The sequence below is a fragment of the Schistosoma mansoni genome (genome assembly GCF_000237925.1).
Source record: "Schistosoma mansoni, WGS project CABG00000000 data, supercontig 0164, strain Puerto Rico, whole genome shotgun sequence".
NCBI lineage: Eukaryota > Metazoa > Platyhelminthes > Trematoda > Strigeidida > Schistosomatidae > Schistosoma > Schistosoma mansoni.
In genome coordinates this window covers 442,075-571,751 of record NW_017386053.1, presented here as the reverse complement: position 1 = coordinate 571,751, position 129,677 = coordinate 442,075, and the positions used below count along the sequence as shown (strand labels likewise).

General features: G+C 31.6%; 1 protein-coding gene and 2 non-coding genes across 3 annotated transcripts; 1 reads left to right on the top strand and 2 right to left on the bottom strand.

Moving 5' to 3' along the window:
- Nucleotides 1–21,843: 21,843 nt before the first annotated feature.
- On the bottom strand, nucleotides 21,844–82,242 carry Smp_180240 (f-spondin, putative; the record flags this gene model as incomplete). The annotated part of the gene is made up of 6 exons (XM_018797620.1): nucleotides 80,936–82,242; nucleotides 32,819–33,005; nucleotides 30,911–31,403; nucleotides 28,377–28,706; nucleotides 26,328–26,680; nucleotides 21,844–22,219 (listed from the first exon to the last, which is right to left on the bottom strand). Exons 1-6 carry the CDS (start codon nucleotides 81,978–81,980, stop codon nucleotides 21,844–21,846), a joined length of 2,784 nt encoding a protein of 927 aa, XP_018646781.1. The 5' UTR covers nucleotides 81,981–82,242.
- Smp_tRNA_01185_Gln_TTG.1.1 lies at nucleotides 56,061–56,127 on the bottom strand. The gene has a single exon. It is a non-coding gene (tRNA).
- Nucleotides 82,243–98,646: 16,404 nt separating the features above from the next.
- On the top strand, nucleotides 98,647–98,716 carry Smp_tRNA_00764_Pseudo_TTG.1.1. The gene has a single exon. It is a non-coding gene (tRNA).
- Nucleotides 98,717–129,677: the final 30,961 nt, after the last annotated feature.

The following is a 129,677-nucleotide window of genomic DNA, read 5'->3' as shown; positions in this document are numbered from 1 at the left end:
GTGAACATCAACTCTGAGATGCAGGTACATCCAGCTGACGAGTCCCAGATAGGACGAAACGCGCGTCATGGATTCCACTGCTAGCCACTATCTATTTCACGAAATGTTTGTATTCATTTATCTGACACATTATGAATAAAATTATAACAGAGTAAACAGTCTCATTTAAATAATCGAAACCATCCTTGTAATGAACTAACAAATGTTAATAAAAAAACCATATTATGAATTTATGTATGATGATAAAGTGAATGAAGTTATTAAACTTAGAAATTTCATATACTTAATCAATCGACAAACGGTAAAAGAAATTTAGTTTTCTTGGTCTATCAAAGCTTTTGTTACTTCCTTTATTGTTCCAGAAGATTGAGCAGTGATGTTTAGGTTGTTAAGAATCTGGATGGGATCTAGTTTATTTGTAGAATAAAATAAAATTATCCTCTTGCACAGTATATTTATGCTATTACAATTACAGTCGAAACAGCTTTTATGTCATCCATCATTCTGGGCATACAAATGAAAATGAGTGATTAGAATTAAATTTAAAGACAATGGGACATTTTCTAATTTCACTTTGTACCTATCATTTAAACTTGTGACTTGTTCTTTTAAACTAAAAATGCTAAAAGTTTCTATCATTAGAAATCAAAATCTAAGGTTTTCGTTCAACTACGTCACCCTTCGTATGCTTTTTTGATAAAACAGTAATTTTAATGTTTGGTATGATTGGTACAGCTAAATAGTAGATATTATAATTTATTATCTGTAGTTCTATTTCCATACATGACTGAGTTTTTTCACCGTTTTCAAGCTTATTCAAAAATTCCGGTGAGTCTATAATTTATGGACGACCTTTGAGTGACTCTAAAGTGACCCTGAGAATGTTCACCAATTTACTAGAGCTAAATGAGGGTTATAAACCTGTATGAAGAACAAATATCATGATTTACAGTTGATGGTTAGGGTTGGGAATTAAATTTAGGGTTTTCATCACGATTTGACATCAGCTAAAATGTCAAAGCGCTATTTAGCCAAATGGATGAACCAATTTCGCGCCAAAATTCAAGATTTGTTATTCTAAATCTGATTGGTTCGTCCATAAATTATAGTCTCACCTAAATCCTTTTAATTAGTTATTCACAATAAAGGTATACAAGAAATGTCAGTTTTCTTACATAACTAATGAGTTTACCGTTATTAGTATTGATATTTACCAAAAAGCAAAATGTTATTACATGTCCAATTTATGTTTCGTCCACATTTGTATAAACTTGGGGAAACGGCTTTTTCAACACATAGTTTCTTCGAACACCTTGTCAGATAATCAAAAGATGGCGTTTAGTTATGAAATAATTTATGGTTTAATAGTAATATAATTACAAGAAATGAAGAGTTTTGACATGATTAACAAATCTTCTTATGTGTATTCCTTGTTACAGTTGATGGAAAATAGTTAAGATTAAGAATAAGAACTGAGGTTTTCACCACTGGCTGACATCAGCTATGATGCATTGATGATTTGTAGCCGTATAGAGGAATTAATTTCATATAAATACCCATGGGACACTATATAGAATTTGATACAGTTGTCCATAAATTAAAGTGTAATCTCAAATTCTTTCTGACGACTTCGAAAAGTAAAAAATACTGTGAATATTTTGAGTAATTCAAAAATATTTGTTGTCCACCACTAATAAAGTTCTCATAGACACTTTTGAAATAGCTCTAATTCGCTGCTACTCTTTGGTCTTGTCCTTTTAAATCATTTTCAGCGTTCAAATAGTAAAATATTGATAATTCTAATTGATTTCCTACGTAACTCCTAGAATGTTACAAGCTGTCCATTTTGAATTCGGGGCAGAGTAACATGAATTCATTTGATTTTTCTAAGTTCTTATTAATAGCTTATAACTTATAATATTTTGAAATCAAAATTACATATGGCGGCTAACAAATAAATACCAATGAAATCGATCAGAAGTAAATATGTATCAACATAGTGAAGTAAAGGTGTAAAAGGCATTAATTACTTACTTACTTAGGCCTGTTACCCTTCGTGGAGGAGCATAGGCCACCCACCACCATTCTCCATACAACCCTATCCTGGGCAATCCTTTCCAGTTCTTTCCTCTTGTTATTCATCCTTTTCACATCTGATTTTATTTCCCGGGGTAATGTGTTCTTTGGCCTTTCTCTTTTCCGCTTTCCTTCTATTTGATTGGTTTTCCCGGTCTTCCACAATGTTCGGACGTTCCATGTACCTATAAAGACTGTTGTTCTTGTTGTTAGAAGTGGCATCAGCCTCGTGACTTCCCCAAAATCTCGGCTTTCATCACGAGGCGTCATAATTATTCCTTCAACTCCCAGGGCAGAGTTTAAGTGGTTTGAATTATTTTTTTTGGTTAGCGTTTTTATAGCGAGTTAGTTTTCTACGGAAAGGGGTCGCTAACTTCATGCCCAACCCTCCTCCTTTACCCGGGCTTTGGACCGGCAGTAACTCTAGAAGAGCTACAGGCGGAGTTAAAAGGCATTAATGGGATTTTTTAAAAACAATGAGAGCAAATATGTTATAGGGAAAAAGATTTTAGAACAACCATAACAGTAAGAAATCTTCGTAAAACTGAGATAAACTAATTACTTAATGAAATAGTTGAACACAAGTTGATGATAATGACGAATAAAATAAGTTGGGTTCAGTTGGTTTAATTTAGCCCACATAAGGGACAAATGGTTCTGTTTCATGCTTAATTTATTAAGTATTCTTGAAAATAATCTTTCTACTAGATGGTAATCTTGTACATTTTCCCAGAGTTGTATTATCATCAAAGCATCAAGCGGAAATACTTCTTTATCATGCGAAAATAGCTTTCTTTTTGTGAGATACGATTAATGTGATTATCGCACATACAAGATGAGGTGAGGAAGCGCAGATATCAGATGTGTTTGGACTAGGATAACTTATTCTTGATTGATTCGGTTACGTAGATCTATAGAATTGCACAGGTCACCATATTTAGATTCATTTATAACTAATAGCAGTAAACGCGCATTTAAGGTAGTAACTGAGTCAAAAATTGTAACTTCCAGAGCTTACTGCTAATTCTTATTGTGGCTTCACTGAAAATAAATGAAGTTCAAGGGTGTGTTTGTACATTATTTTTATGAAAGCATTGATTTAGTAAAAAAAATAGATCTATGCTAATATTCCCTTCGAAATTCGTCTTGATTGTATTGATCATACACTTTTGCTTTCATTGCTATCGAATGATTCCTAAAATACAGTGCCATATTAAATAATTATTTGTTGTTATTCGTAACCTTATTACTCTAACGGCAAGAACATTGCTCCAATTAGTCTTTTTATCCTATATGTTATTATTCACATAATTTTCAAATTTAACCTCTTTTATTAACTTTTCCTGCTCTAACATGAATGATCCATTCAGTATCTAAACTAAAATAACTTATCTAAGTAACTATTAATAACTGTCGAACTATAAAACGAGTTGATCAAAGCCAGAGGTGTGTAACGTGAAGTATCGACTAGAAGAGGTTATTGCAGCAATTCCAGTGAACATTCGTGGCCAAAGGAGTTCAAGTATGCAGCGTGTTACCTACAAACAGAACTAGAGGACAGTTGCTTAACGGAATGATATGTAAACCACTGGATACCGAATCACTGATATAAAGAGTGAATGTTTGTCACAAAATATAAAGTTTCTAGATTCGACTGTCCGTAGGGTCGCAGATGTACGATCCTAAAGAGTCTAATAAAAAGACGAAACAAATCTCCACTGCTTTCTGGTTTTCACTGGTTGTCTAACTAATATTAATTCGCGATGTAATCTATAAGATTCAATAATCTTCACGAACTTCTATATTATGTACTGACTAATTTACTCGGTGGTTCTGTATTTTCATGAGATTAGAAGTTCTAGGGACTGAAGTCGTATAGGATTGTAAATGTACATTACTGATGAATAACAAACTATGGCATAACAAATGTGTACTGCTCTAAACGACTTCAGTAGTTTTTTCTTCAACTTAATCTCAGTTGATGTCGATTAATCATGAGATGTGATTTAAAAAACAATTAATCTTCATAAATCTTCTATACTAATAATAACACAAATAAATGTGGTATTTTACCATGGCATTCAAGTAACTAGATTATTGATGACAAAAATAAAACTAATATATTTATTAGATTAGTACATATGCGATCTTATTCTATCAACAATTATTTTTTAGAAGTGAGTTTGGTGGAGATTTGAGTAATTTTACACAGTTGAAATTATGAATCAATTGAAGCTAGACCACCATGGAAAACTTGGAAGCACTGAACGGCCGTTTCGTGGATTGTTTAATACCATTGGATGCCGGCTCAGTGGTCGAGTGGTTAAACGCTCGCGCAGATGAGAACATCACTGATGTTATCACCTGTTATTTTAAATTCTGTTTTGATATTTGTTGTCCTACTGAAACCATTTTTTAAAGTTTTGATCGACTTACATCTCCACAACTAAAACTGTGGTGTGGGCTACTTATATCCGCATAAGTATTATATAACGATGATCGGGCATTGAATGTATTTCAGTAGAAGATCGATAACGAAGGAACGGGAACAAAACGCAATTGGTATGAAAATGTATGAACAATAATAATTGGAGACGATGCACTGGAATTTGCAGAAGAAACGGTCAAGATTGAGACAATTGATTGATAGTTTGCAAATTAACTATTTACTATATGGTTCTCATACTTTACTGAGATATTCTGTAATTTAGCGCTCAAATATATTCGGTTGTCTTTACCCATGTTCTTGTGAACTACAAAACGGTCACGGAGGGTGAAATAAAGAATGTACAAGGAGAAAAATGCTATTGGAATTCGTAAGCTAAATGGTCAAATAAGCCCAGTACCTTTCGCCTCGAACTCTATTTCGTTATCCTCCTAGCTACTGAGTCCAGATGGTCACAGAGTTCTTCAATGAATTGAAGTTTAATTTATTTTTGTGTTGGTTGTTTGGATCTTCCCAATGATTTTTAAGAATGCAAGTGATTATTCCCTTTTTCAGTATGTGCATCATGTGGGGATTGCCTGGAAATGCATGTAAGTGCGGTTGATGAATCCCAAGTAGGACGAAATGAGTTTACTCCATTCCAATGATAGCAGCATTCAACCCCGTTTATATGTTTCTTACTTAATGGGAATATTCTGGCGATCTACATACAGGATCCGCATATGTCAAAAGATACTGACCAATTACAGTCTCAAACATCAATCGGAAAATTCAAATTATCAACACAAAAATGAATAACAAATTAGGTTTGTTACACTTTGTCCTCCTGAACCTGAAGCTTTGTTAGAAGTAGAACATAAGTAAAAAGGATTCATGGTTTACCTAGTAAAGTTTGCCTAATATTGATTTCTACTTAACCCTTTTATCTTGCAACCTTTAGAGTTAAAGGAAAGTAAGTAATGACATAAGTTGTTCACGTACTAAACAAACTTTTAATCATAATGATGATAAGAACTGTATAAAAATTAGAATATTTACAACAAACAATCGGTTCTTAACGAATAATTCATTTTCACCAACCATGTACGATATATATATGTAAAAAGACTAATATCATTTATGTGAAGTGAGAATTTCAATTTTCTTGCCAAGTATATCTAGATGCAGCTATTTTTAAGATGGAAAACAATCAATTAACTCATTAATATTCCCAAAAAAAAACAATCAAAGCTATAAGGTAAACTTTTTTTAGATTGGTTAATAACAAATCATGTTTTATGTTTAACTACTTTTCAAATCATTGAATGAATATATATTCAGTAATCCCTTACAGTATACTTAAAAAAATGAAAACTTTTTTTTGGTTAGGAAAAAATTTAACTTATATTATTAGGTGGGTAACAAAAGTAGAACAAGATTTATCAATTAATTCTGTACATTGTATTACATGAATTTGTACAATCTTTTCATTTTAACACCTAAATTAGAATTATTTCCTGAAAAAATGTTACATTTGATTATTAAAACAGTTATTAAATGAATTGTATTGAATTATTCAAATTTAATATAATTTAATTATCAGAAGGGGATTTGTGGAGATTTCAGTAGTTTAATAGTTGAAATTACGAATCGATTGAAGCTAGACCACCATGGAAAACCTAGAAGCAATGAAAGGCCGGCTACCAACTGCATCTGCTTACGATGCTCCACTGCAAGCACCCACGATTCCGCCTAGCGAGATTCGAATCCAGAATCTATCAGTCTCGCTCGCGAGCGCCTAATCACTAGACCACTAAACTCTCCACAAATCACCTTTTCATAATAGTCATATGCTCACTAGCGACTGGCTGCAAGAGATATTTCCTGGAGTTCTAGTGAGAAGCAGTAACCAGTGGAGTACAACCAGGTCTGTTGTGAGATATCAACTCACTGAAGACAAATGGTGGACGGTTGCTCAATTTCGTGAATTGGATGCCGGCTCAGTGGTCTAGAGGTTAGGCGCTCGTGCGAGAGACTGATAGATCCTGGGTTGGAATCTGGCGAGGCGGGATCGTGGTTGCGCACTGCTGAGGAGTCCCACAATAGGACGAAACGGCCTTCCAGTGTTTCCAGGTTTTCCATGGTGGTCTAGCTCCAATTGATTCATGATTTCAGTTATATAATTTAATTGTTTAATTATTACTGATTACGAGACTTGCTTTTATTTCAGATTAACGATTATGTTGTTGTCTAAAAAGTGTTTGTTCACTGATTATATTTAACTAATTAGAAAAGATTAGTATTGATAAGAGCAATCACAATACATAATAATATAGAGATTCCAATTTTGCCTCTTTATATAAATAATGAAAAAATACTTTCATAGTTGTTTTGTTTTTAGTTTATCATGAATATCTAAATACGTGTTCAATCTTTTTAAAATCTTGTCTATGTACGAACACGTAGTTATTTCCATATGTTAAACTTATTATCATTCATGGTCCTCCTTGTTATTATTATTATTATCCCTAAAACATTGATTTAGAATTTCCTGATAGATTAGATGTTTACGAAATAAAATCTATTCAGTGAAAACAAGCAACTGATGATAAACATACGTAGAAGAAAAAATAACAAAGAAACAAGTGAAAGTAATAGAATACCCTAACTGAAATATTATTCTAGATTTCTCATCTATATAATCCGAACACTATATAAATTAGAATAACTTCATTGTATCATATGTTTTATACAGAATAAAGAAAATGTTATTTTATTGATAAAATTTCTATGAAAACAAAACTGGCTCCATGAGGTATTTCCTGGAGTTTTAGTGAGAAGCAATAACCAGTGGAGTTCAACCAGGTCTGTTGTGAGATAACTCACTGAAGACATTGGTGAAATGGTTGCTCAACTACGTGGATTGGTTGAAGTTAGACATTAACACTGTTGAATGCCGGCTCAGTGGTCTAGTGGTTAAGTGCTCTAGCGCGAGACTGATAGATCCTGGGTTGGAATCTGGCGAGGCGGGATCGTGGATGTGCACTGCTGAGGAGTCCCACAATAGGATGAAATGGCCATCCAGTGTCTTCAGCTTTTCCACGGTGGTCTAGCTTCAATTGACTCATGATTTCAACTATGTATATAAAAAGAAGAAAACAAATTAATTGAACACGTCAAATTATATGGGTAATTTGATTACTAATGAAGATTTATTTCTAGCATTATTTGTGTAGACTGACATATTCTTCAGATGAATAGAACAAGAGAGATAATGATGTTACATCAGAATAAATTAACTCAATTATAATTATAAGGAGCTGAATAATATAAAAGTAATTTGCTAAATAATAAGTAGTTTTGAAATTACAGACTTCATCAATTTGCTCATTATTAATGCCAATAGGAAATATACAATAATAATGAAATGATTTGAATAATTCTTATGGAATATTAAATTAGTAATTATGTGACAATATCATGGAAACAACTTGATCATTCAACCTGAGAGAAGGAAAACTGATAGAAACAAATAGATTGATAAAAACGAAAGAATAAATTATAGTCTAGGAAACATAGAAGATAGTAGCCGTGGTTAAAAAAGAGTGAAGATAAAAATTGATTTGATAAATGGGAAAAAATACATTCGTTTTATCCCTTATTATCCGATAAGCCAGTCGGTGTTTTAGTTGGATAGTTAGTATATAAATGATAATATTGATTTCCTGATCGATCCAGTTATTTGGTTATTGATTTATTATTATTTTTTCAATTCTATTCAGTAAATATTTAATGATTAGTTTCGTGTGTAAATTATTCAATTCTACCATGTAAACTACACAGTTAGGCTTATTCATCAATCTTATCATTAGGACGAATATGTTGTTACAATAAACAAAAATTAACAGAAGGCAATTCGATAACTATTTCAGCATACATTACACACTCATTATTCTATTTATTAGTAGTATATTGCTTTCATTCGACATCGTGGAAGTAACAAATAATCAACCGTTTGGTAAGCAGAGATGGATAGTGGCTAGCAGTGGAATTCAGGACGCGCGTCACTTCGTCCTATTTGGGACTCGTCAGCTGGATGTACCTGCATCTCAGAGTTGATGTTCACTCTAGGACTCGAACCCAGTACCCTCGCTTCAAGCGCCATCGCGTTATCCAATTGGCCACTGAGTCCTGATAGCCACTTGCTTGTGCGATGGGGTGAAGTTTAAATTCACTTAGTATTGTTTGTTTGAATCTTCCCATCGATTTGTTAGGACTACAACTGGTCAGTCTCTAATTGGCATATGTGCATACTGTGCGTATTGCCTCAATATAGCCTTAATTCACAAACAATACTAAATGAATTTAACCAACCGTTTGTTGCCTATTGAGATATTCGTTCTTTATTTGAAATTGGCAATAAATCTCATTAGAGAAATAACTGAATAGGTTAGTAAAAATAATTATATAATTATTATCTCTAAAAATCCCATTCCTCTATTTCATCCAACGATCCATATTGATGACTTTGTCTTTGCATGGTTCTCTTGGAAGGAATCAAAAACGAAATACAACCGGTTAAAAACTACAATTCTAGCTTGTATTCAAACGGAATACAACAAGTGGTCTTATTACTGTTTAACAGGAGCTCTAACGATATAAGCTTTCTTTCGAATAGCATACGTCTACCACATATAATTGTTAGTAGATCTACTACTCTTATTAAGCTATCTATTTGTTCATGTATTATTTAATGTCGAACCATTTGAAAAGTAGCTTGTTTTTACCAATCAAGAACTCATTTTAATATCACACCTCTGTGAAGAGTTCCAACTGTTTTGACTTTAATTAAATGAGATTTCCTGTTTAAAACCCGGTTAATTAATAAAAAGGTAAATGGTATACTAATACGTTCCTATTGAATACTTGAAGAGTTATGGTAAGACCGTGGTGTAATGACATGATAGTCTCTGATTAATCAGAGTAATGGTTTTGAAGTCATTATTTAAATAATAGAATCGTTAGTTACAGGTACGGAATTATACACATTGAATGTATCTACCTTAACAAACCCAGTTTTAGTGGCGATATCACAGAATATTTATAGAAAAACATTATAGTCAACTTCAAGGATGTTACGTCTGACCAATTGTGAACGCTATATTCGCTTCCCTAAGCTAGTTCCGTACCCCCGAGCTAGAACTATACACCGACTTGAAGACCAGAGAAAAGGGACAAAGTGTGAGGGAATGACTTTACTACAGGGTTCATTTATGTACAGAAAATACAGGGATTTTATAGTAATTTAAGAGACCTTGAGTTTTACCGAAAGTTCTAGAATACTGCTAAACATAGTAGGAGTATATTAATCAGCCAATCAGAATCTCCACATGTGACTTTTTCATCCTCGTTATTTTAGTAACATAACTTCACATAACTTCTAATTAATCGCTGATTGGTTGAAATGCTCCTTGATGACTCACGAGCTTGTCATGTCGCTTGCGAGAAAATTACAGGGTCATCCCAACAAAAGAAAGGCAAAATTAATCAATATATTTTTACATTTATTACACTGCAGATAAAAGAACAATTTAATTACCTTGGTTTTATTATTGTACTCTAGTAAATATGAGTAAAGCAAATAGTAAAAGTGATTAAGTTATCTTTTATTTGGTCAAATAGATAATAACAAAGCCTTAGTCTAGTTTCTTGGTTATAAGTCAAAAAGAAAGCATTTAACTTAATTCAGTTATCATTTACTTTCCGATAATAGGAAGTGATCTAGTCTGTAGAATAGAGAATATCGGTTATGAAGTTCTTCATATCTCATCATCCAGCAATCTATTTAATACAAATCTTAATCACTAAAGTCTGGTTATTAAAGCCACTGGGTTTGAGGTCATACAAAATCCATTTATATGTTATCTAACTTATTATTAAGTAAGTAATTGATAATCTCAAATAAGTGATCGTTATGTAACTATGGATGGTACATTTTAGACTAGGGAATGAATCGTAATGTTTTACATTAACAATAAGATTTATTAAATTATTAAATAATCCGCAGGGAAATCTGATAGTTCTTTAGCTTTTTACAACAGTTTGGGAAAGGAATAAAAGTAGTATTCTTCAGCTGATATCTAATTGTTGTAAAGCCAATTCTAAATTTGTAAGGCATTACCATTTTTTTCAAAAAAACAAAGTACAGGGACGAAACGGCCGTCTAGTGCTTTCAAATTTTTAATGGTGATCTAGCTTAGATCGACTCTTGAATTCAACTGTTGAAATTTAACTGACGATTATATTCATCAACACGAAATAATGTTGTACAGTATTTATTTGTTTTGACCTAATATTAATAATAATATAATAATATATTCTGAAAATAATAATGACAGAATTCACACAAGTTTACAGGCATGATCTTACTTACTTACTTACGCCTGTTACTCCCAATGGAGCATAGGCCGCCCACCAGCTTTCTCCAACCCACTCTGTCCTGGGCCTTCTTTTCTAGTTCTATCCAGTTCTTGTTCATTCTTCTCATGTCTGTCTCTCTTTCTCGGCGTAATGTGTTCTTTGGTCTTCCTCTTCTCCTTTGACCTTCAGGATTCCATGTGAGTGCTTGTCTTGTGACGCAATTAGGTGATTTCCTCAGGGTGTGCCCAATCCACTTCCAGCGCTTCTTCCTGATCATGATCAGTTTGATATAAATAGCAACATTAAATATAGAGAACAAACATGAGATATAAGATCGTTTTATGCTTGCTGGTTCAGTAATTGATAAGTAGTTTATTTATGGCATGTATCACGGCAAGCAAATGCATCACCAGGGAACTTTTAATTTTTTCTTAAGTGGACAGCCTGATGATTTATGAACGTTTTTCTTTGAGGTTATTTCTAGTGCCAGTACGAGTTATTGATAAATATCTACAACTAGAGAAAGTAAGATTAAAGTAGAGAGCACGGAACAACAAAACAATGATTGCCAAAATATGCCGGTCAGGTTTACCACTGTTCATGTAAGATATTATTCAAACATGTTAGAGTTGCGCTAGTGATAGTGTTAAAGTGACAGCAAGTAAGTGGTTAAACATTTAAAGTTCCTATAATCTCACTTGTGGAGTAAGATATACTTACAGGCGCTAGAGCATTGAATACATTTTCAGGGGAGCAGTACTAATCAATGTCATGAAAAAGATGGAAGTCCATTACACGTAATGATTAATCCAATATCTAATGAATACAATGGTAATAAATTCATTGTCAAACTATCTGTAAAATTTATGGGAACCTTTTTCACAAAGTTTCTATGCATACCAATTTAAGTTTAATTTCTTTTTGAAATCAGACAGTCAGCTGTATATGATTTATTCACAAGGAAACATCAAGGCTTCCAGATTCATTATATCTACTCTTTAAAGCATTTATTCTCTATTGGGACAAGATAATTATATATTCTAGTTTTCAGTAATGTCTATATTTATATCAAAATGGAATTATTTCCAGTTTCAAGAAATATTGTAGTAGAAAATCAATGTTCGGTAACAAAATAGACGTATTACTGCTATCATTGCAATAAAGTAACTCGCTATCATAAATCAAAGTTTGCTAACTGGTTAAAGTGAATATTCATCTGTTTTTCATATCTGACATTAAAAATCATATTTTATTACTGTCGTAGTGATTTGTGTAACAAAAAGATATAAATTATGCAAAAATGTCTGTTTAGATGAAAAAACTATCTTTTTACAAGCTCAAATTATTTGTTCAGTATCCAGCGAGTTTTAACAGAAATTTGCAAACTATTTCAAGACGTATTTTTATGATGATTAGAAAAACTCTGAATTCTTGTGGAAGTTTTCTTTGTGGTCTTTTAATTGGTTCATCTTTCAAGGTGAGTTAGATCATTGATACGTTAAAATAACAAAGAAAAATATGACAAATTCAAATTACGAAAACCAGCAAAATACCTACTGAAATCTTTATGAATAACTCAGAAAATTTCCTTTTTTTCTTTTGTTCTGTCAGCTATAATAAATTTTACGACATTTGATATCGAGTGTGTTCTGCTTAAAAGAAGGATGTAAATAGGATGAAGAGGTTTAACAACATCAATGTTTTATTTTATTACTTACAAAAATTATAGTTTCGTGCTGATAGTGTTTAGTAGGCATTCGACTGATAAGCGAAATTTTATCATTCTGAACTTCAGAAAGATTCATTTATTGGTTTTTACGAGTACTTGACTTCAAAAATGTTTCTTTATTATGTAACCTGTTTATCAAGTTAACGATAATGTTTGATTCAAAGTTAATTTTTAACAGTATTTATTAAATCAATCAATGGTAAATAACCAATTTCACTAGTGGTAATAAGCTTTAATACTTAGGAAGAAATATAAATAAATAACATTCTTGAATATACTAACAACTTGGAATATTCATGAAATAAATAAACTGGAAACTAACGAGTTATTCTAACAGTTGTGTCAAATAATAAAAATAATATTTAATGACAGCGGGAGAAGTTTGAGTAAAATTAATGTTATATAACTAAACACTGAATATCTAATCTATTTAAAAGTTTAAGCAAAGATGGATGGTGACTAACAGTGTAATCCCAACATGCTAGCCTCCATCTCTCTCCGCTTATAATGCTTATGAAACCCCAAATTTTTTTAATTCTTTAGATACCGTCGTTTTTTCAGTACATAAACGAACCTTAGATTAAAGCGTTTTTTAGCATAACGCGCCTTTTCTATTTTGTTCCAGTTTTCATGTAGATTTAGCCTAGGCTTATTAGAAACGTCTAGAAAATCTGATAGAGCATTCATTAAGAAAACCTATCAAATATTTCCTTCAATACTTCATTTGTTCGGATATAATTATCAGACTATTTCAATACTCTAGTTTATTCATATTAACTAGAAAATAGAAATAATGGCAAGAATTTAGTTGTTACGTATATCACACTGTTACTGAGATGACAGCTAATTAAATTATAATTAAATATTAAGAAATAAACATTATTTACATTGTAAATATTATGATAATTATAACGTATTTTTAGACTACGAATATGAAGTTAGTTAACTTAGAGTTCTACCCTAATTTTGTGCTGATGAAGTCGCTTAGAAGAACGATGAAGGTTTCATGACCAAAACCATCCAACTTAGAGAACAAAACCCCATCAAAAACTTAATTGAACTCAATATTCTATTCAGAAGTAAATGTAATGAGAGCTATAATTAATACATGAACTCGATCTTTAATTTAAAATTTAAAAATTTAATCCAACTAAAATTAAGTTGTATAAGCAAAGGTGAATAGTGGCTAGCAGTGGAATCCAGGACGCGCGTTTCATGAAAAAATGTTTTTGGCAAATAAATTTAAATGTCTATCAACATGTAAATTTTATTATTCTGTTAGATACCAAGTTATTTATCTAATTACATTTTTCTAAAGGAATTACGCATCACATGATCAGTTACGTAATGGTTTCTTCATAAACAGATAAACAAAATTTTAGTTCTATTTTATCAAAACATTTTAAATAATATGATCAATACTATAGAGGAACAGGGTTTTTTTTTCACAATTAAATTAGCTTGAAAAAAAAGTAAAAATTTTTTCTCATATTTTTCACTTTTCCCAAAACTTTTCTTAATTTTATCTTATTGTTTACTTTGTACGAAAATATCTGCCTGATTATTGATTATAGTCATGAATTGGTTACTATTTTGTTTTGACCAAATTAATGACTCGTATAATATGGTTTAAACAAAAAAATTCAATCATTTAAAATTTGTTTTTAATTTCCCAGTAGGTGATTTAGTGAATTTTACTCGGTTTTTACAGAATAAAAAACTAACAGTTGAAGGAATTGATTACTCTACTGAAATTAAGCAATTATTTCATAATAAGTAATATTTCTTGTGATGAAAAGTTCAGAGTTGATTTTATTCAGATAAATCTAAAACTTTGATTGAGGTCATGGATCTATCAATGTTAGACCACCGTTGGAAGGACTGGACGGTCGTTTCGTTCTAGTATGGGACTCCTCAACAATTCATATCCATGGTCCTACATTCAGAGCTCGAACACAGGTCCTTCGGTCTCGCGCATGAACGCCTTATCTCTTGACCACTAAGCCAGCATCCGACAGTAATAATGTCTAAATTAACCAATCCACAATATTGCGTGATTAGCTTGAATGGTCATCAATGAGTAACCGCCTCACACTTGAACGACTGAACTCCACTGGTCACAGCTTCACACTAAAACCCTGAAAATTTCCCCTCAAAGCTATTCACTAGTGAGCACATGATAATTTCCATAATGGGGTTGCGGGAATTGTTGGATTTCATTTCGTGCACGAGACCAAAGGTTTCAAGTTCCAGTCCGATGTGTTGAGATCATGGATGTGCACTGCTGAGGTGTCCCATACTAGGAAGAAACGACCATCCAGTGCCTCCAGGTTATCGATGATGGTCGATTCATAGTTGTAATCAAAACTCAATGATCGTCACGACTGTTTACTAAAAATTTAAAATCGCAGTCGATTTAAATATTACCAGGAAACAAAACGGTTTGTGTTATTAGTAATTTTGATCGGTACACTGGGATACTGTGACGAGTAGATAAAAGAAATTATAGTCATATTGAGAATTATTGGATGCGATATAAGACTCAGCTGCGAAAACTACCTTAGTATTCTCTCAGTAAACAAATGATATCCAAATATTTTTGTAAGTAAAATATGAAAACATCAGCTAAATGTACCATCTGAAAACAGTTGGTTGAAGGTTAGGTTTCCTTATCAAACTAAAGGAGTAATAAATAACGTCCTACGAATTTGGATCCATCGGTTTGAAAATTTATCTCTTTCGAGATCATGAACATAACCTTCAGACCCTGCAGTAACCATGATGTCATTCTGATATTGAAGGAAAGTTCTGTGGTCTATCTGGTTTACGGTATGAAGCAAATAATTATTATTATGGTAAGAAAAGTATATGTAACAATCAGATCCATGTAATGTAGATAAATGTAATTTCCGATTACATCGTAAACGTTTTGTTAATTTAATGTTTTAAAATTAATATTTATCCACGGATCTTTCATTTATCGATTTCTTGTTTGCTAAAAATATTTATTTTTCTTTATGATATCTTATGTCATAGTGACAAAATGTTTTCTCAGATTGCTTTTCCAACTTGTCTCTACTCAATTGAATTCTTTTTGGTTATCAGAAACTAAATGTGAGCTACATTTGTATGAACGGTAGTAAAGCAAGGCATAGTATGAATATTATTTTACTGTTATGTAATAATTAATAAACAAACATCAAATTTACTAGTATCCTGTCGACTACTTTTTGTTATCTATTTTGTTTACAAAATTCCGACGGTATTTTCTTTTCTTATGGGATTTGCTATTTATTAGATCATGTGACTGACAAGTGTAATGTCATTTTAGAAAAACAAAATTCACACTGATAAATGGATAACTACCCATTGACATAGATTAAAGAAGTTTTGAAAATCAAGAAGCATAATTAATCATCCAGTCCATTTGTAAATTTCTTTTCATTTAAACAAACAGATATTTTTCAGAAGGGGTTCTGTGGATATTATAGTAATTTTAATAGTTGAGATCATGAATCAATTGAAGCTAGATCACCATGGAAAACCTGGAAGCACTGAACGGCCGTTTCGCCATATCATGGGACTCCTTAGCAGTGCGCATTCGCGATCCCGACTCGCCAGATTCCAACCCAGGACCTATCAGTTTCGCGCGCGAGTGACTAACCACTAGACCACCGAGTTGCTCAATTTCGTGGATCGGTTGAAGTTAGACATTAACACCGTTGGATGCCGGCTCAGTGGTCCAGTAGTTAAGCTCTCGCGTGTGAGACTAATAGATCCTGGGTTCGAATCTCGCCTGGCGGGATCGTGGGTGAGGAGTCTCATTATAGAACGAAACGGCCGTCCAGTGTTTTGAGTTTTTTCATGGTGGTCTAGCTTAAATTGATTCATGATCTCAACTATTAAGATATTTTTCAGTCATTATCTAATTCCAAGGTTTCTATTGGCTTATATTTTTAACTGAACTATTTTTAATAAATGTAAAAACATAATGTGGTTTCAAACTTATTATAAACCACAAAAATTACTTTGAAAAGAAAACAACAAAAAGATTTTTTCTTTAAACTGGTTCATGAAAATAATCCGTTTTTAAATGATAACTAATACTTGAAACTTGAATCCAGTAAATATTGAGCTTTTTTTATTTTTGATCAACGCAGACATGCTAAACTACGCAAAATACTCAACATTCACTAGCCGGATACTATCAGAAACAGCCTTCTGTGGGAGAGGATAAACCAGCTTCCAGATGAAGAGGAAATTAGGAAAAGACGTTGGAAGTGGATAAAACACACATTAAGGAAATCATCAAACTGCGTCACGAGGCAATCCGTAACTTGGAATCCAGAAGGGAAGCGGAAAAGCGGACAGCCAAAGAACACATTACGCCAGGAAATAGAAGGAGATATGAAAAGGATGAATGTTAACTGGAAAGAACTGGGAAGGATTGCCTAGGACAGGGTTGAATGGAGAATGCTGGTGTGCGGTTTATGCTCCTCCACGAGGGGTAACAGGCATTTTTTTGAAGGATTCCAAGAGATAAAAACTTCAAGTACTACTTATCTTGAAATCAATATATTCAGTTATGTTTCTAATAAAATAAGTCAGGTGCATTTATAATTAGATAATTGTATATTAAAATTAAAACAATATAGTGTTTTTTCATATAGGACACTAGTGGAGTGAACACAAAACGATTAGAGTTTACTAAAATTACAATTCTAATTACTGTATGCCACATTTAGATGAGATAATTTTAATGATATATAGTTTAAGGTGAGAAACAGTTTTTCTGTTGAATGCAAGAAGTAGATCAAATATTTCTTATGGCTTAGTTTTACAAATACTAACTTGCTATGTACTCGGTTGTTTCAAGATTGATTGTTTGAATCTTCCGATTGATGCTTAGGACTACAATTGATCAATATCTTTTGATCTATTAGAATGCTGTGTATGGATTGCCTCGATATTGTCGTTAAATTATAAACATCATAAGCAGGGTTGGATAGTGACTGTCATTGGAATGAGGTAAACTCATTTCATCCTACTTGGGATTCATTAACCGGATGTATCTATATCTCAACGGGCCTTCTGAACTTCACTGACACTCACCATCTAACCCTGTTTAAGAAGTCAACCAATAATGTTCATAAAATACTAGGCATAGTAACACCTTCAGTCTGTCTAAAGCAACAACTGAATCACACATGAAAAATATTCATTAAATATTCGTTGAAAGTTGTATTTCTTTCTTTAAAAGATTCATTCACTTCATAGTTTACAATAATAACAATACTAATTATTGCAGCCATACTAACAATAATAACAAGAACAAAATGGATAATTTAATGATGAATATAAAGAAAAATTTGGAGTCAAATGCTAGATAATTAACAACGGAATGCAAAGATTAATATTTAACATTGATAACCTTTTATACTATAAAATAGTAAACAACCGTCAACAAGTGACAGGTTATTTGGAAATGAAAAAAAAACAAACACAGTATATGTACTTAAACGAAACTATTAACTCGATGTAAATATCATCATTGAAAAGTATCCATTTATAATTTGTTTTTATTCGAGTAGTATATCTCGATCAGTAGTAATGAATAACTGTGAAAAATATTTTAACAAATGTATAAGGAAAATGGAAAAACTCAGAAATGACTAAATTGTGATTATTAGTTAACAAGCCTTAAGTAAACAACTCATTTGTTGTTTAAGTTCTGGTAAAGTTTTTTGGCAGTTGTCTGATTTTGATGAAATGCGTTCACGTACACGTGTCTGAATTCCTTGTCCACATGTAGTACTGCAACTTGACCAATTTGTCCATTGTGTATACCGACATTCTTGAGGCATTTGAATCCACTTATCATTAGTATTATTTAAAAGTGATGTTTTCTGAATACCGTTTTTCAAATTTAATTGATCTGAATCATTTGTAGTGTTATCGCGGTAGACACATTGACTGAAAATGTATGGAAAATCAGTTTAAAAAGTATTAGTGATCCATAATGATATCTGAAATTAAATTTAAAAGTATGTAATTTCCTTGAATAAATTTACATTAGTAAGTCTTTCAAATAGTAGTGATGTTCCGTAATTTCTAGTTCAAATACACTCGATTGTCTCCACTAGTGTTTCTGTTGACTACAATATCAGTTAATAAGCCTAGTTGACGACAAATAAGGACCGTAAACCACTAGATGATGATCATTGTCATGTATATCAGGTCCTTCTTAGTGCAGATCGAATCTCATTGACCAAATTGGGATATGGTCACTAGTCTAGGTGACTCGATGTTGCGTGCACTATGTCAAAAGGACTGTCGATACCAGGTTATATGGCTTCTATACTTCGGTTCATAATGAGTCATCCACAGTTTTATTTATCAGAAAATAAATACTTGAATTTTTGATCGTAGTGTTCATTAATGACGACAGACTTATCCCAGTAATTCTTGTTCATATTCCGTGCATCCTGTTTTCGTTTTGCTTGCTTTAATTGTAATTTTTTATAAGAACCCTGTAAGGATGTTGAAACCATCTTTCACTACATTATCCATCCTCAAACATGGCGTCTCAATCTTCTCATAAAAAACTTACTGGTTTTCGACAGATATTTCATGTTATTAAAATCTTTTTGGTGATGTGCTATGACAACAGTTTATGAATAACGTGCACATATTTTCTTTACTTTACATGTTACATTCATTCTTGCATCCATCTAAACAAGCCTATAAACTGATATTTAGATTGTTTACTTTTTATTTAAATGACACAGCAAAATCTACATCATTCCGATTACTACTGCCAAAAGTACACGAATAAAACTCGATACTATTGATATGATTATCATTTTATCATATGGTTTAGGTATAATAGAGTTATTGTTCTGGTTAATTAAAACACTATATTTGTAGTGAATTGATTTAAGCAAAGATGGATAGTGGCTAGCAGTGGAATCCAGTTTGACGCGTGTTTCATCCTATTTGGGACTCGTCAGCTGGATGTACCTGCATCACAGAGTTGATGTTCACTCTAGGACTCGAACCCAGTACCTTTTGCTTTAAAAGCCATCGTGGTATCTATTCAGTTACTGAGTCCTGATAGACGCTTGCTTGTGCAATGGAGTGAAGTTTAAATTCACTTAGTATTTTTTATTTAAATCTTCCCACTGATGTTTATGACTGCAACTGGTCAGCCTCTAATTGGCATATGTGCATACTGTGCGTATTGCCTCGATATTACCTTAATTCACAAGCATTGTAAGCAAGGATAAGCACAGTATGCACATATGCCAATAAGAGACTATCCAGTTGCAGTCTTAAACATGAATGGGAAGATTCAAACGAACAATCGTCAGTGAATTTAAATTGATTTGATATTATTGAATCCCATACAATAACACTAAAATGAATGTTTTCTTCTTATTATTATATCATGTTTATTCTAGGCTAGAAACAATTGATTCATACTCTTTTATCATCGTGGATGTACACTGCTGAGGAGTCCCACAATGGAACGAAACGGCCCTCCAGTTCTTTCAAGTTTTCCATGGTGGTCTAGCTTCAATTAACTCATGATCTCAACTATATAAAAATTTGACTTTTTTCAAAGAACTAAATAATATTTTGTTTTCTACCAACAGGTAATGTTTATCAATATGTTTGTTACCTGAGTGAATTAATGAATTTTACCTTTATTATTGTGGATTAAATGAACAATAATTATTGAATATTTTACTTGTTATAAAGTAGAAATCACTGTGTTAAGTAATGTATTCAAGTAATTCATTCAGGTTATTTAATGTTTATTATATTGGTCTTGTGTTGTTGTTTTTTTAAAAAAAAAAACATTCTTTTGTTATTTCTCATTATGTATTTGATTGATTTACAATCCTTTATACTGAAACAGCTAACATCATATAAATGATGTCCCATTAATGGAACAAATAAGGGCGTTCTGGTTGATTATTTCAAATGTTTTATTATTCAAGTAAGCCCTTTGAAAGGAATTAAGTGATATGCATTAAATAGCATATATATATATCTATATATACAAGACAATACTTTTCACTTAACTGAGTATTATACATTCACAAAAATCAATAAAAGTAATCTCTTAGGTAAAAGAAATAATTTTCTAAAAAAAAGTTTTTATTTATTCCATTTAAATTTTTTTGTTATTAGTTCCATTATGTTTCATTCTAATTTGATTATGTTTACAAATATTTGAAATATGAACAAATTGAATAGAGAATTATGAATAAAGGTAAAGAAATAAGAATGAAATAAAAGCTCATTTTATTTTAATTCTTTATAAAGGTCAATCATAATAATGGTTTATTTGTAATCTTTTTTAAATGAGTATCACTAGGTTTAAGAATGTTAAGATTATAATTTTAGAGTTTGGAGTATATTTAGGCTATCAGAAGAGGGTTTTGTGGAGTTTTTAGTACTTTTATATAGTTGAGATTATGAATCAATTTCGTGGATTGGTTAAGGTTAGACATCAACACCGTGGGATGCCGGTTCAGTGGTCTAATGGTTATGCGCTCTGGCACAAGACCAATGGGTTCTGGGTTCGAATCTCGCGAGTGCGGGATCGTGGATGCGCACTGCTGAGGAGTCCCGTAATAGGACGAAACGGCCGTTCAGTGCACCCAGGTTTTCGATGGTGGTCTAGCTTCAATCGAATCATGATTTCAACTATAAAAATGTATGAAGTTGTTAACTCATAAATGATTCTTGTAGAATCAATTATTGATCAGTTCCGTTTGATTATTAATAGAATTATGGACATTAACAGTTGTTTGTGTAGTGATGATTTATATCTGCTCTGTAAGGTAAGATTAAATTTTCAAATGTATATTCTAGAACCCTTGAATATTTTATTGGTCTTTGGAATGTAACTTAATATACATTGTTTAATTGATTTTAGATGGTTAAAAATGAACACCGAAGAAAGTATTGACCCGGATTTTGTGCTGGTTTCATCAATCAATAGAATGCTTATTTGAAAAATAGTCAAAATAATCTTGGTAACTTATAATAATATAACGTAACTGAGATAAAATTTTAGGAACTGAAATATTTGGAATCTTTCCTCAGACTTCAATTCACTTTCTTAATTTTTTAAACTCATTTCCAAAATATGAGGATTCTAAAAAATATAATTACAATTTACTTACGTGATACATTCCCTTTCTGATCTAAAATTGTTCTCGTTACCATAGCAACCGAGATATTCAAAAGATATACATCGATTCATTTGTTTATCATAATACCAGCTATAAGATCTTTTATTCGACTGACACAAAGATCCTTTCATTAATGACTGCTCACATCTGTGCTGTAATTTCTCTGTTTCTCTTTTAACAATCGGATTCCAAACAGCATCAGCTTGAATTTGTTTATTTGTACACAATTGTTCACAACTGTTTCGATCTTTAAAAACATTCCGGGTTAAACTAATTGGATGATTTGCAACAAGCGCTCGGAGATGACATTCAGGAACATATTCAAATTCTTTGCATTGTTTCGTCGCTGAAGAATAATAGTACCTAGTGTAATTAAAAGTAAAAAGATTCAGAACCTCGGTAATAAAATATATAAATAACTATTCAGTAAACATTTACACTGACACTTCCTCCGAAGAGGAAGTTTGATTTATTGAACTAGACAGGTGTACTGTTAGCTGAGTTATTACCCGAAGCTTCCATTTTCTGCACACAATGATCTTGAGAATTAATGATTATATGATTTAGAAAGGCTTGACGAGTACGTTTACCTATTTCAATAATATTTGAAGCGGAGTAAAAGCTCCAACAAACAACTTCTCAAGTTTCATAGTTCACCGAAAAGAAATTAGAATGAAAACCGCGTATTTACTATGGAACTGAGGTTATTCGTTAAATTAATATTGATCTTTGGTTTAATGAAGCCCATTTTTGGATCAGTATTCAACCTTACTTTTGTAATGAGGTTGTTGTATCGTCAAGGATAAACTCTAGTATATTTATTAAGATAGAAAAGTTTAGTATATTATTAAGAAATATGTACAACAATATTGCAAAATAATCCAGTTACTAGAAATTTCAGGAACACTCACCATAGTACTGATTATAGTATTTATTAATATCATATCCGGTACATAACCAGATTATATTCATCCTGGCCATAGAGTTAAAAAGTTAAAAAACTCTCCTAATTATTAGAATTCACAAGTTACGATGTCATGTATCGTAAGAGCTCCATTTTAAGTTTCAAATAAACTTCTCCTAAGTGGATCTTATTGACAATTATCAATATTTATATGTATTAAATACTATGATATTTTTGTCCGTTATTGTCCTGTAAAATTGAATTTTCGTGCTACTGTGAGTTGATTAATCAATTCACATTTAGATAACAGTAGTTAACTATTAGAAAGTTCTAAGTTGCTCCACAACAATGAAATTTGGGCTTTGTTAGGACGATCATTATGTTCTTTTTAAATATCCTTTTCTTTCCATCTTTTACTAATAATCATAATGCATCTTTAAAAAATCCATAAAACATAAGATCACGTAACCAGCAGTAGGGAAAAATTTGGATTTATTATCAATCGACACTTCACATTATTTCACACACGAAAACCTATTGTTGTGTAGTGGCATTTTCAAGGAATAAATGGATAAACTTGAATTCACCACCACGATGTTTGTGGCATGTATTTAGGACTTAAAATCCATCTTTCGGGTTTATATATATATTCGCTTTAATGTTACTAAACGTTTTCGGCAAAATTATTTACACTGTAAGTTAGTTTTATTTGAAAAAACTTAACGAAGCAAACAGCTGTTTATTTCTAACTTCGAACAATTTAACTTCCCATACATACAACATTTATTTGTTTGTACACATAAATATTCCTACAAAGGTGTGTGGGCTATGATACTGCCCGGGTATCTAGACAGAAGCAAGGGGGCCACACACGGAGCCTCCGACCTAAAGGTCTAATCTATAAGGCAATGGTGCATCGTGAGGATATGCAATCCCATGGTAGCAGGTGATCAATAATTGGTTCATACGCCATTTGTTCTCTCAGAATCCTGGAGCCCATGTACACCATTTGTTTAGAATCAGGGTTTTCTAACTCCCCTAGGTGGATCCTCCGTGTCCATCAGCTAGGTTAAAGCCCAGAATATTCTTTTTTCGTCCTCTTGATTTGGTAAACAACACCCTCGCCACGAGAAGGCAGTGAGTAGGACTTCTCTGACAGTGGCCATGTGACATTTCGAGAGGCTGTACCAGGGCATTTGAGGGCTTCATTCAACATATTATCAAGAGGACAAAGTACTCTTACAGTGTTGTTTATATTTACTTCATTATTACTCCAATATGGTTTACTAAGGAGTTGGTAAAAATTCTAATAACAGCTGACTCATTATTATATATTGCTGTGAGAAAACAATGCGCTGAAAGATCAACAAACTTTAGAATGGTGAGAGATTTTGATTTGAGAGTATTTAACAAACGTCGTTTCATACTGTGTCTTGATCAAGGCCTACAAAACATCAGTCGACACAACATGATCTAGGGGCTTAAACGTATTGTACACCTGATTAGTTTTACGCTTTATTAGTTTTATCTGTAGACCTTAAAATTGTTTGACGTCAAGACAAAGTCCATATATTCAGAGAAATTGAATTTGCAGTGTTTTTTAATGCTCGACTGAATATTTTGAGTGAGAATTTCGGAAGGAACTATAAACCCGCCATCATTTTACTTATATGACAAAAAGTAATAAATACTAACTACCGCTGCCAAAAATAATTTTAAGGAACACAAATAACGATGAAAGTTGTTTTAACTAAGAGCTAGTGATGTAACTTCTAAGTTTATTGAATGCATTCAGCCGTTACATCTTATGCCTAATATTTCAACTGATGTAAGCAGGAAGTGAATGTGTAGTGAATGAGACTTGGTGTGAAAACCATAATTACACAGTGCTTTCGTAAAATACATTAAATACATCATTTGAACATTTTTTTTTGAGTTGTCCTATACATACTCCATCATTCCTCTAATTTTTTGTTATCATGGTTACTCCATGATTTATTTTATTTTCTCTTTAATTCAATCTTCTGCCTCAAAGCATACTGCTTCCGATTGCGGCTACATACTACTCATATCAGTCAGTATAAGTAGCATACACCACAGATGTATTTATCCGTTTCTACAAAATGCTTGTACTTTACAAACATTCAATACTGTAGAAAATTGTAAACATTAACTAAATGATCAAAATGTATTACATACACTATAAAAGTACTGAAACAATTAAGTCAAGTATCAGGGTTGACAATAATTATCATTCAGTTTTGTGGTTTATTATTATAAAATTTTAAAATCCCATAAAACAGAAAAACACTTTCTGTCATTTCCTAGTTTATAATTAGAAGGGGTTTTGTGGATATTATAGTAATTTTAATAGTTCAGATCATGGGATCGTGGAGGCGCATTGGTGAGGAGTCCCACAATAGGACGAAACGGCCGTTCAGTGCTTCCAGGTTTTCCATGGTGGTCTAGCTTCAAGTGATTCATGATCTCAGCTATTAAAATTTCCCAGTTTTTTGAACTTATTAACATTAATTTTGTCATACGTATTTTACAATCACTTCCCATAGATTAGTCACTTTTGACAGCTACATTTCGAATTTTATTTTCGTTTATTTTTTTGGTTTGAATTTCTAGAAAATCTTTGAAACTGAAATAAAAACTGATCGATTAGATTTGAACTTGATAGCGTCAGAACCAATGAAACAAACTATTTGATCTGATCAAATTTAGTTGCGTTTACGAAAGTGAATACGCTTAAATTTTGTTTATTTAAGCAATCAGATGTAAAGTTCAATGTTTCAAAGTAAATTGAAATTTTAAATAATGCTAAGTATAAGTGTTGTTTTACTTCATTTCTTATATTTTTGTTTATTTTGAGTTTTGTAACCGAATTCTTTGGTTATACTATGATAATGAATTTACGCTGATTACATAACTAATAAATTGAATAAAACAAATGGGCTTTGAGAAAGTACACTCTTTAAATTTGAATTGTCAATGGTCATTATTAGATGAAGTTTGTGATTTTGTATTAATACTTCAAACTATTATCTGAGGCAAGATATGAAGTCCCAAAATACGTTGTGTTCAACGTCAATCAAACTATTATATAATTGAGATAAGATGGTGGTTGGAAGTAGTCAACAGGAAACCCTGAACGTACGTTTTGCGTTATTTGGCACTCGTCAGTAAGGTGTATCTATAATCTTGAGGGAACTGATGCTCCTTGATGGATTCAATCCCGTGACACCCAGTTTCACAGTCAGAGACGTTACTACTGAGCTCTCTGGGCCGCGACTGACCTCCTGTAGGACTGAGCTGTATTCACAGTTGATTGATTACTGGGTGGTACACTTTTATTTTCACTATTAATATTGAGGATAAACATCCAGTATTTGGTTACATGTCATTTCACTGAATTTGTTTTCGCTTTCTAAATCCTATATATATATATATATATATATATATATATATATATCGTTGCTTTATAGATATAAAGTCAGAAACTACTAGTAAGAAGGAATAGATGGAAAAATGTCAAAACATTGAGTATTATGACAAACTAACCGTTTAGTCGTGTTCAACGGTCTAACACATAATCTTTGCGGAGTAGGTGGTTCTTCGAGACAAGCTGTTTGTAATTCCGACAGAGAACATTGAAAATTTGATGGTGGCCAACAGGTATCAACTTGACTTGCCAATGGATGTCTTTCACATGCTACTTTAGATGCTTGATCAGGAAACCGCCTCCAACGATAAATCATTCCTGGACGCGTACATGTAGCGTTAATACATGTAGACCATGGACCCCAGGGTAATTTGTTACAGGTATCCATAAAATTCATTCTTGTATGAGGTGTACTAATTGGAATCGGTCCACAGGTTTGTTTAGCTGTAGGCATTTCACAAGCTTTTTCCTCCTGGAAATCATATAAAAAACGTTTTTCAAGGAAATAGTCGCCTATGTGAGAAGTCAGGAAAAAGTTGACTTTTCGACATTAAAAAATCACTGAAGTGTTGTTTTATAGCAATTTCATAAAACAAAAAGTCATTTTGACAGGTTTATGAGATATTTTCGACAAAGTAGTTAAGTAAATAATTATCTGTCATAACTTTTGCTGAGTATTTTTATACACAGCTTAACAAGTGGAACTATCCTAAGTCTTTGCAAAAACATTCATGAAACAAATGTATGCAATAAGTCAAAATATATTCATAAAATGAGAACATTACAAATCGTTGTCCAACTCAGCTAACTGTATCAAAATTTCAAGTTTTTAACATCGATGAACCGATTATTTTTTTCACGTAAACGGTCAATTTACAGCTGTTAAAGCTATTTGTTGAGAAGTTAAAATCCATCACACATCCTAAGATACAGTCAGTGTTTTTTGAGCTGCTTTTATATGTAAAGAGTGAAAATTACTGTTTATGCGTTAATTTATTTTTTAAGATGTTTAAATTGGGACTAAAATACGATGTAACTTTCGCTACTGAATACAAAGTTAACCTGAAAATGGGTAGCTACTGACGTTACTGATAAGTCTATCACCATAGACATCTTACTGAAATATACAATCACAAACTCTTAACAAAGATCAAACTCTCATCATCACACTGTTTTGGAGAAATGTAAAGTGCTTTGACATTTTTATGCCTATACGTCTCTTACATAGGAAATTGTGATGGACTTTGAGTAAAAACCAATTATCATAATTAGTATTTAGTGAAATTAATTTTAGAAGGTTGTTTGGCATGACTTCGAAAATGTCATAACACTTATTCGCTTAATTTGCCTTAGAAATACAAAAGTAGCCAACAATACAAGTTATTTCATTTTGGTGCAGTTCTTTTTAATGAGTCATTTTCAGCCATGTTTCCTGTTTTATAATACCATAGAATAATACATCACAGTTACGTGAATATGGATCTATTGAAATGGCACAACCAAGCATAAGTAGTTTAATTGTGTCAGATGATCAACCACCATTCATTCGTCATTTTCGTTACTTGTAACGGTTCTGTTTTATAGATGACACTATGAACCAAAAGATTTCTTATGAACACTCTAACAAATGTGTATGACCTTATCAATAAAATTGATCTGTGAACTAAAAATATATGCAACGTTTAATTAGATTGTCCATAGAAATTTATGAGGTCACTAATCAAATAGATTTATTTGTAACGTACAATTTTAAAGTTTTTCTGAACAGTTATTGTAATAGGACGATATATTATACACATTTGTAAGACACATGTACAAATATATATATTCTGTTTACAACATAGTTGATAAATATGTCATGAGAAAACTGGACAATTTTTATCCGTTCTCCTAATTTTCAAACTAATCGTTCATGAACTGAAATGACCCAATCAAGTAATACTTTAATTTAATCATTCTTTTCTAGCTAATAAATAAAAAAACCTTCAGAAAAACGTCAATATTTATTCCTGATTGAGTAGATTTGAGTAGAATGTCACACCCATCGTTTTTGCTAGTTTTCAATTATTTGAAATGATATATAAACTACTACTTTCTTGAGCTAAAACCAGTAACATCATACTCATATTTATAATATTATGAATATTACCTATTATACGAATATTTACCTTTAATTTAGCAGCTAAACAGTCTTCATCGTTTGACTGGCTTATACTATGTCTTGTTCGCCACATACGAGGTGGTGTATTGGTCCAGAATGATTTGGCCTCGCTTGTGGAACAAGTATCTAAATCGACTTGAGTACATGGACTCCATGGTGACCATTCACTTAAATGGCATCGCGCCCCCAATAAGTCAGCTGGTGCTCTTTTCGCATCACTCTCTGTTGTACCAGTTCTTGTATCAAAAGACCCTCCATAAGAATCACGACGGGGAAAATTTGATGCTTTTGACATAGCTTGATCTTCTTGAAGAACTTCAGTAGCGCAAGATTCATGCTGTAAATATTTTATAAAATGAATATCAATAGAAAATGAACTTGAAGAAATTAGTTTTTTATAGTATTCTATCACTAATACGATTACATTGCTAATAAACAAAGATGATGGTGGCTAGCAGTGGAATCAACGTCATGCCTTTCATTCTATATGGAGCTGGTCAGCTAGAAATATCTGAATCCTAGAGTTGATATTCAGTCCTAAACATCAATAGGAAGATTCAAGCAATCAATACGTAAATGAACTACGTTGCTAGTACTTTTAATAAAGTGTATTCATTGACCTATTGATTAAACAATTTCTTACACACTAAGCAACATTTTAGTTTTTTACAATGTTAATCAAACATTCTAATATTAATTGCTCGAATTTATCAGAAAAGTATACATGCTTGTTCACAGTTTTTAGATCATTTTTCTATTATTCCTTCCTTTTTACTTTATCTCATCTCTAAAAATTTCTATCTAAACACTCTCGAAAGAAATTGATTTAGTCTAGATTACTAATTTTTGTTGTGCAGTCAATTTTAATTGATACAATAAGATTTACAAACATTCTATCATTTCGTGTATGTTGAATTAATGATAATGATTGAATGGATTTAGTTGTTATGATGATTAGCTACCTAATCAAGTGTTTTAATATTTTTAAAATTTATTTGACTACGTAGGTCACAGTTAAAGAGTTAGGCAATCTTAATTTCTTACAATGTTGCTTGGATCATTTCATTTATTATTCTAGTTGGTTCTTTCAAACACTTTAGATAGTAACACCGTTGGATGCCGGCTCAGTGGTCTAGAGGTTAAACGTTCGTGCGCGAGAGCAATAGGTCCTATTTCGAATCTCACTGGGCGGGATCGTGGATGCACACTGCTGAGGAGTCTCACAATAGGACGAAACGGCGATCCATTGATTTCACGTTTTCCATGGTGTTCTAGCTTCAATTGACTCATGATCTCAACTAATAAAATTACTTTAGATTTAATAAATATCATTGAAAATGTTCGTTACGATTAATTCTAATTTTATCAAACACTATATTCAGTTATTTTGGTTTAAACTGAAAAAAGTTTTTTTTGAGATTAATTCTGAAATAAATTTGTGGTTGAATGACATCTATTCTCACTCTCAGGACTGTTCTGAATTTTTTTTAAGAAAGATAAGAATAAACAGTTGAATCGGAAGTTTTAAATTACTTGAAATAATCTCTCTATTGTATAATCACCTAGTGAACAGAGCATTTTATGAGATGTTTAGAAAGGAAGTGTAGTAAAATAAAGTGTTAAATTTTCAAAATTCAAAGTTTTTGTATGATGGACTCTTCTTTGTAGTATTGCTTTGGTTGTAGTAACTCAAAAGATTGAATTAATCGGCTTGATAAGCTACATAGGAAATCGATACTAAACTCTTGGCTGATAAGATTTGTGGATACAAAATTACTCCCCATCTAATAAAAAAATAAATGTACTTTAACGGTTATTTTGGATTATTCAGTGGTATTGAAATTTTTCTAAATGTCTTATTGTCACAAGCTATTCATCTATGTTCATACCCATCTTTATTAAGGAGACTAAGATACAAAAGACTGACTTTTCAATAGTAACTGATGTTACGAGTCTTTTTTCTCAGAAATCAAGTTTTCTGTCTAAGTTTTGAACTAATTGATTTTTCAACAATTCATCCATTCTTGTTTATTGTTAGTTCCATATGTAACAACTTCCGATTACTTTCATCGTTTTGACACGTAATGCATAAGATAAGAAGACGTTGTTTCTCTATAAATACTTTACCAATCACTGAATAAATCTGATATGTTAATCAACTGATAATACTCCAACTTACTTAAAATGCATTTTTTATCATAAATCAATGTAACTCGTTTATTTAATCTCTTTTAAATTAGTTACAGCTTATTGCTTATTAGATTCTATAATACCATTCGTTTGATAAAAAGCATTTGAAGAATCACCTTCTGTTTGATTGTCTCACTATACAAGTAACATCGTTATTAACATCTTGCTACATATTTTATATATAGTCACTTTCAATATAGAAACTGAATTCACTCAATTAGAAATTTGTCTTTTATTTATTCAGCTGGAAAAATTACGTTTAAAATACAAGTTAACTGCTTTTTTTGAGTAAACACTGAGTTATTTTAAAATATTCATTAAATAGCAGTTATTATTAGTAATTGCTGTTACCTCATTTATACGTAGTAACTCCAGTTCAACAGTACCAAGTCGTGCAAATTGTCTACGCATACGTCCACTGGTCGATGGAATATTTAATAGATTCATTTGATCTGACATTGGTAAACCTAAATTAGGACTTCTAAATGTATTGGAACCACTCGTATGTAGATTAGTTAAACTGAATGAATCCGAATTTGGTAGAGATACGTAATCAGTCAAAACAGTAAATGGTGTATTTGGTCGTAGATCAGGTGTTATTGGACACATTGGTTTTGGTTCTCTTAATCTTTCAGAAGTTTCAATGGGAATATATGTATTCCCAGTCATAACTCCAGCATCCCATGGTTCTAAACGAAATTGCATTCTCAACGGCCAAGAACAATTTTGGAGACATATATCAACTCTTGATAAACCTGTACACCAGTCAGGACTTGGAACTATACGTGATAGAAATGATAACAGATGATGAGAACTGTTGACCGCAAACAGGGCAGAGCGAAATCTGTTCGGAATTTGATAGATTATTTAAGATGGTTAAGTGTTTTTTCATCATACTGACAAAATTTAAACATGTAAATAAAAGTAATTCCTAATTTTTTTGCATCTACTTCAAACTTTTAAACAGATTTTATAGACTACCTACTCGAATATTCAAGTTAGCTAATAAGTTACGGAAACATTTGCTGACTAGCGAATAGACTACCCGATAAAAGCTTCTAGGTAGAAAGACAATGAATGTATTTTTAATGAGGCAAATCGTTTCTTATAATTTATAATACATATGAGAAGACTGGACTGTGGCAACACTGACTAAACTATGAAACCTGATTTCTAACCACGCTTTAATTCTACCCGTACACTGAGCGTTGTATCTTCGTTTTATAAGCAAAACGGAAACTGTTATTTTTCTAAGAATCAGATAACCCCAGGAGTCGACTATCTGGTAATTAATCTGTTCAATTTATTCGTTATTGATGAACACGATGATGATAAAAAAACTTTAAATAGTGGACTTTCGTCGTATTTAAAGGGCTGCCTAGCCCTCATTCAGCGAATAAAACAAGACTGAAACTTGACTACCTATGTTGCTATTGTCGTTTAGTTCTCAAAGCATCAAGGTAATGATTCATAAGTATTTTCAATACCATTTATCACACTTTCCTTCAGCTACAAACTTAGCAATATAAATACTCTGATAATTGACTTGACGAAATCATTCATTACATACTTGTCATTTAGTGAGATGATATACAAGCCTCAATATTGTAGATATTATGTGATAATGAGTTTCAGGAAACACATCTTGATTAAGTGCTTTCTGAAACATAAGAATTAGTAAATTAAAACGGCAGGTTAATTGGCCTATTGGTTACATTTCAAACTTAATGAAATTGATTCATTTCGCTCTAGAAACTACAGAAGCTGATGTAGATTAAATTCCCATGTTTTAACTGAAATGCAAGTTTTATTTTTTTGTTTTTAAATCCATATATTTAAGATATAAAATAAAGTGTCTTTAGAAACAACAACTATATATCCGTTATCTCATCATCCTCTTCCATTTTCACAGGAAGAGAATGATGTGGTGAAGCCCATTGAGATTTCAGTTACTGCCCCATTTCGATAAAACTATATCCACCTAACTTTTGGAGATCACATGCTAAAGAGTTTACCAAAATATCACTGTTGGAACACTTAAAAATCTTATACTGGAGTGATTAACATTCTAAGGTAAATTGTAAAACGAAATACTCTGCTTGAATTAGTTAACTTAGAAAAATTAGCTTCATTTAAATCTTCTTCATGTATATTGAAGTTGATTTCGTGTTCCTTAAACATCCAGGAATATTAGAAATTCACAAGAGAATTTGTTTTATGTTTAAAAGCTGGAAAGACTAAATAATTGGAATATCATACCTTTGTTCAGGTGGAGCCATAGAATCAATTCCTCTTGTACGTATAACAGTTAATATATTTTCACCTGCTTGATTACGAAATTCACTTTCCAGTTTGGATACATCACTTGTAGTGCATAATGCATCAACAGCGGGTGATGCATAGCCACCAGCATGAAAAATGTCATACTGTGGGCTGTGTGAAGCACCTGTAAATTATTTTTAGTATATAGAAAAACTGTTAAGACATTACAACTATAAATTTCTAACGATAATCAATCACATTCAGAAAAAAACAACAAATTACAAGATTTTAAGTAGTAGTAGTATTAATAGAACTTTATTTAAAATGAAATTAACCTCTAAAAATTCAGTATGGTAGTCAGTTTATTGCGTTATTAGCTTCATTTAATCAGACATTATTATCATATATAAATCAATGAGAGTTAAAACGGAAATCAGTCTTGAATGATATACTTCTGCTAAGATATACAGAACAAAGAGGGGCGAAAAAATTATTAAGGGTACTTGAATTTATAACAAGTTCATTAATTCATATTTAGTGAGGGAATAAAATAAAACGGTTATTGTTAAAGTTAGATAGCCTGATTTTTTGGAGGTTGAGCTATATTTTTTTAGAATTAGTTACTACGTAGCTAACTTAAAAAGAAATACTGGATTGTTAAAAAACTGGATTTTATGCATTTTGACTTTGTGGTATTTTAAACAAATTACCAATAATTATGTTTCATATGACTGTTAATCACAAAAATTTATGTATTGATTACATTTGCTAGCAGTGGAATTCAGGACACGCGTTTTGTCCTACTCGAGACTCATCAGCCACGTGTACTGCATCCCAGAGTTGATTTTCACTCCAAGGCTCGATCATTTACATTCCTAAACATTAATGAGAAAATACTAACAAACAATACAAAATGAATTGTAAGATTTTGTTCCGAAATCACTTAACGACCTCGAGTATTTTATGATATAAACGTGAACTGAAATTGGCCTGCTAACTAATGATCCCAAGATGATGAAAGTCTTGTTCTTGACGTATTTTTCTTGTTTTCATGAAACATTAGGAATTATTGTCTAGTTGTTTACTTCTGGTGTGCTATCATTTGTTGTTGTCTTACCGTTTAGATTTCACTATGTTCAAGGTGAACAATTAAACCTTTTGTATTAAGTTTAGTTTAAGATTTATAAATAAAGAGACATTGTAAACTAAGTGATCGATTTTAATTTTCGATAGAATCATACAATATTTAATTATGCTTGAATGAAATAACTAATTATATATTCAGGGAGACAAGTGTGTTAGGAAACTATATTGGTGCCTCGATCAAAGTCGTAATGTGATTCTTTTAATAAATAATGTAATTTTTAATTTCAGTTTATTATCTTGTATAATTTTAAGCTTTTTCATGAAGCGTAACTGAATTCTTTAATTATGGCTTAGATTAAATTTAGTTAATGTTTGATAAAGTGTTTTTGCAAAATCATCTCTGTTGGAGCTTCATATAAATTTCTTGTCTGAGGTCTGTTCATTCGTGTATTCACTGTAGTTCTTTTAACTAAGCCTCTGGATTTAATTAAAATCTAAGATAATTAGAAAGCAGAATGGTTTCGGAAGATTCGATTAGAAAAATATAAAAAACGATATGATGAAACTGGGTTTAGTGAAAAAAAAAACTCTTCTACGTGAACCTTTTATAGTTTCAATTCATTTAGTATTGTTTGTTTGAATCTTCCCATCAATGTGTTAGGATGTGTTAGTTTCCTTTAAAATATATGGACTATAAGGACTACATGGAAGTTGTAAAGTATATTCTGTATATTATTGCTTTCAACTTTTATATTACTATTGTTAATCAGTTCTTTTAGTCACGTTTAAACTAAGAGAGAGTATAACAACTTTACCTACATTTCAAGAATTCACCTTTTTTTCAATGAACTTGTCCTCTTTTTATCGATATTGACAAACATGATCATTCCAATCACTATTTGTTTATAATGTAATCTTTCTTTTAAATAACAAAGTTCTATGTAGATATAATGTAGTTGACAAAATCGAGTTCAATGTAAGGTCATTTGAGAAGAAAGAAAATACTTTATTATATAGAATAATCAAACTAAAAAAAAAGTTCTTTCTTCAATCGATTTAATGAGATGAGATCTCATTGCTTTTGTTTATGTATGTATAAATTAAGTTTATGATGATACATTTATAATCAAAAAATAGGAACTAAATGTTGGTTATAAATTGTCTGGAGAGAATAGAACATGTTTCATCTGAAAATTCTTCAAATTCCAAGAATAGAAAATCCATATTTTAATTCATTAAAGATTCTTAATTAACTCTATCATGTATACAACGTTTTGTTTTACGAATCATGATTAGAATATTACTTTGCTTAGATAAATCAAGTCTAACTTATCTACTACGATGCAATTGAGGATTACTTGCGAAAAACTATTACAGAGATTTCATGAAGACAAGATGATGGATTCATAAGGTGAACTAACAGTCATTTATAAACAGTAGTTTCAGTTTGACGAAGATATGAGTTGATAAGAGAACCAATGAAATAATTTTGGCTTTAAAATCATAAGTTTTCTGTGATCGTAAAACTATACTTGAAGCGTCCCAGGCCCGGGTAAAGGAGGAGGGTTGGGCGTTGGATCGGCAATCTCATCCCGTAGAAAAACATCTTGCTAAAAAAATTTCTAACCAGACTAAACAAATTGAGCCAATTTAAACTCTGTCTCTGGAGTTCGAGGAAGAATTATGACGCCTCATGATGAAAGCCTACATTCTTTGGAAGTCATGCTTCTTTTAAAAACCAAAGCAACAAATAATATAGGTACATGGAATGTCCGGACAATGTAGGGGAGCAGGAAGACTAGTCAAACAGCAACAGAAATAAGGAGATACAACTTGGCGGTTCTCGGAATCACCGAAACCTATCAGACCTAAGCAGAACAGCAGTGGATAGGTACGGGAGAGATGCTGTTCTACTCTAGTCACGATGAAGAAAGTGCTTCGCACACTCAGGGAGTTGATCTGACGCTGTCCAAGGAAGCAGGAAACGCGCTTATTAGATGGAATCCCACGGATCCAGGATCATCAAATCATCTTTCAAAACAAAGAAGGAATGAATCATTACAAATGTTATCTCTCACAATCTCAGCTACTTTTTGGCTTGATCCTGTACAATTTTTATATTTATTTTATGGTATGATGCGGTCTGGTTTGGTTGTATATAAACCATGTATGTCTGAAATAAATGATTAATACAGTAAAAGCTAACATTGATTTTCTGGACTCAAAAGGCATAGCTAGGCAGAAGAAGGACCAAAAAGGACGCTAGGTGGTCATACTGGTCAATACGTCATTGTTGTGGCACAATGTATGGATTGTATAAGTCGTGTTCTGATTGGCGAATCAAACACGTGATAGAATAACCGACTACAAGTCATAACACTAAATTCGACGTGTTAGGAGGTTCTGGGCCGCAAGAAGCATCATCAGGAATGAATCTCTATCGAAACCCTGGACAAGATTTAAGAAAGGAAGAACGGGGAGACAGCAATCGACAATGGCTAAATAAGAACAGAGAAATTTAAGGCACAACCTGGATACACAGAAACAAACAAGCAAGTGAACAGGAACATTAGAGCCGACAAGCAGGGACACGTGAAAGACCTAGCAACGACAGCGGATAATGATGCAAGAGAAGGAAATATAAGGCAACTATATAACGTAACAAAAAACTAGCAGGGAAATATTGTAAACCAGAGAGGCCGGTCAATGACAAAGAAAGCAAGCCAATCACTGAGATTCAAGGACAGATGGGTAGAACAGTTTGAGGGACTCTTGAATTAGTCAGCTCTATTTGATCCACCGAGCATCGAAGCAGCACATCTAAACCTTCCTATAGATGTCGCTCTACCAACGATCGAAGAAATCAGGATGACCATCAGTCAAATCAATACAAATCAAAGCAGCAGAACCTGAAAATATACCAGCCGAAGCGCTGACGTCAGACACAGAAGAAACTGCAAACATGCTCCCAATCCATTCAGAAGGCTTTAGAAGGAAGAACAAGTGCCAAAGGACTGAAAAAAGACACCTCATCAATATACAGAGGAAAGGGGATCTGATCAAATTGGAGAACTACAGAGGCATCATACTACTGTCAGAATCAGGAAACGTTTTCAACAGGGTGTTGCAAAACAGGATGAAAGACTTAGTAGATGTCCAACTTCGAGATCAACAGACCGGACTCCGTAACAATCAGTCGTTCACAGACCAAATTGAGACACTACGGATCACCTTTGGACATTCAATTGAATGAAACTCACTACTACACATCAACTTCCTTTAATATGAGAAAGCATTTGAGTGTGGATAAAAGAACCTTATGGGAACTTCTTCGACACTATGGTTTACCTGACCAAATCGTCAGCATCATCCGGAATTCATACGACAGACTACAGCGAAAAGTCATGCATGGAGGATAGCTGACAGGTGCATTCCAAGTAAGGATCGGAGTCAGACAAGGCTGCCTACTCTCGTCTCTTCTCTTTCTTCTGGTGGTTGACTGGATTATGAAGACTTCAACGTCTTAGGAGAAGCACGGGATACAATGAACAGGTTGGATGCAACTAGGCGATTTGGACCTTGCAGATGACCTGGCCAGTCTATCCCACACATACCAACAAATTCAGGTCAAGAAAAACAGTGTAGCAGCAGCTTCTGCATCAGTAAACCTCAACATACACAAAGGAAAAAGCAACGTCCTCAAATACAATGCAGAGAACACCAACCCAATCACACTTGCTGGGGGAACTCTGGAATGAGTGGAAACTCACGTATCTGGGTAGCATCATCGATGAACATGGAGGATCTTATGCAGACGTAAAGGGGAACATTGGCAAAGCAAGGATAATAATCTTACAGTTGAAGAACATATGGGACTCAAAATAACTGTTGGTCTACATCACAGTCAGAATTTTTAATACGAACGTCAAAACAGTTTTATTGTATGGAGCTAAAACTTGTATAACTACTACAACCATAATCAAAAATGTACAAGTATTTATAAACAATTGTCTACGTAAGATACTGAATGTTCATTGAGTGGAGAGCATCAGCAACAGCCTACTAATGGAGAGAACATACCAACTTCCAGATAAAAGGTAATTAGGAAAAGACGTTGGAAGAGGATAGGACACACATTGAAGAAATCATCAAACAACATCACGAGACAAGCCCTAACTTGGAATCTTGAAGGGGAATGGAAAAGTGGACGACCAAAGAACATACTGCATCGAAAATTGGAAGCATGAGAAGGATGAATAGCCACTGAAAGAACCGGAAAAGATTTCCCAGGGTAGAGTTGAATGGAGACTGCTGGTAAGCGGTCTGTGCTTCTCCACGAGGGGTAATAGGCGTAAGTAATTTTGTTGAGTTTATCTTTAGGCAATCAAAAGATTGATACTTCCAGTCTTTGAAGAATAGGATCTAACTACTCTCTGTATTAAAATTTTTCGTTAAATCAATGGCTTATTGAATGAACGTATTTGTAAAAGTAATAAAATTAGGAGCATTTAAATGTTGAAACTAACTTGTTATTTTTTAGATTAGAGCTATTCATCTAGCGAACCCAGTAATTTATTTTTACACACTGTGGTTGAATTATGCCTTCAAAGTACAGTTGATTACAGATTTTTTTAAAGTGATAATGTGACGAATTATCCTCATTAAAATTAACCCGAGTTAATTCAATTTGGTTGTTTGTTCTCTCAAGAAGTGGCTTACATTGAGTCACGAAAACTTAATTTTCCTAGTCATTAGGATATTACAAATATATTATTTTTATTTATAAAAAATCTACCCAATTTATTTGAAATTATCAAGTCAAGTCTTGGCAATGACACTTACAATGAGTTATTATATTAATTCTCAGACAAAGCTATACTTAAGCTACTATTGTCAACAATTATAACAAAGTTGGCAAGTAATTTATGTATCCAAATATTTAGAAACTTAGTTCCATAGTAGTTCTTTAAGGAAAATTAGCACGCAATCTTTAAATCGTAAAAATATGCTACAGATGAACAATAGGGGAGTAAAAACTTATCAGTGTCAATATCTTTCTTTTGGTATTTCACATCGTTAAAATCATTTTTCAATCAGCGTAATAATTTAAATAAGTTGCCTCAATCTAGGTATGTGATAGTGAATAATTTTGATGAATACTTATTGAAATGATCACGTGATGTTCAGTGATTTATGAATATAATTCAAGATCTAAAGTGTTTTTAAAATATGAGTTGAAATGCAACAGTATTTAAGTTACTAATTACATAAATGCACAAACTGATATTCATTTAGCGAACGCTAATTAAATGTGTTTTGTAAGGTAAGATGGATAGTGGCTAGCAGTGGAATGCAGGACGCGTGTTTCGTCACATTTTTGACTCGTCAGCTGGATGTACCTGCATCTTAGAGTTGGTATTCACTCTAGGACTTATACCCAATACTGTTCGCTTCAAACGTTATCGCGTTATCTACTTAGCTACTGAGTCCTAAAAGTCACATGCACGTGCAATGAAGTGAAATGGCTTTCAGGACTCAGTAGATAAGTAGATAACGCGATGGCGTTTGAAACGAAAGATACAGAGTTCGAATAATGGAGTGAACATTAACTCAGATGCAGGTACATTCAACTGACGAATAGTACGAAATGCGCGTCCTAGATTCCACTGCTAGCCACTACCCTTCTTTGCTTATAAAGATTGTGAATTAAGCAATATCGAGGCCATACGCACAGTATGCACATCTGCCAATAGGAGACTGATCAAATGCAGTCTTAAACATCGATGGGAAGATTTAAATAGACAATACTAAAATAATTTAAATGTTTTTTCTGTTTAGTTTAAAACGAAAATTGAATGACAGACAGAAATATAAAAATTCAATAAAATTACTTCGCTTGAACTGCGTATGTCAGTTAATTTTAATTAAAACACAATAGTCAGTTAATTGTTGTAAATATTTTACAACATGATTGAACATAATAGTCGAGATTTATTCAAATCGATTAAACTCCAACCAATCATTTTTGAAACTTGTTTCACTTTATAATAAAGATAGAAAAATCGACTTAATTTTTAAATGAGATCATGAATCGATCAATATTAGACCACCATTGAAAACCTGGAAGCACTGAACTTCCGTTTCTTCCTGATATCGGACTCCTCAGCAATGCACATTCACTCGAGACTTGAACCCAGGACCATAGGTCTCACACGCGAACGCTTAACCTCCAAACCACTGAGCCGGGGTCCAACGGTATTAATGTCTAACTTCAACCAATTCACGATATTGCGTGACTATTTTCCATTGTCTAAAATAGATACCGGTCTCTACGTGATACGGGTTTGCTCCACTGGTCACTGTTTCTCATTAGAAGTCCGAGAATTATCTTTCGAAACTAGTCATTATATATATATATATATATATATATATATATATATATATATGCCTTGCTCCGTTTCGTTCCGATTTCATTTGATTCTGAACCCATCTGTGCATTCACTTGATCGTAACATTATTTCCTTATCGTAGTTATTGACGTTTATTTTAATTTATTCTTATTCATATATTCTTAAGTACTGGATTTTATTTACGCTCAAACAAATTTCATTCATTATTCGAAGGACAGAAAATATTTTGACTTTGAGAGATTTTCTTGAGTATTGTAGGTTAATGATGATAACTTGTTCAGTTAATGCTTTTTCTGTCCTTCTTTAGCTTAGAAAAGCACATTATTTAAAGGATTTAGCAATTTTTATATTTCCGTATTGTGATTTGTAACCCATTTTTGTTGTTCTCTTCTATTTTAGGACTGTTACTTTTCATGTTCTAGATACGTACGTTCCACTTTTCTCTGTCTATAACAAGTAGTTGTAACTGTAGTATAAGTAGTAAATTTTAACAAGTGTCGGAAATTTATTTATGGAACCATTCAGCCTAGTGATATGAGATTGAATAAAATATCGATAAATATATTAAATTTAGAAAAAAATATTCTAATTTCCTTACTCTACCTATTACTGTTGTATTTATGTGTTAGTTACATTTTTTTTGTTGATTAGGATCTATTAAATGTTTCTGGTAAATGAAAATCAACTATCCCAAGTTAAACTGATTCTGAAATTAACAAATCTATCATGTTAATAACGTTGATCAAAATTATTGATAAATTTGCATGAAATATTATCATATTGAATTCATGCTACTTATATTTAGCCAGTAATACTGTTTAGTTCGAAAAAAATCATCAAAATAGTTAAAATATTGGAGATAATAAATCTTGTACGATTAGTATCATAAAGAACGTTGTATCCCCATGTTCACATAATGAATACAAGATGAAGAAGTTTTCAATGTTCTTATATACAGGAACATCAATAACTTCAAGTTTGCTAGGTACCTGAATATAGCAGTTCACAGTTGGTGACCTAATTTGTACAATTAGACATTGTTAGTGTGGCAGTAAACATTACTTTGTCGAATAGTATATATTTGAAAATGACCTATTTTATTCTTAGGTAGGAATGAATGAAACTGTACAAACATGAACATATTTAGTTACTGTAAATTTGAGATATATGGAAACCATTCGTTCTTAAATTTTTCACATTACATACTTGTTACTGGCTTCCAGTTGCAATCTTCGGGAGTTGTACTAGTTTCGCTTCATTTAGTTTAATTCCGTTATTTCAGGCTTTAAACAAAATTGATCCTCACAAAATATAACCGAATAAGTAATAAAAATTTATATTTATTAAAACTTATTTTGCATCATTCCGTCGTTAATAATTTTAACTGAATTTTGATCAGCCTTTGTTGGTATTTGTGTATACTACCTTGATGTACCCATTTTTCACAAATTTCTTTACAATAATAAATGGATTGGTTTCCAGTGTGATCCATGACTCATGTTTCATCCTGTTTTCAACTCGTCGGCTGTATGCATCTGTATCCTAGTGTTGATTTTCACATAGGGATTTAGATGATGTAAACATAATACCCGTTTCAAAAGCTAATCACCAGTTGAAGCCAGTAGCACAGTGGAAAAAGATCTGAGTGTTTGAAACGAAAAATACCCTATTCTTCTACTAACGATTTACTCATCTACACGTATGTAGGTACATCCAACTAATGAGAATCAGATGGGACAAAATATGAGTCCTGGATTCTACTATCCGTCACAAATGCATCTATTCTATAGTAAAAAATTATTTTCCGCTCAATAAAACCGGTTAAATAAATAAGATATAATAATTATTTGCACAAATAATTATGAACTAGTATTTAATAATTCCACTAGAATAAGTAAAAGGCTACTTGATTAATATCATTCAAATCGGTAAATCTTATCAATCCAAACAATAAAAGTTCATTCATATGTATTAGATTTTATGTGATATTAAAAAACTTGTTTTTTTTTCTCTCTTCCAAAATAGAAGCGATTCAAAAGAGTTATGTTTATTTTCATTTATTCATGAATAAAGTAAATAAAAACTTTGGAAATAAAAAAAATCTTCATTCATTATATTTTCTTTTTCCAATCTCAAAATCAAGTCAGAAAGATGTTTATTTCACTTGAAATAGATTGAATTTATGAAGTTGTTTTGTCAATATCTATGGAACACTTGAATTTTATCAATCGTTGCGTATTGTTTTCCAGTTAATTAGATTAATAATGATTTTTGATTGTCTCTTAATGTTTCTAGGAAAATAATTTTCTTCTCTACATACACCTAGTTTAGATTTGTCAGTTGTTTAACTTTCCTACAAGGTATACAGTCTACATCAATGTAATGTAACTTCATTATCAGGATTATCATGTAAGGATGCTTAACTTATGTCAAAGACTTATGAATCTGGTTTATTACATACATCACTTTTCTGTTAATCAGTATCTATTATCTAAATGCTATGGTAATGACGTAATTTTAATTGTTTTTTTCCGAAGATGACAAGAATTATTCAAGTCAATAAATAGAAAGTTATATTTTATTTAGTTTAATCATAAAATGTCTTTATAAATGATTGACATTAACATGGCATTCAATATAAACTGGAGTGCACTGAAAATTAGTATTCTGTTTTACAAACGTACATAAGCATAAACTTATTGGTCTCTTTATTAATAACAACTTTAATTATTGAGTCAAATTTTATTAAAACCATGAAGTTGTTGTCAGCTAGTATTAGAAACACTAAGTGAAGCCTTTGTTATTCATATCCCACAACTAGTAAACCTTTCATCACATTATCAATTTATACTTTTTACTGATTATGTTTAGTTATGTAATCTATTACACTGTTGTCATTGACTCGTAAACAGCTTTGATTGGTTTACTAATTTTGTATATACATATCAATATTACTGTATCTTAGAGTAAAGCCTGATGAGGATCTAATTAAAAACAATATTGTTCGCTCATATATGTTGTTTTAATATACAATATAGGGATTTTTAAAATTTCTATTACTGTTTCGAAATTTTATCACTCACTTAGTCAAGCGGTTGTTGTATATGGTGACAAAATTATCAAGACCTTATCACAAAAGATCAGTTGACAAAGGCCATCTTGATTTTAATTGTTAAGTAACATAACTGAATCTCACCAGTTACTTGATAATCTGTTCGAAATGCACGAGTACCTTATGATAAATAAATTTGGACAGATTTTCATTAATAAAACTTGAATCATTTCTGTACATGTTATTTATGATCAGTTTGATAAATAAAAATCTTTTTTTTCTTTTTATATGTAATAAGTCATATGATACTGGAGAGAAAAAAAGAAAAGAAAAGAATATTGACATAAAGATACGAAGTTGACTTGTAGAGAAGTCATTTAAAGGAATAGCATCCACATAACTAAACAGAATTACTGAACATCCGTTTTTGACATTGAAAATATTGTAGATAGAGAATATCAGTAGTAAAACAAAAAAAACTTGTGAAGTACTGGGAGTTTCATTTTAATTATCACAATTAATAATAGGCAAGTAAACTTTCCAATTGTTTATTTCAAGTAGTTTATGTATCTAAGTTTGTCAGTCAAAACAAAATACTCTGAGATAACCAGCTTGGTTAGTTCAATCATTTAGATAGAAATTTCAAGATAAATATCAAGCTTCATCAAAGTGGTATATCAACAACTATAAGGGAGAATATTTCTTGATGTCAGATGTATATAAAAACTTTTAAATAATCGTACACAAAACTCATCGTATGATAGTTCAACAAAAGCTATTTAAATGATTCTCGAATAGAAGATACAACCTGAGCACTGTATGAAGAAATATGAATAATATTAGAAAGAATCTCACTGTTGACTAAAATATGTCAAGTTATTTGAATGATTTAGCCTTATTTCACCATTGTTAATAGCTATCGTAAAGTTTGAGAAATGACAAATCAACTCCCTCAATTCAACGAAGTTTTAATTTTACTCTGATATTAAACAAGTGAATAGAACAGATAATTTTATCTTAATGATAGACTCACAGTTACTCTATTTTAACTTGGATTTAGGAACATTTTGATCACAAGTCTAGACGTATACGTTTGTAATTGATAGACGATGGACTAACTGCACTGTCTTTAAAATTAAATTATCTCGTTGGTGGTATATTATTCAATGATGAACTGTCTTTTGCTAGTATTGTTTGGTAGTCGATGATAGTCAAAGTAATCTGAATTCACTTCATCGCTTGAATATTACTTACTTACGCCTGTTACTCCCAATGGAGCATATATATATATATATATATATATATATATATATATATATAACTAATTAAATCACTGAGTCATATATATAACTAATTAAATCACTGAGTCATCATTAAACATTGAACTAGATGTCTGTTAATGTTTAACTCTCCCTGATTTTTGTTTGAATGCTTCAAAGAATTCGGTGTTTTGTTATGGCTATTCATTTCAACAATGGTTAACTGGGTCGAAATGGATTATGGCCTCTATAAAAGATATATGATACTATAGCAACTTTCTCATAATCAATTCCGATTACGGTTAAATTTTGTTAAGCCCTATTATTAAGTTAACAGAAGATGTTGTTCGAGCAGTAGCAAATTGTTTATTTTGTTATACTATTATGATCATTATCATAACACTGTTGGATGCCGGCTCAGTGGTCTATCGGTTGAGTGCTCTGACGATAATAACAGATAACTTTTTCATATGATTTCAAGCTATCGATCGATCGAAATTTTCATCAACACTTTTTCTAATCCAACAAAACAATAGGTAATTAATATATATTGAAACGATCCATTAAATGAATGATGAATTGCAGTGGTTTAGCTTCGTTAATCAATCACCTTGATAATCGTTATTATATATACCTGAACGGTGTTGGAAATCAGAAGGTAAAGAGAAGCGGCTACTAGAGTTTATTAGCAGATAGCGCGGATAACAAATCTGAAGCACACCGAGCAAATTTGTAACAGAGAGACGAATGTGTGTATATGAGCAAATACAGAGGCGAATTTATGGTCAAGCCAAATCAAGGTGCAGCTTGGACAGACAAAGGTTAATAATAGGACTCGAGTACATATATACGTGAGGAAAAGAATAATGATTCATCGAGCGATATTTAAGCTATCAAAACTTGGGCTAGAGAGAGATGTGCGTAGGCTATCATGTGATCAAGAGTAAACCTTTATACAAATATGTTAGTTCAGAAGGGGTTTTTGTGGAGAATTTAGTATTTTCATAGTTGAAATCATGAGTCACTTGAAGCTAAATCACCATAGAAAACCTGGAAGCACTGGACGGCCGTTTCGTCCTATTGTGGGACTCCTCAGTAATGCGCATCCACGATCCCGCCTCGCGAGATTTAAACCCAGGACGTATCAGTCTCGCGCGCGTGAGCTTAACCTCTAGACCACTGAGCTGGCATCCAACGGTGTTAATGTATAGCATCAACCAATACACAAAGTTGAGCAACCATTCACCAACGTCTTCAGTGAGTTGATATCTCACAACAGACCTGGTGGGACTCCACAGGTTACTGCTTCTCATTAGAACTTCAGGAAATATGTTTTGAAGCCAGTCGCTAGTGAACATATGATCATTATCAGAAGGGGGTTTTGTGGAGATTTTAGTAATTTTATATAGTTGAAACCATGAGCCAATTGAAGCTAGCACTGCTGAGGAGTATCACAATAGGACAAAACGTCTGTCCAGTGCTTCCAGGTTTTCTATGATGGTCTAGCTTCAATTGACTCATGATTTCAGCTATATAGAGTTACTAAAATCTCCACAAAACTCCCTTCTGATAATTGTGCTTAGTTCAGTATAGGGTGTGGTTATTAATTAGGTTGAATTTTTCCACTTTGCTACTTATTGATGAATTCATTGATTTACAAATCTAATGAATATCTCTCAGAGAAAATATGAAGACAAAATGTTTAATTTCCTAATTACAGTAATATTTGGATTCCTATAGAATATTGCTATTTTTATAAATGGGATAATTTTTAATTGTAATCGACAAGCTAAATATCCTGAAGTTTTTAGTATTATTATTACTATTGTTCATAAATTGAAATGTCAATAGTAACTGAGTTGAATACCTTGATCTCATAAGTTTTAACATCTAAATTATATTCATAAATTAACTGAAATAAAATTTCAAAGAATCCTAAAGTTTAAGAATAATTTAAACAGAAAAACAGACATTACTAACAACCGTTTTAATTGAATCCTTAAAAGTAGGTGAGAATTTTTTTACTGACTGTTTATCCTTAGGGCAGCTAAGGATAATTATATAAATATTCCATTATATTTAACGGGATATTAATTGTGAGGTAAGTAAATTTGAAATTGTTAAACATAAGGATTAAAATGCCCTAATTTTGTGAAACATTGATGAACTTCTTCATCAGAACTTGTAACTCATTGATTTTAGTCGATAGTTGGGATGACACTTGAATGAAATTGAAAATAAAACCATTTTAGCTGTTTGCTAGTGATAGTATTTGTGGAATATTTCTAATAATACTGGAATGTTATGTTTTATTAACTCCGCCTGTAGCTCCTCCGGGGGTTACTGCCGGTCCCAAGCACGGGTAAAGGAGGAGGGTTGGGCATGGGGTTAGCGACCCCGTCCCGTAGAAAACCAACTCGCTAAAAAAACGCTAACCAGAAAAAATATGCTGGTCGGCGGCCTATGCTCCATTAGGAGTAACAGGCGTAAGTAAGTAAGTAAGTTATGTTTTATTATTGGTAGTTCTGTCCAGAGGATTTCCTCTTTTTATCAGCTAATGTTCAAACTTTTATTTTCACGATCCAGTTAACCAAATAGGAATGGAAATTGTTGGTTTTCTGTAGTTCAAATAGACACTAATGGTTTATCTCAAATTTTAAAAAACCCATAAGAAGCTACTAAATTATTCACATGTAAAACAAAAAATAAACAATCGTCTTTTTAAATGACGCTTAACTAGAAAACATGACAGATTCAAACTAATGATGTCAAAAGATGACAAGCATGCAGTTAGGGAATAATTGGAAAAGTAAATTCTCTAATTAATACTATCAATGTTCAACTGTTGTCTTAATGGTTTTAATGAACACAATTGATTGATCACCGGGTGATGATCAATGTCATGTGTGTCAAGTCCTTCTTAGTGCAGATCGAATGCTATCGATCAGGAGGTTGGTCGCGGCCCGGATAGCTCAGTGGTAACGTCTCTGACTGTGAAGCGGGGTGACACGGGATTGAATCCGCCAGGGAGCACCAGTTCCCTCAAGATTACAGGTACACCTTACTGACGAGTGTCAAGTAGCACGAAACTCGGGTCCAGGGTTTCCTGTTGACCACCTCAAACCACCATCTTAATATGGATAAAGGAAGTTAGCGCCGGTGAACTCATAACATAAACTTAACATTTTTGTTCATGAAAATTCACAGTGTTAAACATCTTCCTACATTATTTTAAGTTAAATATTTCCTTTATTGACAATTGGTCTGTGTTGGTGAACAAGAAGCCTTTAAGAACCAAAATGGACGTAGCTAATTCTCTTCACATAAAGTAAATTGCAGTTGAATCATTAAAAGTGACTTGCCTAGGGTAATGAAATTATTAAAATTGATTACGTGTCAACAATATACAATATAGAATAGAGAGATGAAAAACAATAAAACTGTTGCTCTGTTTGACAAAGTCATTTTTACTCAACGACAATTATTCATTTTTGCCTATAACGTATTTCATGTGAATTGAATATATGCAATCACGTTTTACTTCTATGATAAGTTACCGCACTTATTTCGAATTCAACAGTTAACTGAAACAAAATTCACAGTAATAATTATTTGATTTAAATTTCCATGTAATAGCATGAGAAGTTGTATAAATTCTGTTATAATTTAGCAGATAGTGTAGTGAACAGAACACGAGTGGGGACAATCAAATGTATTTAAGCGCAAATAACAAACTATCTTACTAAGATCTGATAACCATACAGCAAACAGTTAATTTGCAAAATAACAGTCAACTGTCTCAATCTTCACTGTTCCTTCTGTAAGTAGCAACCCATCTTCTCTAATTTTATTGTTTATGCATGTTCCTACCAATAACGCTTCATTTCAGTTCTTTCCTTATCGGTCGTCTGCCAAAATACATTCTATGTCTGACCATCACCATATATTACTTATGAGGATATAAGTAGACCACACCACAATAGACCCTTATGAGTCATGAAATTTATTTTAACTATAACTGAAATCAAGAATATAATTTACTTATTCGGTTGCGACTTATCCGTTTAACGTTTTTTTTTCTTTACTCAAGACTATTTATTACATTTATAATTGAACTTCAATACTTTTGTTTCACCGAAATTACATCAAAATATTGATTTTGGTTTGAATCTTATATATATATATATATATATATATATATATATATATATATATATCGAATGCATTTAAATGGTCAAAGAGAAACCCAGTTCTGCAATAAAGATACAAGACTCTATTATAAGCAAGCCATTCATGTCGATTTTAAAATGTTATAATTAGAAATATAACAACGTTTCAGTAATGGATCATATTTAGATAAATGAGAAAATCAAGAAACTTAGTTCATTTTAGTTAAATGATGACATTCTAAGTGAGATTATTAGGTTTATTAGTAAATTGATGCTCTAGAATATCTTGTTAATGGAAAATAATTGCAGAGCTATACACAGCTGGATGTATTTTCCTCTTCTTAGTTTTAAAACTTAATCGTTCGTGTGTTATGCCGATATCATGAAAGTGGAGAAACGTATGTTTTGTACTAGTAAAATTCTGAATTATATCGACAGTGATTTTATCTGACTTTAGATTCATCTAACTTGAAGATTTAATTACTGTTAATAATCATAAAAGATACAATGAGTATCCTTCTGTATTACAAAAATTCGTTTGCTTCTATGAATGGTTATTAAGGATTTTTGCAATATTTTCAAGCTATTTTTTGACTATGTTCTTTGCTTCTATCGTGTACATCCTGTACATTGAACAAAAATAAAAGAAGCATTTCCTCTGAATTCTATCGTCCGCAATAAAAATTAATGCTAATCGATAAGCTCTTAACTTTTTTAAGTTTTTTATATTTTTTTTGTAATCATTCCGGAAGGAATCTTTTCATGTTTTTAAACAGACTCTCTAACATTATTATTTTATAAATAAAGTCGTGTTAAGTTATTCTCATGCAAACAATAAATTATCTACTGTTAAAACAAAAGAATTAATGTTCATCGAAATTTTCGTTAGTTTAACTACACCTAAACCCAGATGAAAAACCTACTAATCGATTACACTTTTCATAGAGCCCTACAGAAATTGATCAGTGTGTTGATTAAAAATCTAAGAGTTTTTATTCAGAATATGAAACAATCAATGTTAGACCATCATTGAAAACCTGGAAACACAGGATAGCGATTTTTTTCCCAGTATGGGACTCCTCAGCAGTACATATCGACGACTGATTAGTTCGCTTCATAACGTTAAACATAATTTTGATTAATATTCATTAGAAAGGTGAATGAATGTATACACTGAATTATGATTTCATGGAACATATAGACAATATTTTCAACTCAATGACTGTATTGAAAATGTATGATAGCGGCAAGGATGCATTTGTAAGCATCCCCTTCTAACGGTTTAAAATAACTTAACGAATAGTCCACATTGTTTAAAAATTTGTTCAGAACTGAAATACGTACAAATACGTTTATTGTAAGAACACTATTAAAAGTGAATATTTCACCAGTCTTACAGAGTATTTAGTTTTTGTAACGACGTTTCTTGACCATAATCTAATCTTATAAAAACTTCCAAGAAGAACATGATAACTCTTTATAGTAGAAGATATATGGGTAAAAATGTTCCATGTCTTCATTTCCAGATCGAATGATAGCATAGATTATAACATTAAATTTAAGACAATATATCGCATATCATTGATTTTATCAACTTTAATATATGTGAAGTAATAAAAATAGACTGAAATGATCAGACAGTTAGGTTCATAGATCCTCGTTTCTCGTTATAATAATTGATAAAATTCTTCTTTCGAAAGTAAATACTTTTGCGAAAATTAATCTACGTAGGAAAATAACTTTACGAAATCTGAAAAAAAAAATTGAATGTTTAGTTTAGTTTAGATTTAAAAGCCAAAAATTATTATGAGAATCAGTTTGTAGTATACTCTACTTATGCGGACAGGCAAAGATAGTGTATGGCAGAAATTGGAACTGGAATGCTTACTAGTAGAAGATTGAAATAATCAGAAGAGGAAGGAAAACTGGAAACAATCAGAACAACAACATGATTGGAGGAATGATGGGGTATATAAAGGACGACTCAAATAAGATATTTAAATAATGCATTTAATGTAGGATCTTTAAATTTTACAGATTAGAGAATGTACACGTTTCGCTATTATCGATTCTTTGCTATTCTGACATTTACATTAATAATCAATGTCAATTCATTAGATTACGAAATTACTCACATCCACGCGTTCTCATGTTTGCTAAATTTATATGATTCAGTTTATAATGAAATCCTTATTCTGCCCCATTAATTTTGATTTTTTTTCCCATAAATATATTACCATGTGACTAAAAAGAATAAGGGAGTTCATCAATCATAGATATTGATAATCTTAGCATAAATCTAGTTAATACTGTATGTATTGAATTACCATTATGAATAATTCATTTATTCAGTAAATTATACTGTTTTATACAATTTCAATCTCTTTTATTATTAATAATAATCTTTGTTTATGTAATTATTTATACATATGTATTTCTATACGAGTGCATATGCACATATAAATATAGCAACCACAATAATTATATAATCACATAAAAGTAATGAGTATATCAGTGCTTCTATGACATTCAATTATACCTTTGAGTACGACTCAATCAATCTTTTGTAATTAAAAGTTTATTTATTCATTTATTTAAACATATAAATATTGGTACAAGGAAGCACCAGATATATATGCGCCACACAAATCTCATTCGATTTGTGTGAGGGCTGTGATACTGCCCAGGTACCCAAACTGAAGTAGGTGGTTTTCTTAGGGAGCCACACCTGGAGCCTTTGACCTAGAGGTCTGATCTACAAGGCAGTGGAGCATCGTAATGAGATGCAGTCTAATGGTAGCCGGTGACCAACGATTGATTCATACGCCATTTGTTCCCTCAGGATACTGGAGCTCATGTGCACCATTTGTTTGAAATCAGGGTTTTCCAACTCCCCTAAGGGGACCCTCCGTTTCCACCAACCCGGTTATAGCGCCGGACATTCGCTTTTCGTCCTCTCAATTTCGTAAACAACAGTAATACCACGAGAATGCAGTGAGTAGGACTTCGCTGGCACAGGCTATATACGCGTGGCCATGTGACAGCATTTCGAGAGAGAGGGCGGACTCTCCCCACTCTCGGCCGTACCAGGGCATTTGAGGGCGTTATTATAAGTATCCTAATTTTCTTTTTATTTACTTGACTTTAATTCCGAATGAACTTATAAACTGAATAAAAATTGACCTGTATGGATTGTGAAATCTCGTATTACACAGTTATATTTTCTAACAAAATGACACATTTTCTTATTACTGCTTGACTAATGTTAATTTAATAATTAAACGTTTTTCTTGATAATATGCAATAATCATTCCAACATATGCGAGTGACTTGTTTAAATAAATACATTACAATCAACCAATTACTCGTTGTGGCAGAAACAATATGAAGCATGTTAGCCAAAGAGTTTATATAAAACGTTTTGTCTAAGATAATAATGGGAAGATAAGAATTTAGTTCTTATTATCCTTTTTTAAAAAATAAATTATAAGCATTTCAAGGCAAGTAATACCTTGCGGATTTATGATTTACTGAATGTTTGTTGCCTGAATGCCATCAGCAACAGCCTACTGTGGAAGAGGACAAACCAGCTTCCAGATGAAAAAGGAATTAGGAAAAGACGTTGGAAATGGATCGAACACACATTGAGGAAATCCTCAAACTGGATCACAAGACAAGTGCTTACATGGGATCCTTAAGGTAAACAGGAAAGGCGGCCAAAGAATGCACTGTGTCGAGAATTGGATGCAGACCCGAAAAGAACGAATAATCACTGGTAAGAACTGAAAAGGATTATTCAAGGCAGAGTTGGATGGAAACTGATGGTGGTTGGTCTATTCTCCTCCATGGGGAGTGACAGGCGTAAGTAAGTTACTAAGAAAGTATGCAAAACATTCCATCTCACAAGATAATTTTCTTTTGTTTGCTTATAATTTGAAGATAATAATTTGAATATCTAATATATACCAACGTTTCTATTACCATGATACTGATTTGATTATAATTAAGTAAAACACTATTTTTTATTCTTTTTACTAAGCTTTTTTTTTAATGAATATAGTGTTTAAATAATTTATTAGCCAGTTGGATATTGTGCATATTGCGCTGAAAATCAATAAACTTTACAAACACTGTATTCTGTAATAATAACTTGTTTACTTGTCAACTATGTGTTATGTAATAGTCTTTCTTTTCTTAAAAAAAACAAGTTTACGTTTTTTTCGGACTATAAATCTTCTGAAGTTTATTTAACGCAACCCAGAATTATATAAAGAGACTTTTGCTTGGTTCTTTATCATCTATAGACATATAATACCTCAGTTTAAAATGTTAAGTTTGTTTACAGGATTACAGTCATCATAACTAAATAAATGAAAAACCGACTTTGTAATTAATCAAAACTTAGTGTAAGTTGTCACATTAGTAAATAATAATTTATTTTCAGAAAGGGATTTTGTGGAGATCATAGTATTTTAATAGTTCAATTCATGAGACAACTAAAGGTGATTAAAGTTAGACATTATTACCTTTAGATGCCGGCTCAGTGTTCTAGAGGTTAAGCGTTAGTATGCAAGACCAATGGGTCTTGGGTTTGAATCTCTCGAGCGATTAAAAACATCAAAACCTTCACTGACTTATTAGTGTTTGTTTCAGATCTTCTCTGTTTCGGGCTTCAAGTATTATTTCATATTGAATGGGATACTAACTGTAAGTGCCGATTTGTTTTACAAAGAAAGACTAAGATGTTTCTAACGTAACACTTATAAATGTGGACAGATAAGTAAATAATGAGCTTAATTTACAGAATATGTTTCTTTGATTAGAAGCTTATAGTATTTTAATACCTATAATACTGTCATTTAAATTTTAGATAAATTAACTGGATTTATTCCTAATATCTCAGTAATGTAACGATTCACTAAAGCTATACTCATAAGGCTAGTGTTTAGCCTGTATTTTATAGAAATATAAAAGTTTGAAACGTTGTTGATCCTATCAATACACTCAGACAACAAAACACATACGGAAACATATGGAAACACATAACAAGTATATTTTCGTTCAAGTCGTAGACTTGTTGGTAAGATGATAGCCAACTGTTCAAATGAGAAAAATTTAATATAAGCAACTTACGGCTACTAAAAATATCTAGTTACTGCAATTTGATATTGTGAGTCGTCATGAAAAAGTAGTACATTGTATAAATAAAATAACAATCTCTATACCGCATTATTTCTTAATCATTGACTTCTGAAGATTATCTGTAAATTAAACAAAGCTCCAAAATCTTTCAACGAAACATTACGTAGTGATTTAATCATCTAATGTCGGTTAATCAATACCGAAATCGCTTTTCAAAATTTTCTTCATTACTCAAAACAAACAATCAGAATTTTATTGGATTATCCAACATACATTCATATGAAAAATGGTTTTTTCCACTAATAAACTAGGTAATGATACATGATTTCGTTTTTAAGTAATTATGTTCTATATGGATTATGCTGAAAGTTTAGATAGAGAGGAAAGTGACAATTATTGAATAATAGATGAACACATCTTAAACATTCTGATTTTAGCATTTACAATTAAATTAGGACGTAATCAAAAGTGGTTGATTAAAATAAATAATTACGCTGTATTCTTGAGACAACTACAGTATTCTGATGTCTGTTGACTGTTACTACTACTTATTATTTTCATCGTAAGTAGAGGAAATAATCAGTCAATTTTAAGGTTAATAGTATGATATTTATTTGTATTGACAATGTAATAAGCAAAAGAAGAAAATTACATTATCCGCGTTTTTCAAATTCATTTATTTATTTATACGGTCAGTATCGTGTATCATGAACCAAAAAGCAACAGATAAGCTAAAAGAGAATGAATGACACAGTGTGCAATTAGCATCCATTAGTACTCCATTTAGGTATTCAAGACGGAACTGTTTCATAATAAATATTTACATAGACTAAAAACAAGAGTAATTAGGATCTCGAGGAACACTATCATGTGGCTTTATGAAATACATGGTAAGTGATCATTTTTCGTCAAGAAATGGAAATCTAACACAACCACTGCTCCATATCACATACTGATTATCTGTTTACTTCATCCAACTGGTCATAGTAGTGACAACCAATCATCTACATGATAGCAACTCGATTACAATATGAAAAAAATTTTAGAATAATTAAACTTAGCGCTCTAAATGGTAACATCTATTGAAAGGGGATTTTTGTTATTGTTAGATATGCATTTCTTGACATCAAAATCCAATTATAAATGAGCGTCAGTGACAAGAGCATACAAATACTCACAGTTAAAACAAATTACGTTAGACAGACGTACGGGTACCAGAATAGTGTAGGTATTATGCATATTTGGACATTTCTATAAAATCGTTATAAGTGATCAGTTTAGGCTTTCATAGAAAAAAAAACAGTTGAGCAATTTTGGTGTATCACTGCTTAAGTTCACTCACCTACTCAAGTACACTAATATTTCTACCAGTTAAAAATGCTTACAACTAATCGCAAACGATCATTGGAACCTTGATGGTTCGAAAAGTGTACAATGTTGAGGGAGTCTAATGATAACCTGATGAAAAATTCCAAAATTATTAAAATGTGTCATTTTGTTATAAGATAGCACCCCATTTATTGTATATTTGAACATGATAACCTTCGTCAAATGTTTATTCTGCGTTTATCAGTTAGCTGACTAATGAAATTTTGAAAATATATTAATCTTTTTTATACATACCTCAGAACGTTCATTGTTTACTGTAGTTGATGCTAAATAAAACTATGGAACTAATAAAAATGCAGACATCGTATCATCTACTGATAATACAAAATATTTTAAATAAAAAGTGCTTGTCAGTCATTGATCAGTAATAAGAAGTAGTTTAATTTAATCTTTGAAAAGTTAGTGAAGTTTTACATTTTTTGGGACCTGTAAAGAAGGTGAATTCAAAAAGTGTAGTCTATTTATTTGTTAAAGTTAACGACATTATTTCAAATCAATGAAACATTTTATGACTGAATTGCCATTATACTAAAATTTCCATAGGCACATAACTTAGAAGACAAAATTTTCGCCATCTAAGAGTGTCTTGATTAAGACATGTAAGTTAATTGTGCAAACAATGATGAATATTATAATCAAAGATGTACAGTGGCTATCAGTGGAATCCAGGATATGCAATTCGTCCCATTTTGGACTCGTCAGCCGGATGTACCTGCATCTCAGAGTTGATGTTCATTCTGGGACTCCAACCCAGTACCTTTCGCTTCAAACGCCATCGCGTTATCCACTCAGCTAGTGAGTCCTGATAGCCACTTGCTTGTGCAATGTGAAGTTTGAATTCACTTAGTATTGTTTGCTTGAATCTTCCCATTGATGTTTAGAACTGCAACTGGTCAGTCTCTTATCGGCATATGTGCATACTGGCTATATCGAGGCAATACGCACAGTATGCACATATATCAATAAGAGACTGATCAATTGCAATCCTAAACATCAATGGGAAGATTCAAACAAACAATACCAAGTGAATTCAATGATGAATATTACAAGATTATTTGTGTGATTAGTAATATGTGAAAAACATAATTAGATGTAAAATCTCATTACTATTCATAGATATTTGCATGAAAATATATATTTGTGAAGCAACTTTAGTTAGTAAATAAATTGCCTTATGTGTATAATGGTAGAAATGTAGCACACGTTTTTAAATTTTAAGGTGTTAGTCAATAAGAAAATTGATTACACAACAGTATGAGATGTAATCTAACTAATCAAATTTCAGTTTGTCTGGATCTTTGAGCTGTATACTAAAATCCTCCTTTTTAGGCATTATAAAGGTACCTAATAAATTCTATTGTAATATGCAGACTATTTTTCGTAAAGTCTGGAGTAATATAATCAAATGACTCGATAAGAGTAAAGGATAAACATCCATCATCCTCCATTGCCAAACACATAATCGAAACAGGCCATAAGATTAATCTTCACTCGGCTTTTATGGTGTTGTTTAAAAGTGTAAAAGGGCGTATATTAATGTTTATTGTAGCCTTAGTCATACGAAAATTCAAACCCTCTTTGTGTATTCAAAAACAGTCTGTTCTCACCCTAAACCTACCCTGGCAGAATTAGCTTACTAACCAGAGTGATTAGGTTTCGAAATGTTTTCAAATTATTATTACCCTTGTCTCCTCTTACCCCCTCTTTTCTAGTCTAGTTGATCTTTTATTTTTATATATAAATGTTCTTAACAAGTATATATGTGATCAGATTGTTTGAAATGTATTGTGCTAATATATCACATAGTTCTGATAATCTTTGTGTTCTCACTACCCTATTGAAATGAAGTAAATTAATTTGTAGATTGTTTCTAATGTCATACATGAAATGATCTGATAAAAATTATTTTAAAGTTAAAACCGTAAAAACCAAAAAACTTTTTATGTCTGATAAAGTATTTACAGAAATGCTGCTGCGTTACAGAAGAAACATACTAATTACGCGCATTCATTCTATGATGAATAACAATAAATCTAACCCAGAAAATGACTGTTAATCCAAGAGCCAATTGATTAAGTCAAGTAAGACAAGACCGCTGATTTCATCTCAGGCACATATTTCTTACATGGTTTGAGAATAGTTTAAAAAAGATTTTGAGATTAATTTGGTCTAGAAATATAAAAAATAGACAGTTTGTAAGCAAACAGATAGCTAAATTGATCCGTTCTATATAGTATATGTGGACAACATAAATCCACCAAGTAATAAATGAATGATTAAATTTAAGGCGAAAGACTAATCAAATGATTTTCTACATGCTTTTAAAATAGAGGTATTATATTTATTTCAATATTATCATTTCATGACTTATTTCTGATTTGCTGGATGTACTGGCGATTAGTGAAAATATGAAAATACAATAGTTTGCAAGTAATTAGATAGCTGAGGTAGTTGGGACGCATATTAGATGTGTCTAACGACCGACTACCTCGACAGATGACGATGGATGATTAAGATGTAGGTTAAAGAAGCTAGCGGAAACCAAACCAAAACATGGTAACAGTCCATGAAGACACTGGCTATTAAGCCAACTAGTTGAAGTCCCTGTGATCATCTTGACTAATGTCTTAGAGCCTTAGTTATATAGCTCAGAAGCGTTCGCACTGACTTAGACATATTCACTTTTTGTCTCCCCCTCACCCCCTAGATTTTGATTTTCTAAATTCTTCAACTTTTTTATTCTGTTAATTTATGTTTTTCTTTTCAAATTCTATCTTGGATGCCTAATATTCTTCTATAACTACTAATATTGTCACTGCCTCTACTACTCTGGGATTTATCCTGACAATCTCATTTCACCGTTCTAATAAAGTATGAAAAGTTGAACGGATTTTCACATGTTCTAGGTTCTATGTTTTACTAAATGACTAACTGAACTAACCAGATTAATATTCTCAAGATAAGATTTCCGTTGACTTCACCTATATTTTATGCTAATAAGATATTAAACATTATAATCAAATGATTAATTTGTTTTGTGTTGATAGAAAAAAATTTACAATTGCTTACAATCGATTTTCAAGTTATCTTAACAACTGCACTAGTTTTCAAAGCCAGTTCCCTCCCAGTTAGTCTTTACATAAATGCATAGAAATGTCATTCTAATTATTGTAATTTTATAGTTGAATTCATGAGTCAATTGAAGCTAGATCACCCTGAAAAACCTGGAAGCACGTTTCGTCCCTTTGTTGGGCTCCCAGCAGTGAACATCCACGATCCCGTCTTGCGAGATTTAAACCCAGGACCTATTGGTCTCGCGCGCGAGCTCTTAACCTCTAGACCACTGAGCCAGCATCGAGTGCTTCCAAGTTTTCCATGGTGATCTAGCTTCAATTTACTCATGAATTCAACCATAAAATTACTAAAATCTCTACAACACCCCTTCTGATATTATAGTTCTGTCAGAGGTTGACAGCTCCGATGTACAATTCACATTCGAAAACTTTTCTATGTTTATCTATAACTAACAAATGTTGGTAAGTAAGTTCTTTCAACTAAGCTATAAAACATTTAGAAACCTAATCATTAGTTAGTTCTTGAAATTATTGTGATACAAATCCTTTCGAATATAAATAAAAAAAATCGAAGTGTAGTAACGTACATAAGTGAAAAAAAAGAAACTCGTGAAAAATCAACTAGTTTGTTCTAACCATAAAACTATCGTTAAAATGTAACTGGAAACTAACGATGTTATACCCGATTTTAGTAAATTTGTTAAAAGCGTCTTAGAATAATAGTGGTTTGAGAGCAGAAATATATTCTAGAATTTAATTAAGTTTAAGTGAATTTGATTATTTTAAACCCAAAAACTAATATTTAATGATAAACAGTTGTATTTATCAGTTGAAAATCACACGTAATTAACACCATTATATAAAGGATATTGCGATGCCCCGATAAGGATAATGGAAGGTAACTTCGGGATCTACTTATGAACCAATACTGTGCATAAACTTTCCATCGTATAATCGCTAAATAACTTAACTATTCATATTCGTGTCCCTTTTATTATAAGCCATTTTAAACTATAAACTATTGTTATATGATTTACCATTCCTGAATTATGCCCTGTCTGTTATTTACTATCCTCCCTATTCACAGCCACATTTCGCTAAATCTTGTACACATGTTATTTTCTATTTTATGGTAGGATGTGGTCAGTTTGATTGGTATATAAACTCAGTATGTTTGAAATATAATGATTCATACCCCATAGGCTGAGATAAGTGTTCTGGACTCAACCGGCTGGGCTAGGCAGAAGCAGGACCGACAAGTACTCTAGACTGCTCGTACAGGTTTCGTGTGTCACCGTTCCAACCGATAATTCGCTGTTCTCTAATTGGCGGTCTTATCACGTCATACGTTAAGAGGACATCTACTCGGCCACAAGTTATAACAGATATTCATAGATGAATGAAATCAAATATAGTTCAATTACAAAATATATCTTTTTAACATTATTATCGGATGTAAGATTTGAATACACTTAAATAAATAAGAAATAAAATATCTCAGAAATAATAGCATTTACTTACAACTGAATATATCATAAGTGATTAGTAAATAAATTTAAGCTTAGATGATAATTCTGACTTATTTTTGTATTTAAATTCGAAGGTAAGAAAACATCTTATGCAAAGATAGGAGAAATAAACTGTTAACTCCTTTCTCAAATGACGTAAGTTTCAAGTAAATCCACGTGATTATTAACTCTGTGTACAAATTTAATTTCTTGTAAACAATTGAATGTTGTACCTAACATAAACTGAATTAAAAGGAAAAGTATAATAAATAAATAATTCCTTTGTTTCTTTCTTCCTGTGGTTGTTACGAGAAAAAGCTTATAAAAACTGTAGAAACACTTATGATTGGAAGTCATCAAAAAGATTTGTGATACTTGATCTATTTCAGATTGTTTTCGATTGAACAATGCCTCAATTAAATTAAATTAAGATTATTATAAGGGTGTTATATTTGTAGGACAGGATGGTTTACCTGTGAACCTTTAATTGTCTTTCTCGATAGCATCGTCATTACTTAATTCAATAAAAAAAATAAGATATGAGACTTTATCCACAATTAGTTAACAGATGATTTAATGCATATAGAAAATTATAGACGTGGGTTCGACTGGGAAAAAGATGTAATGTTGAACCGAATAAACACAAAATTAGCCGAAGAATTCTAATAGACCTGGCACTACAGTGACATATCAAACAATAGTCATATCGAAGTCTATGCGGTCAATTAGCCATTAAGAAAAGGATTCATAAAGACCAAGTTAGGGGTTAAAACAATAGAAATAAGTAGGCGAACAAAAATAATTTATATTTGTCTTTTATCATAAATAATTAATCATACAATCATCTTTCTAAAACAAATTGTTCAACCTGAGTTTGAGGATAGTGTATAGTAAAAAATGAAAATCTAGTCGCAGTTAGAGTAATTGAGTTTAACCATTATTCATGAGAATGTAGTTGTCCTTTTCTTATTTCCCCATCCGTTCCATCTATTCATGCACAAACAGAAAAAAAGACTGTCTCTTAAAAGTCGTCATTACGAAATATTATATTCATATAGTACTTAATTTAAAGGACGTAATTATTCACTAGTACATATTGTAGGTGTCAAGATAATATAAGCATATTAGTACATACATCTATAAATTTTATACATTGTTTGCTTGACGTAAACACAAGAGTCTTACCAAACCTGACGTCTTTTAGTTAGTCACAGTCCACGTTACATCCACTTATTCATTTTCATTATCTATCTGCTGCGTCGTATCTTTGACACATACTCATCTTTTACACTTTGCAACCGACTTTTTATTTCTCGTCATTATTAAAGTGACCAGTCGAGGGAGTATATATCAGTTTCGTAAAAATCTTTCTTACTGTGCTAGATCATTTCAAAAATATCCAAATTTAAGTTGATTATTTACATTTCAAAAACGTCCTAAGTTGAATAAATAATTTATTAGTAAATAGATACATATTAAATAATTTTTTTGGGATTAATAATCTTCTTCGACATAAGCTTGAAATCTGAACTACTGGAATCTAACTCAACGGTCTTAAAAACAACCTTATTATAGAGAGTTCGAAATAGATTTTTTTTAGAGATTATTTGGATGAATCCAATGTTTTACGTAGCCTATACCATGAGAGTTAAATTTCTTGTACAGTGGTAAGATTTACCTCACTTTAAAATATTTTTTTTACTTGTAGAATATCGAAAAGGTATTCGATATGTATGTAATCATCAATATTAACAAAATATAAATCTCTATATTTCGTTTATTATCAAGCGCTAACAGTAAGTAGGATACATTAGTCGTAGTATAATACAAAATTTGGTTATTACCTTAATACCTTTTTGGTAATATTTATATTACCTATGTTAAATATAGTGATTTTCATTTCATTGTAATAATCATTCTAATAATCAATCGGAAGATTCAAACAAACAATACTAAGTGAATTCAAACTTCAAAATGCACAAGCAAGTGGCTATCAGGACTCACTAGCTGAGTGGATAATGTGATGGCGTTTGAAGCGAAAGGTACTGGGTTGGAGTCCCAGAATGAACATCAACTCTGAGATGCAGGTACATCCGGCTGACGAGTCCGAAATAGGACGAAACGCGCTTTGTCCTGGATTCCACTGATAACCACTATCCATCTTTGCTTACAATGATTGTTACTTATTTTTTCTTCAACTAAGAGAACTCAACAGCTAGGCAATTAAATCCAATGTGTTCATAATTTACTTTATTCTCATTGAGTAAAGATTACAGTTCTTATTCGTAATTTGTTGTTGTTAGAAATACTAATACTTCTATCTCCAACCTGAATGTATTATGTAAATATGAAGACTCAACATAAATTTGTAAACAAAAAATCAGGACTCCTCATTGTGGTTTCTGAAGGAATATATTCTACTTTACAATAAAGGGACTTAGAGCAATAAAATGATATTGCATGTAGTGTATAACTTTCTATAGATATATCATCAGTAATGTTTAGTCAAAGATGTGTATATTCATGATGTAAGATTTTAAACTAATTTATAGTTGATTTGTTTATACATCAATGTTTCTGTGATCAAACTCAAAAATCACTTCCTTTTTGAATAAATGGAGGCAAGAAACCTATTTCAAGTGAGTTTCAATGTTTATGTTTTAATGATTAAATTGAAGAATATCCATCAATTTATGGATACATTGGATTTTTAATCTTCAAATTAATAAAACAATCCAATTTAGTCAATAAGGTCATTACTAATTCATTTCAATGACTAGATTGATAAACGATTTTTAAGAATAATTTTCAAATTGAATTCACTCAAATGAACAGACTTTTAAATATTGGATTTAAAGGTCATATCACCAAGTATACATGACTGTATACGACATCAAGTGTACAGGTTTAGTTATTTTCAAGAACTGTGAACTGAAAAATGAAATTGCTCACTAACTGATCACCCTTAATTTTGGAAATTTCAATTCTATCTTTCGATATCGAATAGTAATTTTAATTTAACCTTATTTTCCATGTGAAAATAACTGAGATATAAGATTGATTCAGTTGATTTTAGTTTGGATCCATTTTCCATGCTACTGTTTATTCAGTACAGTAGCGTTCTGAGAGTTTTCTTAAATTACGTGGATAAATTTACTTAAAAATAATCAAGTTCATTAGCCTAATCTACAATTTAGGTATAACACTGAGTCATTTTTCATAGTTGAAATCATAAATCAATTGAAGTTAGACCACCATGGAAAACCTGGAAGAACTGGACGGCCGTTTCGTCCTATTGTGGGACTCCTCAGCAGTGCGCATCCATAATCCTACACTCGCGAAATTTGAATCCAGGACCTATCAGTCTCGTGCCAGAGTACTTAACCGATAGACCACTGAGCCGACATTCAATGGTGTTAATTCTAACTTCAACCAATCCACAATCATTTTTATTAATTTTGACATTCTGACAGTATTTTACCATTCTGTTTATATTTAATGAAAACTGATGTATGTTAAATTTGTGAACGTAATTCTTTTGAAATGTAAAATGTTAATGGAATAAATGGAACAGTTTCAATGATCAAAGTTTGTATAAGACAAACTATGACTTGATTTTGCTGTAATTAATAATATACACTTAGGATGAATATCAATTATAATGTTACACATGTTTATCTAACATTTAATAATTACGTTTTTGACATAAGGTAATGCAGAATTAAATATCGTTCTAATGTATATAAAAGCAAGCTTATTAAATAATTCATAAATGATTACACAAAACTTGTCTTAGTAAGCTAGTACAATCTAATTCCATAATAAAACTGATCTTTATTGTTTGTGTGTAATATGCTATATGATATTCATCTCATTAATTATAATACACATATTATGATACATACATGCGCAGGATGAATAAATAAGTTGCACAAATACTTTTTGAATATAACGATTAAGTTCTTTTAGATGTATTCCTATGGCTTCCGTTGTGTGTATGAGTATAACTCCGGAAGAACTGAACAGGTTTGACAAAATTATATTGATTATTTCGGGAGCCGTATCTTTATCAACGTAGCGAGCAGTATCGGCTAAGTGTGCTAAGCAGAACGTCTTATGTGCTCCAATTCATCTTTTGGATAACCGAAAGAGGTGATAATTAGAAATCTGCTGGTGTATTTGTCTGTCTATACATTCAATATAATTGGTACCTCAGGTATATGTATAGAAAGGTGGAGGAACTAGCCAGTTTTTCTGTACTACTTGAATTCACCATAAGCTAGCTGGAGAAAGAATGACATAATCTTGTTGCCAAAAATGTTCGTACTTTAGCTATTCTTGGTGTCCGTATCAATATCTCATTAGTTATATTTTCATTAAACTGTAGAAATGAAGCTCTTTTCAGCGTTGTTGATGATTAGTCCTAAGATTTTGTCACAGATATATATTTTGTTGGTAACTTCAATAGATATTTGTTTCTAATCAGTAGATCATGGATAAGTTTTAATACGTCTTAGAAGGTTTTATCAGTGCAAATAACTTTAGTTCTGAGCGCCAGGCATTTAACTAAATTTTATTCATGTTGCGGTAGAGTGCAGTTTGGAATAGATGAAGAGGCTTTTAATAATGCACATAAAATGAATTTTGTCAATTAATTATATTTTTACTTAACAGTCTTTGACATTATAAAGAAAAGTTTTATCGCGAGATAAGGATCTTGAAGATGTTCCGTTCTTCGAGCTTGAGGTCTCCTACATTTTGACATATGTCTTGATGATGTTTATTAGACTGTAGTCACCAAGTCTATTCCTTAAATATATATATGCAGCATCTTATTGAATTCGAAGAGAATTCTCGCGTATTACAGTCATTTATATGACCGTAAACTTATTTCTGTATTATTCGGTAATTCTGTTATTGAATAACAACAATCAGAAGTGTTAAAAGTGTTTATAATGATCATTGTTGCTAAACTTTATCGTTGTACTGAAAGAAATTGATTTTCTTATGAGTGAACATTTAATCCACTTATACAAGTATAATAAATAAATTATTATTATTTATTATTTATGAATGAAATCTATGGTAGATAGTTAATTTTAGTGACAAAATGCATAAAAAAAACTAAAAAATGAATCTGTCTACTGGCCGAATAATAAATGAACACATCGAAGATAACAGGAGCGGGAAATAGTCATGGTTGTAAATTTTTTTGACTAGTGTAAAACGTAGTTAAAAATTATCGGTGAAGTTTAAATGTAAGTGAAATGTATTAGTTTAAACTGAATATGTTAAAAAGTTTTAATGAGTGAAAAGAAGAGGAGGAAGTGATGTAACTGAAGCAAAAGTTGCCATAGAATATAGATTAACGAAAAAAGATCTATTACCTTACTAATTTCATGTGAATATGAATATCAAAACATATATATAAATAATACTAAAGTAGTTATAAGGAGAATTAAGTACTTACACAAAGGTTAAGATAGGGGTGTGGAGATTATTGAATTTCATAGAAATCATGAAGCGATCCAAGTTGGACAACGATTGCTAACCTGAAGGCACTGAACTGCCGATTCGTCATAGTCTGGAACCCAGCAGTACGCGTTCAAGATCTCATATGAGACAACCAAACTCAGAACCCTATGTCTCGTACTGGGATGCTTAACCTCTAGACAATGGATCCAGTATCCAGCGGTAGTAATATCTAATTTTAATCAATCCGTGACATTGCACAACCATCTTCCATCGTCTTCGGTGTATAACTGCCTCACACTCGAATCAATTACGTGAACTCATTTTTAAATTTGAAAAGATATTCAGTTGTTGACAGTGTTGAAAAACCCTTCAAAGCACTCGTATGTATGAAATCATTATTCGGCTTCTCACAAGTCTTTGGTAGAATATGAAAACCATACATTAAATGCTTCAATTATCTCAAACTTCATCGTTCCGTCATTGCTATTACAATTACTTTCTGTTCCAATTGTCTTCGATTTGATCTTCTTAACCTAGTGCTCCCAGGCATTCCACTTATGATTGGTGTCACATGTCGACAGACATAAGTAGCATATACAACACCACGAATAATTATGATATCTTTAACGAACAAATTTATTTCATATGCAGTTATAAAAATGTAGAGTCTAAAACACAAAAGTCAACTAAAATTCTGTAAAATTGAAATTAAAGCAGATTAACTATACTACTAACATATACATGTTCATTATATATCTTGATGTTGATATTTTATCAGTGAACTAAAACTGCCTATATAACAGGGAACTTTATTACTCAATCAACTATTGTAATTAAACTTATACAAGTTTTGCTTATATATACAAAGTTTATAAATGTATTGAAATAATTTGTTTGAAGTCACCTGATTTGCCTAAAATTGTAATTAACCAATAAATTCTTGAAAGTAAGTAAGTAATGTAAACAAACTAGTTTCTGATTTATTTACATAAATTGTAATTGAAAATTAGTACATAAATTTTGGTTTCTTTAAAGTTTAAATGATCCAACTAATTATGTGCGTGATTTAGAAATACAGAGTTAAAAATTTAGTAATGCATAATTTTCATCAGATTTATGCATCAAAAAAGAAATATTTAGTTCATAGTTGAATTCATGAGTCAATTGAAGCTAGATCATCATGGATAACCTGGAAGCACTGGATGGTCGTTTCGTCCTAGTGTGAGACTCCCCAGCAGTGCTGATCCACGATCCCGTCCCTCGAGATTCGAACCCAGGTTCTATCGGTCTCTAGACCACTCAGCTGGCATCCAACGGTGTCAATGTCTAACTTCAACCATTCCACGATATTGCGCCACCGCCCACCACTGTCTTTAATGAGTTACTATCTCGCAAGGCAGGATCGTGGATGCGCACTTCTGAAGAGTCCCACAACAGGACGAAACGGCCATCTAGTGTTTCCTGGTTTTCCATGGTGATCTAGCCTCTATTGACTCATGATCTCAACTATTAAAATATTCATTTATTAAATGAAAAACTTAGCCCCGAAAAGTAATGGCAAATTATGATAAACAGTAAGACGGTTTCTATATTGTTTTATTACTGTTAATAAACACTATAAATGCTTTATATATTTGAACTTACTTGGATACTGAAGGGTTTATTTTAAGTAAATGTAATTCATTGTAATTGTTTCTATGTGGATAATGAAATGAACGGTTGAACAAGAAAGAGATAATTTTTCACTGAAGATTGTTCAATACAGTAATATATATATTTATTAGTCGCAGTGTCGATCATTATTTAAAGCTCCGATAAGATGAAGTGACTTGCGAATATTGAAAAAGTGTAAACAGTATCACTGTACAATAGAAAGTTTGGGACTGGAGTTGAGTTGGCAACCTTAATGGGAAAAGATTGTCCGAATATGTTTGAACTAAATAGTGTTTATAAGTGACTATGGTATTGAACTGTCTAACTTGATATAAGCAAGTAACAAGCTTTTATTTAACCAGATAATACTAAATTTAATAAAGTTATTAAACCGTTCTTTATTATTTTGTCAGGACATATCCGAATCGATAGGAATTGAATCAGGTTTGAAAACAACTGAAAAACACTACACTTTTGCTAATCACAGCATTAAATAAATCATATCAGCTTTTCATTGGGGATTGCTTTCATAAAAAGCCTCTTTCGAAGTCTTTCTGATATCATGGAGTCACTTTTTTTTATCTCAGTAGCATTTCAGTTTCAATGTAGATGTGAAATTATTGTCTTGTATTTTGTTTTACATTAATATATTTTAGAAGAAGAATTGATAAGGTAACAGGTACATAACCTGGGGGGTGATAAATAAAATTGTACTGTGAAATTAGTTTTTTGTTATTTAAATCAATATAGTCATGGGATACTTTTTTACATTCATATAAGGATCTCCACTTTTTGTATAATTAGTTCTAAAACTTTATAGGTAGTTACAATCTCATCAAATAAAGTAACTCCATACTAAGCTTTAATATTTGGGTAACTTTTCGTTTTCTGAACTGAGAGAATAACCATTTTAAACCAACTGTTAAGTTGAACTTAATATTTATATACATAAATTCTTCATGGTCGATAATACAAATTTAGTTTGTTTATTTACTTAACAAACCCTCTTCTTGACTGTTAACCGGTCGGTATAATAAAAGATTTAATTCAAATGAATAAACTTTGACGAATAAGTTGAACTTTTATTTTCCAGTAGCACTTCATAAATTAAAAAAATATCCCTTCAATCCACCTAAAAAACCATATCAATTCTACTTCAGAGTTACACTATTATAAGTTTTTAGAACTTCAAAAGAAGGTATACCCAGTGACTAAACTGTGTTAATGGGCTTCATGATCAAAATAAGCTAAATGTATATGGGAATGTTATGGCTTAATAGATTTATTAGATTATCGTCAATAGACTTGATAAACGGATTCAAGGAGGCATACGAATCAAAAATATCACGAAATTTTTACACCGTCATTCTACTGTATATATTTGTAAAGATATCATGGCCATTTAGGGTTTAACAACGCTCTTATTTGTAATACCTTCATAATCAAACGATTATGAACCCAGTGAAACCAGAAGTCAGAAATGGAAAAGTTCGAAGATATATTTGTAAGGTATGTAGGATGTTGAATAGTATGTAATCCAGTCTGGCTAGTCGTTTTGAGGGATGAAAAGCCCAGCGTACCCAATGTTGATCTGATGCGAATGCTTGACTAAGCGTTTTCAGCTAGGGTATGTCAAGTAGATCTAATTAGGTCAGCATCAATCTCAAAGACCTAAGAAACTATTTTTTTACCGCTACACTTAGTTAATATAAAATTTGCATGTTTTACCATATATTAATAAAGTGCTGATCAATAATATAAGTTAGGTTAATAACCATAAATACTTTTTTCTTAAAATTTGTTCCTTAGGAATTCAACCTTTAGAAATCAATAGACTTATAACTATTTTCTTCAACAAATTGTAATCATTATTTATCATTACGTAATAATATCGGCAATGGTAGAAATACATGAAAACTTGACATTAATTTATATATATATATATAATAGAATTAAGTTCATTTACGCATTACATTCTTTAGACTCGATTGGTTTTTTATTGAAAATTCTTAATACTAATAAATAGTTTCCTTTTTTTTAAAAAATGTACAGTTTAACACACTTACAATCTATTTGGATACATAAGTTTACTTACATTAAGATGTACTGATTTAGCAACGAAAAAATGTAACTGTTATTTTACTGTTTATTTGCGTGTATCCTAAACAATTTGAAATAATTATCAGAAGAGGTTTTGTGGAAATTTTAGTATTTTCATAGTTGAAAGCATGATTCACTTGAAGCTAGACCACCATGGAAAACCTGGAAGCCCTAGACGGACGTCTCGTCCTATTGTGGGACTCCTCAGTAGCGCGTATCCACGATCTCGCCTCGCGATATTCGAACCCAGGACCTACGAGTCTCGCGCTAGAACATTCAACCGATAGACCACTGAGTCGGCATCCGATGGTGTTAATGTCTAACTTCAACCAATGCACGAAGTTGATCAACCGTTCACCTATTAACTCATGCTTTCAACTATGAAACTGCTGAAATTTGAAATAAATTAAAGAAAAGTTAATATTATATTTATGCGAATCCATGACAATATAATAGTAATAATAATATTGCTTGCTAATTAAAATACGGGTTAGCTCTATTAATAAATTTTAGATTTATTTCTAAGGGACTTTAGAATATTACTGTACTTTCATCGTTTATGCACATCTTATTGGTTGACTAATCTTATATTGCATTAATCTAGTAAAACTTCATTGTTCAATTAACTAAAATTACCTATTAAAAATAGTTAAAGCTTATTCAAATTACAAAAAGTTTTAAGGTTTTTGAGAAATTGATAGTTAATAATTATCAGAATAGGGGGTTGCAGATATTGTAGTAATTTTAATATTTGAATTCATGATTCGATTTAAACTAGGCCACCATTGAAAACCTTGAAACACCGTTGGATGCTAGCTCAGTGATCTATAGGTTAAACTTTTGTACGCAAAACCAAAAGTTCTGGATCCGAGTCCCATATATGTGATCGTGGATCTGCACTGACGACGAGTCCCATACTGTAACGAAACGGACGTCCAGTGTTTCCACGTTTTCAACGGTCGTCAGACTTAGATTGACTCACGAATTCAGCTATTAAGATAGTTGATAAGTCTACTGGTATGGTAAAATCATAAAAGATACATTATTTTTGTGATACTAGTTTGGAATTACATAAATCAAATTTAAACTTCAGAGTTAATAAACGCTTACAATACTAAGCTCACTTTTAAGTGCTTCCAACTATTCAAAAACATCTAGCATACACGAAAGCCGTATTGATTTACTGAAACGTTTCTTTTTGTATTTTAAGTTGATCGATAAAATTTAGTCAGCATTAAGTACTGAACAAAAGTATATCGGTCATCATTAGGTACTCATTTAGTGTTAACGTTCAAATAATGTTATATATATCGACCTTATTCAATTAAATTGAACAAGAGAAAAGAGTTTTATTGACGTGAAAAATATTCAACGACAGTAAGAAATTTTTTATGAAATCGAAAGTGAAGATGATTAGCTTCACGATCAAAATAGTTCTATATTTGATTGATATCTCTTATTTAAACAACATGATTTTTAAATATACATAATCTATTGAAATAATCTTATTGTTACCAAGTCAATTGTTTACATTATTAAAAATCAAGGACAACTTAATTATGCAATTGCTTTTAAACTTAAAAATCTACTTTTCAAGTTGCGCTTAAATAGAAAGAATCCTGACAGATTGTCATATATTATGTAAGTTTTGTACTAAATATATTTGAATATAATTTCAATGGTTGAAATCATGAGTCATTTGAAGCTAGACCACCGTGGAAAAGCTGAAGACACTGGATGGCCATTCCGTCCTATTGTGGGATTCCTCACCAGTGCGCATCCACGATCCCACCTCGCGAGATTTTGAACCCAGGATCTATCAGTCTCGCGCGCGAGCGCTTAACCTCTAGACCACTGAGATGCTCGGTATCCCACGGTGTTAATGTCTAACTTCAACCAATCCACGAAATTGAGCGACACATCTACCATTGTCTTCAGTGAGTTACTATCTCCAAACAGACCTTGTTGAACTCCACTGGTCACTGGTTCTCACTAGAACTCCAGGAAATACCTCTTGAAGCCAGTCACCAGTGAGCATATATTGATTAATATCAGAAAGGGTTTTTTGGATATTGTAGTAATCTCAATAGTTGAGATCTTGAGTCAGTTGAAGCTGGAACACCATTGAAAACCTGGAAGCACTGGACGGACGGTTTTTCCTATTGTGGAACTCTTCAGAAGTGCGCATCCATGATGCCGTTCGCGAGATTTGAATCCAGGACCTCTCAGTCTCGCGCACGAGAGCTTAACCTGAGATGGCCGGCATCCAACGGTGTTAATGACTACGAAACGGCCGTCCAGTGCTTCCAGGTTTTCCATGGTGGTCTAGCTTCAATTGACTCATGATCTTAACGATATAAAAACACATAAACATACTCAAATATCAAATATTATTAATAAAAAAAATATTTTTTATCGGTCCTCTGTTGTTGTTCTTCTCACTAGAAAAAATCAATTCGTGAACTATCAATTCTGCTGTTTATTTAGAAAAAGCTTCAATTAAATTTAATTAGAAAACAAAACATTCTTAAATTAATTTATATTAATATGTAGCGTAAACAAACTCAATGTGCAAGTAACCCTAATTTCATAATTCATTTTTTTTTACCTTTTATTTAATTTATTTTATGAATCCAATTTGAAAAAAAACGCATATCAATCTCAAGGTTATAAAATGTATAAGACATACTACTGACAAAACCATATGAATATTGTACAAAAGAGGGATATTTTAAAAAAAGTATAAATAGACTTAATAGTCTCGTGATAGTCTCTGGTGTTAGGGTCATATGAAAATAATGAAATGTGAAGATGGCTATTGGCTGTCCATGATAATTTATTGTAAAGGCATGGATACATAGTTTTGTAATTTTTTTTATTACGTTTTAGTTTCAAACAATTAGTCCCTTTGATAAACTTCGATAATGCTTTGAGAAGACGAAGGTTATCTGATATATAAACAGATATACATACAAATACATTCTCCCTATTTGAAGGTTATCAGAATTATGTTGTATGTTTGCGTGATACATTTTGGACATTCTAATCACATATAATATACTTGTTAAGACATTTCATAATAAAAGTAAAGGACAACTAGACAAATTAAAACGTGAGTCTAAACAAAGATAATGATAAAGTACACAAAAATATTGTGAAAACCACGCTGGATAATAAATCATTATTATCAAAGTAGGTTAAGGGTAAGAGCAAATTGTTTTTGAGCACATAAAGGGGATTTCAATTTCAGTATATGTATGATCAAATTGTTCGAAATGTATTACGCAAATATATCACAATTCTGATAACCTTCGTCTTCTCATCGCATTATCGAAATTGTAGTTTAAACTTATTTTAATCTTCATTCAAAGCATTTTCCCAGTACCATTGCAAGTATGGAAAAAACAATTTCTATTCAATCGATATTCAATACCTATTAGTAAATACACAGATATATGTATAACAAAAAACACCAACAAAGTATATGGAAATAAATTAAACATCACACAATTAAGTTTATTTAAAATAAAAATCAATTGACTGATCACTGGATGGTCATCGATGTCATGTATGTCAGATCCTTCTTAATACAGATCAAATCCTATAGACCAGGTCCAGGGTTTCCTGTTGACTACCTCCAACCATCATCTTATCTCAACACAGTGCACGCAATGTTGAGTCACCTAGACTAGTGAGCATATTGCGACTTAGTCGATAGGATTCGATCAGCACTAAGAAGGACCTGACACACATGACATTGGTGACCACCATGTGATCAATCAATTGTGAATACATCTCAGACCTAGAGGGGGTCAATCGCTGCCCGGATAGCCTAGTGGTAACGTCTCTGACTGTGAAGTTGGGTGGCACGGGATCGAATTCATCAGGGAGCATCAGTTCCCTCAAGATAAAGGTCACACCTTGCTGACGAGTGCCAAATAGCACGAAACCTAGGTCCATGGTTACCTGTTGACTACTTCCAACCACCATCTTACTTCATTTAATTTAAATTTATTTAGTAAATTGTACGGGTTCATTCGAACATTCGTCAATGCAGAGTTGTATATTGCTTTCAGTAGATGTTACAAATATCTCACTCCTGATATCATTTCTAGAATTTTAAAGTTTTTACTTAGTAAAACTCCAAGTGTACAAATTAAAAATTAGATAGTTTTAAACTGTATATAATGTTCGCTGATGCATGGACTTATTTTAAACAAATATCTAATCTAATAGTTGAGATCATGAGTCAATTGAAGCTAGACCACCATGGAAAACCTGGAAGCACAGGACGGCCGTTTCGTCCTATTGTGGACTCCCCAGCAGTGCACATTCACGATCCTACCTTGCGAGATTCGAACACTGGACCTATCGGTCTCGCGCGCGAGCGCTCAACCTCTAAACCACTGAGCCGGCATTTAGTGCTTCCAGGTTTCCCAAGGTGGTCTAGCTTCAATTGACTCATGATCTCAACTATTAAAATTACTATAATATCCACAATAACCCCTTCAAATTTCTATTCGTTTTCAAATTAAGCTGGTTTTATGAAAATGTTTGTCCCGCATATTTGGTTTTTTATTCTACACAATTAAATGGAGCTATACACATCTTTTCTTTTTCCTCAGGGAGCAATTTCTTTTTTAAATAGTCATTATATTTGTTTCAACTATAAATATACAAAACCCATTGAAAAAATGTAAAATATGAAATGTACATCATTTGATTAATTGAGTGGCTATAAAGTCCATTTCAAATACAATTTACACAAAATTTTGACAAAAATATTTTTCGTAAGTTTGAATATTGTCTTAAGAATGAAAAACCTTGTTTAATTAAAGAAAATTATTTATAAAATACAAATAAAATAATATATTTGTAATATCCCAATAAGTAGAAAAATTAGATTTTCTGAAGTTCCGTGATTCAGTTTAAGCCACTACAAAGAAAAAGAGTAGCTGAAGCGTTCCATATAATAAGTTTAAATAACACAAAGGAATAACGTAAGAATATTATATGCGATCAGCCGAAAAACAGGCCTGAACAAGTCAATCTCATGTCATTTCGATCAAGGGGATTTGTGTATTTGTGTGTATATGTGTGCTAGGCCAGGGATGAAAAAATGTAACCTTTGTGGTGCTAAAGGATATAGTTTAATTTGTATGTACGATAACAGTGTGAAATATGAATAATATCAGATATGATAGCTTGGATGGATAGTCCAAGTTGGACGTATAGTGAGGTCTTCCTTTCTATTGAGAGCTGTAGGATTAAGTATTATATGGAACGCTTCAGCTACTCTTTTTCTTTGTAGTTGGAAAAAACCTTTTGGTAATATTTTGATAATTCTGAGACCAATTTGACGATTGTTGAAAGTGGTGTGAACTGCTATTGACGATCTAATTTGAAGTCTATTCAGTTCTACAGGATTATTAGGTGGTTTCCTTGTGTACCTAATATGTTCATTGGCTCGAGTCAAGATTTCGCGAGATGACTAGCAATATAAAAGGCAAAGTTACGTTAAGTGAATTTTTTTAGGATCGTTTACATTATGAAAAGCGTAATGTTGTTGAAGATTTGTAGAATGACACGTGAAATCTCCAATAAAGAAATGCTTTATATAAATATATCTCGAAACGTTCAGGTACTTACAAAGCGAGACTGCGATAAACTCAATTTTTTGACTATCTAATTAATATAGGATATGAGAAAAACAATAATATAACAAATGTTCTCAACACTAATGAATAATTACTCGCAATGAATCGGACAGAAAGAATGAAGTAATGTTTCTGTCGTGTCAAGATTTTGGCTAACATTTCTTCAAGTACATCAATTTATTACTACTTATAAGGCTTTAAGGAAGTGGATAGGACATACATTACATTACCAAACTGCATCACGAGACGAACCTGAACTTTGTTTCCTGAAGGGAAACAGAAAATAGAAAGGTCAATGAGCATGTGGAAGCAAACATGAAAAGGATGAATAGCAACTGGAAAGGATTGCTTAGAACACAGTTAGGTGAAGAGCGCTGATAAGCGGCCTATGCTCGTCCACGAGAGATAACAGGAGTATGTAATTAATGCTACTTTAAAAATTAACTGAAATGAAGTTATAGTGTTGCCTATATTTGACTATAAGATTTATACTGTATTACACTGGCTCACTCTGGAAATGAATTATCCACAATTAAACTGCACTAATAAATAAACCGAAATAATTCATTTTACGAAAAATTGCCAAAATTCGAAGCATATTCCTAATTATAATATTTATTTCTGAAAAGTCATCACCTTTAAACAAGTAACAATTATGGATTGATGAAACTATTGACTTTCGTAAACAATTTTAAATATACAGGTTACAACTAATAACATTGGGATTTTTTTCTAAACAAACTATGATTGGCACCGAAAGCAAACCTATTCTAATTATATACCGTATTGGGATTGTTATCTGCGGTTGACAGTCAACCATTTATTTTTATACTTCATTGGAGAATTATAAATATTGATAGCTGAGATTGTTCTCAAAATTTATATATTCATTGTGTCGAACTAAGAGTTTATGATTTATATATTTGTTAATCTAATAAGTAAATACTGCATACAAAAGAGTAATCTTTTGTTAGACTATGCTGCATTGAAGATCCTCATAGTTTACAGTTATAGTTAACTGAAAACTTATTGATTGGTAACTTTGAGATGGTGGAGAAGATTTGTAGCTGAGGTGAATAGTTTTGATGGAGAACAGAGAACAAAACTCCATCAAAATTGATAACTTTGGCAAAAAGATAATATTCGTGATAATAAAAAATAAATTTTATAGTTGAAAAACAATCTATGATTTATTTTACCACTGAAAAGAAAATCAGTTTTTAAAACAATTAATTTCAATTAAAAACATACTTCATTTTCATCGTATGAAAATGAAGTATGAAACCATGTTTCATATATAAATATTAATCCAAGTTTAAATAGTACTGTAGTGTGATCTACTTATATCCATATAAGTAGTATATGGTGATGGTCAGACGTAGAATGAATTTTCGCAGAAGACCGATAAGGAAAGAACTGAATGAGGTGCAATTGGTAGGAAAATGCAAGGACAATGAAATTAGAGAAGATGAATTGATACGTACAGAAGGAACAGTGAAGACTGAGACAAATGGTTGATATTTTGCAAACTAACTATTTGCTGTATGGCTATCAGAATTTAGTGAGATATTCTGTAATTTGTGCTTAAATACATTCAATTGTTCCCAACCGGTGTTTTTTTCACTACAATACAACGGAAGAACACGAATATTAGGTGCGATCATTCAACACATCCTATCAATGCTAGCCTTAAATCTTTTTAGAAGAGCCAAGAAGATCATCACTTCAGAAGAGGACAAACAAAATGAATAAAAGAATGTAATTAGTATCTTACAATTTAATAATTTTCTTATGAAGATTATTAGAAGTATATTAGAACAAAACAGTTTAGTACGTAATAATAATTCGAATGAAATGCTATGGATTGGTACTGCAGTCTTACCAAACCGTCATGGCACAACAGAAGAACTCAAAACAATTTTAAAACAACACAGAATTTAAAAATATTACAAAACAACGAACACACTTCGAAATACTTTAGTTCGATTAAAAGAAAAACTCTCCTTTATGTCGACATAGAACTTTATTTACAAATTAGGATGTGTCGATTGTGATACCTTCTATATTGGAGAGTCAACTCGCGGAATCTTGACTCGAGCCAATGAACATATTAGGTACACAAGGAAACCACCTAATAATCCTGTAGAACTGAATAGACTTCAAATTAGATCGTCAATAGCAGTTCACACCACTTTCAACAATCGTCAAATTGGTCTCAGAATTATCAAAATATTACCAAAAGGTTTTTTCCAACTACAAAGAAAAAGAGTAGCTGAAGCGTTCCATATAATACTTAATCCTACTGCTCTCAATAGAAGAGAAAGCCTTACCATACATCCTACTTGGACTATCTATACTAGTCACCTAGTCTGATATTATTTAAAATTCATACCATTACATTATAAACTCTATCCTTTGTCATCATGAAGGTCATACATTTTTAATCATTAACAGCGCACACATACACACACACACAAATTTATATACTTATCACTTATGAATCACGTTGACCGAAATGAAATGACATTGATTTATTCAGACCTGTTTTTTGACTGATCGCACCTAATATTCGTGTTGTTCCGTCGTACTATTTAAACTTGTGTTAATGTTAATTTGGTTATTTGTTTTTTCTCTGAAGAAGTAACCTGCACTGAGTCACGAAACGTCAGAAAATTTAATTTTTCTACTTCTGGGATATTACAAATATATTTATTTATAACAATCTACCCAATGCTCAATTTATTCAAAATTATCAAATCAAAACTTGGTAATGATACCTGTTTCCATATACCTGTTTCATATATTTCTTCTTCAGTGAAAAAAAGGTATTTATTCGATTTATACACAGGGTTTAGTAATAAGAAACGATGAACAATTAATTATTATTAAGAATATGTAGTTGTTAAAGAAAGTTAATTAAATAATCATTTTAGTGGATCGAATTCTAACTCCAGATAGAACGTTTGCTGCTTTTTATCGAAATATACATGTTTCTAATCCTCGTTTATTATCATCGACTTAAGTCGCATTGGTCAATTAAATAAGTCAAATACGAGAATGGATTTTTGAATATGTATATTTCGTACAATTGTTGATCGAAGAGCGAAGTAAAACAGAAAAGTGTACAATGGAAAACTCGAGTAAGCCAACTCAATCTAACCAATCGTGAATCAATATCTATAGTCAGACAAAAATAAATTGCAGACATGTGGTAAGATAAAAAAAAAAGCATACCCATAGGCTTACATAAAAACAATCAAGGTTGATAAGCGAGTAAGTGACAAGTTCAAAATAAGGTTTAAGGAGAATAAGTAGACTGGTCTGTCCAAAAGCTAGAATAATTTATGTGGGCTTGACATAGAGCTAGCCACTACATCATTAAATGGTATACATATCAACGTTTATTTTTAAGTTCAGGTCTTTTTTATAAGAAAAACTTTAAAGATTGGTTGAAATCGGCAAGTTAAGTAATATGCAGTTTAATAATAAATACATCTTTTTTTATATCGTAATGAATAGAAAATTTTTATTTCTGACGTTTCGTGACTTAATGTAAGCCATTTCAGTAAACAATGTTTTCTTTGTACTTTTTAACTTGTGTTAATTTATTTCGGATATTTATTCATTCTGAAGAAGTGGTTTACATTAAGTCATGAAAATTCAGATGAGCAATTTTTCTACTCATCGGAATAAAACAAACATTATAATTATTATTAACTTTCTACTCAATTTTCAACTTATTTGGAACTATCAAGTTCAACCTTGATATTGATACCTATAATATAAAGTTTGTAAAAGTATACTAGAATGATGAAAAATATGTTTAGAACTTGACTGCCAGGATGATTGAGATACTACAATTTGGTACTCTAACATTTTGACAATAATAATAATAATACAAACGTCAAGACAGTCCTACTGCATGGAGATAAAACTTGGAGAACTATCACAACTACCATTTAAAGGGTACAAGTATTTATAAACGTTTCTCTACGTAAGATACTGAATGTCCATTGAGTGGAGACCATAAGCAACAACCTACTATGGGAGAAAACAAACCAACTTTCAACTTAAGAGGAAATTAGGAAAAGGTACTGGAAGTAGGTAGTACATACATTGTGGAAATCATCGAACTGTATCACAAGGCAAGCGCTAACTTGGGATTCTGAAGGAAAACGGAAAATAGAAAAACCAAGAAAAATTGCACTGAGAATTGGAAGCAGACATCGAAAGAATGAATAGTAACCGGAAAAGACTGTCCAGGACAGAGTTCTATAGCCAATTCTGGTGGGTGGCCTATGTTCCTTCATGTGGGGTAACAGGCATTAGTAAGTAAATTAGGAGAATAATAACATTCTATCCAGCAGATTTCCTTTAAGAATCAGTATAATAATGAAATCCCTAAAGTTATACGCAAATTCCATCACATTAACCTTTGACGAAATTTTGTAGAAATAAACCATTATGGTGATGTCGCAAAGCACTTTGTCTTTAATTATGGAGTGTCTTAGTCATTGTCATCAGGTCATAGATTTAGCTCAGATGGGTAGTTAATATATTTATCAGTACTTCTAAACTGATAGGTGCTTTCTCAGATCACGCTGAATTCATTTTCGAAAATGTAGAGATTTGAATACAAACATGCTACATAAGATGACCTAACAATTCTACAGAACTGAAGAATCCACAATGAAATCGGTGATAATAAAGAATGCTATTTCCAACATCCATCTCATTGATATTAAAACAATAGAAATAATTCAAAAACATTGTTTAAACTATGAAGGAAATTGAGTGTGAGACCTTACTGTCACATTTTAACATGTACACTCAAATAAACAAGAGTAAACTGTTAATCAGAATGAAATAAAATTGACTGGATTAGAGTTGAATAGATTGTGTTAAATGTTCTGATTTGTTCCTCAGTACTATTTCAACTTGTGTCAACTTAATTTATTTGCTTATTCTTTAGAGAAACGATCCACACTAAGTTACGAAATATCAAAAATTATATTTTCTTTACTCACTGAACTATTACAGATATAAATTCATTTAGTATTGTTTGTTTGAATCTTCTCATTGATGTTTAGGACTGCAACTGGTCAGTCTCTAATTGGCATATATGCATACTGTGCGTATTGCCTCGATATAGCCTAAATTCACAAGCATGGTAAGCAAAGATGGATATTGGCTAGCAGTAAAATCCAGGACGCGCGTCACTTCGTCCTATTTGGGACTCGTCAGCTGGATGAATTCAAACCTCACCCCATCGCACAAGCAAGCGGCTATCAGGACTCAGTGGCCGAGTGGATAACGCGATGGCATTTGAAGCGAGAGGTATTGGGTTCGAGTCCCAGAGTGAACATCAACTCTGAGATGCAGGTACATCCAGCTGACGAGTCCCAAATAGGACGAAACGCGCTTTGTCCTGGATTCCACTACTAGCCACTATCCATCTTTGCTTACTATTACAATTATATTTTTAAATATATTTTTCTAATATATTTTTACGTTAGAAGACATTCCTAAATTTTTAAGTTTGCTTACATATAGGAACGGGAATATGAATTGGTCATTTGTACTACCTGTTCACCTTAGTCGCATTGTATTCTTAATATTATCAAAAAAAAACATTTATCGTCTTGATTTAAAAAAACAGAGGGGTGTGGGAATGATAGTACTAGACAATCATTGTTACATAGTACAAATATAATTGGGGTATTATTTATTGATCAATCGATTTTATAATGTTAAAAGCTTGAATTGATTTGAGCTTTCATAGTTTCATTTCAATAATTCGTAATGATGATTAATACTTGCATAAGACTTAAACAAGCCTACTGTTGTTGTAGACGTTTGTTAGCTAATATCTTTTTTTGCCTCAAACTTTATTCAAAAAAGTTAATTTGTCCAGGTATCTACCATTGATTTCTTTTTTCATAGCTTATTGTTAATACAATCAATAATACATTATGATTCACCTGGATTAAGTAATATAAAATGTTTCATAAAAGGTAATTGATAGTAATAAACATTCATGTGAAAATTCAATAGATTCATGGGAAAAGTTCACTAAAAAACAACAACAAAGAACTTGCCGAGAATTTCACTCCAGTGTGGATTTTCAGTTGTTGACCCACCAGCACCGGTTAGTGTAGTTGGCCAGTCTCTCCAATGTTGTTGTTGTTGCCATTCAGATTGTATAATTAGACGATAAATAGCTGTGTTACAGGCACAGCAAGTACGAACAGGTTTTGGTAATTCCTGTACAGAACATGAATCAAGTTCTTCAGTTCCATAATAACCACTGTCACTGTAACGATGATTTTTACTATCATCATTATCAAATTTTCCAATGTTTGTGATAGATCGTGCTTTAACATTATCACTTTTCACTTTTCTAAATAATTTTGTATTTGAGTGTAAATATTCCGACCATTCATCAATTTGACGTAAATCTTCTGCCGGGCATAATACATGACGAAGTGATCCAGAATTTTTGAAATAAAATCTGTGCCAGTGAAATGGTATGATTGTAGCTCTTATCTCAAGACATGAATTAAAACTTTGTGCATTCGGTGTATATTTCAGTGTTGTTGATTCTGAATTAGCTGGACTTGTCCATACAAAGCTCACGTGGTTAGGGAAATTATATGCAAAGCGTATTGCCCCGATAGCATGATTTGAGCAGACAGTTGGCATGAATCTTCCTTTACTCTGATGAAATTCCTCACTTTCTGGTGAACCTAATGGTACAGCAGTCAAGTATACAGATTCCAGTCGTAATCCATTTTTAGCTGTATCCGAGTGTAATTTAGGCCCAACTGTAATGAGATAATCCCTACCATTTAGGTAATGAACTGCTGGTTTGTAATTTGGTGAAATTAAATCAGATGAATGTAGAATTACGTGACCATTATTACCACTGCCACGTCGACGTTTTGCATCTGGTGGCAAAAGCTGAATACGAATTTCTAAGCCACCATCACCTGGACGTCGGATCACAGACGAATATTCAGGCATTTCACTACAATCATTTGGAACTTTATTATATCTATTTAAGCACAAAATTGGATCGAAATTTGTAAAAGTAATGAATGAAAATAATAAGAAATGAAATATCACACTTAATTTGAAATAGCCAATGTTGCAAGCTAAGCACATCTGGTAGCATTTTGACAGCATCCTAGTTTAAATAATGTCAATTCAAAGAATTTGATCAGAACTTTAATAGATATGAAGTGACGTGTTCGATATAAATTTATGTGAATCGAGAGATACTACTGAAAACCGCCGTCACTTAAACTAATGGCAAGTAGTATATGCAGATTGATTATTAAAAATCATTATTTATCAACTAATTCAAGAATTTTTTCATCACAATTATTAGAACTTTCATTATTTCTCCATTATCTACAATTGATAATTTCGTATCTCTACAAAAAAGTACACTTCTTTTAAATACTACAAGCAGCTTGCCTATTAATTGGTTTATTAAAGGCAATTAAGATTACTACCTGTCTATAGATCTATCAAAAATGAATGAACCAATTAGAATATAGGAGTTATAGTCGACTAAACGGTTCGAATTATTTACTACAATACATAAGTATACATATGGATACATACATCCACAAATATATTTATAATAGGAAAGTTATCTTTCACTGATCAAATTATATACATAAGCAAAGAATGATTTCGATTTTGTTTTGTTTATTGTTGTTGCCTGTAAAATAAACTGCTTTTTCATTTCTATAATAGAATCTCAAAGTGGAGAGTATCTGTGTATATATGTGTGTACACGTTAGGGATAGACAAAAAAAATGTTAGTTTAATGTAAAACAAAAAGAATACTCTTTGTTCGATTTCCCACTTATTTTTAAGTGTAGAAAAAGTAAAGTGGAAATAGGTAACTAATTTTTAAAACAATTTCTAATTAGATAATTGAGATTTTATTATTTTTCCTCAGAAACATGAGAATGAAACTTGACCAATTTAACCTAAATTTTGTTTTGTTTGATTAAAATGAAATAAAATCTGTAGAAATATAATCTAGCTGTAGATGAACTTGAGTGACATAATTTACAGTTGATTAATTCAATTGTTTCCGAGTATTGATTATACAATCGACAACTACAGATGTAACGTTATAGTATGATATATTATTATCTTTATGCTAGGCTGAATAACTTAATTTTTTTCAATTCTTAGCAATAATATATATGTTTGATTGTAAACGGATACTACAGTCTCAAAAAGCACGTGGTGATTGCTTTCATGTAGGAATGAAATCAGTCAACAACAAATGTAAAGAAGAAAGCACAAGAAATTATCTCTTGACAGTTCCTTTTTTAAATTTAGCATAGATATCCATAACTCTAACAAACACATTTAATGCTTAAAATTCAATTTCATATTAAAATTACCTCTTAGAAAAGATGAAGAGTTCTATACGTGTTAGAAGTATCTTTACGAAACTCTATAGTATATCAAAAAAGTTACTGTTTATTTGATTTAGGGGTTTTCTATGGAGATTTTAAGTAATTTTTATATATACTTGAAATCATGAGTCAATTGAAGCTAGACCACCGTAGAAAACCTGGAAGCACTGGACGGCCTTTTCATCCTATTGTGATTTGTTTACTAATTAAAATATAATTCCGTCTAGTTTAAACCGTTACACACTTAATGTTCAAATGAATGTTTAAAATTACGTAGATCTTAGAAATTTCTGGGGGGTGAATTATCCCAACTAGTTAGTTTAAATAAGTAATTTGTATTGTAATGGTTTTGCAAAAGATATCCTAACTCATAAAACCTTGAATACAGTTTGGTTTATAATAAATGGGAAAAGTTTTGAAAATATTCTTGTAATATATGTTGATATCTGAATTCAATAGAACACATCCATTAGTAGTGATATATTTATATGGATTTTTAAGGGCATAAGGTTATGCGATCCTGCAACAATCTTCTCCACCATCGCAACAATTAGTCTAACAGTATTAAATTCACTGAATTTCTTAGTTTCAAATTCTGAATTCATGAAACATCAACTGTTACAGTTTATTTGAAGTACTGTCGGATGAAGATAATAAACACAGTTAAGTATTCTCCTACATTGTACGCTTCCAGAAATAATACTAAAGTCTTTTCAACGAGTTTATCAATAATCGAATATTTTGAAACTAATAAAGCATCCTTTTTGAACAGAAACGTTTAAAATTCTTTTGCTTGGAGGCAGAAGGTCAAGAAGATAGAAGAAAGAGAACAAAGAATAATTGGTGTGGAAATAAGACAGTGAAGTCTGAGACGATTGACTGATATGTGCAAAAGGAAAAGTCAAGTTTGAGACAATTGATCGACATTTTGCAAATGAAGTATTTAGTATATTTACTATCAAGTCCAACCTTGTTTTCGATACCTACAAACTTTAAAAACCGTTTTCGTCAGCATTGGGGAATCTACATGGGGAAGATATACTTTCATAAGGAGTATTCTAGAGTTAGTTTAGTATAGCAAAAGAGTTTCAACCTTTTAATTAAACACATTTATGTGATAGTTTGGATGATTAATATTTTATACAATTTTTTATACAGTAAATTATGCATATGATAAGCTTAACATACAGAGGTTTATATCGATGGGTTCAAACAGTTTTCCAGTTGGTCGAAGGAAATGAAAGGCCCGAAAATCTCAAAGATATTTACTTATTTTGCCATCGAGCTATCTGGCTTCCAATTTTAGACTATATTCTATGTGTTGAGTCTGCTTATAGTATTCAACTAATAGATTTAATTCATTGGAGGTAACCGCGTTGCTGAACTGAATGATTTGAGTGTTCAACTTACTTAATCTTACGTTGACCCTACAACATATTATGACTCCCTAACCTGAACAATCTATCCATTAATCAATCCACGTTAGTCACTTTTAATGTAATTGAAATTTGACTAATTAACCAACATTAAGTGACGAATTTCATAAGTTAGAGATACGTTTAACTTGAAAGTTGCTTTGGCTAGGGTTCAGTGTTATTTCACTGACCCTACATATCGATAATTAATATATTTAGCCGAAAATTATGAAAAATTAGGCTTTTGTTTTAGGAAAACAATAAGCAATATAATAGCAAATGGTTGACTCTGATAAAATTTACTTTTTAAAGGATGAATAAACCGGAAGGGAATTAAATTAATATATTTCATAATGAAGTTTATTTATGTTTGTGTAAATCCATAACATTGATGAACTTCTTCATCAGAACTTGTAACTCATTGATTTTAGTCGATAGTTGGGATGACACTTGAATGAGATTGAAAATAAAACCATTTTAGCTGTTTGCTAGTGATAGTATTTGTGGAATATTTCTAATAATACTGGAATGTTATGTTTTATTGTTGGCGGTTCTATCCAGAGGATTTCTTCTTTTTATCAGCTAATGTTCAAACTTTTATTTTCACGATCCAGTTAACCAAATAGGAATGGAAATTGTTGGTTTTCTGTAGTTCAAATAGACACTAATGGTTTATCTCAAATTTTTAAAAACCAAAAAGAAGCTACTAAATTATTCATATGTAAAACAAAAAATAAACAATCGTCTTTTTAAATGACGCTTAACTAGAAAACATGACAGATTCAAACTAATGATGTCAAAAGATGACAAGCATACAGTTAGAGGATAATTCGAAAGGTAAATTCTCTAATTAATACTATCAATGTTTAACGATTTTCTTAATGGTTTTAATGATCACAATTGATTGATCCCTGGGTGGTAATCAATGTCATGTGTGTCAAGTCCTTCTTGGTGCTGATCGAATGTTATCGATCAAGTTACAATGTGGCCATTATTGATCATTATTGTTATGAATATTACTGGTATTTATAAGCATGACATAAGCGTATGAATATATCAGCTTCAATAATTCATTTAGAGTAATCTTTAAGTTCTGTAGAATTTCATTGATTTTAAACTCTTAGAACTGATAATTGATAATTGAAGTCACGTAGATATAACTAAAAAATTCACACGTATGATATAAAACACTAAATGATTGTGATCTTGAGGTTAATGAATAAGCACTCGAACAGTAAATAAAGAGGAAGTAGTACTCAAGTTTAGTGGTTCTTTGTGTGTTCATAATTCATATATTATTTTATGTTTAGAGTCTGTATCTATGACAGCTTTCAGAAAATAAAACATCGTATGATTTAATTGAGCAAAGTAACGATATCTAGATTTCTTTTTTTTATCAAGATTATTGCATTTTAAGGTAAGGAAATGATCTTTTCCGGTGTCTCGAACTAAAGTTTTTGAAAGATGCATATTGAAACGATATATTGACTTTTAAATATATAATTATAACATAACACAAGATCATGATTGAAACTGATTTTACACTACTGGGTAATATCAAGCAGAAGACCATAACTGTTCGAAACAGTTATTTCTCCCTAATTTCTTTCAATCCATATCAGTGGTCACCCGCGAACTCATACTTAGGGCTTAAATCGAAATATTTAAATATTTTTAGCAAACACTTAACCGTTCGTCCAAAAAATAGGAAGTTAAGGTCGACCATCCACCAGTTTAATAATTTTACAACTAAATACCAACCTTATTTAGTGTTACTGTTGAGCTCCGATATCAGACTCATGACTTTGTAGAATCTGTTAGTTATACCTTCTCATTAAAACTCCAAATGCTGCAAACTATTTGAGGGGTAAACAAATACAAAATATAAATCATTGAATGTTAACGAACTGATATAAGGGTTGATTGTGCGTTCTGAAGTTAAAAGGTTTTCAGTTTGATCACTGATAGGATTATAGGTGATTACTTCTGAGAAGTTAAATCCTAGTACTGAATACCTGTTCTAGTTTTCAATATCTTTCTAATTAAAGCCAGTTCATGGTGTAAACCACAAAATACAAAATCTGTTGAACATAAATAGACAATTTTTAATGATTTTAGCGTTTTTTAGCAAGTTAGTTTTCTACGGGATGGGGTCGCTAACCCTATGCCCAACCCTCCACCTTTATCTGAGATTGGGACCGGCAGTAGCCCCCGAAATGGGCTACAGGTGGAGTTGACAATTTTTAATATCTAGTACAAAATGTTTTGTCTGTTTGGATATACTTTAAAACAGATATTATATTAATACTAATTTTATCATATGCTTAAAACAATCAACTTTTTCCCATTTATTCAGGGGGAAAAAAGAAAGGAATAACACTTGAGTTTTTACAATACACTATAATGTATAATTAATATTTCATAAAATATTCACGGTATAGAAAAAGAATCCAGAATAATACTACAGTGTTCCTGTTTGTCGCAGATATTTTCTTGCCTTCAACAGAATATTTATCTTCTATATATATAACATCAGATAAATGAAAATAAAGATCAGTCATTCTTTTTGTAAGTAATTATATTGTACATTTCGGTACATTTTTTTAAATAAGTACCGTATTATTACTTACCGGTTATACGACAGTTCAAATGTATAGGAACAAAGGTTAAACATAAATATCTATCCATTGCTTTGATACTAAAAAAAACTGTATTCATTATCTTTTATAAATACAAAAGTAACGGAAATTATATAAACAAAAGGAATAAGACAAATGCGGAGATTAAGTAGTTCTTATAGACGACGGCTACTTAAAGTTTTTTTCTTTTTTTTTGAAAAAATGAAATCACTCAACCCTTTTCATTACTGATTAAAAGTAGAGACGATAAACTAAAAAAATAGTTGGAAGATACATTGCAAATAGCTGTAAGTAATTAAAAGAGAAAAGTGACTGCTAATTTGAAATGCACTGAGTTGATAATTTGACTATATTATAATGAGAAAACAATAAAATTTTAAAATGCTAATCGACGGATAACTGTAAGGGATTTTTGAAAAATGTCACTCAGGATGTTGATTTCATTTTATTTTGGATTCATCAGCTAAATGCACCAGCCTCCTAGTGTCAAAGTCAGCAGTTGGAGTGAAAACCTTTGGCTATCCGTCCAAATGACGATATATTATTCATTAATCTACTGAGTTCAAGTACATATTGATTTATTTGATCTATAAGATGAAATTTGAAACGATAATCTATGTTAAAGCTTCTTTTAAAGAAACGATCAACTGTCGTCCCTAATATCAACAACAAAAAAATATCAACTTTTACAGATAATTTCCGAAAACCTTACTACATATTTTGAACTGGAATATATTCATGAAGTCTTCTTCTTCAATAACCAACTTGATGTATCATATCTCTAGCGGATCAGATACTTCAGATAAACTTTCCACGATATCGTCTGTAAACCATATAAAAATCATATAAAATTTGGTGCTATCGGTATTGTACATGATCGTAGCCATAGTTGAAAAGTTACCTATTATTTTACGCACACTTAAAACAGATCAAACTCTGAAACTAGCTTCAGAAGTTTGAATAATAACAGCCATCATAAACTTGGATTTGTATTGTGTTCCATATCTACAGCTTTTCTATAATTTGGATGGTGTAAAAAGAAGGTAGAACTGATCGTATTCGCTCAAATGACACTACTGATAACAACTTTCGGTTGTTGAACAAAACAGTGATGGAAAATGGTTATTCTCTACAATTCATGAATCGATGGATAGGTCATAATGAATCCTACTATATCTTTGACATAAAAACTCAGTCTGCATCACCTTACCGTTCAGAGGTGAGTCAAATAGCCTTTTATTGAAACAAATACTCAAATCAGTTGTTAGTATAACGTAAAATTCACCAATGATCTTTATCAAAGAAAAAACAAGGTCTATGCTTCAAAAAAATCCCGAAAGACATGGAAACGATTGCGTCAAATCCTACCAATTTAAATGTGCGTGTGGCCACAAAGGTGTAGGGAGGAGTAATCGTGATTTCCAAATTAGGCTGTCTGAACATGTACCTAGATGGTTGCGAAAACAAATAAGATCAAATGACCCATAAAAGTAGATGACAAACATTCATCATTCTCTAGTGCCAATCATATAGTTAAAACAGGTCATAAGACTGATCCTAATACGGCTTTTGTGGTCTTATATAAAAGTTTTAAAGGCCATATACTAGGGTTTATTGAAGCCTTAGCTATACGAAAATTCAAACCTCCTTTATGTATTCAAAAATAGTTCGTTCTCCCCTCAACCTTACCCAGGTAATATTAGGTTATTATCCAACTTGGTGAGTTGCGCATTATTTTTCACATTATTTTTTTATCTTTATTTCCTCTTAACCTCCGTTTGTCCAATAGTCCTATTACTATATGCAAATGTTCTTATCAAGTATATGTGTGATCAGACTGTTCAATATGTGTTGCGCTAATGCATCACATAGTTCTGACAATCTCCGTCTTATCAAACTATCCAAATCCATCAAACGGATTAACTGATTTAAGTTTTGTATAATTCGTGAGCTAAGGAATCATGTGTCTGTTGTCTGATTCTTAAAAATCATATACTCCAATTTACGAAGATACGACAGAATCCAACAGTAGCCTCACTCTCATCTATAACATGGCTTGTATCGATTTACTGTTGGATGCATTTAAAACAAAAATAGTGCGGACACATCTAAAATGGTTGTGCTAAAAATGAAAGTGGTTTATACAGCGACAACTATATATTAAGTGTCGCTGTTCATTTTCTTTTTAATAATAGTCAGACAGATTGTGAAACAAATATGCTACAGTTTAGTCATGGATAATTATTTACGTAGCTAAACAGGAATATAATCCAATATGATTTAGCATTGGGTAGATCTATTTAAAACCGAATCTACATAATACCCACACCCAAGAAAAACTGTACACTAGGTACCAGTGAATCATTCTAAGACTTATAAACAGGATGACTTTGACACAGAATTTGTCCTTGATATGATTTACTACACACTTTGGAAGTCCAGTTACATCGATATATATATATATATGTTTGATAACTAGTAGAATTATATGGTTCCCATTAAACTTAGGCCGATTCTCATATCATGTATCTCATTACCAAAATATGTAATCCTGTCATACATTTCTGATATCTCTAAAACTAATTTTATCTTGATTTATAGATCATCTACATGTGATGTTATTAAAAAAATCAAACATTTTATGCTTTTCTTTAGTCTGTTACTCACATTCATTTGATCAGTTTCATTAAGCGGTAACTGTATACCGACTATCGAAAATAGTAGTTAAAACCTAACTGATATATTATAGATAAATTCACTCAATTTTATAAATGCATTCAGTCAGTCAGTCAGTTGCAACGTAGAACTTCGTACGTACGTACATCAGTTCGAGTTGCCATACCACATATAATAAATGCATTATATTAGTGAGTATAAAAAAATGAAATAACCAGAAATATCTCTGCAAGTTAAAATTAAACAAATGTCAAGAGATATTTACTATTATATTACTCACAAATGTTCTCACTTTTTTTCTACATTCACTGAATAAAAACATTGTAAAATAAGTTGACGTGTATTTATGTTTAATAAATTAAATTGACCTTTCTAAAAATAAATACACACACATCGAATCTCGCGAGGCGGGATCGTGGATGCGCACTGCTGAGGAGTCCCACAACGTCCGTCCAGTGGTTCCAGGTTTTCCATGGTGGTCTAGCTTCAATTGACTCATGATTTCAACTATATATAAAAATACACATTTTGTCAGATAAATAATCTAAATTTTTCCCCGTTTTATAGCTAATACTACTCAAAACCAGAAAGAATCGAATAATTGTTTTGTTTCAATATAGAACTGCATAGTAGTAAACATCTAAAATTTGGTAACGGATTAAAGTCAGAAAATCCAGTATTCATATCTAGCGCTTAACTTTTATATTAATGATTTAGTATCTAATGGTTAATATTTTTTTGGACTTCACCGGTTAATAATATTTAAAAAAAATATTTAGTGTCATTGATGGATAAATGTCTCATTACCTCCACTTGTCACTGGAATCCCTGGTATTATTTCTCATAATTTGTTATTAATGAACATTTAAACTATTGACCACATTGAATGAGAGATGTATTCTGTATATATACATGAAATTTCGTTCAATTTAATTTAGCTATACATTCGTGAACTTATTGACCGGTAAATAACTTTTTTTTGCTTTTGGAAATCAGCCTATTATTGATTTACCGCCTAAAGTCTTTGATACATTTAAAGTAGATTTTAAATTTCACTTCCAGATCTGATGAATCACCGGGAGAACTTAGATTAAGATGGATATAAAAGATTATCAAAAGATTGTGAAAAATCAATCGATTCAAATGAACTAAGAATAATATGAAATTTTAAATTCGATTAAAGTAAATTTTACAATTTCTATTTTGATATAATAAGGGTTTACCTACTGCATAAAGTATCATCATACATCAATAATGTTTTGTCAATCCTATTTGAATTATATTGTTGTAGTGATTATAAATAAGTTTAGTGTTATGTATTTCGTTATACCTAAAATTCCTTAGTCGGATACATGCTAGATTTTGGTTATACCTAGCAACTGCTTTATGAAATCAATAGGATAATAGTGTTGAAAAAATATACTACAGAGCAACAAAAATACGAGTCCTTACAATTAAGATTTACTTATTAGTATTCACATTATGATAATGAATTTTCAAATTAAATAACTCTAGATTGTAATTTAAAATTCATTTTATATTTGAGATCATGAGTCAATTGAAGCTAGATCACCATGGAAAAGCTGGAAGCACTGAACGGCCGTTTCGTTTTATCGTGGGACTCCTCAGCAGTGCATATAAAAGATCCCGCCTCGCGAGATTCGAACCCAGAACTTTGGTCTCGTACGCGAGCGTTTAAGTTCTAGACCACTGAGCCAGCATCCAACGGTGTTAATGTCTGACTTCAACCGATCCACAAAATTGGGCGACACATCCACCAATGTTTTCAGTTAGTTTCTATCTCACAACAGACCTGGTTGAACTCCACTGGTCACTGCTTCTCATTAGAATGCCAGGAAATACCTCTTGAAACCAGGTTTTTCATGGTGGTCTAGCTTCAATTGACTCTTGATCTCAACTATATAAAATTACTAAAATTTCCACAAAACCCCCTTCTGATTGAAATTCATTTGTTTTATTTTGGCCGTGATGAAACAATTTAACAAGATAAGCTAAAGGTTAAATAAAGTAGTATCTCGTACAACAAGAAATTCAGTCATGCGTTATCAGTTCCTTTATTCAATATTCGATTTTTGTTATAAAAAAGAGGTGTCAGTCACAGTTATAATCTTTTTACTTGATTGGATAGAATATTAAACTTATGAATCAATCAGATTATTAGGTAGATTTACTTATTAAACATTTTGACAGAAAAAAAGTTATCCAATTATCATTTATGGTAAAACTGAATTGAATATAGTAGATAAAATTTATTAAAGTCACAACTTTGATCGATACTAATGACATTTTTACACATAAACAAAATATTATTTTCCTACATTATTTCAACCAAATAGAAAAAAAATATTAGTAAGGGTAATAAAATGGATCCAAAGTTTCTTTCCGTAAAATAGTTTAAAGTTACTATGGGAATTTTTTTGAAAGGAAATTAACGAAGACTACCCTGTACTGAACAATTGTCTAATCATTTAAATTTGTTTAAGATTGATTTTTTTAAATGTGAATATGATTCCCTCCATATAAGATCCTTCAAATCTATGGTCTGAAAACGGATATGTATGTATATGTCGTTGTTTGAAAATAAGCCAATGATCATTATAATGGAGTAGGTTATGGTCAGAAATTTGTTCCACATTCTCATAGATAGTAATCAAACAAATTTGTTAGTGCACGTGTTGAATAAAAAAGAGTTACTTATATATTTTCTTGTAAATCAACATTGGCTAACGACATATTCGAACATAATAACTCACTAAACAATGATAGGTAAGTTGCTGTAGTTGTTTACAACGCCTAAGGTATAAATATTTATCAGTATAGGGTTGTGGAGATTGTTCAGTTTAGATTGATATCATGAATGAATCAATTTCAAAGTACCATTGAAAACATGGAAACAGTTGATGGCCATTTCGTCCTAGTATGGGACTCCTCAGCAGCGCGCTTGAACAATCCCCACATAGGACTCGGTATCACGCGTGAACGCATCCAACGGTGTTACTAGCTTCAAGATGGAGTTCCTGGGGTTTTTTAAGAACCCGTGATCAGTGGAGTTCGACCGTGTCTGTTGTGAGGCAGTTACTCACTGAAGACAATGCTGAACGGTCATGAAAATCCTGGATTGTTACAAATAATTGTCAACCTCTATTCGAAATAAATAAACATTAAGCATTATTCATCTTTTTCTCAGATTATTCACATCAATGTTTATTGACTATGATTGGTAATTCGTGTATGAAATCATTTAGTTGATCTTAATATAATCCTTAATTATCTTCATTTATTTTAACAAAAGCTATTACTCAAAGATATTTATCATGAATTCTAACTTTTATTTGACAATCAGTTAGAAGTTACTTAATAGAAATAATAAAACTACGTAGTTACAAATAATATAACTACTAGCTAAATTATAACTACGAAAATAATATAAAAATCGGAAAATATTGAAGTTGATAACTTACAGATATTTTTCTAATTATAGTTTAAAGAAAATCCCAATAGAAAGTGGATAAAATCTCTAGGATATTTAATACAACTTATAGGTGGTGTACTAAAACCACATCCTCTTGCTGGCATAAAAGATCTGACGATAATTACATCAATACTGGATAGTTGTCAAGTATAAGGTTTATTATATAAATGAGTGTACAATCAGTAAATTATTCAGTTTCTGAATTTCTATATCAGTTGAAACAAACAGGATTCATATTCGAATGATTCATGAATTGGAAAAAAAGTGATATATCTTACGGTTTACATAATGCTAACGAAACAATCCTGTTTATCATTTTTGGATAATACTCAACCATAATTAAATGAAATATTACTGGGACATTGTAGATAATGAAGTTTGAAATCAATCTTTCAAGTTAGTAACCGATGTAAATTTATGCAATTTTGCTATAGAATACGAACCATTCTATTGAATAACTTGCTCCGTTGTTAAATCAGTCAGTTAAGTGTTTTTCCTATGAAATTAGGTAAAAATAAATGAATTTGAATGGTTCCATATTTAGTAAATAGTAGTTTTTTGCACTCGTTCGCTAGGTGTTTTAATCTGACCCAAGCCCAGTGAAGCAAAGCGTAACAGTGTAGAAAGTTGGAATTATTTCTAATTCTTGCTGTGTGGTATGAACGGTTTTGATCACAGCACTAGTTCATTAATTAATATTATATACTTTGTGCCCGAATTCATTCCAGTCATTATTTATAGTTGAGTTCATGAGTCGATCTAAGTTATACCACTATTAAAAACATGGAAACACTGAACGGCTGTTTCGTCCCAGTATAGAACTCCTCAGTAGTAAGTATCTACAATCTCGAAGGACGAACTCGAACTCAGGACCTTCGGTCTCACGCGTGAACGCTTGACCTATAGATCACCGAGCTTGGATCCAGCCGTATTAATGTCTAACTTCAATCGATCTATGACCTTGTGTAACTTTTAATCAGTAACTCAACTATTAAAACCAATACAATCTCCGCAATTACCCATTCTGATAATCTACAAATTTATTTACTACGTAAGAACTTTCGAGTAAAATCGAACAAATGATTTCACAGTAATTGAGCGCCGAGTTGGTGTAAGATATTTTTGATAATTATGATACGAGTTAAACATGTCATAGCACTCATTAAATGAAGATAAAAAACAAAATAAAAATAAATGAATGAATGTTTTTGTTATTTTTGCTATCTCAGTTAATTGTTCAACATATTCAGATAAGACAACTGATTAGAACAGTTGAATATAATTGCTGTTATTCAGATAATAAGTGATATATTAAATGGAATAAGGAGTTCAGGTTTACTAGTTAATTATTAGTTGCCATAGAACAGCTGATTGTATCCCACCTCTCCCATTAATACTGTTTGGATTCGCCCAAATATGTATGGCTTCAGCTGTTAGTCTCTCATTGTGAAAAACGAGAACTTTTTTGAAGGATTCTTGCTCCATTGAAATGAGTTGTATGGCCTGATTCTATTGAGTGTACCGCTATCGCTGATTTGTTTTCTAGTTTTTTTCATATCATCTGATGATTTAGAAATGTGCTTCAAGCAAAGTTTATATTCCTTCACCCTCACAGTTTTTGTGATGTCTCACCTACTTATATAGGATTTAGAAATAACTATACAGAGGGTCCTATTTTAGACTTTAAAGTCTGTTGCATTTTGACGTTTTCGGTTTTCAATTTATTTAAAGTGACTCTACATTGTGTTATTCATAATTTTTCGTAAGGTCCATTGTGAAGATGTTCGTTGACTTTTCTTTCATAATCAGAATTACTCATAATAACAATTCTTCTGTCAATACGCAGCTGTTTTTGAAAAAAACCCACATATCATAGAAATATTAATGATATTACTTTTTTTACCAAAACATCAGTCAATGAAGTCGATTCTAAACATTATACTCACTAGTCTGAATTCTAATGAGGCCCACCAAATAGATTCAACGTTAAATACGTTAAGCATTTTATGTAGACATGAAACCTAATAAAAAGTTGTCACTTTGAACAACAACACCAATTGACTTACAAAGGAACGCTAAGTGCAAAAATATCTGAGTAACTTATTAGATCAATAGTTTATACTTAGATCTGAGCGGTGGAACTAACCCGTGTCGAGTGTGAGGCAGTTACATACGAAACACAATGGAAGATGGTCACGCAGTGTTATGGATTTATTGAGATAATAATTAGTAAAAATTACGTATTAAGAAATGTGAGTTAATAAGATGATTAGATATATAATGAAGCAACAGGAGATAAGAAATGAATATATGAAAACATACACGTATGAAGAATTTGTAGAAGTGTTTGGCAAGTCATACTCAACCAAGGAAAAATTTGAGATACTACATATTACTAGTAAGTGACCAGGTCATGTAAAAGATGTTATTAAATCAAAATACTTTTCTTTATTAAATGTTAATAAATCCGCCTTTTAAAAATTATGCATATATTTATTAAACATCCCAATTAAAAGTATTCGCTAATTCTTCAGGAATTGGATAACTGAAAATAAAATATCATGAAAACTATTTGCATTACTGTTATAACTCGTGACCTGGATGCTCTGTTAATGTATAACGTGATAATACCGCCAATTAGAGAGCAATGATTTATCGATCGGACCAATGACGCATAAAACACGTAAGAGAAGTCTACAGTACTTATCGGTCCCCTTTCCTGCCTAGGCCAGCCACCTCATTCCACAACACCAATAACAGCCTCTCAGGTATCAATCTTTCATTTCAAACATACTAGGGTTATATACCAACCAGACAGACCACATCGTACCGTAAAATAAGAAACAACATTTGTACACGATTTAGACAAATGTGACTGTGAATAAGGGAGATAGTAAATGATAGACAGGACATAACTCAAAAATGGTCAATCGTAGAACAATAGATCATAAATCGAAATAAAGTTCATAATAAGTGGGACATGAATCGTTTAGTTATTTACCAATTATACGATCAAATATTTATGTATAGTATTAGTCCATAAATGAATCCTAAAGTTACTATTCATTATTCTAATCGGGACATAACAATTACTCTATTCTGTATGCAAATATTATTTCTGAAAGAAAATTTTTGATTTTATATTTTATAACTTAAGTAATAATCAAATAAGAAAATTATTTATATGCAAATAATAGACGTTTTTCTTCCCCTTGTAGTAAAGTAATTTCTCTTTTTTCCCTTCTTATTTTTTTGTGTTAAGCACATCAATAATCTAGAACTTCATTAATAAAAATGATAAAACTGATATTTTATTTATATTAAAGTTACTTCTACAAAAAAAAAGAAAATAACCTAATGACTTAAACATAATTTATGATTGTTTTTTTTTCTAATCAAAATCAATAAAGAAATTACATTGAAATTAAGAATTATTCGAAATAAACTTTGACTAGATATTTTAGGGGTTGGAGACTAGAGTTATATTGTGTAAATTGAAAAAAGTGAATAGAACACTAGTGCCAGCTGTTAGATAAAGCTTTTTTTAAAAAAAAGTGGTTTGTATCCATGTGGTTTTTGTTGTTGCTATGTTTGTATTAGTTTGTATATTGATGTATATGTATAATTTATGAAAGGAAATGTGATACAAATAATACACACAAAAGAAATTAATAAATCATTTGATTTAAATAATTCAAAATGAATCTTTTTTAAAAGTTGAGATCATGAGTCAATTGAAGCTAGACCACCATGGAAAACCTGGAACCACTGGACGGACGTTTCGGCCTATCGTGGGACTCCTGGGCAGTGCGCATCCATGATCCCGCCTCGCGGGAATCGAACCTAGGACCTACCAATCTCGCGCCAGAGCACTTAACCGATTGGCTGAAGTTAGACATTAACACCGTTGGATTCCGGCTCAGTGGTCTAGAGGTTAAGTTCTCTGGAGCGAGACTGGTAGGACCTGCGTTCGATTTTCGCGGGGCGGGATCGTGGATGAGCACTTCTGAGGAGTCCCACAGTAGAACGAAACGGCCGTCCAGTGCTTCGAGGTTTTCCATGGTGATCTAGCTTCAATTGACTCATGATTTCAACTATGAAAATACTGAAATCTCCACAAAACCCCTTTTGAACAAAATTTACATAATTAGGAGGAAACTGATATCAATTATTTCTTGTCAGTTGTTTTTTTTTAAATGTTTTGCATAGGTAAAGACCTACTTTTTTCATTGTGAGTTTTATCAACTTTTGTGTTCTGTAAAACAATATACTAGAGTATTTAACCAGCAATAATATTTACTTGTCAAAATGAACATTTCGGTTTAAGTTGTAGTTTTAGGTGTAAAATAAATCAGACTTTTATGTAAGTGGGTTATCAACAACAAGCATATCGATATATATTTCATGTATCAGTTAACTTCTTGGTTATTATTATTATTTGCTTTATTTACTGTTATATTTTTGGTATTATATAGAATTCTCAGAACAAAGAATTTCAGCAAGTTTTCGTTTCTTTTTGGTTGATCCTGACGACAAATATTTAGTGTTCACCTACTAGAAGTTAGTACCCCAGGAATCGTCATCTTAATAATGTACATTCGCAACCACGAAGTCTCTGATTGTACTTTTTCGTAATTTGTACAGTGAAAGGTTGTAAACTTTTCATAAACACACTCTAATAGTTTGTGCGATTAATAAACATAATGATGTGTTAAAACAAACAAAAACAGATAACTTGTTGGAATATCTAGAAGGCAGAAACAGATATCCCATATGTTCAAGTAGGCCACCAATTTGGTGGAGATCAGTGTCATCAAACAATCATCAAGCGTGTAAATGGAGTTCAACTGAACATGGAAATTCAAGAATTTACGAGAGCTTACTTTTTTTTAAATAGTCACTGACGAATTTATTCGGTTCTACAACAAATAAAGAATATTGTCGTGAAATATTTTATGACAAATTTTCTTATTTTCGAGATAATTCCAAACAGGCATTCTAAAGCCATACACTTCTATTTACTGTTCACTATTTTTCGACAATAGATTTCTCCATTCTTGAGAAAATTAATAATTTTTGATGAAATTCTAGCTTGTATTAATGACTTCATTGATGATAGCTTAGATATTGTAACTAAGTTATTCATAATTCACTTTTTATTTTTTTTGTTTGAATCTTCCCATTAATGTTTAGCTGAGTGGATAACGCGATGACATTTGAAGCGAAAGGTACTGGGTTCGAGTCCTAGAGTGAACATCACTTCTGAGATGCAGGTACATCCAGCTGAAGAGTCCCAAATAGGACGAAACGCGCTTTGTCCTGGATTCCACTACTAGCCACTATCCATCTTTGCTTATAAGTTATTCATAATTGGATATTTTTTAAGGCTAAGGTGTTTACATAGACTGAACACTTTATAATTACTTATGTTTTGTTTTCTAGCCAATTCTATTAATCAACTTACATTATAAAGTAATGAGGTTCCTTATTATTAGATGATCGATTTGAATATTTTTTTATTTTCCTGTAAACAACTTGAGTTAATTATTCTATTCAATTTAAACAGTTTCATTAAACTAATATCGAAAAAAAGGACCAAAAAGATCAAATAGAGCTATTTACCAAAATATTCCTTTCTTCCAATTATATTAAAAGGATTACCATTTTATTATTATGTATTATAAAACTTAAGAGACTATTTTCCATGGTAGACTTATATCGATTATCAATATATTATTATAATAAATTTAAGATTAACTTTAATCTATCCTTAAGTATTTACCTTTTCTTTAAATTTCACCAAGTAGATGTTTTAATGTCTTAAAAAAATTAAACTATCTTTGATCACAAAGTACCCTAGATATATATATGAAATCAAATTATATTAGTAACCAAGCTATTTTAGTTGGGTTTATATAAAAATTGGAATCTTACAAAACTATTTGGTATGATGAGTTGAATTCATTAATTCTACTTTTAGAGATTGATACTCTGATCACCTAAATTGTTCATATGCTATTTGTTAATTACAGGCATTCATAGTATACACTTTTGAATTTTGATCTGTGTAATATAGAACTCTTAACTAGATGAGAACTATCTCACTTAATAAGTCATTTAAGTAATAGGGAACAACAGTCAATCATTTCATAGAATAGCATTGAATAATTTCAAGTTTCAACTGAACTGGGCAAACTGAGAACTTAGACATAGTATCTTACAAGTAATTTACCATATATTCATCTAGAAACTCCTAGAGATATAAATTTATGGTTATCTTCATAAATGTTTTGCACTAATATGACGGTGTGAAGAATGACAATTAGTTACCAATGTTAGGCAATTATTCGAATTTTTCAGATACCTCAAATTATATATAATAACCATAACCATGACAAATACAGTAGAGTAAAAGAAATTACTTTTTTTATTTTTCAGAGGCAGCATCTAGCAACCATTACAGAATATCTTATTACTATTGTTGCTTACAAAAATGTGCTGTCGGTATTAGAATGGTTTATTTTTCTGGTTACCTGGACTGCTATTTTGTTATCTCAACTATAATAAAATTAGGATTACCATGAATTTCAAACAGATACACAATGAACACCAGTGTGCAGGGAATTATTTTGGAATTTAACTTGTTGAATACTTCACTTTATATGATGTAACAGGAAAATAAACTTTAAAATAAATAGAATGAAATCATAGTGAATAGTAGTTACTAGTAAAATTGGTCGGTGCTTTATGCGAGATATTGAATGCTTGTTCGCTGTAATCATTACCTTCAATCCAAATCTCTTCTGTCTGGCCTAGTATTATGTGATATCAATAAAATGAAATTATACCATATTTTACGATCCTTTGTCATTTGAGGTATAGTTGTTTTCAATTATATATACTTTGTTCCAATCCATTATATAATAATTAATTGTACAGACATTTTCATATTCCTCCAAACACTTCAATGAAGATACTGAAAACGCTATATCTACAATGAGCATATAATTTTGACTTTACTAATTAATAATAATTTTAATAAAGAAGACGGAATGTGATTACCAGCGTAACCTAGGACCCACCCAGTTTGGTTCTATTTAAACATCAACAACTGGATGCATACACATCCGGCTGATGCATCTTAAATGAAAACCGAAACGTTCGTCCTGGATTTCAGTACTAGTCACATTTTATCAATTCCGTAAAAAGTTGTAGCATAATGATCATATTGACTTTAGCTTCCCGGACTGCACATACGTCAACTAAGATCGTTTAAAATTCAATCAAGAATATCTTCAATTCGATATTACGAACAGATACAATAAAAATAAATTTTCATATCACCATTGTAGTGAACGAGGACACAAGTTGGGACAATCGAATGTATTTACACACAAAATTACAGAACATCTTAGCAAAATCTGAGAACTATATGGTAGACAATTCATTTGCAAAATATCAATCAATTGTCTCAAACTTGACTATTCCTTTATTTTCACAGCAATCATTTATTGTTCTCATTCTCCCTTCTTTCATCTTCTTAACCTTCTGCCTCCAAGCATTCCACTTCTCATTGATGATAGATACTGCTTATATCTTTCGACATGAGTAGCTTATACCGCACTACTATCAAATTTCATTCAGCTTTTGAATTAAAAAAAGGAAATTTATAAGTATTTTCTTGATATTATTTTATGGTTATTTAAATTCACATCCGGTATTTATATTTCTGGCAAATATAATTCTATCTCAAATCGGTAGAAATAAAAAAAATTAATTCTTAAATGAAAAAAATTTTTTATCCAAACAAAAATGAAGTCGATTATTTTATGATGAATTTAATTTCCTCAGTATAAAAAAAATTGAAAAAAACTAACCGCCTGGAAAAGTGATATAAAATAGAATATTAAAAAAAAAAATGAAAAAAAGGTTTTATCATATATAAAAACCTTCGTCTAAATTAGAGCGAATAGTTTCACAGCATTTGACCGTCGAGTTGATGTAAGACATTAAATTCCTTGAAAAAGCTTGGACCAGATTGCCAGGCCAAACGTTGGATTTACTTCAAATTCATTCGCTGAGATTTTACAAATATATTATTCCTAGTTAAAGTTTTATCATTCTATTTGTTTTACAGTTATCAAACAACAAATAATTTATAAAAACCATTCTTGATGGTGTTTTAATTAAAGTTTAATTATAACATGGGAATATGAGGATCCAACACTATTTTGTGGGGGAGAATAAACTCGGAAAATTTAAAATCCGGATAACAACTCCAGATTTTCTTCAAAAGGAGGGGGGTCCTATATCCCGGTTACAATAATGAATAGTAACTTTAGGATTCATTTATGGACTAATACTATACATAAATATTTGATCGTATAATTGGTAAATAACTAAACGATTCATGTCCCACTTATTATGAACTTTATTTCGATTTATGATCTATTGTTCTACGATTGACCATTTTTGAGTTATGTCCTGTCTATCATTTACTATCTCCCTTATTCACAGTCACATTTGTCTAAATCGTGTACAAATGTTGTTTCTTATTTTACGGTACGATGTGGTCTGTCTGGTTGGTATATAACCCTAGTATGTTTGAAATGAAAGATTGATACCTGAGAGGCTGTTATTGGTGTTGTGGAATGAGGTGGCTGACCTAGGCAGGAAAGGGGACCGATGAGTACTGTAGACTTCTCTTACGTGTTTTATGAGTCATTGGCCTGGTTGATAATCCACTGTTTCCCTGATTGGTGCGTCACAAGATATAACAATTGGTCTATAAATTTTATACTGAACATAATGATATAAATATAAATGAAGTTATGTTAATGGTTATACAATACAAATCACTTGATTTAGTATAGTTTTATTGTTTATAGGTGAAAAATCATAAAAAAATTTTTATATTAAACATTACTTATTGTTGATTTTTGTATTGCTTGTTCGAATCTTCCCAATGATCTTTAGGACCATAATTGATCAGTCTCCTATTAGCGAATTTACATCCTGTGTGGATTGCTTCGATGTTTGCGTAATGAATTAAAACTTCACCACATCACAAAACCTAGTGGATATCTGGAATCAGTGGCTAAGTAGATAGCGTTTGAAGCTAACTGTACAGGGTTCGAGTCTGGGAATGAACGCCAACTCTGGGATGGAGGTAAATTCAATTGACGAGTCTCAAGGAGGAGGAAATGCGAGTCCTTGATTCCACTGCTAACCATAATCCATCTTTGCTTATAATTACTCACTGTATTTTTAAAATAATATTTACTGTTGTGATCTTTTTTATTATCAATACAGACAACTGTGGATAAAATTTCGTTTTAGAAAATGATTTTCAGCACTATTTTTGGTTTTACGCCATAAATCTCTACAGATGGTACAATTATGTATAGTATAAACGCTTAAAAGTAGATTAGTGAGGTAAAGCAAATAAATTGCATGATAACTAGAACAAATATGGCTGGGGATTTAAAATTATTGAATTAACCCCAAAGTTGCCATTGATCATATCAGTTTTATATTGAGTTTGTAATATTATCATGCCCAAATTGAAAGTTTGTAACTATTTGAAGCTGCATTTCATTTCTTTTTAATGTACACAAATTTTAAATTATCAGTTTAACTATCTGGGGTTATATTATATGATAAAATCATTTCTAAATGTGTGTATCACAGCTAACTTTGAAGCAAAATCAGCCGTAATTATTGTATAGCAACGTATGTCTTTTTGATTGTATTTTAATCATTGAATTTTAAGCAATACACAAGATAAACTCTATTATGTGACTCCTAGTTTAGTCTTCATATCTAAACGTTAGTCTTTGTAGAAGACATTCTGAATATGAATGTAACGAGACCATCCAGATCAGAATCTTGTGTATCAACCCAAAAATGAAATACACCTGTCATACCCATCACAGAAAATTAAAAATGGTTGATTCTAACCAGGAATTTTCAACTCTCGTCTGAAATCATAATCGATGGAGTTTAAGAATGGTATTTTTCACAAAAGCCTAGAGAATGTCACAAGTTCAATTGTGGTGTGTGCTACTTATGTGGACAGACATAATTAGTGTGTAGCAGTAATTGTAAGTAGAATGCTTACCAACAGAAGACTGAAATAAAAGGAAGAAGAAGAAGAAGAAGGAAGACAGAAAGCAATCAGGGTAACAACAGTAATGAAGGGATGATGGAGTATGTGAAGGACAACTCAAGGAAAATATGCGAATGATGTGTGATTTTTAAATTTTACAAAGGCAGTGTGTAACTATGCTTGAAACTGTAGTTTGGTTCTCCTCGCAAAGTCTGTATCTCACTCTACACCTGCTTCTGTACATATAAATTTGGTAACCAGAATGATATTATCATTAAAAGCGTCCAACAGAAAGGCTTAGATGTTGATGATGTTTATATTTAAAACGTGAATGATGTAATCTCTACTTTCATAATGTACAGTATGACGTTATATGAAACCAGAAGGTTATTTTTTAAACTTCTATGATGCAGTAGCTTCACAAAAAAAATACTTCCATTAAGTTAACAATTAGTACTTAACATTTAGAATAACAGTATGGGAAGTAACAAACTAGATTTGAATCGGTACACTAATACACATTGATGTGTGATGATTATTTAATTAGAATAATATTTGTGAATTACTGTAAAGGAATTTTACAATTTACACTTAAATCTAAGAGTATTCGAAGTTTTCCAACCTTTAATTTTCATTAATATTATTTTAGGAAATCATATACAATGAGAAATTGACACTTACGTAATATATAATTATGTTAAGTCTGAATTATAAAATTCACTTAAGTATATAAAAGCTAGTTGTTAACACAGTCTACTCATTTACATACTGTATTTACTTCCGCTTCATTGTCATTATAAATTGTATTCTATGATATAATGGAATCTATAAAGAATACATTGTAATTTCATTTAGTTGTTGAGATTATTCGACATATTGAATGACTTTTTACTATTCACTATAATTAATAAAATTTCCAAGAAAAAAGGATGGTGATACTTTTCGTAACAAAAAATTCTCAAACTAATTAATATTCAAAAACATTTTTTTATGCCAAACAACTGCAACCATTCCGTATAATATATATATAACTTCAACCGACCCATGATCTTGCGCAACCCTTCATCCATTGCCTATTGTGGATAACTGTCTCCACCTGATATGGATTGGACTCCACTGGTCACGGCTTCTCACTAGAACTCCAGGAACTCCATCTTGAAGCTAGTTACTAGTGAGTACATGAATATTATCAGTATGGCGATTTGTGGTGATTGTAGTATTTTAACCGTTGAATTTATGAGTCAATCTAAGCTAGAATATCAATGAAAACCTGAAAGCACTAAACGGCTGTTTCATCCTAGTATGGAACACTTCAGCAGAGCGCATCCACACACATGGATAAAACTAAAACGAAAATAGACTTTAGAATAAATAAATAAATTCTTGGGACAGAAATGTTAAAACAATAAAATTGATTGATTTTATCTTATTGGAGGAAAGAAACCGACGAAATTCAAGCTCATAATAAGTTAGTATCGTATATAGGATCAAACAAACCATTATAATATAACGTCTAGTTTTTAAGATGAGAAAATATTGTAAAAATGAATATTAAGCAGATTCTTCGTGTTTTAGAAAAGGATAACGGTGTGAAATTGACAAAGATACAAGCACCCTACTGGTGGATGCGAAATTAGGCCACTTGCACTAATGACAGCTCTGTAATCGATTGACAAAATCCCATCAACGTTAAGGATTACACAAACAACATATTATAATTATAATTGCTATTATTAATATTATTATTATTAAAAGACCAATCACTATAAGAACAGCTGTCCTAGCAAATTTATTAAAAGTTCATTCAATGTCATTTCTCACAAAATTATACTGATATCGATAATGGAAAACTATCATTTCTTGACAATATTTATTTTATTCCCCATTTGACAATTTTTTTTATTAAGCCATGTTAGTACCGTAAAACAGTAGTGGTTTTCAATCTATAAGATTTCTCATTTAGCAGTTTACACTTACGTAAACAATAAAACTTTAGGCCTAGTGAAATTCAATTTCATTATCAACCCATTATGTCAATGACATCGCTCGTTCTATTATTAAGTATAAACTCAACAAAAATATTGTACAATTATGGTGTGTACTACTGATGTCGACAGATTTTGTATCATCAATCAAATGTGAAATGTCTGGAGACAGAAGGTTAAAAAGATCGAAGAAAAGAGAATGAGAACAATAAATGATTGGTATGGAAGCAAAAGAACAATGAAGTCTGAGACATTTGACCAATATTTGCAAAGCGGACAGTCAAGTTTGAGACAATTGATTGACATTTTGCAAATGAAGTATTTACTCTATGGTTCTCATATTTTACTCAGACATTGTGTAATTGTATGATTGAATACATTCGATTGTTTTCTCATTCACTACACATTAACTTGATTAATAGAGAAAGGAGTTTGCGTCCAATCTACTTCTTGTTGGAATTATATTAAAATATTCATATATGTTAACTTGTTACGAAATTATACATATTGAGAAACTGACACTTACATAATATATAATTATGTTAAGTCTGAATTATAAAATTCACTTGAGTATATAAAAGCTAGCTGTTAACATCTTTTTTATTTTTCAAGACTAAACCAATACTGATAAAAAACAGTAGTATTTATACACTGAAAACAGTTTAGACCTACTATAACTTCCTAAACTATAATATTTTTTTAATAAATCTTAGTCAATGATGTGTACTTCCTTCTTCACTGTCCGTACAGAATGTTATATAATTTAATTTTTACTGTTTACTAGAATTAGGTCCTCGGATATTTCGTTCTTAATTTTTAAAACAATGCTCACGGACAGTCAAATATTTCTCTGGACTATCATATGTAAAATTTGTACAGTTTTTTCTCGTGGAATTTCGAATAGACTAGTAAACAGTTCTATTTGGATTACTTTTTGTTATCCGTTATTAAATTATTCCTATCAAATTATTAATAAGTGAGATTTAGTCTTGTAATAGTTATAAATCTATAGATAATCACTGAATCAACCAAAACTTGAGACAGGCAGAAGTTAAAACATATTTTCCAGTTTTACTTAGTGTTTTTTTAACATTATTTTATTCATCTCAGTTGGAGAACTATGTGCGAACCAAAGATCTTGGTTGAAGAGACAATATTTATTTTCCAAGTTCATTATGAACGTGAAATTTCTATTTGAAGTTTTACAGTCTATATAGTCATTCAAGTTTCTCTTTCTAAAGACCGGCGTATGAATATGAGTAAAATTTGTTGCCTACTCCTTGACTAGTAAAAAAAAGATTGGGAAGACGATTCATAGTCAAACTTATTTGGGTTATAATTAAATTAATGAATATCGTTGTTCTCATAGGCATATTTAGTTCCATATATATATATATATATATATATATATATATATATATATATATATATATATATATATATATATATATATATACAACATCACTTAAAACAAAGCTGAAAATTAATCATAGATAAAATTGTTGGTAAACTGCTAGTTTTTCCAATTTTTACAACATATATCAAATTTCATTGAATTCATGAACCTAACAATGTTAGTTCACCAATAAAAACATGAAAGTACTGAACAGCAACTTAGTCCTGGTATGATACTCTTCAACAGTGATAATCTTTCATCCCATATGAGCTAACCGAACCCATGACTTTTTGTCTCACTAGAACACTTAACCTCCTGACCACTAGGCCAGCATCCATTGGTGCTAAAGTATAACTTCACTCAACTCACGATCCACGACCATCATCAATTGTCTTTGGTGGGTAACTTTCTTGGGCTTGACATGGTTGTACTCCACTGATCACGTCTACTCACTAGAATCCAAAAGATTTCTCCTGAAGGCTGGTCACTAGTGAGTGCACAACAATTGCCGGTATAGAGTTGTGAGGATTGTCCTACACAAAAGCGAAACAGCCATCCAATGTTTCTAGAATATCAATAGTAATCTAATATTGATCGGTTCATAATTTCAATGGAACTCAACAATCTACACAATTTTATACTGACATATTTCCTAAATCCTTGAGAAACTTTACATTAAATAGATTTAATTTGTTCACATGGATTGCTTTTTAAATCCTAATCAATTAATCCGACGAAGATAGTGATCTAAATTATATTCGGCAACGAACAATTTTATTGAATTATATTGCATATATTTGTATTCAATATTGAACATTTTGACATGGAAATAAAGATCAGCACTTTTTTTTTCTTAATGTTAATTTGATCTCTCCTTGTGTATGTCTAAACATTGACTACTGAAATTTGTACATTTAGATCATTTTACATGTTATTATCTTAGAATTTATACATAATTCATGCTGTTTAGTAATTAATTATGATTTTGACTGCTTCAAATGAAATAAAAACAAAGAATTTAATGAATTAGAATGTAATAAACTTATTCATTATTAAACAGCATGATATTACTAAAACATCTTAACAGGAAGAAATCGTAATTTGTAAACATTTGTAATTTCTCATTGATATAAAAACTACAATAGATTCACATCCCCTTAGTATTGTTTGTTTGAATCTTCCCATTGATGTTTACGACTGTAATTGATCAGTCTCTTATTGGCATATGTGCATACGCGATTGCGTTTGAAGCGAAATGTACTGGGTTCGAGTCCCAAATTGAACATCAGCTCTGTGATGCAGGTACATCCAGCTGACGAGTCCCAAATAGGACGAAACGCCGGTCCTGGATTCCACTGCTAGCCACTATCCATCTTTGCCTACAATATATTCGTTTTGTTTTAACATATGTACATATCAAAAGGATTATCACAATATTGATAACTTTAGTAAAAACTTATGAATACTTAACAATATCTAAGGAATCCATTCACACATGTACATTTTTTCAAAACAGATCAACTAAATGTAGTTATTCATTTCAATATGAAGATTGAAACATAGATTCATTTAATTTAAGTAATACATTTCAAAAGTATAAATTATTTCATTTAAAATTTATAAAAAATTTTTTTCCATCATTTTCTAGAACAAATCAATGTAAACCAAATGACTAATGAATGAATATTTTAATCCAGTATCTGAATTCATGCTCTCAATCAGATTAAAAGTTCATTCACTATTTTTTGTTGTTCTATAATCAATAAATCGATTAATATGAATTTTTTTTTATTTTAAAAAAAAAAGGAAATTTAGGTAAAAACAAAATACAAGTTAATAAATCATCAACTATATTATTGAATAGAAACAGTTTTCTTTATTTTTTAGAAAAATAAAACAAAATTATTTAAACTATCTACTAAGCTAATTTACATAAATTATTTGTACATTATTATTGTTTATATTTACTTGGTGTTGTTTACTTGTATCTTACCATTGATGTTTGGGACTGCAATTAATCAGACTCTTGTTGGAAGATATGCAACCTGTGCGGACTCCCTTGATATTGCCTGAAATCACAAGCATTATAAGCAAAGATGGACAGTGGCTAGTAGTGGAATCCAGGATGTATATTTCGTTTTATTTGGGACTCGTCATCTGGATTTACCTGCATCTCAGAGTTGATCTTCACTCTGGGACTCGAACCCAGTACCGTTCGCGTCAAACGCAATCGCGTTATCCTTTTAGTCACTGAGTCCTGATAGCCACTTGCTTGTGCGATCGGGTGAAGTTATATTCACTTGGTGTTGTTTACTTGTATTTTACCAATGTCATTTAGAGCTGCAATTGATCAGTCTCTTGTTAACATTTGTGCATCCTGTGCGTGTTGCATCGATATTGCCTGAAGTTACAAGCTTTATAAGCAAAGATGGATAGTTGCTGGCAGTGGAATCCAGGATGTGCATTTCGTCCTATTTGGGACTCATCAGCTCTAAATAAGATTATTGCCATCATGTAAATTTATAAATTTTATATTTTCACAGTTGAAATCATGAGTCAATTGAAGCTAGACCACCATCGAAAACCTGGAACCACTGGACGGCCGTTTCGTCCTATTATGAGACTCCTCAGCAGCGCGCATCCACGATCCCGCACCCGCGAGCGGGATTCGAACCCAGGACCTACCAGTCTCGAGCCAGGGCCCTTAACCGATAGACCACTGAGCCGGCATCCAACGGTGTTAATGTTTAACTTCAACCAATCCACGATTTTGAGCGACCGTTCACCAATTGTCTTCAGTGAGCTGATATCTCTACAACAGACCTGGTAGAACTCCACTGGCCACTGCTTCCCACTAGAACTCAAGGAAATATCTCTTGAAGTCAGTCACTAGTGAGCATATGATTATAGATCAGAGAGGGCTTTTGTGGAGAATTTAGTATTTTCACAGTTGAAACAAATTTTACATTTAAAATATAAATTCACAATGTTAGTGTCTGAAAAGAATTAATTTCAAAGTTTTTTTATGATTAGAAATTCAAAAGACCACTTGACAGTAGTGAAGTATTCTTATTAAGTAATTTAAAAACAGAATTAAACGATAGTTTATGTGAAACGATAGGTTTTATACTTCATATTTTCCACCGTCATCATCATAAAGATTTTTTGCAGATATAACTTCTAAAAAACTGTTCATCACATCTACTAAATAGAATGAAGAACAATAATGTTGACAGCTGTTGAATGTCTTAAGGAGATTGACTACAAATGGTGTCCAGTACTAAGAAATTTTAATTTAGTGTATGTAAAATTTCTGAATGATTTGTAATATTTACTTAATAAACACAGTACATCTGTTGTGAACGAGAACACAAAGGCGGGACAATCAAATGTGTTTCAACACAAAATTACAAAACATCTAAGCAAAATCTGAGAACCATACAGTAAATACTTCATTTCCAAAATGTCAATTAATTGTCTCAAACTTGACTGTTCCTTCATTTTCACAGTAATCATTTATTGTTCTTATTCTCTTTACTTTGATCATCTCAACCTTCTTCCTCCAGACACATCACTTTTGATTGATGACACATACTACTTATATTTGTCGACATTAGTAGCACACACCACACATCTACTATTACATTAAACTCTGACCGCAATATGTAAGCCTATGAAAAATTAAAGGTGTATGGTGAGTTGCGTTTTTCCGCTTTAAAAGCAACTCGAAGATGCCTCCGGTCACTGAGTAATATGAACTTATAAATATTATAAACTAAAAAGTTACAGAATACTGTCGAATTGTGGTTCGCACAATCTCAGTAGTGCATATCTATATCCTAACACATGAGGTGGCTGTAGGTAGTTTATAGGGAACTCCAGATTTAAGCTTCGTGCGATTTTGCGATTAGGGTTATTGAGCTTGAGAATATTACTTTAATTCCCTAAACTATTAGACAATTGAAATTGGTATACATGACTTGTAATAAAACAACAAATATTCTATGAGATGTGTAGAAAATGGATTGTTTGATGGATCATTTGAAATGATACGTTGATGTGGCCAGATTAGTTGATTTAAATGTTTAGATGATTAAAAGTCAAAATTTGAAACAGTTGATCAGTAAAAACAAGTTATTTTACATGATGGACTTATATCATTTTATGCAAGATATTGACAAAAAAATAATATATGTAAATTATTTTTGAGAAAGCATCAATTGTATGATATTTGTTTCTTTAATCATTAATCAGTCTATGAAATGAGGGCCTAATTAATGCTTTAACTTAATGTTTAATATATTTAGATTATTCATTACTGATGAATTCATTTATTCTGGTTAGTGTTTTTAGCAAGGTTATTTTCTACAGGATGGGGTTGTTGACCATATGGCCAACCCTCCTCCTTCACCATCGCTCGGGACCGTCCGTAACCCTAGTAGAACTACTGTACGGAGCTGAAATTTGGAGAACTATCACAACCATCATCCAAAATGTACAAGTATTTCTAAACAATTGTCTGCGCCAGATGCTCGATGTACCCTGGTCGGGTACTATCGGTAACAGCCTACTGTGGGAGAGAACAAACCAGCTTCGATGTGAAGAGGAAATTAGGAAAAGATGCTGGAGATAAATAGTACATACATTGTAGAAATCATTAAACTGCATGACGAGGCAAGTACTAACTTGGAATCCTGAAGGGAAACAAAAGAGAAGAAAACCAAGGAACACATTGCACCGGGAATTGGAAGCAGACATAAAAAGGAGGGATAGCAACTGGAAAGAATTGTCCAGAACAGAGTTCGATGGAAAATGCTGGTGGGCTGTTTATGCTCCTTCATGAGAAGTAACAGGCAGAAGTAAACAAGTAATTAATAATAAAAGTTATGAAGTTTAAACCGGAAGAACAAATGATATTTTTCTACTAACTTCCTAATAGATATTCTATCTATCTTAAGTATTAGGTTTGATTGAAGTGTAGTCATATATTGTCACATATTTCAGTGACAAATGAGTAGTTTATTTGCAGTTGTAGTTTATTTTATCAATATTTTTTAATTAAAAAGTCTTTTGTTCACTTTTATATGTATATTAAACGTCTAATTATGAAAATCAGTAATGGCTTACAATCATAACAAAATTTCTGATAGCAAGTCTTTTATGATCAAGAGTAGGAGTTCATAATTTTAAGTAGGTGAATACAAAGTTATATATCATACAAGCATTTCTAAAAATTATATGCTTGACACTGATTAAACCATTTTTTTTAATAAGTTGATGTTTCTCACTTGTTTTACATCTTCATTTCCAGATGAAACACCAAGGAAGGACAATGGTATGTAGAAATAAATAATCGTTTGCCGAGGGAAATTGTCAGAGCCAGATCTATTACATCTCTAAACGATAAGTCTTAATAAACTTAGAACTCTCTTCTTTATATACATACATTTATATGCCTATAGTATTTTGCATGCACCTATGTCTTCCCCATAACTTTCTTGATTTTGAACTGTACATGAAAGTCAATAACAGTGAAATAAATCGGATCAAATACATAGATATTTACTGAGATTAATATGGAAAGCAAGGTTTTCAAAGTGTCCTCGACTGAGTTTTAGAGATCATGAATTGTATGGGTGATAATTTATGCCCGACTGATATCACATAATGGGAAGAATATGGGAATACAAAAGACCAGTTATACTCAAGGTGTTAGCTATTCAATTATGAACTGACCTGTATCATTACTCATTCAACGGTAATTTTAAAAATGATTGATTATCCTAGCTTGAATTCTGTTTCAATATAATGTAATATATCATCAACTCATTGAGGACTGCAATTCAAACGTGTAATTTTTCTTCTTCAGGGTACTACTTCATCTTTATTTACTGTTCGAGTGCTTATTTATTTTTGATATTTATTAACCTTAAGATCACAATCATTTAGTGTTTTATATCATACGTGTGAATTTTTTAGTTTTATCTAAGTGATTTCAAGTATCAAGATTGGAAAATGTAGAATGTTTTCAAAATGTCAATTTTTAACCAAGATTATGGAGTGGTTTATCTCTGAAAAACGATTCAACTATGAGATCTTAGTCAATTTAATGTAATAACCTGCTTAAATTTGTGTATTCTTTAAACATAACTGAAAAAGTCTTCTCAGTTCTAAGAGTTTAAAATCAATGAAATTCTACAGAACTTAAAGATTACTCTAAATGAATGATCGTAGCTGATATATTCCTACGCTTATATCATGCTTATAAATACCAGTAATAATCATGATCAATAACGATCATTAATGGCCACATTGCAACTTGATCGATAGCATTCGATCAGCACTAAGACGGACTTGACAAATATGATCTTGATCACCACCCAGTGATCAATCAATTGTGATATATATGTATCCAAATTACTAATGACCAAGTGTAATTTGTAGTTGCATAACTATTCATTATGTGGTGCGGGTTACTTGTATCCACATAAGTAATATATAACGGTGGTCGAACATAGAATGTATTTCAGTAGAAGATCGATCGGGAACGAAACGCATTTGGTATGAAAATTCATGAACAATGAAATCAGGGACGATAGACTGATATTTGCAGAAGAAACAGTCGTGTTCTTGTCCGCTACATTTGGTATTCCTGCCTACCAGGAGGGGGAAAGGGCGCAGTTCTGCGGGCCTGGAGTCGAGGTGCTAGTTGGGGAAGTCTGATGAGGAGAGGTGACGTCGAGTGGAGTGTTCTGGAGGGTCGACGTTGGCTGTAGCGGTGGGACGTGCGTTTACTGGGCGGACATTGGATGTAGATGGCTCAGCAGGCTACAATTATATTCCGTTCTTGTTTTGTACATCATGTAATAAAGAACTGCATGAAAATAAACACTGAGTAAATTACTATATACTACATAAAAGTTGAATGTTATAAGATATTATTTCTTTTTTATTTGTTGTAAACATAAAAAGCTACTGTTATTACCTAAAACTGCAAAACAATTTCAATTTTCACAACTTATATAACAACACAAAAGCTGATCCAGTAGAATATATATAGACCTTTCGAACTGCATCGACTTAACTAAAAATAAATTCATTTATAAATTTGCTTGTGCATATATATGATGATTGATTAACAAATATCACATATTAAGAAAATAAACTATGTTATAACGGAATCGCTTGATGTATGCCATGCTGAACAGAGTCCATACTAGTTTGATACAAATAATATCATGCTGGCTAAATGTCGTACCGAAAATAAAATCTATATTACACTGAGTAAGTTATTGGACTGATATTAACTTCAACGTTTTTTAAGTATATCTTACACAGCACTTTCCATCATCTTTCTCTTGATTGAGTGGATGATTGATGCATGTTTGAGTGTAATTTTCACTAAGGATTTCATTTCAAGCCCTCTATTTCACCATATTCGCATTTTTCACCTGCTATTGAGGGCTGAGCCACACTCAATATGTTCATAGCAAACAAATGCATTTAATTCCGCCCAATTATTACACACAAAATAAAACGAATACCTATTCTTTGCAAGTATCACATTGAGTAAAAAATGGAAGTAATCTTGAACAAAATCGTGATCTCACCTTTCATCCCGGTCCTAATATTATTGAAAACAACTGGTACTAAAATCGTATATTCCCTTTTGTTCTGGTATGACTGACCTTAACCAAAACAGATCTAAACAAATTTAATCGAGAATTTTTGAAACAATTAATTTACTTGCTTATTTTGTTATTATTGAATAATATGCTAAAATAGAACTGTTTCCCTTGAGAGTTGAACTGGATTATAAAACATCTGAGCATCCATGGACAGGATTTTAAATATTTTGGAAAGACACATATACACGTCGCATCGATTCAATAAACGAACATAATTGATTCGATCAAAGTAAGATAAATGAAAATATAAACTGCTAGTATATAGCAGCTGATGAGAAAACTTGAAGTATGATGAACGTATGTTAGTTTGCAAACTCTGATGTCGTTTTGATTAAATTTATCAAGGGATCAGGATGTATGGTAAATCATAATATTAGCCTATCATTTGAGTTTTACTGGTAATTTATCATTGTTCTAAAATGATGGTCTAAATTATTGTCCAAATATTTTGTTCATTTATTGGATGTACAACCTGTCAAATTACTCTGAATAGCCTTTTTAGTGTGGCCTTATCTCTGACTCTAATTAGATCGTTTGCTGATTGTTATCGAAATATACATACCGCCAACCCTCGTATATAATTAACGGCTTAAGCTGCGTTAGTAAATAACGGAATTAAATAAGTCAAATATGAGAATGGATTTTGAACACGTATATTTAGTACAATCGTTGATCTGGACAGACGATCAGAGAAACGAAGCGATCAATGGAAAAAGGAGGGAGTGAAGGAAAATGACGCGCAGTGGAGATGGTGGTGAGCCAACTCAATTTATTCAGACTTTACTCGATATTTGTATTCAGACAAAAATAATTTGCCGACACATGGTGAACGGGATAAGTAACTAACACACATACGATCATATAAAAAACAGTTAGGATTAATAAGCGAATAGGTGACAAGGTTGTGACTTGAAAAGAATGAATAGATTGGTCTGTCCAGAGTCTAGAATAACCTGTGTGGGCTTGACATAGTACCAGCCCCTACAAGCTCTTATCATATTGTTATCATGGCTAATTAACCCATTAGCAAGCTTTCTCCTTGAAAGGTATTTTTACACATCGAGTTATTTGATATCACAAAGTTAACCGTCAGAACACAGCATCATAGGCAGTGACGACTTGCTCAGAAAAATACAAGCATACATCATTCGCTATATAACAAATAAGGTTATGAAACTTTCATATATTTTGTCAATTATTCGACTACTTTTTCGTGGTTGTGAAACATGTTGGTGTTCCGAAACGTTCCGATTTCTTAGTCGAAAATTCCTAAAGCTGGTATTCATTTATCAGTATGGGGTTGTAGATAATATTGAAATCTATTGAGATCACTAGCTAATCTAGGTTAACATACTAGTGAAAAACTAGAAGCACTTAGACCGGTTCATGATTTCAATAATGTTGCACTAACCTTACTGTCTGATGTTTACTTGAACGGAATAATTATGGTTACTTACTGTGTGTACACGGAAAAATTTATAGTGTGCAGTAGAATTATTATTATTAAATATTCATGGAAGTTCAGTGTTTCCCAGCGGGTTCTAGATGAATCGAATGTGATAAAGAAAATTGGATCGTACCTCGTTCTGCTGGTGAAACTTCCTGATTAAGGTGGAGTTTTTTCTCTGAGTAAGATGATTTAGTCGTGGAGCATTCATCGTTCTTCTGAACGGCATCATCTGTAAAAACTTCATGTAGGAGTGAATCTATCAACCAGTCAGAAAAATCATGGACAAATATAGGAGCAAGAATCAAATCAATTGGAGATATGATCGAAATAAAGTAGTAAGCAATGGCAAGTTAAAGGTCAACAATAGCCAATCAAGATGGAATCATATATGGAAAAATTCAAACGTTTCACTTCTACTGAATTTTTACTGATGATGTCGTTCAGAAGAACGATGAAAGCTCTATGACCAAACCTTCCAGCTCAGAGAACAAAACTCCACCAAAATCATCCGCTTGAGCCACAAATCCTCTGTACCATCTCATGGTCTGGATTAATTTGATTGATACATTAGTATAAGCTTTTGGTTCATTAAGATCTATGAAGTCAATTTCATCCGTTTAATAATCTTCCTGTATTTATAGTCCAATATAAATTCATTGTTTGGATCTGTTTAGAACAACTCTACTAATATTAGCATCCAGTTTCTCTGAATTGAAATTCAGTAATTATAAATCAAACTAATAAAAATTATTTCTGTCTCAGGCGTATTCAAACAAAAGTCCTTCGTTTGTATTAACTGATAGAAACCTCAGTACAAGGAGACAAGTGTCACAAACGAACGAAAAAGTCGTCTAAATACTCGTCGTTCATAGCAGTTGGTGATTATCCTAATATGTTTCACATGCAAATATGTAATGTTTTCCTTTCTTTCTTAAAAAAGAAGCTGGTATTTTGTCTGTCTAATATATTCTTATACTTGTGTGTCTTACGATGTTGCTTTAAATTTAGGGAATCCCAATTTATTTGTAGTAATTAACTGGGTTTACAAACTGTAAGGTGGTCTGGCTTTTGTCAACAACAAAAATAACTGCAATGTGCTGTTTAACTAAAAATGCAAAAAATCACTTTCAAAAATTTTGGAAAACGATGGATACGTTTATCACTGGATTATCTCATAATACAAAGAGCAGTTTGGTTTCTCATTTTAGGCCAACATTTGATTATATGTTAACTCTTCACTAAGCTGACTGAACATCATACTGAATTTAATGATCTGAAAAGCATGACAGCATCGTTAACAAACAGTCGAAAGATGTGTTTGCGTCACATTATCCTATCAACGAATCCCACTGAAAAAGCGATAGTGTTCTTCATAAAAGCTAGGGGGCTTTTGTTGAATCGTTTAACCAATAATGATTAAAAAACATTCAATAGGTTCATTCGATAAAATTTGACTTCAATTTTTCGATCAGTCTTCGGTGATCTGAAAACAAGTTGCTCAGCTATACTGGGTTTTTGTGATCCCTAGTTGGTTTTACTTGTTAACATTCATTTGGTTACGAGCTATAGATTTAAGGGTAGAAATTTTAATTTTCAACCAGTAAGTACTTCATTTCAATCCTTACTCTATCTACTTTGGTTTGAGCAGAAGGTCGTAACTCCAGGATAGAGATAAACATAATGGTTTATGATCAAGTAGATAAAGCTACACTAGGTAAATAGTTATGTTCACAGAACTTAGTGAAACTAACTGCTATAATCAGATGATTATACAATAAGTATTCATTCTAAGAATTGTTTCATTATCAAACTAAATATTTAAGTAAAAAGTCTACCATATTTCTACCCCTATCAACAAAAAAATATATTACCTCATTATCTTTCCATACGAAGATAAAACGTGAACAAGTGGTTTCTTCCCTAAAATAAATAATTTTTTTTTAGGAATCATTTCAATAAATTCACTTGGTATTGTTTACTTAAAATTTCCCATTGATTGTTTAAATCTTCAATTGATCAGTTTCTTATAGAATGAAACACTCGTCCTAGATTCCATTGCTAACCACGATTCATCTTTAAATTCACTTAGTATTCTTTGTTTGAATCTTCCCATTGATGTTTACGACTGCAATTGAACAATCTCTTATTGACATATGTGCATACTGCGCGTATTGCCTCGATACAGCCTTAATTCACAAGCATTGTAAGCAAAGATGGATAGTGGCTAGTAATGGAATCCAGGATGTGCATTTTGTCCTATTTGAGACTCGTCAGCTGGTTGTACCTGCATCACAATGTTGATGTCCACTCTGGGATTCGAACTCAGTACCGTTCGCTTCAAACGCCATCGCGTTATCCACTCAGCTACTGAGTCCTGATAGCCACTTGCTAGCCACTATTCATCTTTGCTTATAATGTTTGTGAGTTAAGGCTACATCGTGGCAATACGCACAGTATGCACATAGGCCAACAAGAGACTGATCAATTGCAGTCCTAATCATCAATGGAAAGATTCAAACAAACAATACCAAGTGAATTTAAACTTCACCCCATTGCACAAGCAAGTGGCTATCGAGATTCAATAGCTGAGTGGATAACGCGATGGCGTTTGAAGCGAATGGTACTGAGTTCGAGTTCCAGAGTGAACACCAACTTTGTGATGCAGGCAAATCCAGATGACGAGTCCCAAATAGGACGAAACACTCGTCTTAGATTCCATTGCTAACCACTATTCATCTTTGCTCAAAATCATTTCATTTGTTTAGTCAATCAATCATTTATACAATTCATATATAATTTGACTTAAATGAATAAGTAGTATAATTTTATTTCCGTTAGTTTTTAAACAAAGAGTAATATAATATTGCAAATAGATCATCCATCATTTTAGTTGGAAAAGAACAACAACAACAGCAACAAATATTTATTTCAATCTGTTCATTTACTTATAATAGTGGTCTAGCTTCAATTGATTCATGATCTCAACTATTAAAATTACTGCAATATCCACAAAACCCCTTCTGACATTTACTTATGGTTTAAGTTACTATGAATTAGTTAATAGAATAAGCAATCAATCAGTTATTTAATCTTTTTTTCTTTTGAATTAATCACTTTCCCATAGGGCTTATTTTGATTCTGATAAATGATTTTAAAAGTTTCTGATATTATTAAAACTAATTTTAAGCTGAAATTTCGAATTCATTCTTTATGATTAAAATGTAAGGAAAATAGATTAGAACAAAAATACACTTTATTTAATATAACTTTATTGGGACAGTGTGGTATGTGTTACTGATGTTGATAGATATAAGTAGTATGTATCATCAATTGAATGTGAAATGTCTGGAGGCAGATGGTTAATAAGATTGAAGAAAAGAGAATGAGAACAGAGAATGATTGGTGCGAAAACGAAGGGACAATCAAGTCTGAGACGATTGACTGATATTTTCCAAATGAATTATTTACTGTTCTTATATTTTACTAAGAGATTGTATTGAAATACCTTTGGTTATCACGACCGATATTCTCGTTCTCTACAACAGGTTTAGATACTAATAGTTAAATTCATAGTAGTATTCTAAAACATTTTAGTAGTATGTAGAAAGAATTGGTATAAAAAGAAGTAAAAATTTCCCTGAAAAACCGATTATATTCATTTCCTTTCTATTTCAATTTCTAAACATTTAACGACTAGTAATGACTAGTAATTAGATAAGTTACTGTATAATTAATTTCTCAAGCTAAAACATTTTTCACTATAAAAACTATGTGTTTTTATCAACACCGAATATAGTAGAATAATGAAAATTTGTTCCTTTTGACAGTATTTGTTTTAAAAAGGTATCATACGCGTTTTACATTCGTAGTAGTATTGAGTTAGGCATGGGATAAGATAGATTCCTATCATCAACAATGTAGGAGCAGGTAGAGGTGAACTTAGATCCAGGGCTGTTACATAATTTATCATCAGAGCAAAAATAAATGGTCAGTATAAACAATAAATGTATTGAACTATAACTATTAGCAGTAACATAAATTAGTCATAAGAAACATAATTCAAAAAGAGAGAGAGCGAATAATAAGTACGGAAAAGAATATATCAATGCCACTGGTACCGACTTTTAGTTACCTTACCTTTGATCTCGATACATACATCATAGGTATCCCGCTATTTCTTTTTGAGACCAATTATTTTTAGGGTAAGTGAATGAGTGTTTGAGAAAGGTAGTAAGCGAGTGAGAGACATAAATAAGCATAAGTAGGATACACCACTCTAGCACACTGTCTTACTGGATAACATTATGTAACTAAATATGATAGATTTTGATAAGAAATGTTTATATTATTTAATCATCCTTCAATGATAGCATTCTGCAACATGTTTTTAAACAATTCCCATCCATTAAATAACCTTCTAACTATAATTACTCAACCATCCTCATCTACCATCTGTATATATACACTACTGCTTGGCAAGAGAGTCTACCATTAATAGCGTGGAATGTATTTGATATGTTTTTTTCTTAAAGCTGACACAGAACAAGATGTAAGAGTTTCCAGATGAGAAACAACCGTAAATACCATGAAATTTCACACGACATTTTTTATACAAGAACCCACACAAACGTTATAAATTACATTTTTGGACGTTATTGACATAATGGAAATAATAGGTAATCTATAGTCTATAGTCAAATGAACCCAAGTCAAATCCCTTCTGTCTTGTATATTGTGATCAGAATTATTAGGTTCAGATTATCAAGTGATTAGAGATGTTTTATAACGTAGTGGAATTCTCTGAATTTTAATACCGTTAACCGATTCTTCAGAACACAAAAACTGGAATGTAAAACCTTAAAATTTTCACATTTTAATTAAATCTGCTTAACTAGCTTAAATTCATTGTTCTTTACAACGAAGATGGTGATCATGTTGATGGGTATTTGTTAGTCACTATAGATGTTTAAATTTGTTTTTTCTCCTGGAGTAAAGTTGCAACTCGAATGCTTTAGTTGACAGTATGTTTTGAATAGTGACACAACAATTTTTTGATTGAATCAATGTATAGTAGTCAATCATACGCAAATGTTGGTTGAAATCAAATTTTCCTGATAACTCTATGTCAGTTAAGTAGTGAAATGTATTATCTAAATGGAAAGTTACTGAGAACTTATCTAACTTATAACTGTGGGAACGGCTTCCGGGGAACTCAGGGAAACTCTAAAAAGCTCAGAAAGAGCCGAAGACAATCCATTCAATAGTCGTTTGGAAGAACATTCCAGAATCTTGACGTGCAGCTTCCCGACGAAATGAATGCTAAAAACCACCGCCTGCGGATTGGATAATTGTGATGAAGATTTAGTTTTTGCTAAAAACTATAAATACCCGAATATTCTGTACCATATTTGACTCTAGTTGAATATAATTACTTTCTACCCGTCTTCCGTCTTCTAACTTGCGACTTGGAGGGTTCAAGCGTTCGAGTGTTCAAGTTTTAAGCAGTATGGCGAAAATTTAAGTTCTAGTTTGTGGTTAAAATAGGCTAATGATAACTTTATCAAAGATCAAAAATGGAGGAAGATACTAACCTTGATTATAAGGAATAATTTGAGTTCAAACTTTTTAGTCACGTGAATTTACATAATGAATAAGTAATAGTTAGTATTTTAGTAGAACGAAAAATTCAATACTATAGTCAAAAATACTTTCCGTCGTTCTATGTTATTTTGTAAGATTAGATTATTTAACGTTCTGTTAAAATTACTTTACAGATATGAATCTTTTACCGATAAATTACATACATACTATGACACTTGTTGTTGGTAATTAAAAGACAAATTATGGTTGGCTTTTGTGTTTGAGTTGTGAACGTTATGACAAATAGTAACTAAGCCAGTGAATAACTGATGTTAATACATATTACTTATCGTAATCATAGTTACAATTAAAATTCTAAAATATTTGTCATATTCCAATATTTAGAAGATTGTATTTCTGTCGTTCCACGACCTAATGTAGTGAACACAAACACCAGTTGTAACAATCAAAACAGAACCATGTTAGGCCTATTCAAGCTGAATTTAAATAATTATCTTGGCAAGAACATTCGTCGTTTTATCGGTCCGAAATCCTAATAGCTTATGAGCTATTCGATATTGGATTTATTTTTAAAAATATTTACTAAGTAAGTGCTGATTGTAATGATGGTTTAAAGAGGACTAGTCTATAAAATGATTTTATACAAGTCACACACAAAATCCCATTTCTAAAACGTTTATGCATTCATACAAGTCAGCGTGTGTGTAGACGAATTAGAACTCATGAAAAGAAATAAATTCACGTTGTTTCACAGGAGATTGTTGGTTTTGTTTTAAAAATGATGGGGAGCTTATTGTATGAAACTACCGAATTTATAAAGGGAAGATTGGTTACAGTTGAGAATATCATGTATCATTACTACTCTGGTACTTAATTGATTCGCTAACAGATGGACAATGATGAACAACTGGATATAATGCTAGTTCACTTTGCTAAATGACCATATATCGATATCAAAGCAATAAAACTGCATGCATTTCTCTATATAATAATTTTATTCAAAAGCCACCTCTCTGTTGATCGAGTGAAGGACAAGTAGGACTAGCATGATGAAGGAAATTGTTAGAAAATACTTGGGGATAGTTTTAATTATTCATGAGGAAGTTGGCTGGCATTCAAAAGAGTACATGTCAACTACCGAAACTCCACTACATTAGTCGACAATTATAATTCCCTTACTGCTAATTCATGAAAAGGCGCTTTCATTTAGTTGTGATTCTTTTTTCAGTTTTATTTAAATGTTAATTTTGAAAGTAAGTTTTAATTCATTATTTATAATTAACTGGTTTTAAAAAAGTCAAGAAAACATGAACACAGTCAGTTTATGAGCTTATTCTACTGTATTAACATGTATCACTTGAGTAATTCGAATATCGCATGTACTCAGATTACAAGCTAAATGCATTATCTAAGATGATACTCATCTTACCTTCAGGATAAACCAGGTACTGGGTTTTAAGCTTTGATAACAACTCTATTTAAGTATCTAGATATCGTCCGTGTCAAGCGTAAAGCAACAAATACGCAGATAAAGTTTCATGATCTTTTCATGTACAGTATTTCAGTAAAATTTGGTTTTTTCAGTTTTTCATATAGAGTTTATGCATATTTCCTTTGATGCATAATTGCATATTTGAAATTAGCCTTGACAGTAAATAAATGTCCATTCGTTTTGCAATAGATAAATAAGTGACTTTAATGCACCCTCATATTGTGTTATCAAAGCAACACATCTTTAATAATTCAATGAAAAGACGAAGGTTATCAGAACTATGTGATATATTTTCGCAATATGTTTCGAACAATCTGATCACGCATATTAGTTAAGACATTTTTATATGAAAACTAAAAGGTCAACTAGATAGGTTAAAAGTAAGTCGTAATAAAGAAAAATAAAGTACACAAAAACAATGTGACAACCACTCTGGATAATAAATCAGTATTACCAAGGTAGTTTAAGGGTAAGAACAAATTATATATGCATATATACTACTTGAGATTTAGGGTTGCAGTTGACTAGTCTTTATTAGACACTGTGTGGATTGCCACAATAATGATAGTCAGTCAATGGGGAGTAGTAAATAGGGATTCCTTTTCTATCTACAAGTAAACTTACTAAAAATGTTACAGGAGTTTGCAGAGATATTTCAAGTTTTCTCAGATTATAAAACATTAGAAATTTACCACTTTAATAGTAGTATGTATTTCAGAAATTGAAAGATAATACTCATGATAAAATTACTACAATTTTATCGAGGTCTGATACATTTTAGTCTAAAACTCCTGACCAGCTTTTTGCAAACGATTTATTTCTTATAAATAACTTCTTAGGAATCTATTATTGTAATTAAGATTTGATGTTTTTAGCACTCAGGAACACTTTTCGAGTCATAATTTAGATCTTGCACAAAAAACTAAACAAGATTGTGCATATGTTCAATATTAAATAGTATCCAGTATTTCCTGATGCTAGCAACTTTCAATCCATATATGGTGTATGTTGCTGATATCGACAGATATAAGTAGTATGTATCATCAATCGCATGTGAAATGTCTGGAGGCAATAGGCTAAGAAAATCGAAGAAAAAAGAATGAGAACATAAAATAATTGGTGTGAAACGAAGGAATAATCAAGTCTGAGACGACCTTTTACATATGATGCATTTATTGTATGGTTTTCAGATTTTACTAAGAGATTGTGTAATTTCGTGTTCAAATACATTTGGTTGTTCCCACCTGTGTTCCCGTTCACTACATATAAACACTGCATATAACTCCAATTTACACATTGTAGATTGGATTTATTTGTAGATAAATAATAAAAACATGAATCACTGTCAATTAAATAACAGTAATTAGGAAGCGCAGATGTTGATATGAATACTCGTGTCGGATTTACTACGTGATTCCATACATTATTTTCTTCGGTACCACTTCAAATATATGAATCAAATATCAATTTATCTTTGATAAGTGTTTTCAATGTGATCAGATACAGAGTATTATACTAGTCAAAATCTAGCAGTCGTACATCCACTTAATTCTTTGTAGTATGTGTGAAGAAAATAGATATTTTGTATTGGAAAAGTTGATTTATTGAAAATTTTAGATGTTGGATTTGAGTCTCATTATGAACATAGAAAATGGAATGCAAATACATTGTTTTTGACAAATCAGTCGTATATATAAAAACGCAAGTTCAAAATTTTACTATCAGATACTATCCAAAATATAATCTCAAAGAGTAACCTTTTAAGCTTACTATACTACCAGAACTCAGTAGCTGAGTGGATAACGCAATGGCATTTGAAGCGAACGGTACTGGATTCGAGTCCCGAAATGAACACCAACTCTGAAATGCAGGTGCATCCAGCTGACGAGTTCCAAATAGGATGAAGCGCGCGTCCTGGATTCCATTGCTAACCACTATCCAACTTTGCTTATAATTTCTATACTACGGTATATTTTGTATACATTTCAATTGATTATTCATTGATCTGATTATTACTTATGCTTCTGTTGTTAATTGTTATAACTTTTTCTTAATTAATTGTCCCTTTTCTGTTTAGTTTGTTTGATATAGTAATGTACTGCTCCATTCCTGAAACAAATGCAAAGTATAATTTTTTGTATTATTTTTTGAATTTCCCTGATAATATTTTGTTTCCTATCAGTGAATTCCTTGAGACTGAATAAAATGAAAATTTTAGTGTTATTTACACATTAGTTAATATTTCGAAAAGATCCATGATTAATTAATAATATATATCGGTTTCTACTATTATCCTTTAAACTTTATTCCAACTATCACATAATTAAACTGTCTTAACTTTCCTTTGGATCGTAACAATGCAATGACAGTTACAGTTCATTATATATCTTAATTTGTGAAAACATCGATTTTCATATTGTTCTTAATTAAAGATTTCAGTCTAGAATTGAATTCAGTTTTTAACAGAATTCTATTCAATAGTGATAGGTCTACATTTCACAATGCAAAGTCTAAATGAACTTGTAAACGTTTGATCAACGTTCATTTTGGATAATGTACCATTTATTTTCCAAGTGTACAGTTTTTCTCTTCACAAGTTATTCTAATAAAATACGGATGGACTCAACTGTCCACTAATTTCAAAGTGAAAATCTTCAATACGTTCGTCGACAGTCATACTGTGCGGAGCTGAAACGTTGAGAACTACTACAACCATCATCAAAAGCGTACAAGTATTTATAAACAGTTGTCCACTCAAAATACTCAACATTCACCGGCCGTATGCTATCAGCAACAGCGTTTTATGGGAGAGGCCAAACCAGCTTACAGCTGAAGAGGAAATTAGGAAAAGACGTTGGGAGTGGATAGGACATACATTAAGGAAATCACTAATATGCATTACAAGTCAATCCCTAACTTGGAATCCGGAAGGGAAGCGGACAAGAGGGAGTCCAAAGAACACATTACTCCGGGAAATAGAAGCAGATATGAAAAGGATGAATAACGACTGGAAAGAACTTGAAAGGATTGCCCAAGACAGGGTTAGATTGAGAATGCTGGTGGGCGGCCTATGCTCCTCGACGAGGGGTAACAGTCGTAATTAAGTAAGTAACGGATGGACTATTATTCGCAAATGAAAGCTACGTTATGAAACAAATACAGTCGTAATATTTTCTTTAGTTGTTCACTAAAATCAAATGTACACCCATGTCTATGGTTTATATTTATGATTACATTGATATATGCAACAAAGAATACTAAATTATCTTTGGTACTTCAAACTAATCGATTATAAAAAGATTTTCTTACGATTTATTGTGTAACTATTTTATGTATCCTTTCATTCATCTGACATCATTAATATACTTGAATGATGTAATCTGTAGTACAAGTTTTGAATGACTTGTTCGTTGTTAAATAATTTTATTCCACATTACCTAGGTTACCATTTTTCTATTTTATCAACACTATGTGTAGGTTAGTTATCAACCGTAATGATAACATAATTTTGATCAACTGAATATTACCCCCTTATCAATTACCTTATTATAATACTTTATTTCATGAAAACTTTCTATTGTTATTATAATTCCAGTTCGTTTAGATAAAGGAAGAAGCGCTGGAAGTGGATAGGACACACATTGAAGAAGTCACCCAACTGTGTTACAAGACAAGCCCTCACATGGAATCCTGAAGCCCAAAGGAGAAGAGGAAGACCAAAGAACACATTACGCCGAGAAATGGAGACAGGCATGAGAATAGAACTAGAAAAGAAGGCCCAGGACAGAGTGGGTTGGAGAATGCTGGTCCCCGGCCTATGCTCCATTGAGAGTAAGTAAGTAAGTTGTTTAGATAAGGAAAAAATCTTCAAGTCAATTGTTAGCAATAATCATTAACCTATAAAAGTATGAAGAACTTGAGAATAATTTGATAAATGTATTTTTACATTGAACATTGAACTATTTTCTCATAGAATATAATTAACAAAGATGTTTTATTCATTTTAATAATGATAATTTTAACCTTGAAAATCTTTTTAAAATGTTTTATTTTATAAATTTAAGTAATATACTTTAAGGGAAAATCATAAATTAATAGTTTGGATAATTATTGATTACTAAGTGAATGTATTCATCTCATTGTAACCATAATAATCTAAGGTAATAAATAAATTTTCTTTTTTTTCATGAGAATATGTGTAGTGTGGGTTACTTATATCCATATAAGTAGTATATAACGGTGCTCGGTCATTGAATGTATTTCAGTAGAAGATCGATAACGAATGAACGGGCACGGAACGCAATCGGTATGAAAATGCATGAATAATAATAATCAATGTCAATGGACTGATTTTTGCAGAAGGAATGGTTGAGATTAAAATAACCGATTAATAATTTGCAAATTAACTATTTACTATATGGTTCTCCTATTTTACTGAGAATATTCTGTAAGTTCCTGCTATTACATTCGATTGTCCCATTCATGTTCTTGTTCACTACATATGATGACTTTGAAAATTTTCATATTTTCTTTTATCAATACGGTCTTCAATCATAGTTTTGTTTCTAAGCCCATATGTTGATAATAAAAGGCATATTAATAATCATTTATCAGTTAATAACCTTATGTTCTAATATACAGTGAGATTTTTATTTCTTATTCGATTAGTTTAACCCTTTTATTTTTAAATGAAAATTACATTTTAATTAAGGCATTGAAATTAGATTGGTAAAAAGGAGTGTTTCCTACTTAGTTTTTCTTAATATTATACAAACTATAAAGTAATTTGAATAGTCCACACTCATTCATGTTGATGTAATACGTGTTACATAATGATTAATCATAAATAAGAGTGTTTAAACAGACCTGACAAGAAATGTCTTCGATACAATTTTGTTATATCCTAGTGATAATGAAAGTACGGATAACTTCCGGAACCTGTTAATGGACTATTATTCTATATATAGTCTTATTGTATAACTATTGAATGATTAGACTTAATCTGTATATATTCATCTTATAATAAGCTTCATATTGACCTATGAATTATTACTGTACGATTTACTGTTCCCAAATTATGTTCAGTTTATTGATTACGGTATCCCATGTTCACAGCCACATTTGGCTCGATCTTGTACAAATATTATTTTCTATTTTATGGTGTGATGCGGTCTGTCTGTCTGGTATATAAACTGAGTATGCTTTAAATAAATGATTCGTGTAGCGGAAGTTGCAATTGGTGTTCTAGACTCAGTTGGAAGGGCAAGGCGGACAAGGAACCAATAAGAACGCTAGGCTACTGATACTGGTTTAACGTCATTGAAAAGTCGTATTTCTATTGGTGGATAATTCGCGTGATGAAAGCCGTAACGAACTGGATACGTCCTATTTTTTTTATAAAGTCATAGCAAATTTTACTGATTTTTGTTTTCTGAATAATTGGGCATCAACTCGCTTTTATCAATCAATTGAAGTTTGAAGATGTTATTGTTATTTCAGCTTAGCTGTTATTTATTTTGTAGAATTCGGTACATTCAGTGAACTTTCCTACGGTTTAATTTGTTGATTACTATCGAAAAGACTCCTGCATCAAAATTTTATGCATTTTTGTGTTATGTGTTGGTATACCGTTGAAAGTCTCGAAATAGAACAGACTGATTATTTGATGATATGTACTTTTCTGTGCCGTTCGCAGTTGATATACGCTCATTAGGGCTATGATCCTGAAAATATGATTGGTTCAGGTATCATCAAGTTTCAAACTGATAAATGTTAGTACATAAATACGATACGTTCCCATTCTTTCTAGAAGTCACCTCTAATTTCAAAAGTTGTGAATCATCTTATATATTCTTTAATCTATTTGAGGTTTATTATATCTATTCAGTTCAAGAACCTCATGCTAATTTCTTGGATTATTATGATAAAATTGAAAAATTAAATTTCAGAAGAAAATATTTGAATTTTGTAGGACTAATTCCATCTTTGATATTCGTTCAGTAAGATTATTTATGATAAGTTGCAATGGTTTGTTTACATTAACTTTCCATTTACCCCTGAATCTTCATTTTCAATATTATTTTATAATTTTTATTCTGCAAATTTATTCCCTCTGTCCGAATCATAGTCTCTGTCGCTTGTCTTTCTAACTATCATTTATATGACGATAATCTTAACTCATCTACTATTCAATTTGTCAATCTTATCGCTCTGTGATAATGCGGCGTAGCAATCGAGAGGATGCTTATAATCTTAGAGTACTCTACTAATCATAGCTGACTGACAATGGTCTTGTCACGGGGAAGTTTATGAATAAACGTTTTATTTCATCGTGACTTACAGGAATATTATATCCACGTACTTTAGTGGTCACCCTGCCCAAGTAGGAAAGTGTATAACTTTTGATAGATGTACAACCTGTCTATGAGTATTTATCCATCAATCATCGCTGATAACAATCACTCCATCACATTTTTACCCGGTAGTTCATTTTAG